Source organism: Pristiophorus japonicus, chromosome 2 (assembly GCF_044704955.1).
Source record: "Pristiophorus japonicus isolate sPriJap1 chromosome 2, sPriJap1.hap1, whole genome shotgun sequence".
NCBI classification, from domain to species: Eukaryota; Metazoa; Chordata; class Chondrichthyes; family Pristiophoridae; genus Pristiophorus; species Pristiophorus japonicus.
Window position 1 is genome coordinate 62,337,229 of NC_091978.1, and position 105,875 is coordinate 62,443,103.

The 105,875-nt window shown below is 45.3% G+C and overlaps 1 protein-coding gene across 1 annotated transcript; it reads right to left on the bottom strand.

Moving 5' to 3' along the window:
* Positions 1-598: 598 nt before the first annotated feature.
* LOC139230308 (coiled-coil domain-containing protein 68-like) lies at positions 599-101,226 on the bottom strand. The gene is made up of 11 exons (XM_070862136.1): positions 101,004-101,226; positions 83,697-83,836; positions 82,501-82,587; positions 74,541-74,690; positions 39,952-40,077; positions 39,377-39,505; positions 36,438-36,532; positions 18,670-18,775; positions 6,395-6,478; positions 4,858-4,934; positions 599-850 (listed from the first exon to the last, which is right to left on the bottom strand). The coding sequence occupies exons 2-11, from the start codon at positions 83,811-83,813 to the stop codon at positions 784-786; spliced, it is 1,038 nt and encodes a 345-aa protein (XP_070718237.1). The 5' UTR covers positions 83,814-83,836; positions 101,004-101,226; the 3' UTR covers positions 599-783.
* Positions 101,227-105,875: the final 4,649 nt, after the last annotated feature.

Genomic DNA, 105,875 nt, shown 5'->3' on the forward strand with positions numbered 1-105,875 from the left:
GAAAAATGTTGAGTTGATTTCATTCAGGATAGTATTGGCGGTTCAGTTGATCTCAGCGCTCCTATCCTGCTGAAAAATGTGCGTATGTGGAGAGCTGGTTGATGATAGAGTGAGATAACAGCCCCTATCCACCTTGCCGATAGTTCGTCACACTCAAAGTCTACAATCACATAGAACTGCATTCCATGCCAAAGACAGCATGATTTTTAGGGGAAAAAAACACAATTACATGACAGATTTATTTGAGACAAGCAAATTAGCTTGTACATATTTAATTCTTCCCATGTTCTCTCAATCCAAAATTAAAATGGGCATTGTTTTAAATAGTGTGTCCTGGCACAGTACGATAGAGTGTTCTGTAAAGCAGTAAGCGACATAATGTTCAAATGATCCAGTACAGAGAAACCTTGTTTTCAGACCAACGGTTGAATAAAAATTATATGAAAATTGTATTGCCCTAAATCCTTCTGAGCCGTATCTCATACAACATTTGCATTGAATTTCCTCAGTGTAAACCTCGATTTTTTTTTTGCTTCGGCAGCACTTTATTTCTTGCCACAAATTGCATTTGAAAAAACCATAGAACAAAGTAGGGCAGAAATCTTCCTGGCTGTGTCTAGTTTCAGTCAAATTCCAATTTGCTCTTTATCCTCCAGCGATTTCTGGATTGGCTGGTCCCAGGGAAGCTGGTAGGCAGGTGTCGTTCGCAGAGACATCAGGCCGTCTTCTTTAGCGACTCTTCTGCGGTCAACAAACTGTTGTGCAGAGCCCATTGATCCATGGTCAAGCACTTTTCTTTTTCCACTTCATCATCATTTGGTATGGGGTTTTGGTTTTAGGTGATTCAGAACTATAGGGGTGGCAGGGGGTGGAGAGAGAGAAAAGCAAGACAGACCAACAAAAGACTGAAATGACTGACATCCTTCATTAACATGAATGTTCTTATAATATATGGTATTTTCTGATACAAAAATCGGAAAGTACTAAACAGTAGTAAACTCTGTCAGCTGCGGCTCAGTGGGTAGCACTCTTGCTTCTGAGTCAGAAGGCTGTGGCTTCAAGTCCCACTCCAGAGACTTGAGCACATAAATCTAGGCTGACACTCCAGTGCAGTACTGAGGGAGTGCTGCATTGTTGGAGGTGCTATCTTTTGGATGAAACCTTAAACCGTGGCCCCGTCTGTTCTCTCAAGTGGATGTAAGAGATCCCATGACACTATTTCAAAGAAGTTATCCCTGGTGTCCTGGCCAATATTTATTCCTCAATCAACAAAACAAAAAAACAGATTATCTGGTCATTATCACATTGCTGTTTGTGGGAGCTTGCTGTGCGCAAATTGGCTGTTGTGTTTCCCACATTACAACAGTGATCACACTCCAAAAGTACTTCATTGGCTGTAAACATAGAAAATAGGTGCAGGAGCAGGCCATTTGGCCCTTCGAGCCTGCACCATCATTCAATATGATCATGGCTGATCATGCAACTTCAGTACCCCACTCCTGCCTTCTCTCCATACCCCCTGATCCCTTTAGCCTTAAGGGCCACATCTAACTCCCTTTTGAATATATCCAACGAACTGGACTCAACAACTTTCTGTGGTAGAGAATTCCATAGGTTCACAATTCTCTAGGTGAAAAAGTTTCTCCTCATCTCGGTCCTATATGGCTTACCCCTTATCCTAAGACTGTGACCCCTGGTTCTGGACTTCCCCAACATCGTGAACATTCTTTTTGCATCTAACCTGTCCAATCCTGTCAGAATTTTATATGCTTCTATGAGATCCCCTCTCATTCTTCTCAATTCCAGTGAACATAAGACTAGTCGATCCAGTCTTTCTTCATATGTCAGTCCTGCCATCCCGGGAATCAGTCTGGTGAACCTTCGCTGCACTCCCTCAATAGCAAGAATGTCCTTCCTCAGATTAGGAGACCAAAACTATACATAATACTCAAGGTGTGGTCTCACCAAGGCCCTGAAACAACTGCAGCAAGACCTCCCTGCTACTATACTCAAATCCTCTCGTTATGAAGGCCAACATACCATTTACTTTCTTCACTGGCTAATAAACCTGCATGCCTACTTTCAATGACTGATGCACCATGACACCAGGTCTCTTTGCACCTCCCCTTTTACTAATCTGTCACCATTCAGATAATAATCTGCCTTCCTGTTTTTGCCACCAAAATGGGTAACCTCACATTTATCCATATTATACTGCATCTGCCATGCATTTGCCCACTCACCTAACCTGTCCAATTCACCCTGAAGCCTCTTAGCATCCTCCTAACAGCTAACACTGCCACCTAGCTTAGTGTCATCTGCAAACTTGGAGATATTACACTCAATTCCTTCGTCCATATCATTAATATATATTGTAAATAGCTGGGGTCCTAGCACTGAACCTTGCGGTACCCCACTAGTCACTGCCTGCCATTCTGAAAAGGATCCATTTATTCCCACTCTCTGCTTCCTGTCTGCCAACCAATTCTCTATTCAAGTCAATACATTACCCTCAATCCCATGTGCCTTAATTTTGCACACTAATCTCTTGTGTGGGACCTTGTCAACAGCCTTTTGAAAGTCCAAATACACAACATCCACTGGTTCTCCCTTATCCACTCTACTAGTTACATCCTCAAAAAATTCTAGAAGATTTGTCAAGCATGATTTTCCTTTCATAAATCCATGCTGACTTGGACCGATCCTGTCACTGCTTTCCAAATGTGCTGCTATCACATCTTTACTAATTGATTCCAGCATTTTCCCCACCACTGATGTCAGGTTAACCGGTTTATAATTCACTGTTTTCTCTCTCCCTCCTTTTTTTAAAATTGGGGTTACATTAGCTACCCTCCAATCCATAGGAACTGATCCAGAGTTGATAGACTATTGGAAAATGACTACCAATGCATCTACTATTTCTAGGGCCACTTCCTTAAGTACTCTGAGATGCAGACCATCAGGCCCTGGGGATTCGATCCCATCAATTTCCCGAACACCATTTCCTGACTAATAAGGATTTCCCTCAGTGCCCTCAGTTTCTCATCTCGCTAGACCCTCGGTCCCCTAGTATTTTCGGGAGGTTATTTTTGTCTTCCTCAGTGAAGACTGACCCAAAGTATTTGTTCAATTGGTCTGTCATTTCCTTGTTCCCCATTATGAATTCACCTGATTCTGACTGCAAGGGACCTACATTAGTCTTCACTAATCTTTTTCTCTTCACATATCTATCGAAGCTTTTGCAGTCAGTTTTTATGTTCCCTGCAAGCTTACTCTCATACTCTATTTTCCACCTCCTAATTAAACCCTTAGTCCTCCTCTGCTGAATTTTAAATTTCTCCCATTCCTCAGGTTTGCTGCTTTTTCTGGCTAATTTACATGCCTCTTCCTTGGATTTTACACTATCCCTAATTTCCCTTGTTAGCCACAGTTGAGCCACCTTCCCCGTTTTATTTTTACGCCAGACTGGGATGTACAATTGTTGTAGTTCATCCATGTGATCTTTAACTGTCTGCCATTGCTTATCTAACGTCAACCCTCTAAGTATAATTCGCCAGTCTATGCTAGCCAATTCACGTCTCATACCATCGAAGTTACCTTTCTTTAAGTTCAGCATCCTAGTCTCTGAATTAAATGTGTCACTTTCCATCTTAATGAAGAATTCTACCATATTATGGTCACTCTTCCCTAAGGGGCCTCGCACAACAAGATTGTTAATTAGTCCTTTCTCATTACACATCACCCAGTCTAGGATGGCCAGCCCTCGAGTTGGTTCCTCGACATATTGGTCTAGAAAACCATCCTTTATACACTCCAGGAAATCCTCCTCCACAGTACTGCTGCCAGTATATCCCAATCTATATGTAGATTAAATTTACCCATGATAACTGCTGTACCTTTATTGCACACGTCCCTAATTTCCTGTTTGATGCCACCCCAACCTCACTAGAACTGTTTGGTGGTCTGTACACAACTCCCACTAACATTTTCTGCCCTTTGGTGTTTCGCAGCTCTACCCATATAGATTCCACATCATCCAAGCTAATGTCCTTCCTTAGTATTGCGCTAATCTCCTCTTTAACCAGTAACGCTACACCACCTCTTTTTCCTTTCTGTCTATCCTTCCTGTATATTGAATACCTCTGGATGTTGAGTTACCAGCCTTGGTTACCCTGGAGCCATGTCTCCGTAATCCCAATTACATCACGTCCGTTAACTGCTATCTGCGCAGTTAATTCATCCACCTTATTACGAATGCTCCTCGCATTGAGACTCAGAGCCTCCAGGCTTGTTTTTTCAACACACTTTGTCCCTTTAGAATTATGTTGTAATGTGGCCCTTTTTGATTTTTGCCCTTGATTTCTCTGCCCTCCACTCTTACTTTTCTCCTTCATACCTTTTGCTTTTGCCCCCTTTTTACTTCCCTCTGCCTTCCTGCATAGATTCCCACCCCCTGTGCCATATTAGTTTAAACCCTCCCCAACAGCACTAGCAAACACTTCGCCTTGGACATCGGTTCCGGTCCTGCCCAAGTGCAGATTGTCTGATTGCTTTGAGATGTCTGATGGTCGTGAAAGGCACTGTATAAATCCAAGTCTTTCTTTCTTTTAAATTGGTTTGTTCTATTTATTTTATCATGTTTACGATTGAGTTTTTTGTAGTTTAAATTCATTTTTAACTTTTGGGGTGATTATTCCAACTTCTTTGTCATTGCACAATAGCCAGTTACTCTTAGTGACAGTAGGCATAATATAAAGAAATAATAATGTTTTTAATAAATCTCGCTTTATGTGCCCACGTTCAAAACGCCTTTACTTACATTATTGTAATGTTAAAAAAATACCATAAAAATCTTACCTGGCAATAATAACTGGCAAAGTGTTTTTATTTTGCTTCTCAGAGAAAACTTCCACTTTATATTTCAGTTCTTTGTTCTGTTTTAAAATACATGATTTGAAGAGTTGACTCACATTTTTCCAATGTAAATATTTCAATTTTCTACTACTAAATTAAAATTAAATGGTTATAAAGACCTCAGTCTATTAGATGTAGTCAGGCCCATGAGTTATGTTAACATTTAATAGATTATCATTGCCATTGGCAGGTAAAGAAGGAAATAAAGAAGATGATGGTGGGTGCCATGGAATCTTACTGCACAGAAGGAGGCCATTTGGCCCATCATGCCAGTTTCAGAATTTACAGCTATGAGAAAAGGTGAAGGAAGCTGTGCATTTTTGGAAAAGAGGTGACTTGAAGACAACTTTATTGAAGTTTTCAGGATTATAAAGTAAATTGAAAAAATTGATGCTGGAATTTGTTCATGATGAAAGTTTGAAATTGATGTTAAAAATTAGAAACTTACAAATAAGAAAGATACTATGGTGAAACTTTTACACCCAAAATGTAATAGAATTGTGAAATACATTACCAGGACAGACACCTAAATGAGCAATATAAATGGGCTCAAGATTACTCATCAAATAAGCGACTCAGGATTATTGATTTAAAGAAACATCGACATGTGAAGTTATGATATCAAATAAACTGGAAATGTAATCAATTTTCTGATACATTCTGCTAGGAGACTTAGCAATAAATCTATGACACTATAAATAGTGTCAGGTAGTTTTCTCAGACCACACCCCATCAACAGGCAATGTACAGAATGGAACTTTCCTTTCAACCTTGGGCCATTAGGTAAATCATTGCACTTTAGTGCATTCCCTAAGATTATTGCAATGAAGGAAAACTGTAACAGTTGTTTGATTTTCCCATTTAGCATAATTTGGGCAAAGCTGCCAAACTTCCCCGATAGTGGAATGATATTTCAAATGTGAATTGGCCTGTCTCACAATTTTTAACTTTTTGAAAGGCTTCCAACAAAATGTTTTCATTGCTTCTAAAAGTTTTCAATTAAACATTGTTTTCTAAAAAGAGTTGAAGCCAGCTCAGACCGTTCCATTAAGTTGGCGTATTATATGTCCCTTATTAATTAGAGAGAAACACAAATTTGTGACAGGAAACCATACCAAACAGGTCGTCAATTCCCATACCCTCACCATCAGGGATGTGATCCCTATAAGAAAGAGCTACAGAATATGATTCCTACAATTCTAAACAGTCACCAGTTAGAGATTAAGAGGTTAACAGAAAAAGAATATTTGCAGCAAATATAACAGAAAAGGAATTATCCAAGTCTATTCCCATCACACGCCTTAAAAACCTGAACAGTGCTTGCTTTGCTAAGTTCGAAATGTAAGCATAATGAGATGAAAAAAGACCAAGGTCCATCTAATTCGCCTTCTACTTCTTGGTAGTCACATGATGCAATGTAATGGATTTCAATTCATGTTTTAGTTTTGTGTGCTTATAACTTACAAAACACAATAATCACCTCTGCTTCAAGTATGCCTACTTGTTCCCTCAGTGTCAGGATGATTCGATCCTGTTTTGTCAACTCAATTTTAAAATTTTCAATCTGTGAAGTGAAACAAAATCAAATGCGTTACATGAAAGACAGTGGTAGCTGGCATTGCACATTTATCCTTCACAGGTGAGAAGGCCTTTACAGTTTATTGCTCTTCCACATTATTGAAAGAAAAGCAATTAACACATCATATTCTGTGGGATATCCAATGATCACTATAGGCTAATACAGGATATAACTGTTGAAGGATGAGTGATTAATCAGGAAATCCCTTTTCGACCATTCATAAGAACATAAGAACATAAGAATTAGGAACAGGAGTAGGCCATCTAGCCCCTCGAGCCTGCTCCGCCATTCAACAAGATCATGGCTGATCTGGCCGTGGACTCAGCTCCCCTTACCCGCCCGCTCCCCGTAACCCTTAATTCCCTTATTGGTTAAAAATCTATCTATCTGTGATTTGAATAAATTCAATGAGCTAGCCTCAACTGCTTCCTTGGGCAGAGAATTCCACAGATTCTCAACCCTCTGGGAGAAGAAATTCCTTCTCAACTCGGTTTTAAATTGGCTCCCCCGTATTTTGAGGCTGTGCCCCCTAGTTCTAGTCTCCTCGACCAGTGGAAACAACCTCTCTGCCTCTATCTTATCTATCCCTTTCATTATTTTAAATGTTTCTATAAGATCACCCCTCATCCTTCTGAACTCCAACGAGTAAAGACCCAGTCTACTCAATCTATCATCATACGGTAACCCCCTCATCTCCGGAATCAGCCTAGTGAATCGTCTCTGTACCTCCTCCAAAGCTAGTATATCCTTCCTTAATTAAGGTGACCAAAACTGCACGCAATATTCCAGGTGCGGCCTCACCAATACTCTGTACAGTTGCAGCAGGACCTTCCTGCTTTTGTACTCCATCCCTTTTGCAATGAAGGCCAACATTCCATTCGCCTTCCTGATTAACTGCTGCACCTGCAAACTAACTTTTTGGGATTCCCCCAAATCCATCTGCATGGCAGCATGTTGTAATTTCTCCCCATTCAAATAATATTCCCTTTTACTGTTTTTTTTTCCAAGGTGGATGACCTCACATTTTCCGACATTGTATTCCATCTGCCAAACCTTAGCCCATTCGCTTAACCTATCTAAATCTCTTTGCAGCCTCTCTGAGTCCTCTACACAACCCGCTTTCCTACTAATCTTTGTGTCATCGGCAAATTTTGTTACACTACACTCTGTCCCCTCTTCCAGGTCATCTATGTATATTGTAAACAGTTGTGGTCCCAGCACCGATCCTTGTGGCACACCACTAACCACCGATTTCCAACCCGAAAAGGACCCATTTATCCCAACTCTCTGCTTCCTGTTAGCCAGCCAATTCTCTATCCATGCTAATACATTTCCTCTGACTCCGCGTACCTTTATCTTCTGCAGTAACCTTTTGTGTGGCACCTTATCGAATGCCTTTTGGAAATCTAAATACACCACATCCATCGGTATACCTCTATCCACCATGCTCGTTATATCCTCAAATAATTCCAGTAAATTAGTTAAACATGATTTCCCCTTCATGAATCCATGTTGTGTCTGCTTGATTGCACTATTCCTATCTAGATGTCCCGCTATTTCTTCCTTAATGATAGCTTCAAGCATTTTCCCCATGACAGAGTACTTAAGGACGTGGCCTTGGAAATAGCGGATGCATTGACAGTCATTTTCCAACATTCCATTGACTCTGGATCAGTTCCTATCGAGTGGAGGGTAGCCAATGTAACCCCACTTTTTAAAAAAGGAGGGAGAGAGAAAACCGGGAATTATCGGCCGGTCAGCCTGACATCGGTAGTGGGTAAGATGATGGAATCAATTATTAAGGATGTCATAGCAGCGCATTTGGAAAGAGGTGACATGATAGGTCCAAGTCAGCATGGATTTGTGAAAGGGAAATCAAGCTTGACAAATCTTCTGGAATTTTTTGAGGATGTTTCCAGTAGAGTGGACAAGGGAGAACCAGTTGATGTGGTATATTTGGACTTCAGAAGGCTTTCGACAAGGTCCCACACAAGAGATTAAAGTTAAAGCACATGGGATTGGGGGTAGTGTGCTGACATGGATTGAGAACTGGTTGTCAGACAGGAAGCAAAGAGTAGGAGTAAATGGGGACTTTTCAGAATGGCAGGCGGTGACTAGTGGGGTACCGCAAGGTTCTGTGCTGGGGCCCCAGCTGTTTACACTGTACATTTATGATTTAGACGAGGGGATTAAATGTAATATCTCCAAATTTGCGGATGACACTAAGTTAGGTGGCAGTGTGAGCTGCGAGGAGGATGCTATGAGGCTGCAGAGTGACTTGGATAGGTTAGGTGAGTGGGCAAATGCATGGCAGATGAAGTATAATGTGGATAAATGTGAGGTTATCCACTTTGGTGGTAAAAACAGAGAGACAGACTATTATCTGAATGGTGACAGATTAGGAAAAGGGGAAGTGCAACGAGACCTGGGTGTCATGGTACATCAGTCATTGAAGGTTGGCATGCAGGTACAGCAGGCGGTTAAGAAAGCAAATGGCATGTTGGCATTCATAGCAAGGGGATTTGAGTACAGGGGCAGGGAGGTGTTGCTACAGTTGTACAGGGCATTGGTGAGGCCACACCTGGAGTATTGTGTACAGTTTTGGTCTCCTAACCTGAGGAAGGACATTCTTGCTATTGAGGGAGTGCAGCGAAGGTTCACCAGACTGATTCCCGGGATGGCTGGACTGACCTATCAAGAAAGACTGGATCAACTGGGCTTGTATTCACTGGAGTTCAGAAGAATGAGAGGGGACCTCATAGAAACGTTTAAAATTCTGATAGGTTTAGACAGGTTAGATGCAGGAAGAATGTTCCCAATGTTGGGGAAGTCCAGAACCAGGGGTCACAGTCTAAGGATAAGGGTTAAGCCATTTAGGACCGAGATGAGGAGGAACTTCTTCACCCAGAGAGTGGTGAACCTGTGGGATTCTCTGCCACAGAAAGTTGTTGAGGCCAATTCACTAAATATATTCAAAAAGGAGTTAGATGTAGTCCTTACTACTAAGGGGATCAAGGGGTATGGTGAGAAAGCAGGAATGGGGTACTGAAGTTGCATGTTCAGCCATGAACTCATTGAATGGAGGTGCAGGCTAGAAGGGCCGAATGGCCTGCTCCTGCACCTATTTTCTATGTTTCTATGTTTCTACAGATGTTAAACTAACCGGCCTATAGTTACCTGCCTTTTGTCTGCCCCCTTTTTTAAACAGAGGCGTTACATTAGCTGCTTTCCAATCCGCTGGTACCTCCCCAGAGTCCAGAGAATTTTGGTAGATTATAATGAATGCATCTGCTATAACTTCCGCCATCTCTTTTAATACCCTGGGATGCATTTCATCAGGACCAGGGGACTTGTCTACCTTGAGTCCCATTAGCCTGTCCAGCACTACCCCCCTAGTGATAGTGATTGTCTCAAGGTCCTCCCTTCCCACATTCCTGTGACCAGCAATTTTTGGCATGGTTTTTGTGTCTTCCACTGTGAAGACCGAAGCAAAATAATTGTTTAAGGTCTCAGCCATTTCCACATTTCCCATTATTAAATCCCCCTTCTCATCTTCTAAGGGACCAACATTTACTTTAGTCACTCTTTTCCGTTTTATATATCTGTAAAAGCTTTTACTATCTGTTTTTATGTTTTGCGCAAGTTTACTTTCGTAATCTATCTTTCCTTTCTTTATTGCTTTCTTAGTCATTTTTTGCTGTCGTTTAAAATTTTCCCAATCTTCTAGTTTCCACTAACCTTGGCCACCTTGTATGCATTGGTTTTTAATTTGATACTCTCCTTTTTTTCCTTGGTTATCCACGGCTGGTTATCCCTTCTCTTAAGCCACGTATTCATCTGAGCTATCCTGCGAGTCCTACTCTGACTAGCAAGTGGCACTGGTAGCAATCCCGAGATTACTACTTTTGAGGTTCTACGTTTTAATTTAGTTCCTAACTCCTTAAATTCGTCTCGTAGGACCTCATCCCTTTTTTTACCTATATCATTGGTACCAATGTGCACCACGACAACTGGCTGTTCACCCTCCCTTTTCAGAATGTCCTGCACCCGCTCCGAGACATCCTTGACCCTTGTACCAGGGAGGCAACATACCATCCTGGAGTCTCGGTTGCGGCCGCAGAAATGCCTATCTATTCCCCTTACAATCGAATCCCCTATCACTATCGCTCTCCCACTCTTTTTCCTGCCTTCCTGTGCAGCAGAGCCAGCCACGGTGCCATGAACTTGGCTGCTGCTGCCCTCCCCTGATGAGTCATCCCCCTCAACGGTACTCAAAACGGTGTATCTGTTTTGCAGGGGATGACCGCAGGGAACCCCTGCACTACCTTCCTTGTACTGCTCTTCCTGCTGGTCTTCCATTCCCTAGCTGGGTGTGGACCCTTCACCTGCAGTAAGACCAACTCGCTACACGTGCTACTCACATCATTCTCAGCATCGTGGATGCTCCAGAGTAAATCTACCCTCAGCTCCAATTCCGCAAAACGGACTGTCAGGAGCTGGAGGCGGATACACTTCCCGCACACGTAGTCGTCAGGGACACCGGAAGTGTCCCTGAGTTCCCACATGGTACAAGAGGAGCATATCATGTGACCGAGCTCTCCTGCCATGACTTAACCCTTAGATACATTTAAATTGGCAACAACAATGCTAAAGTTTACTCGCTGTTATAGTTCGATCATGGCTGATCTGCACCTCAACTCTATTTATCTGTCATATCCCAACATCCATCCATCCATCCATCTATCTATCTATTTTTTTTCTATCTATCTATCTATAAGAGAATATTGCTTCAATGCTGATTCACCACCCAAACATTATAAATGGAAAAAAATGCTGATATCTAGAGAATCAAAACCGAAAATGCTGAAAACATCTGTGGACCCTTTGTTAAAATGAATGTAGGTTTGGATTTGATGAAAAGTTATTTGAGTTAATGTATCTAGCCTGTGAATAAATTTAATCTAATTTTCTGGTTTTGCCATCCAAGCAGTTGGAAAAATGGTTCACAGAATTTCTTATCACTAAATGCAATCCTACTCTTTGAGGCTTGCTCAATTACCCGAGTGCTTGCGTACTCATAGGATATTACTATCATTCAAAAATGGATTAAACATGCATAATAATTGTGTATGGAGAAAGAGTCAGACTGAAAACTGTAAGCTCAAAGTAAAGTGTGACCGTAGTCTTTTATTGCAGGTCTCCAGAGTGCCACTCCAACCAGTGAAGCCTCCTTTAAATACCTGTGCTCCCAAGGGATTATGGGATCCCTTGGGACTCCAGGGGATAAGCCCTCTGGTGGCTGTACAGAGTAAATACAAGTCCACATATATAACAACACTCCCCCCCACAAAGTCAATAGTGTAACTATTTACAATGTGAGTCGATCCGGGGCCCTTCTTGCCCTGGTTGATCGTCTCGGTGTGAAAGCTGGTATTGTTAAATCATTTGTTGGGCCCTCGCTGGGCTGCTGTGCAGCTGGCCTTGCTGGGTTGTCTGGTGTGTTGGGCCCTGCTGGGCTGCTGTGGATGATGGGTTCTGCTTTGTGGTCAACCAGTTGCCACTGGTGTGTATATTGGGGGATCAGAAAAGGTAGGATCCAAGATGGGTTGCTTCGGATAGTCCGTGAATCTGAGTTTGACTTGGTCCAAGTGTTTCCGGTGAATGAGTCCATTTGAAAGTTTGACCTGAAATACCCTGCTCCCCTCTTTGGCCACGACAGTGTCGGGAAGCGACTTGGGACCTTGTCCATAATTTAATACAAATATAGAATCATTGATTTCAATCTTGCGTGACACATTTGCTCTATCATGGTATGCACTTTGTTGAAGCCGCCTGCTCTTTACCTGTTCATGTAGATAAGGGTGAACTAAAGAGAGTCTCGTCTTAAGTACTCTTTTCATGAGCAGTTCAACAGGTGGGATCCCAGTGAGTGAGTGGGGTCTCGTGCGGTAGCTAAGCAGGACTCGGGATAGGCGAGTCTGCAGTGAGCCTTCCGTTATCCTCTTCAAGCCCTGCTTGATGGTTTGCATTATTCTCTCTGCCTGACCATTGGATGCTGGTTTAAATGGGGCAGATGTGACATAAGAACATAAGAATTAGGAACAGGAGTAGGCCATCTAGCCCCTCGAGCCTGTTCCGCCATTCAATAAAATCATGGCTGATCTGGTCGTGGACTCAGCTCCACTTACCCGCCCTCTCCCCGTAACCCTTAATTCCCTTATTGCTTAAAAATCTATCTATCTTTGACTTGAAAACATTCAATGAGCCAGCCTCAACTGCTTCCTTGGGCAGAGAATTCCACAGATTCACAACCCTCTGGGAGAAGAAATTCTTTCTCAACTCGGTTTTAAATTGGCTCCTCCGTATTTTGAGGCTGTGCCCCCTAGTTCAATCTCCCCCACCAATGGAAACAACCTCTCTGCCTCTATCTTGTCTATCCCTTTCATGATTTTAAATGTTTCTATAAGATCACCCCTCATCCTTCTGAACTCCAAGGAGTAAAGACCCAATCTACTCAATCTATCATCATAAGGTAACCCCCTCATTTCTCGAATCAGCCTAGTGAATCGTCTCTGTACCCCTTCCAAAGCTAGTATATCCTTCCTTAAGTAAGGTGACCAAAACTGCACGCAGTACTCCAGGTGCGGCCTTACCAATACCTTATACAGTTGCAGCAACACCTCCCTGCTTTTGTACTCCATCCCTCTCGCAATGAAGGCCAACATTCCATTTGCCTTCCTGATTACCTGCTGCACCTGCAAACTAACCTTTTGGGATTAAGAACCCCCAGGTCCCTCTGCACCACAGCATGTTGTAATTTCTCCCCATTCAAATAATATTCCCTTTTACTGTTTTTTTTCCCCAAGGTGGATGACCTCACACTTTCCGACATTGTATTCCATCTGCCAAACCTTAGCCCATTCGCTTAACCTATCCAAATCTCCTTGCAGCCTCTCTGAGTCCTCTACACAACCCGCTTTCCCACTAATCTTAGTGTCATCTGCAAATTTTGTTGCACTACACTCTGTCCCCTCTTCCACGTCATCTATGTATATTGTAAACAGTTGTGGTCCCAGTGTCGATCCCTGTGGCACACTACTAACCACTGATTTCCAACCGGAAAAGGACCCATTTATCCCGACTCTCTGCTTTCTGTTCGGCAGCCAATTCTCTATCCATGCTAATACATTTCCTCTGACTCCGCGAACCTTTATCTTCTGCAGTAACCTTTTGTGTGGCACCTTATCGAATGCCTTTTGGAAATCTAAATACACCACATCCATCGGTACACCTCTATCCACCATGCTCGTTATATCCTCAAAGAATTCCAGTAAGTTAGTTAAACATGATTTCCCTTTCATGAATCCATGCTGCGTCTGCTTGATTGCACTATTCCTATCCAGATGTCCCGCTATTTCTTCCTTAATGATAGTTTCAAGCATTTTCCCCACTACAGATGTTAAACTAACCGGCCTATAGTTACCTGCCTTTTGCCTGCCCCCTTTTTTAAACAAAGGTGTTACATTAGCTGCTCTCCAATCCACTGGTACCTCCCCAGAGTCCAGAGAATTTTGGTAGATTATAACAAATGCATCTGCTATAACTTCCGCCATCTCTGGGATGCATTTCATCAGGACCAGGGGACTTGTCTACCTTCAGTCCCATTGGACATGTTTGATCCCGTTACAGGTCATGAATTCTTTGAACACAGCACTGGTAAAACATCGCCCGTTGTCGCTCACCAGGACATCGGGTAAGCTGTGTGTGGCAAACATGGCCCGCAGGCTTTCAGTAGTGGCAGCGGACGTGCTAGCCGACATTATCTCACATTCAATCCACTTGGAGTACGCGTCTACAACCACAAGGAACATGTTACCCAAGAACAGGCCTGCATAGTCGACGTGTACCCTAGACCATGGATTGGAGGGCCAAGACCATAAACTTAGCGGCACCTCCCTGGGTACATTGCTTAACTGCGAGCATGTATTACATCTGTGAATGCAGGACTCCAAGTCCGCATCAATACCGGGCCACCACACGTGGAATCTGGCTATCGCTTTCATCACTACGATGCCTAGGTGGGTACTGTGTAGGTCATTGGGACAATAGGACTGGCCCACTTGCTGAACTCAATCGGTGAAATGATGCCCTCTCTTTGCAGCCGGTCTAGCTCGACCTGTACCCTTTCTCTCATCATGTACGGTACTGCTCTCGCCTTTTGATGGATGGGTCGCGCCCCCGGAATTAGGTGGATCTGCACTTTTGCTTCTTGGAATTTCCTGATGCCTGGTTCGAACAGCGAAGAAAATTTGTTTAAGACCTGGGCACACGAAGTGTCGTCAGCGGGCGATAGCGCTCGGGCCTCGTCCCAGTTCCAGCGTATCTTTCCCAGCCAGCTCCTGCCGAGCAACGTGGGACCATCGCCCGGTACCACCCAGTGTGCACCGCGCCATCGTAGGAGACCTTTACGGTAGCACTGCCAATTACAGGAATTAGTTCTTTTGTGTAAGATCTTAGTTTCGTGCGAACTGGAGTTAAGACTGGCCTTGAGGCCTTGTTGCACCACAATCTTTCGAAAGTCTTTTTGCCCATGATGGACTGGCTCGCGCCCGTGTCTAGCTCCATTGACACCTGGAGTCCATTAAGTTAAACATTCAGCATTATGGGGGACAATTCGTGGTGAATGTGTGCACCCCATGTACCCTGCCTCCTCGATCCGAGGCTCTGATTCATTGTGATTCTCCATGGATCTATCCTCCTCTGCAACATGGTGGTTTGCAGGTTTAACGGGCTTTGCAGTATGCCTGCACATTCATTGGAGGTGTCTCATTGTTCCACAGCCCTTGCAAACGTACTCTTTGGTGGTGGACTCTGAGTCATCTGCGGATGTGCAGCTTGCAGGTATGTGTGACCTGCCCTGTACGTTACATTTTGAAAACAACATCACTTTGTTCACAGTACTTGTAGCAGCACTTGTGTGCTGAGAGATTTGCTTCATATTGTCACTGGTGGCAATGAACGCCTGGGCTATCACTGTGGCCTTACTGAAGATTGGGGTCTCTACAGTCAAAAGTTTGTGAAATATGGTTTCGTGGCCAATGCCAAGTACGAAAAAGTCTCTGACCATGTACTCCAAATGTCCTTCAAATTTGCAATGTCCTGCAAGGCGTCTTAGCTCGGCAACATAACTCACCACTTCCTGGCCTTCAGACCTTTTGTAGGTGTAGAAGCTGTACCTTGCCATCAGAACGCTTTCCTTCGGGTTCAAATGCTCTCGGACCAGTGTGCACAAATCGTCATATGATTTCTCCGTGGGTTTCGCTGGAGTGAGCAGATTCTTCATGAGGCCATACGTTGGTGCCCCACAGACGGTGAGATGGATTGCCCTTCATTTGGCAGCGCTCTCTTCCCCATCTACCTCATTGGCCGCGAAGCATTGGTCGAGTTGCTCCACAAAAGTTTCCCAATCATCTCCCTCCGAAAATTTCTCCAGGATGCCCACTGTTCTCTGCATCTTTGGATTCGCTATCTGTATCTTGTTGCCAGTTGTTGTGTATGGAGAAAGAGTCAGACTGAACACTGAGCTCAAAGTAAACATAGAAACATAGAAAATAGGTGCAGGAGTAGGCTATTTGGCCCTTCGAGCCTGCACCACCATTCAATAAGATCATGGCTGATCATTTCCTCAGTACCCCTTTCCTGATTTTTCTACATACCCCTTGATCCCATTAGCCTTAAGGGCCATATCCAATTCCCTCTTGAATATATCCAATGAACTGGCATCAACAACTCTCTGCGGTAGGGAATTCCACAGGTTAACAACTCTCTGAGTGAAAAAGTTTCTCCTCATCTCAGTCCTAAATCCTAAGACTGTGTCCCCTGATTCTGGACTTCCCCAACATCAGGAACATTCTTCCCCCATCTAACCTGTCCAGAATCTTCTATGTTTCTATGAGATCCCCTCTCATCCTTCTAAACTCCAGTGTATAAAAGCCCAGTTGATCCAGTTTCTCCTCATATGTCAGTCCAGCCATCCCGGGATTCAGTCTGGGAATCTTCGCTGCACTTCCTCAATAGCAAGAACGTCCTTCCTCAGATTAGGAGACTGAACACAATATTCAAGATGAGGCCTCTCCAAGGCCCTGTACAACTAGTAGTAAGACCTCCATGCTCCTATATTCAAATCCCCTAGCTATGAAGGCCAGCATACCATTTGCCTTCTTCACTACCTGCTATACCTGCATGCTAACTTTCAATGACTGATGAACCATGACACCAAGGTCTCGTTGCACATCCCCTTTTCCTAATCTGCCGCCATTCAGATAATATTCTGCCTTTGTGTTTTTGCCCCCAAAGTGTGACCGTAGTCTTTTATTGCAGGTCTCCAGAGTGCCACTCCAACCAGTGAAGCCTCCTTAAATACCTGTGCTCCCAAGGGATTATGGGATCCCTTGGGACTCCAGGGATGAGTCCTCTGGTGGCTATACAGAGTAAATACAAGTCCACATATATAACAATAATGTTTTGTTAAGAGCAATGATTGAATAACAAGAGCATTTTTTCCCCAATTTATTCTCTTTTGTTAGCCTCTCTCATGAAGATGCAAATTCTTGCTGGGTTATATGGGTGTCAGCAGCCACCTGTACCCTACCCTTGTGCCAATTTCTTCATGTGTAAGTCTATACACTGAGATCTGGCAGGCTGTTCAACCATATTAACATCTCAACTGCCTTCTAACTTGAGGTCAGCGAATGCATAAAGACTGGGGATTGAACCTGGCACGTCACTCTGTATGACTCAGTACCACATTGGGTGAAATATTTACCAACTTAAAAAAAAATTGTTCCTGGAATGTGACCGTTGTTTGCAAGGCCAACATTTATTGCCCATCCCTAAATGCCTTTGAGAAGGTTGTGATGAGCCGCCTTCTTGAACCATGGCAGTCCTTGTGGTGAAGGTACTCCTATAGTGCTGTTAGGGAGGGAGTTCCAGATTTTGACCCAGCGATGATGAAGGGACGGCGATATATTTCCAAGTCAGGATGGTGTATAACTTGGAGGGGAAGTTGCAGGAGATGATGTTCCCATGCGCCTGCTGCCCTTGTCCTTCTTGCGGTAGGATTGCAGGTTTGGGAAGTGCTGCCGAAGAAGCCTTGGCGAATTGCTGCCGTGCATCTTGTAGATGGTGCAGCCACAGTACATCAGTGATGGAGGGAGTGAATGTTTAAGGTGGTGCGTGGGATGCCAATCAAGCGGGCTGCTTTGTCCTGGATGGTATCGAGCATCTTGAGTGTTGTTGGAGCTGCATTCATCCAGGTAAGTGGAGAGTATTCCATCACACTCCTGACTTGTGCCTTGTAGATTGTGGAAAGGCTTTGGGGAGTCAGGAGGTGAGACACTCGTCAAAGAATACCCAGCCTCTGACCTGCCCTTGTTGCCACAGTATTTATGCGGCTGGTCTAGTTTCTGGTCAATGGTGACCCCCAGAATATTGATGGTGGGGGATTTGGCAATACTAGTGCCGTTGAATTTCAAGGGATGGTGGTTAGACTTGCTTTTGTTGGCGATAGTCATTGCTTGGTACTTGTGTGGCATGAATGTCACTTGCCACTTATCTGCCTAAGCCTGAATGTTGTCCACGACTTGCTGCATGTAGTCATGGACTGCTTCATCATCTGATGAGTTGAGAATGGCACTGAACACTGTGCAGTCATCAGCGAATATCCCCAAGTCAGATCTTATGATGGAGGTAATGTCATTGATGAAGCAGCTGAAGATGGTTGGGCCTTGGTCACTACCCTGAGAAACTCCTGCAGTGATGTCCTGGGGCTGTGATGATTGGCCTCTAACAAACACAACCATCTTCCTTTGTGCTAGGTATGACTCGATTTCCATTGACTTCAATCTTACTGAGCCACCAGGGGAGCTAGATAGCAGAAGTCATTTCTGAGTGCATTCTGACAACAGGTCATCGCCCTGAAACATTGACTCTGTTTCTTTCTCCACAGATGCTGCCTGACCTGCTGAGTATTTCCAGCATTTTCTATTTTGATTTCAGACTTCCAGCATCCGCAGAATTTTTCTTTTGCCGTAGAAGTAATTTGATTGCTATTGAAGCAGTGAATAATTTATTATATTATGGAATATGCTGGTGTTCTATGTTAACTTCATGCTCACCGTGTTTATTACGCTATACAAGTTTCGATCTTGCTGGGTGACAACGTTTTCCAGGTGAAAGATCTTTTCCTGTAGTGTGGAAACCTCCAACTGATGATCCTGAAACCTGTTAGCAAATACTTTTGGGTTCATTTGATCAATATCAACTTTATAAAAATTGTCCCGCATTGCATTCCCTTTCACCTCTGGAAATACCAAAAGAAAATTAAAGACAGTGTCACAGTGATACATGATTATTTAAAAAAAGGAATTCATGTGTGGATGAATCCTGGGAACTTTCCATAACTTTTCTCACTTTGCATATTAAAGCTGTCTTAAGGGGCCCAAGTTTCCACATGATTCGCGCCTGATTTTTAAGAGCAACTGGTGGAGAACGGACTATTTTAGAAATCGCAATTCTCCACATTTTTTTTTCTGCAGTTCTAGTCAGGTAGAACAGTTCTAGTTTAGAACAGAATTTTTTTCTTCAAAAGGGGGCGGGGCCGGCCACTGACGCCTGATTTGAAAGTTTCCACAGTGAAAATGTACTCCAAACTAAAGTAGAATGGAGCCAGTGAAGATTTTTGTAGAACTGAAAAAACCTGTTCTACACATTAAAAAATCAGGCGCAGGTTACAAATTAGGCGCCCAGAACGAGGTGGGGGGGGGGAAGGGAACTCATTAAATTCGACAATAAATCCTTATTTATACTTCTACAAATATTATACAAATAAATCCAACCTGAATAAACATTTATAAGCCAAGAAAAGATTAAATAAACCATCTTCCTACCTGTGTGAAAGTGCTTCAGCCAGGGAGAATTCTGCAGCCGTTCGTGCCGCTGAGCGGGAGGGGGAGAGAGAGAGAGAGAGAAGGGAGGGAGAGAGAGAGGGGGGAGGGAGGGAGGGAGGGAGAGAGAGAGAGGGGGGGAGGGAGGGGGGGTGAGAGAGAGAGGGGAGGGAGGGGGAGAGAGAGAGAAGGGAGGGAGGGGGGGAGAGAGAGAGGGGAGGGGGAGAAGAGGGGAGGGAGGGGAGAGAGAGAGAGGGAGGGAGGGAGGTGGAAGAGAGAGAGAGGGGAGAGAGAGAGAGAGAGGGAGGGTCGGGCGGGGAACAGGAGCACGGGTCGGGGGGGGGCGTGGGTGTCGGGGCGGGGCGAGGGGGGGGGAGCGGGTGTCGGATCGGGGTGGGGGGGGAGCGGGTGTCGGGTCTCGGGTCGGGGGGGGAGCGGGTGTCGGGTCTCGGGTCGGGGTGGGCGGGGGGGGAGCAGGTGTCGGGTCGGGTCTGATCGGCGGGGGGTGGGGAGCGGGTGTCGGGTCGGGTCGGGTCGGCGGGGGGAGCGGGTGTCGGGTCGGGTCGGGTCTGGTCGGCGGGGGGAGCGGGTGTCGGGTCTTGTCGGGGGCGGGGAGCAGGAGCTGGCCGTGGGAGGAGCCTTCTTCATGCAGCCCCAGTGAGGCCATTCAGCCAGGGCTAGGGGCTGCGTGCTTCGGGCCCCTCCCACAGAGTTCGGCGCCTGGAGCTACTGCACTTGCGTGCCCACTGTAGCGCGCATGTGCAGAGGTCCCGGCACTGTTTTCAGCGCAGGTACCTGGCTCCGCCCCCCCCCCCACAGCTCGTGCTGGCTGCGCCGAGAGCCAGAGGACCTGTACGTAGGTGCAGAATACCGAGGATTTTTTTAGGCGCCGTTTTAGGCGTAAAAAACGGGCGCCCAGCTCAGAGGGGCGCCCGTTTTTTTTCTTGTGGAAACTTGGGCCCAAGGTTTCACAGTGAGTGAAAGATGGTAGAGTTTTTTTTCCACCTTTATAGAACTTTAATAAACTCCAAACTGGATTGTTTTCCCTAAAAAAAAGAAAGACTTACATTTATATAGCGCCTTTCATGACCACCGGATGTCTCAAATGCTTTATGGCCAATTAAGTACTTTTTTGGGGGTGTACTCGCTGTTGTAATGTACCAAATTTACTTTAAAAAAGTTTGCATTTATATTGTCAGTAACTTCGGGTACATTGCTATTTTAAAAGATGTGTAAGGGGCAGGTTATTTAAAAAAAACTGGTGTGCACTATAGTGAGATCAGTGAAATGAGTGAAGTGGCTGCAGAGATAGTGGATGCATTAGTTGTGATCTACCAAAATTCCCTGGATTCTGGAGTGGACCCAGCGGATTGGAAAACCGCAAGTCTAACGCAGCTATTTAAAAAAGGAGGCAGACAAAAAGCAGGAAACTATAGAGTAGTTAGCCTAATGTCTGTTGTTGGGAAACTGCTGGAGTCCATTATTCATCGTCATAGGCAGTCCCTCGGAATCGAGGAAGACTTGCTTCCACTCCTGAAGTGAATTCTTTGGTGGCTGAACAGTCCAATACGAGAGCCACAGACTCTGTCACAGGTGGGACAGATAGTCGTTGAGGGAAGGGGTGGGTGGAACAGGTTTGCCACACGCTCTTTCCGCTGCCTGCACTTGATTTCTGCATGCTCTCGGCGTTGAGACTCAAAATGTTCAGCGCCCTCCCGGATGCACTTCCTCCACTTAGGGCAGTCTTTGGCCAGGGACTCCCAGGTGTCAGTGGGGATCTTGCACTTTATCAGGGAGGGTTTGAGGGTGTCCTTGTAACTTTTCCGTTGCCCACCTTTAGCTCGTTTGCCATGAAGGAGCTCCGAGTAGAGCACTTGCTTTCGGAGTCCCGTGTCTGGCATGCGAACTATGTGGCCTGCCCAGCGGAGCTGATTGAGTGCGGTCAGTGCTTCAATGCTGGGGATGTTACCCTGGATGAGGACGCTGATGTTCGTGCATCTGTCTTCCCAGGGGATTTGTAGGATCTTACGGAGACATCGTTGGTAATATTTTTCCATCGACTTGAGGTGTCTACTGTACATGGTTCATGTCTCTGAGTCATACAGGAGGTTGGGTATTACTACAGTCCTGGAGACCATGAGCTTGGTGGCAGTTTTGAGGGCCTGGTTTGCAAACACTCTTTTCCTCAGGCGGCCGAAGGCTGCACTGTCACACTGGAAGCGGTGTTGGATCTCGTCGTCGATGCCTGCTCTTGTTGATAGGAGGCTCCCAAGATATAGGAAGTGGTCCATGTTGTCCAGGGCCGCGCCGTGGATCTTGATGACTGGGGCGGCAGTGCCGTGTGGCGAGGACAGGCTGGTGGAGGACCTTGGTCTTACGGATGTTTGATGTAAGGCCCATGCTTTCGTACGCCTCAGTAAATACGTCGACTATGTCCTGGAGTTCAGCCTCTGTATGTGCTCAGACGCAGGCATCGTCCGCGTACTGTAGCTCGACGACAGAGGTTGGGGTGGTCTTGGACCTGGCCCAGAGATGACGAAGGTTGAACAGGTTCCCACTGGTTCTATAGTTTAGTTCCACTCCAGCGGGGAGCTGGTTGACTGTGAGATGGAGCATGGCAGCAAGAAAGATTGAGAAGAGGCTTGGGGCGATGACACAGACCTGTTTGACCCCGGCCTGAACGTGGATTGGATTTGTGAGGATTCGTTGGTAAGGATCACGGCCTGCATGTCGTCGTGGAGCAGGCGGAGGATTGTGACGAACTTTTGGGGGCATCCGAAACAGAGGAGGACGCTCCATAGACCCTCAAGTTGACAATGTCAAAGGCCTTTGTAAGGTTGAAGAAGGCCATGTATAAGGGCTGGCGCTGTTCCCTGCATTTTTCCTGTAGATGTCGCGCTGCAAAAATCATGTCTGTTGTGTCCCGTAGGGGAAGAAATCTGCACTGTGACTCCGGGACGGGTTCCTCGGCCATAGGAAGAAGACGGTTGAGGAGGACTCTAGCGACAACTTTCCCAGTGGCTGATAGCAGGGAGATTCCTCTGTAGTTGCCGCAGTCTGACTTGTCCCCCTTTTTAAAGATGGTCATGATTACTGCATCTCTGAGATCCTCCGGTATGCTGCCCTCCCTCCAGATGAGAGAGATGAGGTCATGCATTTGCGCCAGCAGTGCCTCTCCGCCATACTTCAATGCCTCAGCAGGGATTCCATCCGCACCCGTAGCCTTGTTGTTTTTAAGCTGCCTTATGGCTTTTTCTACCTCGTGCAGTGTTGGGGTCTTACTGAGGTGGTGGCAGGTAGCATGCTGCGGGATAGAGTCGAGAACACTCGAGTCGAAGGCAGAGACTCTATTGAGGAGATCTTCGAAGTGCTCCTTCCAATGTGCCCTGACTGCCTCGGTGTCCTTGATGAATGTTTCCCCATTCTTGGCCAGCAGTGGGGTTGGCCCGTAGGTGGCCTTGACTGCGATGAAGAATCCTCGCACATCATGGCTGTCGGCCAGCTGCTGTATCTCCTGGGCTTTCTTCATCCACCACCTGTTTTTTAGGTCCCGGGTTTTTTGTTGGACCTCAGCCTTGAGCCGTCTGTAATGTTGCTTTGCTGCTCCCGTGTTTAAGGCTCAGAAATGCCCTGCGCTTGCAATCTATTAGCTCTTGGATCTCTTGATCATTCTCATCAAACCAGTCCTGGTGTTTCCTGGTTGAGTGACCGAGCGTCTCTTTGTAAGCACTGGTTATGGAGGCCTGGAGGGCAGACCAATCGCTGTGGGCATTCTGCGTCTCGGGGTCATCAAGGCACGCCAGGTTAGCTGTGAGGCGCTGGCTGTATAGGACTCCCTTAACTGGGTCCTTAAGTGCTCCGGCATTGACTTTCTTGCGGCATTGTTTCTGCTGCCCCCTCCGCTTTGGGGCTATGTTGATGTCGAGGATTTGGCGGTGGTCCGTCCAGCAGTCGTTGGCTCCTGTCATGGCGCGGGTGATGCGTATTATTAAGGAAGCAGTAGAAGGGCATTTGAAAATGCATAATTCAATCAAGCAGAGTCAGCATGGTTTTATGAAAGGAATATCATGTTTGACAAATTTGCTGGAGTTCTTTGAGGATGTAATGAGTGGATATGGTGTATTTGGATTTCCAGAAGGCATTCGATAAGGTGTCACAAAAGGTTACTGCACAAGATAAAACAGGGTTGGGGGGAATATATTAGCATGGATAGAGGATTGGCTAACTAACAGAAAACAGAGAGTCGGGATAAATGGATCATATTCTGGTTGGCAAACAGTAACTAGTATGATGCCGCAGGAATCGGTGCTGGTGCCTCAACTATTTACAATCTATATTAATGACTTTAATGAAGGGACCGAGTGTAATGTAGCCAAGTTTGCTGATGATGCAAAGATGGGTGGGAAAGCAAATTGTGAGGAGGACACAAAAAATGTGCAAAGTGATATAGACAGGCTAAATGAGTGGAAAAAATTTGGCAGATGTAGTATAATGTGAGAAAATGTGAGGTTATCCACTTTGGCAGAAAAAATATAAAAGCAAATTATAATTTAAATGGAGAAAAATTGCAAAGTGCTGCAACACAGAGGGACCTGGGGGTCCTTGTGCATGAAACACAAAAAGTTAGTATGTGGGTTCAGCAAGTAATCATAGAATCATAGAAACATAGAAAATAAGTGCAGGAGTAGGCCATTCGGCCCTTTGAGGCTGCACAACCATTCAATATGATCATGGCTGATCATGCACTTTAGTATCCCATTCCTGCTTTCTCTCCATACCCCTTGATCCCTTTAGCCGTAAAGGCCACATCTACTCTCTTTTGAATATTTCTAACGAACTGGCCTCAACAACTTTCTGTGGTAGAGAATTCCACATGCTCACAACTCTCTGAGTGAAGAAGTTTCTCCTCATCTCGGTTCCAAATGGCTTACCCCTTATCATTAGATTGTGAAGGCAAATGGAATGTTGGCCTTTATTGCAAGGAGGATAGAGTATAAAAGCAGAGAAGTCTTGCTACAATTGTATAGGGTATAGGTGAGGCCATACCTGGAGTACTGTGTACAGTTTTGGTCTCCGTATTTAAGGAAGGATATACTTGTATTGGAGGTGTTCAGAGAAGGTTCACTAGGTTGATTCTGGAGATGAGGGGGTTGACTTATGAAGATAGGTTGAGTATTCATTGGAATTCAGAAGAATGAGAGGTGATCTTATCGAAACATATAAGATAATGAGGGGGCTCGACAAGGTGGATGCAGAGAGGATATTTCCACTCATAGGGGAAACTAAAACTAGGGGACATAGTCTCAGAATAAGGGGTCGCCCATTTAAAAGATGAGGAGGAATTTCTTCTCTGAGGGTTGTAAATCTATGGAATTTTCTGCCCCAGAGAGCTGTGGAGGCTGGGTGATTGAATATATTTAAGGCAGAGATAGACAGATTTTTGAGCGATAAGGGAATAAGGGGTTATGGGGAGCAGGCAGGGAGGTGGAGCTGAGTCCATGATCAGATCAGCCATGATCTTATTGAATGGCGGAGCAGGCTCGAGGGGCCAAATGGCCTACTCCAGTTCCTATTTCTTATATTCTTATATAATATGTGTTCATGCCTAAGAAAAATGCAGGACAAATACAGTTGCACTATTTATCAACAAGTTACTACATTTGAGCAGTGGATTGTTGAATTTGAGAAGCACCTTGATGTTTAAGCAGTGCACAGGTTGAAGAAAAAGCTGGGGAAAAGATAGATAAAGAAAATGAAATGGAGGGGAAAATGAGCCAGAAGGTGTGACCAGGAAGCAGATAGGCAGGCTGGGAATCCACATGGGTTGACACCAACTTACTGCTCTTCTGGGCTGGTTTGAGCATTACAACAACAACAACTTGCATTCATATTGCACCTTTCATTTAGAAAAACATCCGAAGGTGCTTTACAGATGCGTTAACAGACAAAAAATGGATGCCAAGCCAAAGAAGGAGATATTAGAAGGGATGACTAAGTTTGGTCAATGAGATAGATTTTAAGCAGGATTAGTCTTCGGGTGATATTTCAGAAGGAAACACGTTGGTCAGCAAACATTATGTGGAGCTTAGCCCCTTGGAGCTTTGTAGTACATGGAAACAGGGTGGCGGGGAGAAACTTTGAGAAGGGGAGACACATATTAGTAGTGGGAGGCTCAATCGAGGTTCATTGTAGTAAGCATTTCAAATCTTCACAGTGTTTTAGTGCTTCGTGCAAATTAGTGTGTAAAAACAAAAAAACCTTACAACAGACTAACGATAATTACATATAAATAAGTATAGACTAAGATAAGGACCAAAGATAAAGAACTAAGATACCTAAACCGGGTTTCAAAAAATAGTTTCCAGTAGTGTCGATTCGGCTGGGATAAATAACTCCAGGTCCCGGTGATGTCACAAGACAGCAGGATAGTGATTGGTTGGCGAGTAATATATTTTTATTGCTCTCTAAGCTAGGGGAGTGGTGTTAAATAAAAACTAGGAAGCTTTAACGAATGGTTTATTAACTGATTCATTCAAACTAATTAAATTAATTAGTTTAAAAAACTAAAAATAAACCAAGTGAATTGATTATATAAAACCTTAGTTAATTCAATATATAAAACAAGGTTAGATAGCGACGGCAGTACAGGAGGTGTACTGTATTTGCAGCATGAGGGAGTTTGTGGAGAGCAACTTGATCCCAGGCACCCTCATCTGCAGTAAATGTCTGCAACTCGAGGAACTTCGGCTCAGAGTTGTTCAGCTGGAGTTTGAGATGCAGACATTGCAATGCATCAGAGAGGGAGAGAGTTACCTGGACATTTTGCCAGTCACATCCCTTAGATTATGTAATGGTTTAGATTTTGTCAGGGAAAGAGGATGTGACTGCAACTCAGGCAGGTAAGGGGACCTCAGATGCACTGGTCGAGGAGCCTTAGTCTTTGTCATTGTCCAACAGGTGAGAGATACTTGCTACCAGTGTGGATGAGAACAAAGACTGCTGGGAGATGGGCAAATTAACCATGGCACATTGATACAGGAGGCCATTCAAATGGGGGGACTAAAAAGGAATGTGGTAGTTGTAGGGGACAGTATAGTCAGGGGATAGATTTTGTTCTCTGCAGCCACAACCAGGACCCATGAAGGCTGTGTTGCTTGCCTGGTGCCAGGCTTAAAGACATCTCCTCTCGGCTGGAAAAGAACTTGGAGAAGGGGAGGGAGGTGTTGTTGTGGTCCACGTAAGAACCAATGACATCGGTAGAACTAGAAATGAGGTTCTGCTGAGGGAGTTTGAGGAGCTAGGGTACAAATTAAAATGCAGAACAGCAAAGGTAATAATCTCTGGATTACTACCTGAGCAACACACAAATTGGCATAGGGACAAACAGATTAGAGGTTTAAATGCATGGCTGAAAGAGTGGTATATGAGGCAGGGGTTTCAATTCTTGGGGCACTGGCATCGGTACTAGGGAAAGAGGGAACTGTTCTGTTGGGTCAGACTCCACTGGCTGCGACCAGTGTCCTGGCAATCTTATAACTAGGATCATAGATAGGACTTTAAACTAATAAGGGGAAGGGAGGGTTCAGGTAAGGGCAAATCTATAAGTCTGAAGGGAAAAGTGAAGTTTGTAGAGCAAAGTAGCAATTTGGGTAAAATCAGGCAGGTTGTGCCATGAAGGGACAGTTTAACAATAGTAACAGGACATTAGTGACTAAGGCCACATCAGGGAAAAATAGCAAAAAGTTAAAAATAAAGGTACTATATATGAATGCACAAACTATTCATAACAAGATAAATTAATTAATTGCACAAATAGAGATAAACGGGTTGGATCTAGTCACTGTTAATGTTTTGTGGTTGCAGAGTGACCAAAGTTGGGAACTAAATATTCCAGGGTACTTGACTTTTAGAAAAGATAGGCAAAATGAAAAATGAGGTAGGGTACCCTGATAATAAAGGATAAGATAAAGGCAGTAGGGAGAAAAGATCTTAGTCCAGAAAATCCAGATGTAGAATCAGTATGGGTGGAGCTAAAAAAATAACAAAGGGCAGAAAACACTGGTGGGAGTAGTTTATAGGGCCCCTAACAGTAATCATAGTGTTGGACAGAAAATAAATCAGTAAATTAGAGAAGCATGAAACATAGAATCATAGATATTTACGGCACAGAAGGAGGCCATTTGGCCCATCATGTCTGTGCCAGAAACAAGGATAATGCAATAATCCTAGGGGACTTCAATCATCATATAGATGGGCAAAAGTAGCTTAGAGCTCGAGTTAATGGAATGCATTTGAGACAGTTTTCTAGAATAATATGTTGAGGAACCAACAAGGGAACAGGTTATATTAGATCTAGTATTGTATAATGAGACAAGGTTAATCAGTAATCTTATAGTAAAGCATGCTCTGGGGAAGAATGATCATAATATGATAGAACTTTGTATTAAGTTTGAGAGTGATGTGGTTAAGTCCTAAACTAGGATCTTAAATTTAAACAAAGCTAATTACTGAGGTATGAGAGGCGAGATGGCTCAGGTAGATTAGATTCAAAGATATGACAAACATTTAAAGAAATAAATCATAATTCTTAATGAATATACATTCTCTTGAGGAATAAAAGTGGTACAATCGTGGATAACGAGAGAAGTTAAGGATAGTATTAGATTAAAAGAAGAGGCTTACTATGTTGCCAAAATAAGTAGTAAGCCTGAGGATTGGGAGGGTTTTAAAAATCAGCAAAGGATGATCAAGAAAGTGATAGAGAGGGAGAAAATAGAATATGAGAGTAAATTAACAAGAAGTATAAAAAATGATTTAAGAGCTTTTACAATATGTAAAAAGTAAGAGATTATCTAAAGTAAATATAGATCTCTTAGAGGCAGAGACAGAATAAATAATAATGGGGAATAAGGGAATGTTAAGTTAAACAAATTTGTGTTTGTCTTCTCTTCTCTCTTAGGCAGTCCCTCGGAGTTGAGGAGGTTGTCTTCACAGTAGAAGATACAAAGAACATATCGGAAATTGTGAGGAACCAAGGGTCTAATGAGAGTCGCGACTTAAAGTAATTAATTAGTAAAGAAAAAGTAGTAGATTCTAGAACAGTCCCCATGAATTGACAAGTAGCAAATGTAACCCTGCCTTTCAGGAAAGGAGCAAGAGAGAAAACAGGGAACTAGTTAGCCTGACATCAGTCGTCAGGAAAATGCTAGAATCTATTATTAAGGACATGGTAACAGGGCACTTAGAAAACAGGCAGAGTCAACATGGTTTTATGAAAGAGAAATCATATTTGACAAATCTATTAGAGGTTTTTGAGGACGTAGCTAGCAGAGTAGATAAGGGGAAACCAGTGGATGTGGTGTATTTGGATTTTCAGAAGGCATTTGATGTGCCACACAATAGGTTGTTACACAAGATTAGGGATCATGGGATTGGGGTAATGTATTTGCATGGATTGAGGAATGATTAACGGACAGAAAACAGAGAGTAGGAATAAACAGGTCATTTTCAGGATGGCAAGGTGTAAAAGGTGAGAGACTAGTAAATGTTGGGATTCAGAGGGATTTACCCTAATACACAAATTACTGAAAGTTAACATGCAGGTACAGCTAGCAATTAGGAAGGCAAATGGTATGTTAGCCTTTATTGCAAGGGGGCTGCAGTATAAGAGTAAAGGGGGTCGAAATTGCCCCTTTTTTTAAAGCACGTTACCGCTTCGAAATAGCCCTGCGGGAGCACGGCCACTGTGAGGCAGGAAAACATACATAAGAACATAAGAATTAGCAACAGGAGTAGGCCATCTAGCCCCTCGAGCCTGCTCCGCCATTCAACAAGACCATGGCTAATCTGGCCGTGGACTCAGCTCCACTTACCCGCCCGCTCCCCATAACCCTTAATTCCCTTATTGGTTAAAAATCTATCTATCTGTGACTTGAATACATTCAATGAGCTAGCCTCAACTGCTTCCTTGGGCAGAGAATTCCACAGATTCACAACCCTCTGGGAGAAGAAATTCCTTCTCAACTCGGTTTTAAATTGGCTCCCCTGTATTTTGAGGCTGTGCCCCTTAGTTCTAGTCTCCCCGACCAGTGGAAACAACCTCTCTGCCTCTATCTTGTCTATCCCTTTCATTATTTTAAATATTTCTATAAGATCACCCCTCATCCTTCTGAACTCCAACGAGTAAAGACCCAGTCTACTCAATCTATCATCATAAGATAACCCCCTCATCTCCAGAATCAGCTTAGTGAATCGTCTCTGTACCCCCTCCAAACCTAGTATATCCTTCCTTAAGTAAGGTGACCAAAACTGCATGCAGTACTCCAGGTGTGGCCTCACCAATACCTGTACAGTTGCAGCAGGACCTCCCTGCTTTTGTACTCCATCCCTCTCGCAATGAAGGCCAACATTCCATTCGCCTTCCTGATTACCTACTGCACCTGCAAACTAACTTTTTGGGATTCATGCACAAGGACCCCCAGGTCCCTCTGCACCGCAGCATGTTGTAATTTCTCCCCATTCAAATAATATTCCCTTTTACTGTTTTTTTTTCCAAGGTGGATGACCTCACATTTTCTGACATTGTATTCCATCTGATAAACCTTAGCCCATTCGCTTAACTTATCTAAATCTCTTTGCAGCCTCTCTGTGTCCTCTACACAACCGAACTTTCCCACTAATCTTTGTGTCATCTGCAAATTTTGTTACACTACACTCTGTCCCCTCTTCCAGGTCATCTATGTATATTGTAAACAGTTGTGGTCCCAGCACCGATCCCTGTGGCACACCACTAACCATTGATTGCCAACCAAAGGTGCCAGTGGCTGGGTGGCATGGCCGCCCTTATAGATGAGGGCGCACCATCGCGGCTGCCATTTTCTTTTAATTGTCGGCCGACTCTGCAGTCGCCGACAATGGTGGTCACAGGTTCGGCCGGGTTGCCAATAGGCAACCTGGCACCTCTCTAGCCGAACCCTTCCCTGGTGGCCCAATGGGCGCCACGGAAGCCTCACTAGGCCTCACAGTGTCCCTTCCCTTTAACTGAAGGGGAGGGATGTTGCCACACACACAACCCCGCTCCAGACACTACCCTGCCCCTATACCACCTCGAACACCACCCCAAAGCACTGGGAGGCGGTATCACAGTTAAAGAGCTGAATTTTCCAGCTCTTCCCTCCGACTCCCGCAGGGTGGAAATAATTCAAATAATTTGAATAATTCAAATTATCTGCCTGAAACAGGGCGGAGGGCAATTTCCCCCAAGAATTCTTGATCAAATTATCAAGGGCTTTGGTGAAAGCACACCTGGAGTACTGTGTACAGTTTTGGTCTTCTAACCTAATGAAGGATATACTTGGATGCTGGAACTGAAATAAAAACAGAGAATGCTGGAAATCTCAGTGGGTCAGGCAGCATCTGTGGAGAGAAAAATAAAATTAAAGTTTTGAGTCGACGAACCTTCGTCAGATATACTTGCCTTAGAGGGGGTGCAACAAAGGTTCACTAGATTGATGCCTGGGATGAGAGGGATGTTGTAAGAGGAGAGATTGTGTAGAATGGGCCTATATTCTCTGGAGGTAAGAAGAATGAGAGATGATCTCATTGAAATGTAGAGGGCTTGGCAGGGTAGATGCTGAGAACCTGTTTCCCCTGAGTGTATAGTCTTAAGATAAGTGGTTGCCCATTCAGGACTGAGATGAGGAGAAATTTCTTCACTCAGTGGGTTGCGAATCTTTGGAATTCTCTACCCCAGAGACTGTGTGTGCTCAGTTGTTGAGTTACTTCCAAGCTTATGGTTGGCATCAAGCTTATGGTCTACAGGGCTGTAGTGATACCCACCCTCCTATATGGCTCAGAGACATGGACCATATACAGTAGATACCTCAAATTGCTGGAGAAATACCACCAACGCTGTCTCTGCAAAATTCTGCAAATCCCCTGGGAGGACAGACGCACCAACGTTAGCGTCCTCGATCAGGCCAACATCCCCAGCATCAAAGCACTGACCACACTCGACCAGCTCCGTTGGGCGGGCCGCATGCCTGACACAAGACTACCAAAACAAGCGCTCTACTCGGAGCTACTACACAGCAAGCGATCCCTAGGTGGGCAAAGGAAATGTTTCAAGGACACTCTCGAAGCCTCCTTGATAAAGTGCAACATCCCCACCGACACCTGGGAATCCCTGGCCCAAGACCGTCCTAAGTGGAGGAAGAGCATCCAGGAGGGCACTGAGCACCTCGAGTCTCATCGCCGAGAGCATGCAGAAAACAAGCGCAGGCAATGGAAGGAGCGGGCAGCAAACCAGTCCCGCCCACCCTTTCCTTCAATGACTGTCTGTCCCACCTGTGACAGAGACTGTAATTCCTGTATTGGACTGTTCAGTCACCTGAGAACTCATTTTTAGACTGGAACCAATTCTTCCTTTATTTCGAGGAACTGCCTCTGATGATGATGATTTTCAAGACTGAGAATGATAGATTTTAGGCACTAAGGGAATCAAGGGTTATGGAGATAGGGCAGGAAAATGGAGTTGATGTAAAAGTTCAGCCATGTTCTTAGGCTAGAGGGGCTGTGTGTCCTATTCCTGCTCTCATTTCTTATGTTCTTATTGACAGTGTTCGTGGGTGTGAATTAAAGCCTAGACAGTATACTGTCTCCCTGGAGCCAAGGTAAAGAACATCAAGGCTCATGCATTAAAACTTTTGGGAAGGTTTGGTGAGCAGCTAGAGTGGCAGTTATGTGAGATCTACTGATTTTGGTAGGACTGAGGAGGAGCTCATGCATAAGAATATAAAGAACTAGGAAAAAGCTAAAAACAAGGCTTCAATGCTAGTATTTTTGCAATGTTTTTATGTGAATCTCCAAAGCATTACAAGTTGGGGACTGAGAGGCACTAAATAGAGTGTGTGTGTGGAGGAGTGGCGGGGGGGAGGGGGGGGGGTGGTGTTGGAGGGGGCGGGCAGTGATGTAGCCATAAGTGATTTAATGCAGCTAAAAGTAGATTGCTTTCATCCCAGAATAAAGAAGGGAGCTGTGGAAAAGGTAAAGGAGGCACCAACCATCACTTTCCAGCATTCTTTAGAAATAGGAATTGAGCCAATGAAGTGGTGGCTGGCAAATATTATACTCCTGCTGAAGAAAGGGAATGAGATAGGCAGGACATTATGGCCAGTTAGTCTTATCTCAACTGGGGTAAACTACCTCGAGATATTTTCCTTCTTTGCCCTGCTGGTGGGAGCTTTGATCACTGACAGACCCAATTTCCAATAAGCCCCGCTGGCAGGTAAGGGTCTCTACCAACAGTGCAACGTCAGAAAGCTACCGCACTGGAGCCCACAATATGGGATGAAATTAGTGAACACTTAGAAAGATGTGGGCTACTGCAACTACAATTTGCATTTATATAATAATAATAACTTTTATTTATACAGCGCCTTTAACGTAGGAAAACATCCCAAGATGCTTCGCAACAATTTTACAACACGTTAGATATTGACCATTGAGGGAAAGAGAGAAAAAGCGGGAGAAGGAAGTGTAAAAAGAGGTTAAAGGCTCGGGTCCGAAGCGGCAGCCAAAATGCGCACACAGATAAACACAGTGAAAAAACGAAAAAAAAATATTTTGCGCTTTAGCATGGTAAAAAATCCCAAGGGCTACTCAGGGGCAGTTAGTAAGTTTATGAAGTAGTAGTTTATAAAGGACGGGTGATACTTGACTAATTTAATTGAATTTTTCAAGAAAAGGAAGAACTTGCATTTTTGCATCTCATCATGTCTCAGGACCTCTTGAAGCACTTTACATTCAATTAATTATTTTTTGAAATGTAGTGATTGTTGTTGTGTCAGCAAACAAAGCAGCTACTATGCACATTGCAAGGTCCCACAAACAGCAAATGAGATAAATTGTAATATGTTTTTGCTGGTTTTCGGTTGAAAGATGAATGTTGTCCAGGACATCAGGAAAACTCCCTGCTCTTCTTCAAATCTTATCCTGGGATATTTTACATCCACCTTAGCAGGCAGACAGGCCCTTGGCATGATGTCTCGTCCAAAAGATGGCACCTCTACAAATGCAGCACCCCCTCCTCACTATATGGAGAGTGTCATCTTAGATTATGTGCTCAAATGTGCTCCCACGTGTAAAAATCCTAAATCCTGCAGTTTTAATGGCCTAGAATGTGCGGTATCAGGGTGACAGCGATCTGGCAGCATTTGCCGTCATTCCGCCTTTAAAACTGACGACAACTTCAGGTTTTAGTGCAGGCGCAGGTGGAAATCCTGAAGTTGCAGTCTGTCATTCACTGCTCTGACATAAGCTGCGTTGTGACCCCCACCCACCCACAGAGTCGTCAATCAGTGTAATCTGTCAAATCAGGGAAACTGAGGAGAGCTTTGGCTCTTCCGGTCTAATTACACTGTGAACATCCCCACTGAAAGTTAGACCCAAAGGGATCAGGTGCAACTGGGGTTTTAACAGTGTATTGACTGCTAAACAAAGGTTGTGGACCTTTCCTATTCCATGCCTTCCTACCTTATGGACTAATTGCTTATGTAGCACAGTATTAAAAGCCTTGATGAAATGTAAATATATCACATCCACAATATTTGCATTGCCAACAAGGTCTGTTACTTCCTCAAAGAACTCCAGTAGATTTGTCAGACAAGACTGCAGCCAGGAAATGGGATCCTATTTCATCCATTATTTTGTGCATAAAACAGGGGGGAAAATGACCAATTTCATGGCCAATATTCAGGCATCCCTAGCAGCCAGCTAAATTTGGTGCCAGGCTCCTTGTTTATGTTAATGAAGGGCCTAACATTTGTTTCAGGACTGCTCTCCAAAATTGTGCCGGGCATGTCCCGTTCAGATATTGACTGGCTTCTTTTCAAAAGTGAGCTGAATGAGTTCCTGACTGTGGCTGACAACACTATGTATAAAAGGTAGGTGATGTACTGAGAGATATCCCTCAATCACTGCCATCTCCTGTGGTCTCTCCTTTGGGATCGAAGAGATATTTCCTAGAGTTTTTTCCCCCATCATTGGTTTGGGGGTTTTCTCTGTTTTATCCCCTCACCCAAGAGATCGTATGGTTAGCTTGTGGTGAGGGGAAAGTGTGGAGGAGAGGAGGTAGGGGGAGGGGTGCGGGCAGGGGTGGTGCCCATAAACTGGATCATGACAGAATGGGATTGCTTGATGGAACAGATGATCTTTTCCTGTCCTACGTTTTTTTATGTTCATATGCAACTACAGTACAAATATTCATACATTTACCTGCAGTAGGTGAGAAGCAAGCCTATTTTTTATACACTCATTTTTATTAAATTACATTTTTTAAAGACATTGAGGAGAATTAGCAAAAGTGTGACAGATAAAGACAATGGCCGGAATTTTAATCCTTTGGTGAATTGGGAGCGGGGGTGGGATGGGTTGCTGGGAAGCAGTCGAGAAACTCCCGTACGTCCTGCCGAATTTAATGGCAGGGCCTAATTTGCATTGGAAACCAAATAGGGAGGCTGGCTGGCTGAGGGTGGATAGGCCGCCCTCAGAGGGAGGGAGGGATCGGGTGGGGGCCGGGGGCTTGTCGGGGTGGGGGTGGGGTGGAGTCTGATCAGGGGAGGGGGGGGTAGACGGAGGATGATCAAGTGGGGGCCGGGGGCTGATGGGGGCTGAGTCTGATCGGGGGCCCAAAGTCTGATCAGGGGGTAGAGTCGGATCGGGGTTGCCGGAGGATGATTGGTTAGAGGCTGGGGACTGATCAAGGGCAAATTTGAGCATCGGGGGGGCCGGGGGGGGAGGCAGAAAACACTGGGTGGTGGGGGGAGCCTCAGGGAGGGGGGAGGGGGGAGGGGGGAGGGGGGAGGGGAGATGGGAAGAGGCACAACAAATTCCCCACAATGAGAAGCATACAGAAAAAGAGTCACAGATATTCAGAAGACGTGTGTGAGGATGATCCTGAGACAGCAAGAGTGGGAAAAGCAAAAGGACGAAGGAGGCAATTTTCACCTTCACTACTTGTGCAGTTAAGAACATAAGAACATAAGAAATAGGAACAGGAGTAGGCCATACGGCCCCTCGAGCCTGCTCCGCCATTCAATAAGATCATGGCTGATCTGATCATGGACTCAGCTCCACTTCCCCGCCCGCTCCCCATAACCCCTTATCCCCTTATCGTTTAAGAAATTGTCTATTTCTGTCTTAAATTTATTCAATGACCCAGCTTCCACAGCTCTCTGAGACAGCGAATTCCACAGATTTACAACCCTCTGAGAGAAGAAATTTCTCCTCATCTCAGTTTTAAATGGGCGGCCCCTTATTCTATCATGCCCTCTAGTTCTAGTCTCCCCCATCAGTGGAAACATCCACCTTGTCAAGCCCCCTCATAATCTTATAGGTTTCGATAAGATCACCTCTCATTCTTCTGAATTCCAATGAGTAGAGGCCCAACCTACTCAACCTTTTCTCATAAGTCAACCCCCACATCCCCGGAATCAACCTAGTGAACCTTCTCTGAACGGCCTCCAAAGCAAGTATATCCTTTCGTAAATATGGAAACCAAAACTGCTCGCATTATTCCAGGTGTGGCCTCACCAATATCCTGTATAACTGTAGTAAGACTTCCTGCATTTATACTCCATCCCCTTTGCAATAAAGGCCAAGATACCATTGGCCTCTCTGATCACTTGCTGTACCTGCATACTATCCTTTTGTGTTTCAAGCACAAGTACCCCCAGGTCCCGCTGTTCTGCGGCACTCTGCAATCTTTTTCCATTTAAATAATAACTTTCTTAACTGGCGAAGCAGCTTGTGCGCTCATTATAGAACTCACCGGGTTTCAATGGAAATGACAATCAGGCAGGTTCTAATAAGGATGGGCAATCCGCTCTGCCAGTTCACCGTCCAAGGTGAAAATGACCATCAAGAGCGAGATAGAAAGTATTAGACTATGGACGACAAGCTGAAACATTGATGAAGATCTGTCAATGAAGTAAAATTCCTACCTCTTTGAATTGTCTGGAACATCTATAGAAGTAGACTTTTTCCATTCCATCTCTTTTTCCAGAGACTGTTTTCTTTCTATCAACTCTTTCTTCTCCTACATAAAAGATTTAAATGATTACTTCTAAGAATCCTTTAAAATACAGCATATTTCAAAAATGATGAGAGTTAATAATGATTTTAATGTGAATTTAAGAAGATAGGAGTGAGGAAACATCATTCAGTCTTTCCTACTTGCTCCTTTGTTTAGGCTGTTACTCAAGATCCACAGGAGTTTTTACTTTTTTCTGGTAGTACACTGGTTAATGGCTCTGAACTTGCAAAGTCTGTGACGGTGTATCGCAATCCCTTTGAAATGCCCGGCAAGTTCCCGATTTCTGCATGCACGCAAAATCCATAACTTGCAGCCTGTCAATGTACCCGCAGGGGGTTCGAAAAAGCAATCACTGGCGCAGAGTTGGGCTATTTGCCCAGCGACTGGCCAGCAATTGCCCACGTAAGTCTCATGATTGATGCAAGCAGGCATAGGGCCTTTGCAAATATTGACCCGGATTACAGTTTTAATGATGTGTCAAATTATTATCAAAAAATGATATTTTTGTTGAGCTTAGTGGAATGAAGATGATTATGATTAAATTAAAATTCTGTCAGTTGCATGTTTTTACATTTGAGATTCCATTACATATCATTAGGGGATTCCCTTTGTAAATGATTGCAATGGAATTCTCCTTTGTCATTGGAGGATCGGGCCCGTGTGATTCCAGGTACGCTTCCAAACCGCCTGCGTCCCTGGGGTCCGTGGGGCCATTACACTGTCCTCCACCTCAAGGTATGAGACCACAGGTCTTCACAGCCTGGCTGCCAGCAGGTATATCTGTAAATGTTTCTCAGATCGAAGGCGCACTCCGGAGGTACACCTCTGACCGCAATTTCTAAGCCATTATGTTCCTATAAACTTCCTTTGAATGCAATTTTAATACAGGCATTAATGTATAAAACAGGCTGTCTTAAAATGGAACACAATGGAATTTTATGTGAATGTGCTAACCAGTTCACTACCAGAGGAAGTTAAACCACAAGAGTGTTTTCATCTTGCTCCTTTCTCAGGCTTTAGTACATCTTAAATGATACAATTACATTTTAAATGTGTAATTTCATTATGGCCATTAGGATTTCAGCAAAGAATGAGATTTTTGTACTCCATCCATTTAAACAGTGAAAAACATCCAGGAGCACAATTATAGATCCTGAGAAAGATGTTCCTGTTATTGTGCCTGAGTGCATTGAGCACAGCATATAGAGGAAAATGTGTATGGATGGAAAATTGGGCAGGCTCTGTTACTGGCATGTGCGTCTCCCTGCCCAATATTCCTCTATGCGTGGCACCTGGGCAATCCAATACACCCAGTTGCATTAACAGAAAAAGCTAACCCTTGTCCTTCCAATCATGGTTTGTGTCTGAAAGAGACATGACCTATTTTGAGCAATGTAGCAAGTTTATTTGATTGGTTGGATGCCTGACATACTTTAAAACCTGTCACTGTGTTTAAGAATCTTCTGCCCAAGCTTCTGCGAAATCCACACAGGTAGAGTTTTTCTTTGCATAATTTCTCCCCACAGGTTCAGGCCTCACATAGCAGAGAGATTAGGCAGAGACTGGGATTAAGGACCCCCAAGTGCATTAATAAATTTCATATTGCTTGTCCGGCAAGGACCACCCTATCCATAAAGCAATGCATTTTTTGCTATCTGGAGCCAAGCTGGAAGAATCCCAAGCCCGGCCGACAGATCTAATAGTGCTGGTTAATCATCATCTGCCCTGGAATGCTGCGAAGCAGCCTGCACCAGTCTTAATCACGCGGTATATCATCTTGGAGCCACCTCAACCCCAAAGGGACCTCTCTTACCTCTGCCTACTAAGGAGGATAGTTATTAGGTTGAGTCAGATGTTTGTGGGTTCAAGTCCCACTCTAGGGACTTGAGCACATAAATCTAGGCTGCCATTCCAGTGCAGTGCTGAGGGCGTGCTGCACTGTCGGAAATGCCATCTTTCAGATGAGACATTAAACCGAGGCCCCATCTGCTCTCTCAGGTGAACGTACAAGATCCCATGGCATTATTTCAAAGAAAAGCAGGGTCCTGGCCAATATTTATCCCTCAATTAACATAACAAAAACAGATTATCTGGTGATTATCACATTGCTGTTTGTAGGAGTTTGCTGCGTGCAAATTGGCTGCCGTGTTTCCCACATTACAACAGTGACTACACTTTGAAAAGTAGTTAATTGGCTGTAAAACCCTTTGAGATGTCTGATGATTGTGAAAGGCACTATATAAATGCAAGTCTTTCTTTTTTTTTTAAACAACTTTCAAGCATTGAGTTTGATTCTCAGTGGATGGCAGGCACGCCTCACAGACAACATTGCCATCTTCCTCATTGTATGCCACAATTTTCATCTGCAATGAACTTTTGCTGTCTTTGAGGACATTTTTTTTTCAAATGAGCCAACTGTTGTTTACCTCTTCTCAGTACAGTTCCAAAGGACTGTCTAGGCTGACGTTTACAGGACTCCCTAGGGTCAATATGAATCAATACTGAGACAGAAGAAGCGAGCAGCACTTTTTGAAGATTTTTTAGGATGGTTTTACAGTCCTGTGGATCCACTGAAAATATTTCTTCTTCCGGTCAGGCGCTGCCCCAGTAACATTGGGAATGGCATGGAGGCCCATCTGAAATATTCTAATCGCCTCACGCTGGAATTTGGAACAGGGTCAGGGATACTGCAATGGGCGAGAGCAATTTATGCTCCACCCCAGAACTGTGCCTTAGGGTCTCCCCAGGAAATTCACAACCTCACTGTCAGCAAGCTGGAGGGCAGACATGTTATGGATTCATGTACAAAGGTAACAGGATTTCTTCCTTCACGCTCATTCCATTTACCTTTTCCATCCTTTCTATTAGCCTTTCCAGCTCCGAGGCTCTGTTCTGTTTCTGCTGAAGTTTCAACACCAGGTTGTTGAAGTTTTCCACACTTCTCTCCAAATGTTGCTCCTGCTCCTCAGCAAAAGTCTGAAAAGAGAGTGAAACAGTTTAGGGGTTAATATTTTTTTTTTAATTGCACCTAACCGATTCCTCCTATAACCTGTAAGCTAAACTATTTGTAGATCAGCAAAAATGTATAATCTCAATGCTTGTTTGGTATTGGGGGCTTCTGGCTGATATTTGTTCCCATAGTTTTAGTTCACCTTACAACACACAAATGAGCTGGCAGGCAGGCAACCTGCTCCCAGGTCTCTGCCGATGCTGGTGTTGAGAAGGTCAATAAAAGGTGATCCAGCCTCCAGCACATCCTTCCCTGATGGTCTGCTGAAGCACAGAAACTGACCAAAGTGGATTACTGTCAACATGTTATCGTATAAAGGCATGCAATCCTGGCAATTGATGGTTCTACCCATTCTGGCTTTTAATGTGCCTTTTAATTTGTAACATTCAGCCTGATGCTTAATTTCACTGACCTGTAGCCTGTGCTTCTCTTCTTCATGCTGTTGTCTTAGTTCATCCATCTGCTCCTGATAATGTTTGTAGAGTTTGTATGAGGCACTACGAAGCGCAGCTGCACCTGCTTCTTGAGTGGCCTCCAACTAAAGACAAGAGGTGAAGTAAGTGAGCATCAGAACCTCAGAATTTTTAAGAGCGGAAAAAGGCCATTAGGACCAACAATTCTAACTTTACTTTTTAAAAAAAATCTCAACTATCCACCTTCTCACCATGTCCCTCAATTCCTTCTGGGTGATGGATATTAGTGCTGGGAAATGGAACAATTTCTATTTTTCAGCACTTTTTGCCAGGTTGGGTATAGTCTGGTTATGTGTAGGACATGCCTCCCTCTACTATGTTGTAACCATGTTTTTCAGTCCCTTCCACACATGTGTGACATTTTTCATTTCCCACATCGGCCACTCTGTGACCTCTCTAACTGAGATTGCAATTAAGTGCAAATGAATAGTGAATGAGGAGCATGTGTGCATATGTCCATAAGCCGCTGGGTTGAGACTTCCCAGACCCATTTCAGATAGGGCTCACACAGCTGACAGATAAGAATATTTTCATTCCTTCACCAGGCCTGCTTCCTGGTGGCCTTGGGGGTTCTGAGGAAAAGCTGCCCTTCCTTTTCCTCTCTTCCTCCACTCGGATCTCCAGGGAGTTATCGGAAAAGCAGGGATGGTGGGAGCGGGAGGGGTGGGGCAGCTCTTTGACTTACTGCCTCCTGAAAAATTTGTTCTACAATCATGCAAAATGAAAATGCAAAGCAGGGATACAACCTTAGCATAAAGAGATGCATCCCCACTTTAAGCAGGCATCGCGACTCGCTCTGGTAACTGCACGCGTGATGTGGGCAGGTTGGTTGAATCTCCATGCGATCGGGAGATCAATCAGTTGATCTTATTAAAATTAAACCCAGGAGTTAAAATGGCCTGGGCCTCAATCCGAATATTCCACGAGGGCTTGATGCCGCCCCCACCCACTGCGTGCAAAATTCATGCCCCAGGTTAAAATTGGGGCTAATGCGTTTGTCAACATGCAAAAAAAAAGGTTTACAAACACTGAGCAGTGAATCCAGTGTCCCTTTAATCAGAATACCTTAGTGAATCAAACAAAAAAGAGTTTCTGACTTAAGCAAAATACTGCAGATGCTGGAATCTGGAATAAAAATAGAAAATGCTGGAAATCTCAGCAGGTCAGGCAGCATCTGTGGAAAGGAGGCAGAGTTAACATTTCAGGTCGATGCCCCTTTGTCAGAAAGACTTGCTGAGATTTCCAGCACTTTCTGTTTTTATTTCTGACCTCACCGTATGGCGTTGGAAAATCATTTTTTTAAATGCAGATCATGAATGTGTATTTAGAGTCGTGGGGGGCAGAATGCTCTTCTGATTCATAAGCTAATTTTGTCTGGTTGAGCTAGGTTTGAAACTTGAAATTGGTTACGATGCACCATGGGACTTCAAAATGGATATATTTAAACACCTGGGAGAAGACTACAAGAGGGTTGATGGAAGGCTGAAACTGAAGATTACAGCTTCCACTGGGACCAGTGCCTTCAGTTACCACCTACAGCGCTACCACAACTTCATTATTCAGATTTGATTATAGGCTTTAGAAGATTGCTGAAATCAATATTTTATCATTGAAAAAATGCAATTTTTCTTGCCATCCACAGGCTTCAATGATGTTAAAAATGAATCAGGGCAGTTAAAAGCTGCAGCATGAAACAATGACTATCACTGCTGATCTCCAACATTACAGGTTATACTGAAGTGTTTTTTTGGTCAAACAATTCATGAACAGTTGACCCCAGCAGATGTCCTCAATTTGTGTTCACAGTGAGCTGCAGTCAGGAGCTCACTGACTGTTGGAAGCAAGAAATATTCTGCAGCTGTGGCTATTACATGGATCGGGGGCGGGGGTCTGGGATTGGGATCAGGCCGGGGGTCAGAGTCGGGGGGTCAGATCGAGGCCGGGGAGTCTGGGACCGGGTTCAGATCAGGGGTCGGAGTTGGAGGTCAGATTGGGGTCAGGGGTCTGGGATCGAGGTCAGGCCAGTGGTTGGCGTTTGGGTTGGATTAGGGCCGGGGGTCTAGGACCGGGTTCAGGTCAGGGGTTGGAGTTGGGGGTCAGATTTGGGGCCGGTGGTCTGGGACCAAGGTCAAGCCGGGGGGGAGGGTGGTTGGAGTTGGGGGGTCGGATCAGGGCCGAGGGTCTGGGATCGTGGTCACTCCGGGCGTTGGAGCCAAAGATTGGATCAGGGCCGGGGATCGGGAAAGGTGCTCGCTCTTCCTGCCTGCCATATCTGAGAAATAGTAGTCCAATTAGCGTCTGAAAAATGGGCACTGTGCAGCCAAATGTATAGGCCAGTGAATGCGGGTTGATAAAACCATAAAAATGGACGATACTCTTTTGGATTTTATAAATAGAGGCATAGAGTACAAGACCAAAGATATAGGGCTTGATTTACACACTACCCACACGGTGGTAAACGGACAGGTAGGCAGTTAAAAACAAGTCGAAAGAAAGACTTTCCTTTATATTGCGTCTTTCACAACTACTGGATGTCTCAAAGTGCTTTACAGCCACTGAAGTACTTTTGGAGTGTTGTCACTGTTGTAATGTGGGAAACATGTGCACAGCCAACTTACGCACAGCAAACTCCCACAAACAGCAATGTGATAATGACCAGATAATCTGTTTTTGTTATGTTGATTGAGGGATAAATGTTGGCCAGGACACTGGGGATAATTCCCCTGCTCTTCTTCGAAATAGTGCCATGGGATCTTTTACATCCGCCTGAGAAAGCAGACGAGACCTCGGTTTAACGTCTCATCTGCAAGACGGCACCTCCGCCAGTGCAGTGCGTGTCAGCCGAGATTTGTGTGCTCAAGTTCCTGGAGTGGGTACTTTTCAGAATGGCAGGCAGTGACTAGTGGGGTACCGCAAGGTTCTGTGCTGGGGCCCCAGCTGTTTACACTGTACATTAATGATTTGGACGAGGGGATTAAATGTAGTATCTCCAAGTTTGCGGATGACACTAAGTTGGGTGGCAGTGTGAGCTGCGAGGAGGATGCTATGAGGCTGCAGAGTGACTTGGATAGGTTAGGTGAGTGGGCAAATGCATGGCAGATGAAGTATAATGTGGATAAATGTGAGGTTATCCACTTTGGTGGTAAAAACAGAGAGACAGACTATTATCTGAATGGTGACAGATTAGGAAAAGGGGAGGTGCAACGAGACCTGGGTGTCATGGTACATCAGTCACTGAAGGTTGGCATGCAGGTACAGCAGGTGGTTAAGAAAGCAAATGGCATGTTGGCCTTCATAGCAAGGGGATTTGAGTACAGGGACAGGGAGGTGTTACTACAGTTGTACAGGGCCTTGGTGAGGCCACACCTGGAGTATTGTGTACAGTTTTGGTCTCCTAACTTGAGGAAGGACATTCTTGCTATTGAGGGAGTGCAGCGAAGGTTCACCAGACTGATTCCTGGGATGGCGGGACTGACATATCAAGAAGGACTGGATCAACTGGGCTTGTATTCACTGGAGTTCAGAAGAATGAGAGGGGATCTCGTAGAAACATTTAAAATTCTGACGGGTTTAGATAGGTTGGATGTAGGAAGAATGTTCCCAATGTTGGGGAAGTCCAGAACCAGGGGTCACAGTCTGAGGATAAGGGGTAAGCCATTTAGGACCGAGATGAGGAGAAACTTCTTCACCCAGAGAGTGGTGAACCTGTGGAATTCTCTCCCACAGAAAGTTGTTGAGGCCAATTCACTAAATATATTCAAAAATGAGTTAGATGTAGTCCTTACTACTAGGAGGATCAAGAGGTATGGCGAGAAAGCAGGAATGGGGTATTGAAGTTGCATGTTCAGCCATGAACTCGTTGAATGGCGGTGCAGGCTCAAAGGGCTGAATGGCCTACTCCTGCATCTATTTTCTATGTTTCTATGTTTCTATGAACTCACAACCTCTGACTCAGAGGTGAATGTGCAGCCCACTGAGCCACAATGCTGATCATTTCCAATATTAACTAGCAGGGCTTTAACGTAGGTGGGAACCTCACAATGCTATGCAAATTGGATTCTTTATATATCAGCAGGACACCAAGGCAGTTTTAACCAGGGGGGCAGGGGGGGTGGGGGGAATGAGCAGGGAAGCCACAGTGCCTTTCCCGCTAGGCAGAAGCAAGTCTGCAGCAAGTCTGAAGATGGAACAGACCCTTCAGGTAAGTCTAAAACATTCCTTGGTGGGGTTAGAAGTTGCTCCTCCAGACCCAACAAGGAAGGTCGCAGCCTCCCCTGCCCCGGAATGTCGAACCTTCACTCCCGCCAGATCCTCTCGCAACCACTTCCCTGTAACTTCCTTGGACGGTGATGAGGAACCAGGGGCTGCCTGATCTTCACCTGCTGGCAGCTGCACTGTGCCCTCCTCATCCCTGTTCTGGAGTGGATTTGGACTGGCGGCAATGAGACCCAGCGGGTAAAATCTTTGTGGCCTCTTGCTGCCTCTGTCTGGCGGGAACTCAACTCACCGGAGCAGTTTCCTGCCAAAAACTTGCCCGGATTTAAAATTTGCCCCCTTAATGATAAATTTGTGCAAGTTAACATTTAGCCATAGTTAGTTTGTTGTGTGCGGTTCTGGGCACTTTCCTTATAGAAAGGAGAGAAGGCCATAGAGCACATGTATGGTTTAGATTTACTAGGGTGATGCCAGACATGTTCCTAGAGCCTCTAGTTGACCTCAGAGAGGATGGGCGGAAGAGGAGAGGAGGAGAGAAGAAATCTGGTTACAGCCCAGCAAACCTTGCTGAAAGAGAGGAATTATCCTCAAACTCATCAGCCCCAGCCTGAGGTCCCATCCTGAGGCTGATCCCGAAGTGATGTTCACTGGGACTAGAATCTGGACTTGCTGTCGCGCTGGGAGGATTGATTCATAGAAATATAGAAGCAATATGCAATTCTCTATCTTCATTTGGTTGGATTGATTGTCACTGGCTGCCTCCTAGTTCTAGATTCTCATGAGTGACAACATCTTCTCTGCATCTACCTTGTCGAGCCCTCTCATTATCTTATATGTTTCAATAAGATCACCTCTCATTCTTCTAAACTCCAATGAGTATAGGCCCAACCTACTCAACCTTTCTTCATAAGTAATCTGTAATGTTTCTATCATTGAGTTGATTTGGGGTTTATTTTCTTTTTGGTGATTGGATAGAAATCTCCAGTTGGGTTTTTTGGTGTTTCTAATAAATGAGATGTTTCTAATTTGGCATGGGCTCGATGGGCCGAATGGCCTTCTTCCATTCTGTAACCATCCTATGATTCTATGATTCCCAAGCTGGGAATTTGGGCTGTAAGTTGTACAGGACTAAATCACAGCGGATCGGAATTTCACCCCAAGTTTCAGCCCCCATCCATCAGGCAATCCGTCCAACCTCTGCCCCTTTACCCCATTAATATAAGAACATAAGAAATAGGAGCAGGAGTAGGTCATTTGGCCCCTGGAGCCTGCTCTGCTACTCAATAAGATCATGGCTGATCTGATCATGGGCTCAGCTCCACTTCCCTGCCTACTCCCCATAATCCTTTACTCCCTTATCACTCAAAAATGTGTCTATCTCCGCTTTAAATATATTCAATGACCCAGCCTCCACAGCTCTCTGGGGTAGAGAATTCCACAGATTTACAACCTTCTGAGAGAAGAAATTCCTCCTCATCTCAGTTTTAAATGGGTGACCCCTTATTCTGAAACTATGCTCCCTAGTTCTAGATTCCCCCATGAATGGAAACATCTTCTCTGCATCTACCTTGTCGAGACCCTACATTATCTTATATGTTTCAATAAGATCACCTCTCATTCTTCTAAACTCCAATGTGTATAGGTCCAACCTACTCAATCTTTCTTCATAAGTCAAACCCTTCATCTCAGGAATCAATCGAGTGAACCTTCTCTGAACAGCCTCCAATGCAAGTATATCCTTCCTTAAATACGGAGACCAAAACTGTACGCAATATTCTAGGTGTGGCTTCACCAATACCCTGTATAGTGTAGCAGGACTTCTCTGCTTTTATACTCCAACCCTCTTGCAATATTCCATTTGCCTTCCTGATTACTTGCTGTACCTGCATACTAACTTTCTGTGTTTCATGCACAAGGACCCCCAATTCCCTCTCTACTGCAGCATTTTGTAATTTCTCTCCATTTAAATTATAATTAGCTTTTTTATTTTTTCTGCCAAAGTGATTAACCTCACACTTTCCCACATTATACTCTATCTGCCAAATTTTTGCCCACTCACTTAGCCTGTCTATATTCCTTTGCAGATTTTTTGTGTCCTCCTCACAATTTGCTCTCTCACCCATCTTTGTATCATCAGCAAACTTGGCTACATTACACTCGGCCCCTTCATTCAAGTCATTAAATATAGATTGTAAATAGTTGAGGCCCCAGCACCGATCCCTGTGGCACCCCCCACTAGTTACTGTTTGCCAACCAGAAAATGACCCATTTATCCCGACTCTCTTTTTTCTGTTCGTTAGCCAATCCTCTATCCATGCTAATATATTACCCCCAACCCTGTGAACTTTTATCTTGTGCAGTAATCTTTTATGTGGCACCTTATCGAATGCCTTCTGGAAATCCAAATACACACAGCCACTGGTTCCCCCTTATCCACCCTGCTCATTACATCCTCAGCAAATTTGTCAAACATGATATCCCTTTCATAAAACCATGCTAACTCTGCTTGAACGAATTATGCTTTTCCAAATGTTCTGCTACTGCTTCCTTAATAATAAACAATAAGTTACATTCCATTTACTATTCAGACCCCACTTCTTTAATGTTTTGGGAATGCCTAATATTAGAATAGGGTTCACGTGCACACCTCTACGCACATTTACATAATATTCCAGATCGAGGGCCAAACCTACAATTAGTTACTTAAGAGCAACATAACTTTGGATCACAGAGTTCTTGGGTTAGGTTTGTCATTATCAAATATGAGGCATTTTTTTCTCCTGAATGATTCAAATTCTGACAGAAAAGTGCCCTAGTTTATAACTTATAATTCATCTTATAGTTTAAATTAATTAAAGAGGAAGAAAAATGGGTAAAAAATGTGGGTGAAAAGATAATAATTCATGTACTGCTTCATCACTAACATAATGCTGTTTTAAGTTAGCACTGGCTGGGAACTTAGCCAGCTCCCGAGTTTGATCATGACTAATTGATGAACTATTTTAGACTTAAGTACATTACCCTGCCCTTCTGAAAGAGCTAAATACATAATCTACACAAAGTCTTGTAAGGCGAGCTAGAAACTCACCTGCTGCTCCAGAAAAGAGGTCTGGTCAATTAACTCCCAGGTGGGAAATCAGCAGAAAGAAGTGGAAAATTGTCACCCAGTGACACCAGGTAGATGGCAGTATCAGCTTCGGGAGCTGTTTCGTGGAGGGTTTGTGACTGGAAAAGTGTCCATTGCAGGGGAGGCCTAAGCATTCCTTGTGGGGCCCGGAGCATCACCCGTGGTCCTCCTGCCACCGGAAGGAAAATAAAAAAAACTTCACTTGTTCTGGCCCTGGATCTCCTTCCCTGCTGTCGTCACCTACGGGAAACGCTACAGTGGCTTCCACCCTCAGGCCTCCAGTTAAAATGGCAGTCAGGTCTGAATGCTATCATTTTGACCCTACATAATTATGTAATAGAGCTTGATCTTCAGTCATCTTGGTTAACCCTTGCCACTAAATCAAGACCTAGCTCTGTCAAGCCCCTGTGGTGGCTGGTATCCAATGGCCACCCCACGTTAAATGAATCCATGCACGGGCATCTTCCACCCTTCAGTATGTAGTTCGGGACCTAGAATGTCAGGTGCCTCATTGAAACACCTGTGAACTCATCCCTTTTTGGTGTGGAAGCAGGTCATCCTCGATACGAGGGACTGCCTAATACTATACTATACTTATGTAAAGAACATTCTCACAGCTTTGGGTGGGTGTCCTATTATTAAGAACTTGGTAACAGGGCACTTAGAAAATAATAATAGGATTGGGCAGAGTCATGATTTATGAAAGGGAAATCATGTTTGACAAATCTGTTTTTTTATGTTGCAACTGGTAGAATAGATAAGGGGGAACCAGTGGATGTGATTTATTTGGATTTTCAGAAGGCATTTGATACGGTGCCACACAAGAGGTTATTGAACAAAATGGTATATTGGCCTTTATTACAAGAGGATTTGAGTATAAGAGTAAAGAGGCCTTCCTGCAATAATATAGGACCCTGGTAAGACCACACATGGAGTATTGTGTACAGTTTTGGTCTCCTTACCGAAGGAAGGATATACTTGCCATAGAGGGAGTGCATCGAATGTTCACCAGACTGATTCCTGGGATGGTGGGGGGGTGGGGGGTTGTCCTATGAGGAGAGATTGAGTAGACTAGGCCTCTATTCTCTCGAGTTTAGAAGAGTGAAAGGTGATCTCATTGACACATACAAAATTCTTACAGGGCTTGACAGAATAGATGCAGAGAGGATGTTTCCCCTAGCTAGCGAGTCTAGAACCAGGCATCACAGTCTCAGGATAAGGGGTCGGCCATTTAGGACTGAGATAAGGAGAAATTTCTTCACTCAGAGGTGGAGAATCTTTGGAATTCTCTACCCCAGAGGGCTGTGGAAACTCAATCATTGAATATATTCAAGACAGAGGTCGATAGATTTTTGGATATTGAGGGAATCAAGGGATATGTGGATAGTGCAGGAAAGTGCAGTTGAGGTAGAAGATTAGCCATGATCTTATTGAATGGTGGACCAGACGCGAAGGGATGAATGGTGCAGATATTTCTTATGTCCTTGCCATCTGATCAGGTGAGTTTCTGGCAGCTTTACAACAGCTAAGTAACCGGGGGTGGGGGGATTTTATCTGCTCACCAGTTTCTGTCAGACAGGGTTAAAATCATCCCCTTGCTTTTCATATATTTTATATTTTCTAGAAAACTTTAGCCAAATAAATTATTTAAAATGCCACATCTGAAGGCTATTTTGTAAGTATTTTAAAAAGCCCTTTCTACAGAATGATAATTAACCCGAGCATATGTTCCATACGCAATGGACAACATGTGTGTGCAGCTGCCACCTGCCACCTTTTAAAGACATGCCCTTACTTATTGTCCAGGAAATACTGGGATAAAACTTTGTCAGGTTTTGTGTGCGCAGGTGGTGGTGTGGCCGCAATGCACGCATGATGCCGGCTTGAAATTGGGCCTGGGGCCATAATAACATTGGGGCAGAAATCCCGGCCTCCCGGGTACGTACTGAGTGTGTACGGACCCGAGAAGGCATCGCAAAAGCCGGTTTTCAATGCACAATGCGCGTGCGCTGAAAAACTTTTTTTCCGATCTGTCAAGCTGGAGCTTGACAGATCTTCCATATCTCGGGAGCGAGGACATTTGCAAGGGCAAGGCTGCAGTACTTACCCATATCTTGCCCAGCAAATGTCCTCAAAACTCTTGCGCTTGATAAAAGCAGGTGCATAGCCTACTTTTACAGGCATAAGAGTTTTAAAATACACAAAAACATTTTAAAATAAAATTATAGCAACATATTTTATTGTTTTAAAACCCTCCTCAATACGGTAAGTTTATTTTAAACCATAATTTTAAAAACGTATTTAAAAACTGGAAAAATATAGTTTTTTTAAATACATAAATAACTTTAATTTAAATTAATAAAAATACGTGGTGTATTTTTTCTATTTTTTTTATTGGTTTTGTGTGTTTTGGGGGCTGTTTCTCATTCATAATAATGGGAACTTCAACTTACTTTACTTGATTGACTGCCCAGAGCCATGTGACTCCAGCTCCAGGCCTGCGCACGTCCCGATGTGCACGCACTCCGATGCGCAGTCAGAGGAGGCCTCAGGACCGGGAACTCGCGTGGGTGCAGCAGGATAAGGTAAGAGCGCATTTTTTAAAAGTTTTTTTACCCGATCGCCCGCGGGAAGCAGCCGACCGGGATTTCTGAGCCAAATATATGGGCAAGCTGCCACTATCTGTCACGCCCCACAGGAAGCTCTTCCATTTGAAGAAAATGAATATCGGTATGTTTTGCCTCTCCGGAAGCTTCCTGAAGTTAAGTCCCAGGAGGGGCATGGAGGGACAACACTGGGCAGACAGAATGGAATACTGCGGAGTCAGAGGAGCTTTCCTCCTCCTGGTTTCAAAGCAATATTATTTAAAATATACATATTTTGTTGGTGGCCGCTACTAAGGCCACAGTTGAAATAATTGATCCACATAAACAGAATCTAGATCCTTTATTATTTTGTTAGCCTCAATCAAATCACCCCTGAATCTACGCTTTTTTAAAGTATACAAGCCCAGCGTTTGTTTCTATCTGGGTGACGAAGGTGTTTTAAACTGGGAATGAACCTTGTGTCTCTTTGCTATACCCTTTCCAAAGCCTCAATATCCTGCACCATGTCTGGAGAACCAAACTGGACACAGTGGGGTCAAATAGTACCTTTTTTGCGACGTCCTTTAGCGCCTCGAGGCCCCAAATAATTTTTGCCCGTGGGGTGAGGGGGGGGTGCTACTGGCTCCCGCAAAATTGCCCGGGAGCTTGTGGAGGCACAGCCAAGACAGCACCGCACCCCAAGGGTAGCGCCCTGGGCCACCACGCAACAGGTGATGATGTCATCAGCGCGCGCGACAACCTGTTAGCGCCGCGCGCTGACCCCTTTCCATCCCGCGGCGGATGTCAACACCAGCCTCACAGGTCACGAAGCGGGCTGCCATCCGCTCATGGGATGGTAGTTATGGGGAGGTCTTGAGCACTCATTGGAATTCAGAAGAATGAGAAGTGATCTTATCGAAACATATAAGATTATGAGGGGGCTTGACAAGGTGGATGCAGAGAGGATGTTTCCACTCATGAGGGAGACTAGAACGAGAGGGCATGATCTTAGAATAAGGGGCCGCCCATTTAAAACTGAGATGAGGAGAAATTTCTTCTCTCAGAGGGTTGTAACTCTGTGGAATTCGCTGCCTCAGAGAGCTGTGGAAGCTGGATCATTGAATAAATTAAGACAGAAATAGACAGTTTCTTAAACGATAAGGGGATAAGGGGTTATGGGGAGCGAGCAGGGAAGTGGAGCTGAGTCCATGATCAGGTCAGCCATGATCTTATTGAATGGCGGAGCAGGCTCGAGGGGCCTTATGGCCTACTCGTGCTCCTATTTCTTATGTTCTTATGTTCACCACGCGCTGCCATCTTGCTGACTCACCGTTCGGCCCAGATTCTTGCCCCTTGCGTGGTCTGGGTTGCCATCGTGCAACCCGGCACTCCGCTTTGGGTGCTGGGCTGCAGTCCCGGTACCACGCTGCCCTGATGGCCTAGTGGAGGCCATCAGTGGATGGGCAGTGTGCTCAGCGTCCCTCCCCAAAGGGGAGGGTCATTGAAATGCATCAGCACAATGCAGAGCATCCGTGTAGTGCTGCTGATCGCGCCCCATTAGCTCCGCTGGACCGCCCCAAGAGGAAGTGGAGTGCGCGAGATTGCGCTCCATTTTCTCTGAGAGGTAGTAAGGCCAATGTCATGGCCGCAGTGGGTCCTCCGCGCCGGGCGCAGGATTATCGCACCGAGCAGTTTACCGTCCACAATCGGAACGCAGGGCAATTTCTCCCCCAGTATCGACGTGAGGCCTAACCAAGTTCTTGTACAAGGGCAACATGGTATGTTTTGTGGTCAATTGTCCTGTAAATACACCCGAAACTCTGTTTGCTTTAGCTATAGCTTTGCTGCATTGGTCATGTACCTTTAGAGATTGATGCACTTTAACACATACCTTTTCCTTTCACCATTCTGTTCTGTTCCCTATAGGGCATTTGTATATTTAGCATTAGATCTTCCTACATGTGTAACACTACATTTCTCGAAATTAAACATAATTTGCTAAACATGAGCCCATTCCCCCAACACATCTAGTTCTACTCATGGTAGTTTAGCATTCTCTACAGTCCTCTCATGCACAACTTGGTATTGTCTGCAAATGTGTGTATTATTCTCCCAACAGCTTCATCTAAGTCATTAATGAAAATAGTAACGAGCACAGGTCCGAGCACCAACCATTGGTAACAGGGCTCCAGCAGATCCAAATCCAGTGACAACAACTTTCTACCGACAGGCAATCTGCTAATTCTGAATCCAATGCAACAGATAACCACTAATTCCACAAGATCGTATCTTGTAGCGAAACCTCTAGTTTTCTGGTACATTATCGAAAGCTTTCTGAAAGCTCAGGTTGGCAATGTCCACCGGGTTACCCTCATCCACTAACCTGGTGACTTCTTAAAAAAATGCAATCAAATTTGTAAGACAAACCTTCTTTTCCATAAGCCAGGACTCCCTGATAACGCCTTCTCTCTCCAAGTAGTCTCTAACGATATCTTCGAGCATCTTACCTATTACTGAAGTCAAGCCAATGAACTGATAGTTTCCCAGTTCTGCCTTATCATCCTTTTAAAATTTTTTAACTACATTGGCAACTTTCGAGCCTGAGAGAATAATCCCCAACTCTAATCAGCTATGACCAAGGGCCTCACAAAGCACCTGACCCATTTCTTTAAGGAACTTTGGATAGCATAAGGTTCCCTATTCTATCAAAGACGATAACCTCATCTATTTTAATATTAACATTTAATTGTTAACAGTACAGTTAAGAATGCTGTCCATTGAGCATCATCTTCAAGAGTAATGGCCTATGCAAAGTAGTTTAGTATCTCTGCCCCACACTACTTTTTAACCTATCCTTGAGCATCTTTCAAAGGCCCAATACAGTCCTTGATGGTCCTATGGCTTAACATAGCTGAAGAAGCCTTTTCCATTACTACTACAATTGCCCATTATCCTCTTTTCCATTAACCTTTTAGCTGATTTAATAGAAGCCTTAATTTTCTTTATAATGCTAAATGTTTATAAATCACTGGTTAGGCCCCAGCTGGTGTATTGTGTACAATTCTGGGCACCACATTTTAGGTAGGATGGCAAGGCCTTGGAGAGGGTGAAGAGGAGATTTACTGAAATGCTACCAGGGATGAGGGATTTCAATTATGTGGAGTTATTAGAAAAACTCATAATTTCCCAATCCCGCACAGCCCGCTTCTACCTCCTTCCCAAGATCCACAAACAGGACTGCTCTGGTAGACCCATCATTTCAGCCTGTTCTTGCCCCACAGAACTTATTTCTTCCTATCTCGACTCTATTTTTTCTCCCCTTCTCCACTCTCTTCCTACCTACAGCCGCGACTCCTCCGAGGCCCTCCGTCACTTTAACAGTTTTCAGTTTCCTGGCCCAACCGTCTCCTTTTCACCATGAACGTCCAATCCCTCTACACTTCCATCCCCCACTAGGATGGCCTGAGGGCACTCCGCTTCTTCCTCGAGCAGAGGCCCAACCAATCCCCATCCACCACCGCCCTCCTCTGCCTGGCTGAACATGTTCTCACATTGAACACCTTCTCCTTTAACTCCACTCACTTCCTCCAAATTAAAGGTGTTGCTATGGGAACCCACATGGTTCTTAGCTACCACTGTCTTTTAGTGGGATATGTGGAACATTCTTTGTTCTAGTCTTACTCGGGTCCCCTCCCTCACCTCTTTTTCTGATTCATTGATGACTGTATTGGTGCCATTTCCTGCTCTCGCACTGAACTTGAACATTTCATTCACTTTGCATCCAATTTCCATCCTTCCCTCACCTTCACATAGTCCACCTCTGACTCTTCCCTTCCCTTCCTCGACTTCTCCGTCTCCATCTCTGGGGATAGGCTTTCGACCAGTATCCATGATAAGCCCACTGACTCCCACAACTACCTGGATTACACTTCCTCCCACCCCGCATCCTGTAAGGACTCCATTCAATTCTCCCAGTTTCTCTGTCTCCGTCGCATCTGCTCTGATGATGCCACCTTTCACACTAGTGCCTCTGACAAGTTTTCCTTTTTCCTCCGCCATGGTTAACATGGCCCTCAACGGTGTCCGTTCTATTTCCCACACCTCTGCTCTCACCCCTTCCCCTCCCTCTCAGAACCATGACAGGATTCCCCTTGTCCTCACCTTTCACCCCACCAGCCTCCAAGTTCAACGGATCATCCTCCACCATTTCCGCCACCACCAATCACTTCTTCCCCTCCCCTCCCCTCTCAGCATTCTGAAGGGACTGCTTCCTCCGCGGCACCCTGGTCTATCCCGCAGTTACCCCCAGCACTCCCTCCCCTGCTCACGGCACCTTTCCGTGCAAGAGCAGGGCCATAAATATTCCTTCCAGGTGAAACAGCAATTTACTTGTACTTCTTTCAATTTAATATACTGTATTCGCTGCTCACAATGTGGTCTCCTCTACATTGGGGAGACCAAGCGTAGATTGGGTGACTGTTTTACAGAGTACTTCCATTCAGTCTGCAAGTGTGATCCCGAGATTCCAGTCGCCTGTCACTTTCATTCTCCACTGCATTCCTACTCTGACCTCTCTGTCCTCAGCCTCCTCCACTGTTCCAAGCTCGAGGAACAGCACCTCATCTTTCGTTTAGGCACTTTACAGCCTTCTAGACAACATCGAGTTCAAAAATTTCAGAGCGTAACCACTGCCAATCTTTGGCTCCCTTCCACCGACCCCTCCCCCACCCCCATCCCCCTCACCCCCCTCAGAGCCTATTTTTTTCTTTCTTTTTTTTCTCCTTGTCTCTAATGGCAATTGGTCATAATCCCACCATTCACACCCTATCTTGACTAAGGTTTTTGTAACTCCTGGCATTAACATTTGAATTTGGGCCATCATCCCTTTTGTCTCTCTAATCTCTCTTGTCTTCCACCCTATCACAGACTGTCCCTTTTGTTCTTTCTTCCCCTCCCCCTTCAGTGCTTGTTAAGAATCTGATCTTTTCGAACATTCGCCAGTTCTGAAAAAGGGTCATCGACCCAAAACATCAACTCTGCTTCATCTCCACAGATGCAGCCTGACCTGCTGAGATTTTCTGTTTTTATATTAGAAAAGCTGGGATTGTTCTCCCTAAAACAGAGATCGTTAAGGGGAGATTTAATAGAAGTGTTCAAAGATATGAAGGGTTTTCATAGAAGAGCGTGCAGAAATCAAGCGCAGGCAGCGGAAAGAGCATGTGGCAAACCAGTCCCACCCACCCCTTCCCTCAATGACTATCTGTCCCACCTGTGACAGAGACTGTGGTTCTCATATTAGACTGTACAGCCACCTAAGAACTCATGTTAAGAGTGGAAGCAAGTCTTCCTCGATTCCAAGGGACTGCCTATGATGATGAAGGAGAAACTGTTTCCACTGGGAGAAGGGTTGGTAACCAGAGGACACTGATTTAATATATTAGACTAAAGAACCAGAGGGGAGATGAGGAGAATTTTTTTACGCAGCAAGACGTTATCATCTGGAATGCACTGCCTGAAAGGGTGGTGGGAGCAGATTCAATAGTAACATTCAAAAGGGAATTGGATTATATACTTGGAGGGGGAAACATTTCCGGGCCATGGGGAAAGAGCAGAGGAATGAAACTAATTGGATAGCTCTTTCAAAAAGCTTGCACAGGCACGATGGGCCAAACAGCCTTCTACTGTTTTATAAGATTCTATTTATGATTTTATGAAATGTCTTCAGCTAAAAATGCCAAGTTGACGATTATAGTTGGCCTCCTTATAAGGTCCCCATAGTCTTAAATGCCAATGTCCAGCTTTCGATTCACTCCATGCAACATTAAGAGGCTGCTGAGTACACTGCACACAGAGAAGGCTATGGTTCCTGACTACATCCCTGCTGTAGTGCTGAAGACCCAGGTACCTTACCTTAGCAAGCCACCTATCCAACCAAATATTCCAGTGCAACTATGACACTGGCACTTACCAAGAATATCGAACTTTTCCCAGCTATGTCCTATCCACAAAAAACAAAGATAAATCCAACAGAGCCAATTGCCACAAAATCAGCAAGGTGATGGACACAGTCATTAAGTGTGTCAACAAGGAACACCTAATCACCAATAATTTACTCAATGATGAACAGTTTGGGTTCCATCAGAATTACTCCACTTCAGACCTCATCACTACCTTGATCCAGACATGGGCACAAGAGCTGAATGCCAGGAGGAGAAAATAACACCAATTGACACCAAGACAGGGATCGACCGAGCATGGCACCAAAGGACACTAGAAAAACTAGTGTCATTGGGGCCAATAGGAAAATTCTTTAATGGTTTTAGTCATTCCTCACACAAAGGAAGATGGTCGTGATTGGTGTAGGCCAGTTATTTCAGCCCCAGGACATCACCATAGGAGTTCCTCAGGGAAGTGTCCTCACCCTAACCATCTTCAGCTACTTTATAATGCCCTTACATTCTGTCATATGGTCAGGCTATTAGCTGAAGATTCTACATTGCTTGGCTCCATTCACAACGCCTATACAAAGAGATACACTTGAGGTTTCTTGGGTATATCCAATGATGTAATACTGGTGAAAGCAGAGGATATCAGGAAAGATCTATGCAGCTTTTTAAGTGCACTCCAGGCTTATTAATCAGCAGAATACTGGGCGGCTAAAGGTTAATACAAGAATAATGTTTGGCTCTTTCATTTCTCTCAAATTACTTCACTGAATGTCTTGCCAATATTTTTTATTATAATTGGGCTGAATTAGGAATATTCAACTGTCATCTGTGCCCAGAGGGCTGCAGGACATGGCATCAAACCAAAGGAGAAGAAGAAACAGCTTCACTCGTTCAGACATCCAAACCCTCCTAGCGGGGCATTGAATGCAGGATGAATGTATTCCTGAATGTGGGTGCCTCCAAGTCACCTGGAATTGTCATCCTGGAGGGTGGTGACACTGGGACTGACGTCATCTCCCTCATCCTCAGAACTACAGAGCAATGCCTCAAGCAGTTCCATACCCTCAGCAGGGCAAGCAGGGCAACATATTGTACACCTCTTCCCTTTCTTGCTTGCCTACCTTGGGCACCAACACACTCTTTATCATCTTAAAGCAACAGTTCCTAGTTAAAGGTACCTCCAACTCCTTATCCTGCACTATGGCTACATAGCTCCCTTAGTACACAACAATTGCATTGCACAACCCCAAAGCCCCCCCCGCCCCACCGCCCCCTATGTTAACAAGCTCATGCCTTCACATCTTTTAATTTACCTCTTCCATTCCACTTGGCACATGCCCCTTTACAGCCAGCCTTATCTCCTTTACTTATCTCCTGTGGGAAAAATTAGTACACAGTGCTGGAGGGCCTTCCCCATCTTTAAACCCCTCGTCACCTTTGAAGTCAAGGCCAGACAACTCTTGAGGAGGTGCTAGGCTTTTACTGTGGGATATAGTGAGGTCGACAGCATCTTGCCTGTGCCAGATTACTGACTGAGCACCCTCACTTTCACCTTGGCAGCTCTCTGAAGCAACACAGCAATAACCTTCCATTCCACTTCTCTATCTCATTAATATAATTGATGGCCCACACGACTGCCAGCCCAAGTTAAAATTGAGGCTGTATTTTCTGATAAAATGATTTACATTTCTTGATTGTGCTCCATTATGAATGAAAACCTAAGTTTATAGATTTTTTTATTTAAAAAGTTATATGTTCCTCAGGTCAAATTAAAATTGCCTCCATGATATTATTGCAATAGAATTTACAATGTTCCTGTGGTCTAGTAATTTCTATACATCTTTTCCAACGGCATCATTGACATTTGACTGCTGAAAATATTGGCTGTGTGTCGTGTTACAAATACACCTCTATTGACTTCACATTGCTCAGCAATATAAATAATACAGAATCTTTCGAAAGACTTTGTATATATTGGTTCCCTGACAGGCGAATTGGGACAATTTAGATTTTGTGCCATTTCCACACAAAATTATTTGGACAATTTGTACTGGCTGTGAACAGCAAACCCTCCTGAAATTGTTGTTTCGTAAAACAACTTACATTATGTATACATGCCCACCATAACACAAGGATATAGTGATGTCATTTAAGTTGTGGTGCCCAGTAAAAATGAAAGGGGCGAATTTCTATGGAATGCCTCCCACTTACTTGTCATAACTTAGGCAGAAAAAGATGCTTTGAAGAAAAAGAAAGAAATACTTGCATTTATATAGCGCTTTTCATGACCACCAGATGTCTCAAAGCACTTTACAGCCAATTAAATACTTTCTGGAGTATAGTCACTGATGAAATGTAGGAAATATAGTGCCAATTTGCGTACAGCAAGCTCCCATAAACAGCAATGTGATAATGACCAGATAAACTGTTTTAGTGATATTGATTGATGGATAAATATTGACCAGGACACCGGGGATAACTTCCCTGCTCTTCTTCGAAATAGTGCCATGGGACCTTTTACATCCACCTGAGAGTGCAGACGGTACCTTGGTTTAGCGTCTCATCTGAAAGACTGCACCTCCGACAGTCCAGCACTCCCTCAGTACTGCACTGGAGGGTCAGCCTAGATTCATGTGCTCAAGTCCCTGGAGTGGGACTTGAACCCACAACCTCCTGATTCAGAGGTGAGTGTGCTACCCACTGAGTCACATAAATGCATCATTTATGCCATTTTACAGGGGTTTCCATGGCTCTTCTGCCAAAGTTACAGGAGATTAGCGGGAGATACCTCACGGAAACTCCCACCTGAACTATATAATTATCCCTTGTTTGTCCTCAGATATGGTGATATAGTAGTCACATCCCACCGTGGCCACATTCCACCTGGCCACACTCCACCTGGCCACACGCCACCGTGGTCACATCTCACTGTGGTCACACCCCACCGTGGCCACATCCCACCGTGGTCACACCCCACCGTGGCCACACGCCACCGTGGTCACATTTCACCATGGTCACACCCCACCGTGGCCACATCCCACCTGGCCACACTCCACCTGGCCACACGCCACCGTGGTCACATCTCACCGTGGTCACACCCTCCCGTGGCCACATCCCACCTGGCCACACTCCACCTGGCCACACGCCACCGTGGTCACATCTCACCATGGTCACACCCCACCGTGGCCACATTCCACCTGGCCACACGCCACCGTGGTCACATCTCACCGTGGTCACACCCCACCGTGGCCACATCCCACCGTGGCCACATCCCACCTGGCCACACTCCACCTGGCCACACGCCACCGTGGTCACATCTCACCATGGTCACACCCCACCGTGGCCACATTCCACCTGGCCACACGCCACCGTGGTCACATCTCACCGTGGTCACACCCCACCGTGGCCACACCCCACCGTGGCCACATCCCACCTGGCCACACTCCACCTGGCCACACGCCACCGTGGTCACATCTCACCGTGGTCACACCCCACCATGGCCACATCCCACCTGGCCACACTCCACCTGGCCACATGCCACCATGGTCACATCTCACCGTGGTCACACCCCACCGTGGCCACATTCCACCGTGGTCACACCCCACCGTGGCCACATCCCACCTGGCCACACTCCACCTGGCCACACGCCACCGTGGTCACATCTCACCGTGGTCACACCCCACCGTGGCCACATTCCACCTGGCCACACGCCACCGTGGTCACATCTCACCGTGGTCACACCCCACCGTGGCCACATCTCACCTGGCCACACTCCACCTGGCCACACGCCACCGTGGTCACATCTCACCGTGGTCACACCCCACCGTGGCCACATTCCACCTGGCCACACGCCACCGTGGTCACATCTCACCGTGGTCACACCCCACCGTGGCCACATCCCACCTGGCCACACTCCACCTGGCCACACGCCACCGTGGTCACATCTCACCGTGGTCACACCCCACCGTGGCCACATTCCACCTGGCCACACTCCACCTGGCCACACGCCACCGTGGTCACATCTCACCGTGGTCACACCCCACCATGGCCACATCCCACCTGGCCACACTCCACCTGGCCACATGCCACCGTGGTCACATCTCACCGTGGTCACACCCCACCGTGGCCACATTCCACCTGGCCACACTCCACCTGGCCACACGCCACCGTGGTCACATCTCACCGTGGTCACACCCCACCATGGCCACATCCCACCTGGCCACACTCCACCTGGCCACATGCCACCGTGGTCACATCTCACCGTGGTCACACCCCACCGTGGCCACATTACACCGTGGCCACACGACACTGTGGTTAAATCCCACCATTGCCATGTCTCACTGTGGTCACATCTCACCATGGTCACATCTCACCATGGTCATGTCCCAGCATGGTTACATCCCAACATGGTCACAACCCACCTGGGCAAGTTGTGAAACTGACTTCAATAAATATGATGTTTTATGGACTAGTACCAAAAAATGGTCATTAAAGTTACCAGATTGTTAAAATCTTACCCAACCTCAGGTCAGATACATTGGCATTGGAGGGAATACAGTGCAGATTTACCAGAATGATACCGGGGCTAAAAGGGTTAAATTATGAGGACAGTTTATATAGACTAGGATTGTATTCACTTAAGTATCGAAGATTATCAGATGATCTGATTGATGTGTTTAAGATGATTAAAGGCTTTGATAGGGTAGATAGAGAGATAAGTTACTTCCTCTGGTGTGGGAAGTCCAGAACAAGGGGGCATAACCCTAAAATTAGAGCTAGCCCATTCAGGAGTGATGTGAGGATGCACTTCTTCACACAAAGGGTAGTGGAAATGTGGAACTCTTTCTCCTAAAAAGCTATTGAGGCTAGGACAATTGAACATTTCAAAACAGAGTATGATAGATTTTTGTTAGGCCAGGGTATTAAGGGATATGGAACCAAGGTGGGTAGATGGAATTAAAATCCAGATCAGGCATGATCTAATTGAATGGCAGAACAGGCTTGAGGAGCTAAATGGCCTACTCCTGTTCCTATTTTTCTGAAAACCCAACTGGTCCTCTAATATCCTTCAAGGAAAGGAAATGCACTATTCTTACCCAATCTGGCCTAAATATCACACCAGTCCCACAATGTGCTCAGTTCAAATTCCACCAGAATTGCTTAGTTCCAGATCTCATCACAGAGTTAATCCAAGCAAGGACATACGAGCTGACTGATGGAAGTGAAGTGAGAGACACTGTCCTTTATATCAAGTTTATATTGAGTATGGCACCAAGGAGCAGTTATGTATATAATAACTCAATAGACTGAATACTGTAAACTAACACAGGTACAAACCTGGCTCTGCTTTATTAGGGCCCAAAGTGATTACATTACATGATGGCTTGCCTTTTATATCTGGGCCACACACACGTGCGTACAGCCCAATGATCTCCGACAGTAGAGCTACCTGGTGGCTACTAACCCCAAGCATACATACATGACATTAGTAGCAATCTTTTTACAAATTGTGATAGTCCGGAGTTTTCCGTTCCCGAGTTGATCGTCTCAGTTCAACTCCAACCTTGGGCGAGGGTTCTGAATCTGTTATGACTGGGGGCTGGGGAGCCGATCTGATGGGAGTGGCAATGACCATGTTAGGGATTGAAAGTCCAGATTCATTGATGACAGCAGAGTCCTCTGATGACTGAGGGTAGGTTGGTTGGTCACTGATTGTGTCTTCCTCAGACTGTTCCGGTTCCTCCGTGTGCCGCAGCTTTATCTGATCAACATGTTTCCTGCATGTTTTCTCATTCTTGAGCTTGACGATAAAAACTCTGATACCCTCCTTGGCTATAACAGTACCGGTGATCACTTGGGACCTTGACCATAATTTAGTACATACACAGGATCGTTAACAGAAATGTCACGTGACACAGCAGCGCGATCATGATACCACTGCTGACTTTGATATCTGTATTCATCATGATCGTTCAAGTCAGGGTGGACAAGAGAGAGCTTGGTCTTGAGACCTCTCTTCATCAATATTCAGCAGGGGGGACTCCGGTAAGCGTGTGGGGTCTTGTCCTGTAACTAAGCAATATGCATGACAAGCGAGTCTGCAGTGAACCTTGAGTTACACATTTCATACTCTGCTTGATGGTTTGGACAGCACACTCTGCTTGACCATTAGATGCGGATTTGAATGGTGCTGACCTCACATGTTTGATACCATTGAGTTTCATGAACTCTTGAAACTCCAGACTAGTGAAGCAAGGTCCGTTGTCGCTTACAATGATGTCGGACAGACCATGAGTGGCAAACATGACACGAAGGCTCTCAATGATAGCTATGGATGTACTGGATGACATGATTATACACTCTATCTACTTGGAATATGCATCCATCACAACTAAAAACAACTTTCCCAGGAAGGGACCTGCAAAGTCGATGCGGATCCTGGACCATGGTTTAGATGGCCACGACCACAGACTCAGTGGCAATTCCGCTGGTGCTTTACTTAGCTGCATGCAAGTGTTGCACTGATGCACACATGATTCCAGATCAGAGTCAATTACAGGCCACCATATATGAGACCTGGCAATGACTTTCATCATGACAATACCGGGATGAGTGCTGTGTAGATCATGTACAAATTTCTCTCTGCCTTTCTTAGGCATAACAACACTATTACCCCACAGTAAACAATCTGACTGAATGAATAGTTCGTCTTTGCGACGGTTGTAAGGTTTGGTCTCATCACCCATTTGCTTGGGTATGGCAAACCAATCACCACTAAGGACACAACATTTCACAACCGATAATATCGGGTCCTGGCTGGTCCAGGTCTTAACTTGTTGAGCTGTGACAGGGGTTCCTTCACTTTCAAAAGCATCCATAACTAACAATAGGTCTGCAGGTTGTGGTGTCTCCACCTCCGGTGTGGGCAACGGCAGAAGGCTTAGTGCATTGGCACAATTCTCGGTGCCAGGTCTATGGCGAATGACATAATCATAGGCAGATAATGTCAGTGCCCACCTCTGGATGCGGGACGATGTATTGGTATTTATACCTTTGTTTTCTGAAAACAATGAAACGGGTGGCTTGTGATCTATTTCCAGTTCAAACCGAAGACCAAACACGTGCTGATGCATCTTTTTAACCCCTTACACACAGGCTAATGCTTCTTTTTCTACCATGCTGTAGGCTCTTCCTGCCTTTGACAAACTTTTAGAAGCATACGCAACAGGTTGTAGTTTACCCGACTCATTAGCTTGTTGGAGCACGCAACCAACTCCATATGATGAAGCATCACAGGCCAATAGTAGACACTTACATGGATCATAATGTACCAGTAGCTTGTTAGAGCAGAGCAGATTAGTAGCTTTCTCAAAAGCTCTATCTTAAGATGCACCCAAACCCAGTTGTCGCCTTTTCTTAGCAGCATGTGCAGAGGCTCTAATGAAGTGCTCAATCTAGTTCGGAAATTACTGAAGTAGTTGAGTAGACCAAGGAACGAACGCAGCTCCGTCACATCCTGAGGCTTAGGTGCATTTTTAATGGCTTTGGTTTTTGAGTCCGTAGGCCTGATGCCGTCAGCAGCAATTTTCCTCCTCAGGAATTCGACTTCCGGTGCCATGAAGACGCACTTCGAACATTTCAGTCTGAGTCCCACTTTGTCCACACGATGTAAAACCTCTTCCAGGTTGTTCAGATGTTCGGCGGTGTCACGACCTGTGACCAGGATGTCATCTTTGAACACGACGATTCTAGGGACGGACTTCAGTAGACTCTCCATGTTCCTCTGAAATATGGCTGCAGCCGAGCGAATTCCGAAAGGACACCTGTTGTACTTAAACAGTCCTTTATGAGTGTTGATGCACGTAAGTTTCTTCAGCGTCTCGACCAGCTTCTGTGTCAGGCCGACGTCAGATCCAGTTTAGTGAGCGACTTCCCCCCAGCTTGCATTGCAAACAGGCCATCAGACTTCGGTAACGGGTATTGATCCTGTTTTGAAACTCGGTTGATCGTAACTTTGTAGTCTCCACAAATCCTGACAGTGGCTCTTCAACACAGCAACAATGTGGCTGGCCCATTCGTTAAATTCGACTGGTGATACGACCCCTTACACTGGAGTCTCGATTTTGACCTTCTCCCTCATTATGTACGGAACTGCCCGAGCTTTATGATGGACGGGTCTTGCATCCGAGTCCATGTGGATCTGCACCTTGGCTCCCGTGAAATTTCCGATGCCTGGTTCAAACAGCAAGGGGAACTTGCTCAGCACTTGAGCACATGGAGTATCATCCTCCGACGACAATGCTTTGATATCGTTCCAATTCCATTTGATCTTTTTCTAGCCAATTCTTGCCAAACAGCGTTGGACCATTGCCTGGAACAATCCATAATGGTAAATCATGAACCGCACCATTATATGACACCTTGACGACTGCACTGCCAATCACCATTATGAGTTCTTTAGTGTTCGTACGCAACTTGACATTGACTGGACTCAGCTTCGGCCTCACAGACTTAGTATCCCACAGCTTGTCGAATGTCCTCTGGCTCATTATTGATTGACTCGCACCTGTATCCAATTCCATCGGTACCGGCACACCGTTAACATAGAAACATAGAAACATAGAAACATAGAAAATAGGTGCAGGAGCAGGCCATTCACCCCTTCTAGCCTGCACCGCCATTCAATGAGTTCATGGCTGAACATGAAACTTCAGTACCCCCTTCCTGCTTTCTCGCCATAACCCTTGATCCCCCGAGTAGTAAGGACTTCATCTAACTCCCTTTTGAATATATTTAGTGAATTGGCCTCAACATTAATCATTATCGGTTGGTTCTTTGTTAGGAACGAATACAGTCCATACACTTCCTCCTCTGCTATCTCGGATTGCATATCCGGATCCGTGCTATACTGATCATCATTCTCCACATGGTGTGTCGCAGCACGTTTTCTCAGTTGCGGACACATGCGCTGGAGATGCGCCAGTCTCAAACAGCCTTTACAAATGTACTGTTTAAACTGACACTGATGAGGCCGATGATTGCCCCCACAACGCCAACACGGTGAAATCGGATTCATTCCCATTGGCAGACTTTGGGCAGCCACAGGTTTCGCATATGCAGTCGAGTAGGCTCTGCCATACGCAGCTCTGCTAAACGACGATACAATCTTGTTTACAGTACTTGCTGAGTTCTGATTTTTCGATGATATCTGCTTTAAGGTTTCGTTCGTCGTCATGCATGCCTGGGCAATTGTGATGACCTTGCTCAAATCCAACGTCTCCACCGCCAGTAGCTTTGTGGTTGATGCCAATTACAAAGAAGTCCCGCAGCATGACTCCCAACGTGTTTTCGAACTTATATGGTCCAGCTAGACGTCTTAGGTCAGCAATGAATTCCGACATATCCTGGCCCTCAGAGCGTGCTTATAGAATCGATATCGTGAGATGATGATGCCTTCTTCTGGTTTGAGATGGTCATGTACCAGAGCACACAATTCCTTATAGTCCTTGTCCGTTGGACATGCAGGCGAGAGAAGATTCTTTGAGTCCATAGATTTTCGGACCGCAAACCATGAGGATGATCGCCCTGCGCCTAACTACGTCAGTGGGTTCCTCCATTTTGTTGGCCACGAAGTACTGGTCCAGGCGAGCTACAAATCTGCCCAGTCCTCTCCCTCCACGAATTTCTCCAGAATTCCAATTGTACTCATTTTTGCATGCGAAGGTTCTTAAGATACCTCATCGCCAAATGTTATGTATGTTACAACTCGATAGACTGAATACTGTAAACTAACACAGGTACAAACCTGGCTCTGCTTTATTAGGGCCCAAAGTGATTACATTACATGATGGCTTGCTTTTTATACCTGGGCTGTACAGCCCAATAACTTCCAACAGTGGTGCCACCTGGTGGCTAGTAACCCCAAGCATATATACATGACAGGAGCCTTAGCAAAACTGAAGTCAAGGAGGTAAGGGGCTAAAGCCGCCAGTGACTGGAGTCATATACGATACAAAGGAAAAAGGTTGTGGTTCTTAGAGGCCAATCATTGCAGCCATAAGACATTGCTGCAGGAGTTCCTCAGGGCAATGTTCTCAACCCAACCATTATTAGTTGCTTTGTTCGTGACCTTCCAAACATCATAGGATCAGTTTGATGTCTATTTTATAGTTTTCAGCTCTATTCACAACTCCTCTGGCAATACAGCATCCCATGGCAGCCTGCAGCAGGACCTGGGCTGACAAGTGGCTGGCAGCATTTGGATAACTCAAGTGATAAACAATGACCATCTACAATAAGAGAAATACAGCTACATCTCCCTGTCCTTCAATAGGACTTCTATCACCAAGTTCCCCCCATCAACATCCTGGGGCCTCCCCATTGACCAGAAGCCAAACTGCACATCCTGTGAACAAAACGTATGCCATCACTCCAGGGTCTCCATGGATCTATCACCGAAGTCATAGCGGACTATTGAAAGAACCCCTCACAGGGTTTGTTTCCAGACTACGGGGGCAATTTTTAAGTGTGCGCAGGTGGCAGACAAAGTTCCCCACCATGAGCCACATACTTGGAAAATTATCTCCTATGGCTAGTCTGCAGTCAAGATACAATACCAGTGACAGGTATAGCGTTTTTATATCTGGATATTGATTATGGCAGCTGAATTCACAAACTTTTTCCAATATCTTGCATTAACACTCACAAATGTCCATGCAACAATTTCCATTCTTTCGGGTCTAAACCAGTTACAGTATATTGCATCTGGTTCAGACCAGAGCCTTGAAGTAAATTATCTAAAAAGGGAAAAAAGCAAATGCTGGAAAGGCACAGTGTCTCCATAAGTCTACGCAAGAGAATGTTAGAGGGAGTTAGATATGGCCCTTATGGCTAAGGGGATCAAGGGGTATGGAGAGAAAGCAGGAAAGGGGTACTGAGGGAAGGATCAGCCATGATCTTATTGAATGGCAGTGCAGGCTCGAAGGGCCGAATGGCCTACTCCTGCACCTATTTTCTCTGTTTCTATATGTTCCTATGTTTTTGCTCTTTCAGCTGCTAACTGACCTGCTTTGTATTTTCATCAATTGCTGTTTCGATGTCAGATTTTAAATTGTGCATAGTTTTCTTTTTATCTTTACTTAAGAATGGAAATTTGACAGAAACTGCTTCAGTCCCTCAGCAATGAGTCCAAAGTGTTTAATGTCATAACTTTCAAAATCATACTGCAAATACATAGTACACTGATTTCTAAAGGCACAGTGCAAATTTGAATAAGATTGAAGTTAAAATAGTTACAATAAAAATGTCTAGTAAGGAAGACCTATATTTATTTAGCAGGCAGAGCAGGAGTAGGAAAGTAGGGCAGGAGTCCCCTGTGGTCATCTCCCTCTAAAACAGATATATCGCTTTGGATATTGTTGGGGGAGATGGCTCATCAGGGGAAGGCAGCAGCAGCCAAGTTCATGGCATCATGGGTGGCTCTCCTGCACAGGAGGGCAGGAAAAAGAGTGGAAGAGCTATAGTGATAGGGGATTCGATTGTAAGGGGGATAGATAGGCATTTCAGCGGTCGCAATCGAGACTCCAGGATGGTATGTTGCCTCCCTGGTGCAAGGGTCAAGGATGTCTCGGAGCGGCTGCCAGGCATTCTGGAGGTGGAGGGTGAACAGCCAGTTGTCGTGGTGCATGGGCAATGGCAGACATTTAGAGACCGCATGGATGAATTACAACAATTGTACATTCCTGTCTGGCGTAAAAATAAAAAAGGGAAGGTGGCTCAACCGTGGCTATCTAGGGAAATCAGGGATAGTATTAAAGCCAAGGAAGTGGCATACAAATTGGCCAGAAATAGCAGCGAACCTGGGGACTGGGAGAAATTTAGAACTCAGCAGAGGAGGACAAAGGGTTTGATTAGGGCAGGGAAAATGGAGTACGAGAAGAAGCTTGCAGGGAACATTAAGGTGGATTGCAAAAGTTTCTATAGGTATGTAAAGAGAAAAAGGTTAGTAAAGACAAACGTAGGTCCCCTGCAGTCAGAATCAGGGGAAGTCATAACGGGGAACAAAGAAATGGCAGACCAATTGAACAAGTACTTTGGTTCGGTATTCACTAAGGAGGATACAAACAACCTTCCGGATATAAAAGGGGTCAGAGGGTCTAGTAAGGAGGGGGAACTGAGGGAAATCTTTATTAGTCGGGAAATTGTGTTGGGGAAATTGATGGGATTGAAGGCCGATAAATCCCCAGGGCCTGATGGACTGCATCCCAGAGTACTTAAGGAGGTGGCCTTGGAAATAGCGGATGCATTGACAGTCATTTTCCAACATTCCATTGACTCTGGATCAGTTCCTATGGAGTGGAGGGTAGCCAATGTAACCCCACTTTTTAAAAAAGGAGGGAGAGAGAAAACAGGGAATTATAGACCGGTCAGCCTGACCTCAGTAGTGGGTAAAATGATGGAATCAATTATTAAGGATGTCATAGCAGTGCATCTGGAAAATGGTGACATGATAGGTCCAAGTCAGCATGGATTTGTGAAAGGAAAATCATGCTTGACAAATCTTCTGGAATTTTTTGAGGATGTTTCCAGTAAAGTGGACAAAGGAGAACCAGTTGATGTGGTATATTTGGACTTTCAGAAGGCTTTCGACAAGGTCCCACACAAGAGATTAATGTACAAAGTTAAAGCACATGGGATTGGGGGTAGTGTGCTGACGTGGATTGAGAACTGGTTGTCAGACAGGAAGCAAAGAGTAGGAGTAAATGGGTACTTTTCAGAATGGCAGGCAGTGACTTGTGGGGTGCCGCAAGGTTCTGTGCTGGGGCCCCAGCTGTTTACATTGTACATTAACATAGAAACATAGAAACATAGAAAATAGGTGCAGGAGTAGGCCATTCGGCCCTTCTAGCCTGCACCGCCATTCAATGAGTTCATGGCTGAACATTCAACTTCAGTACCCCATTCCTGCTTTCTCGCCATACCCCTTGATCCCCCTAGCAGTAAGGACCTCATCTAACTCCTTTTTGAATATATTTAGTGAATTGGCCTCAACAACTTTCTGTGGTAGAGAATTCCACAGGTTCACCACTCTCTGGGTGAAGAAGTTCCTCCGCATCTCGGTCCTAAATGGCTTACCCCTTATCCTTAGACTGTGACCCCTGGTTCTGGACTTCCCCAACATTGGGAACATTCTTCCTGCATCTAACCTGTCTAACCCCGTCAGAATTTTATATGTTTCTATGAGGTCCCCTCTCATTCTTCTGAACTCCAGTGAATACAAGCCCAGTTGATCCAGTCTTTCTTGATAGGTCAGTCCCGCCATCCCGGGAATCAGTCTGGTGAACCTTCGCTGCACTCCCTCAATAGCAAGAATGTCCTTCCTCAGGTTAGGAGACCAAAACTGTACACAATACTCCAGGTGTGGCCTCACCAATGCCCTGTACAACTGTAGCAACACCTCCCTGCCCCTGTACTCAAATCCCCTTGCTATGAAGGCCAACATGCCATTTGCTTTCTTAACCGCCTGCTGCACCTGCATGCCAACCTTCAATGACTGATGTACCATGACACCCAGGTCTCTTTGCACCTCCCCTTTTCCTAATCTGTCACCATTCAGATAATAGTCTGTCTCTCTGTTTTTACCACCAAAGTGGATAACCTCACATTTATCCACATTATACTTCATCTGCCATGCATTTGCCCACTCACCCAACCTATCCAAGTCGCTCTGCAGCCTCACAGCATCCTCCTCGCAGCTCACATTGCCACCCAACTTAGTGTCATCCGCAAATTTGGAGATACTACATTTAATCCCCTCATCTAAATCATTAATGTACAGTGTAAACAGCTGGGGCCCCAGCACAGAACCTTGCGGTACCCCACTAGTCACTGCCTGCCATTCTGAAAAGTACCCATTTACTCCTACTCTTTGCTTCCTGTCTGACAACCAGTTCTCAATCCATGTCAGTACACTACCCCCAATCCCATGTGCTCTAACTTTGCACATCAATCTCTTGTGTGGGACCTTGTCGAACGCCTTCTGAAAGTCCAAATATACCACATCAACTGGTTCTCCCTTATCCACTCTACTGGAAACATCCTCAAAAAATTCCAGAAGATTTGTCAAGCATGATTTCCCTTTCACAAATCCATGCTGACTTGGACCTATCATGTCACCTCTTTCCAAATGCACTGCTATGACATCCTTAATAATTGATTCCATCATTTTACCCACTACCGATGTCAGGCTGACCGGTCTATAATTCCCTGTTTTCTCTCTCCCTCCTTTTTTAAAAAGTGGGGTTACATTGGCTACCCTCCACTCCATAGGAACTGATCCAGAGTCAATGGAATGTTGGAAAATGACTGTCAACGCATCCACTATTTCCAAGGCCACCTCCTTAAGTACTCTGGGATGCAGTCCATCAGGCCCTGGGGATTTATCGGCCTTCAATCCCATCAATTTCCCCAACACAATTTCCCGGCTAATAAGGATTTCCCTCAGTTCCTCCTCCTTACTAGACCCCCCGACCCCTTTTATAACCGGAAGGTTGTTCGTGTCCTCCTTCGTGAATACCGAACCAAAGTACTTGTTCAATTGGTCCGCCATTTCTTTGTTCCCCGTTATGACTTCCCCTGATTCTGACTGCAGGGGACCTACATTTGTCTTTACTAACCTTTTTCTCTTTACATATCTATAGAAACTTTTGCAATCCGTCTTAATGTTCCCTGCAAGCTTCTTCTCATACTCCATTTTCCCTGCCCTAATCAAACCCTTTGTCCTCCTCTGCTGAGTTCTAAATTTCTCCCAGTCCCCAGGTTCGCTGCTATTTCTGGCCAATTTGTATGCCACTTCCTTGGCTTTAATACTATCCCTGATTTCCCTTGATAGCCACGGTTGAGCCACCTTCCCTTTTTTATTTCTATGCCAGACAGGAATGTACAATTGTTGTAGTTCATCCATGCGGTCTCTAAATGTCTGCCATTGCCCATCCACAGTCAACCCCTTAAGTATCATTCGCCAATCCATCTCAGCCAATTCACGCCTCATACCTTCAAAGTTAGCCTTCTTTAAGTTCTGGACCATGGTCTCTGAATTAACTGTTTCATTCTCCATCCTAATGCAGAATTCCACCATATTATGGTCACTCTTCCCCAAGGGGCCTCGCACAACGAGATTGCTAATTAATCCTTTCTCATTACATAACACCCAGTCTAAGATGGCCTCCCCCCTAGTTGGTTCCTCGACATATTGGTCTAAAAAACCATCCCTTATGCACTCCAGAAAATCCTCCTCCACCGTATTGCTTCCAGTTTGGTTAGCCCAATCTATGTGCATATTAAAGTCACCCATTATAACTGCTGCACCTTTATTGCACGCACCCCTAATTTCCTGTTTGATGCCCTCCCCAACATCACTACTACTGTTTGGAGGTCTGTACACAACTCCCACTAACGTTTTTTGCCCTTTGGTGTTCTGCAGCTCTACCCATATAGATTCCACATCATCCAAGCTAATGTCCTTCCTAACTATTGCCTTAATCTCCTCCTTAACCAGCAATGCTACCCCACCTCCTTTTCCTTTTATTCTATCCTTCCTGAATGTTGAATACCCCTGGATGTTGAGTTCCCAGCCCTGCTCATCCTGGAGCCACGTCTCCGTAATCCCAATCACATCATATTTGTTAACATCTATTTGCACAGTTAATTCATCCACCTTATTGTGGATACTCCTTGCATTAAGACACAAAGCCTTTAGGCTTGTTTTTTTAACACCCTCTGTCCTTTTAGAATTTTGCTGTACAGTGGCCCTTTTTGTTCTTTGCCTTGGGTTTCTCTGCCCTCCACTTTTCCTCATCTCTTTTCTGTCTTTTGTTTTTGCCTCCTTTTTGTTTCCCTCTATCTCCCTGCATTGGTTCCCATCCCCCTGCCATATTAGTTTAACTCCTCCCCAACAGCACTAGCAAACACTCCCCCGAGGACATTGGTTCCGATTCTGCCCAGGTGCAGACCGTCCGGATTGTACTGGTCCCACCTCCCCCAGAACCGGTTCCAATGCCCCAGGAATTTGAATCCCTCCCTGCTGCACCATTGCTCAAGCCACGTATTCATCTGAGCTATCCTGCGATTCCTACTCTGACTAGCACGTGGCACTGGTAGCAATCCTGAGATTACTACTTTTGAGGTCCTACTTTTTAATTTAGCTCCTAGCTCCTTAAATTCATTTCGTAGGAACTCATCCCTTTTTTTACCTATGTCATTGGTACCAACGTGCACCACGACAACTGGCTGTTCTCCCTCCCTTTTTAGAATGTCCTCCACCCGCTCCGAGACATCCTTGACCCTTGCACCAGGGAGGCAACATACCATCCTGGAGTCTCGGTTGCGGTTTAGACGAGGGGATTAAATGCAGTATCTCCAAATTTGCGGATGACACTAAGTTGGGTGGCAGTGTGAGCTGCGAGGAGGATGCTATGAGGCTGCAGAGTGACTTGGATAGGTTAGGTGAGTGGGCAAATGCATGGCAGATGAAGTATAATGTGGATAAATGTGAGGTTATCCACTTTGGTGGTAAAAACAGAGAGACAGACTATTATCTGAATGGTGACAGATTAGGAAAAGGGAAGGTGCAATGAGACCTGGGTGTCATGGTACATCAGTCATTGAAGGTTAGCATGCAGGTACAGCAGGCGGTTAAGAAAGCAAATGGCATGTTGGCCTTCATAGCGAGGGGATTTGAATACAGGGGCAGGGAGGTGTTGCTACAGTTGTACAGGGCCTTGGTGAGGCCACACCTGGAGTATTGTGTGCAGTTTTGGTCTCCTAACTTGAGGAAGGACATTCTTGCTATTGAGGGAGTGCAGCGAAGATTCACCAGACTGATTCCCGGGATGGCGGGACTGACCTATCAAGAAAGACTGGATCAACTGGGCTTGTATTCACTGGAGTTCAGAAGAATGAGAGGGGACCTCATAGAAACATTTAAAATTCTGACGGGTTTTGACAGGTTAGATGCAGGAAGAATGTTCCCAATGTTGGGGAAGTCCAGAACCAGGGGTCACAGTCTGAGGATAAGGGGTAAGCCATTTATGACCGAGATGAGGAGAAACTTCTTCACCCAGAGAGTGGTGAACCTGTGGAATTCTCTACCACAGAAAGTAGTTGAGGCCAATTCACTAAATATATTCAAAAGGGAGTTAGATGAAGTCCTTACTACTCGGGGGATCAAGGGTTATGGCGAGAAAGCAGGAAGGGGGTACTGAAGTTTCATGTTCAGCCATGAACTCATTGAATGGCGGTGCAGGCTAGAAGGGCTGAATGGCCTGCTCCTGCACCTATTTTCTATGTTTCTATGTTTCTATGCATATAGGGGTACCAACGATATAGGTAAAATGCGGGATGAGGTCCTACAAGCTGAATTTAGGGAGCTAGGAGTTAAATTAAAAAGTAGGACCTCAAAGTTAGTAATCTCAGGATTGCTACCAGTGCCACGTGCTATTCAGAGTAGAAATAGCAGGATAGCTAAGATGAATACGTGGCTTGAGGAGTGGTGCAGGAGGGAGGGATTCAAATTCCTGGGACATTGGAACCGGTGCAACGAGACCTGGGTGTTATGGTACATCAGTCATTGAAGTTTGGCATGCAGGTACAGCAGGTGGTGAAGAAGGCAAATGGCATGTTGGCCTTCATAGCTGGAGGATTTGAGTATAGGAGCAGGGAGGTCTTACTGCAGTTGTACAGAGCCTTGGTGAGACCACACCTGAAATATTGTGTTCAGTTTTGCTCCCCTAATCTGAGAAAGGACATTCATGCTGTTAAGGGAGTACAACGAAGGTTCACCAGATCGATTCCCGGGATGGCAGGACTGACATATGAGGAGAGATAGATCAACTGGGCTTGTATCCACTGGAGTTTAGAAGAATGAGAGGGGATCTCATAGAAACATAAAATTCTGATGGGATTGGACAGGTTAGAGGTAGGAAGAATGTCCCCGTTGCTGGGTGTTCCTGAACCGGGGTCACAGTTTAAGAATAAGGGGTAAGCCATTTAGGACCGATATGAGGAGAAACGTCTTCACTCAGAGAGTGGTTAACCTGTGGAATTCTCTACCGCAGAAAGTTGTTGAGGCCAGTTCATTAGATATATTCAAAAGAGAGTTAGATATGGCCCTTACGGCCAAAGGGATCAAGGGGTATGGAGAGAAAGCAGGAAAGGGGTACTGAGATTGAATGATCAGCCATGATCTTATTGAATTTGGTGCAGGCTCAAAGGACTGAATGGCTCCTGCACCTAATTTCTATGTTTCTATGTTTCTATATCAGAAAAGTGTCTCATATAAAATAAACTATTTTCAAGTATAGCGATATTTGAAGTATAGCAGACATTTTTCACACAAAAAGATTCCTCTAACAAGTAGTGAATGGTGATGTTGGTTGAGGGAGAAATGTTGACCACGATAGTAAGAGAACTATGTCATCTTTAACTCCCTAAATAGGCAGACAGTTTAACATCCCATCCAAAGAACAGCAGCTCCAACAATGCAGCACTCTTTCAGTATTGCACTGAAGTATCAACTTCGATTATGTGTTCCAGACCTGCAGTGGGCATGGTTTCCCACTTCAACACAACCTGTCACAATGATTAATACTCCATACCTGTGTTGATAGTTCCCGGTTTTCCCACTGAATAGCACAAAGCTGGATATCCTTTTCTTTGATCTGTTCCAGGATCTGGCGATACTTGGAACAGAGCTCAGCCACACATGGCTCAGATTCATTAACTTCAGGTGATTCCATCAACGGTCTCTGTAAAAACAACACATATTATATAAATTATGCTGTCTAGATGTATATAAATGACTTCCTGGAGGCTCTTTCTCAATAGTCCCAGCATAAGGTAGTTACACAGGAATATTATGTGACAATCCATATGTTTAAACAGAATGTTTTTAAAGGAGCCACTTAAAAAAAAAGCAGGCCTATACTACCTTAAGGTGTTGTGGAATCTGCCCCAGAACAACAGAAAAATGATTGTATATGTATGAGTTTACATGTGCATGGTTGAAGATGTATTCTCAGAATAAGGGTCAGCCATTTAGGACTGAGATGAAGAGAAATTTCTTCACTCAGAGGGTGGTGAATCTTTGAAATTCTCTACCCAAGAGGGCTGTGGATGCTTAATCGTTGAGTATATCCAAGAGAGTGGTCGATGTGTTGTGGAGTGGGGTGGGGTGTTTTTAACAGTTATAATTATGATTTTATACAAATGTTCTCATTAAATGTTTTTTATTTCGCATAACCTTGTTGCGCATTGTCTGAGATAAGACGGCTTCTCCCTGTAAGTGCGTGGGTGTAAGTTCTCGCCCTCCTCCTCAGTGTGCCACCTCTTTGACTGGACACATAATGCTCTTGAATATACCTTCTGCCATCTCTAGTCTGCAGCATATGCGTAGTCATCAAGACAGGCTCAGAAATTACAGGTCCCATTACAATCTCAGTCAGTATTATACTTATTGTTCACAAACAATAAATTTACCGACTAAAACACCTAGAATAAATTCAAATCATCCACAGTATGATAAGATACTTGTTCAGATGTTCAAAATACCTTAAAAGAACTGCACATTACATCAAAACTCCCCAGAACTTGAAGCAGCTTTTTATATGAAACGACCTCTGATGTACAACATGGCGTCCATACCGTTGGGTTTAGTTCAGGCAAGGGCAACTTTTTCTCAGTGGGTTTTTCGGCGAGTGATATTTTCCACAATATGTGGCCGAGGTGTCAAAAGTAACACTTGACGATATTTTGGACGTTAGTTTCGCCCATTCTGATCTTTACAGCAAAAAAAAGTGGGCGGGCGGTATTATTAATGCTCGGCGTTAACTGCATGCCGAAAGTAACACTGGACGATAAATGAGCGCTACATGGGCATTAGTTTCCATTTTGTTGCTAAATGGGCGATATCTGGGCATTATATCTCATCCCAGCGTTAAAATGGACGTTAAGTGGGAGGTATCGTTGCAAAAGTCTAGGCTATTGACTTTATCAACAACAACAACAACTTGTATTTATATAGCACCTTTAACGTAGTGAAACATTCCAAGGTGCTTCGCATGAGTATTATGAGATAAAAGTTTGACACCGAGCCACATAAGTAGACATTAGCACAGGTGAGCAAAAGCTTGGTCAAAGAGGTATGTTTTAAGGAGCATCTTGAAGGAGGAAAGAGAGGTAGAGAGGTGGAGAGGTTTAAGCAGGGAGTTCCAGAGCTTGGGGCCTAGGCAACAGAATGCACGGGCACCAATGGTTGAGCGATTATAATCAGGGATGCTCAGGAGGACAAAATTAGAGGAATGCAGACATCTCAGGGGGTTGTGGGGCTGGAGGAGATTACAGAGATGGAGAGAGGCGAGGCCATGGAGGGATTTGAAAATAAGGATGAGAATTTTGAAATTGAGGTGCTGTTTAACCGGAAGCCAATGTAGGTCAGTGAGCACAGGGGTGATGGGTGAGTGGGACTTGGTGTGAGTTAGGACATGGGCAGCAGAACCAGCAATTCAAAAACATCAAAACTCCCAGCAGTTTTCTGAACTATTTTACCTGGCTGAAGATCCCAAGCTCAGATCTAAGTTAAGGTACGAATTGCCCAATATTCAATCACCCTGTGTCACTTTGTAGATGTATAAGAATCTTATATCATGTAAACAATTACATGTACATGGAAATATATTTGGAGCAATTAGATTGTCACATGGAATATCAGAATGCAGCACTACAATTTTACCTGAAAATTTCCTTAACATTTATTGACTATACAAATATGCCATGGGATACTAAAGTACAAAAGAATAGCACATTTCTCCAAAATTCCTCTATTCACAATTTTAATGGAGGTAGTAACTCAGTTATTTTAAATGTCTCTGCTAAGATAGAAAAGGGAAAAATTTCAAGTGAATGCATTACACATACGTTCGTTAGCATCACATGATTTAGTGTCAGATCCTTCCAATTCCTATCAAAACTATTTAATAAATGAAGTATATAACTGAGCAACTGTTACCAAAACTGCTAGTGATATTAACAGAATCACAGTACCTGTACTGAAATAATGTGGATAAATGTGGATAAATGTGAGGTTATCCACTTTGGTGGTAAAAACAGAGAGACGGACTATTATCTGAATGGTGACAGATTAGGAAAAGGGAAGGTGCAACGAGACCTGGGTGTCATGGTACATCAGTCATTGAAGGTTAGCATGCAGGTACAGCAGGCGGTTAAGAAAGCAAATGGCATGTTGGCCTTCATAGCGAGGGGATTTGAATACAGGGGCAGGGAGGTGTTGCTACAGTTGTACAGGGCCTTGGTGAGGCCATACCTGGAGTATTGTGTACAGTTTTGGTCTCCTAACTTGAGGAAGGACATTCTTGCTATTGAGGGAGTGCAGCGAAGGTTCACCAGACTGATTCCCGGGATGGCGGGACTGACCTATCAAGAAAGATTGGATCAACTGGGCTTGTATTCACTGGAGTTCAGAAGAATGAGAGGGGACCTCATAGAAACATTTAAAATTCTGACGGGTTTAGACAGGTTAGATGCAGAAAGAATGTTCCCAATGTTGGGGAAGTCCAGAACCAGGGGTCACAGTCTGAGGATAAGGGGTAAGCCATTTAGGACCGAGATGAGGAGAAACTTCTTCACCCAGAGAGTGGTGAACCTGTGGAATTCTCTACCACAGAAAGTAGTTGAGGCCAATTCACTAAATATATTCAAAAGGGAGTTAGATGAAGTCCTTACTACTCGGGGGATCAAGGGTTATGGCGAGAAAGCAGGAATGGGGTACTGAAGTTTCATGTTCAGCCATGAACTCATTGAATGGCGGTGCAGGCTAGAAGGGCTGAATGGCCTGCTCCTGCACCTATTTTCTATGTTTCTATGTTTCTAATATAAAGAAACTCCTGAGGTATAATAACAAAATGTACAATGTTAGGTGGGGCACTACAAATAATGAATGCATCACTCAGGGTGCAGTTTTCATCAGATAGTATCAAAGAGTGAGTCAGACAATGTTTTTGTACAGTCACACACTGCAATGTGTGCCAAAGCACTTTATTAACACAAAGTTTTGATATAATAATTCAGCCAGTTATATTGTAGTTTCAATGAAGAAGAAAGACTCCCAATTATATAGTGCATTTCTCAACCTCAGGGCATCCCAAAGTATTTTACAGCCAATGAAGTACTTTTGGAGTGTAGTCACAGCAAAGTCCCACAAACAGCAATATGATAATGTTCAGATAATCTGCTTTATTGATGTTGGTTGAGGGAGCCACTCCCATGCTTCTCTTCAAACTAGTCCCATGGGATCTTATAGTCTACATGAGAAGGCCCCAGTTTAATGTCACATCGAAAAGACAGGACCTCCGACAGCACTCCCTCAGTGCTGCACTGGAGTGTCAGTCTAGATATCATGCTCAAGTCTCTGGAGTAGACCCACAACCTTCTGACTCAGAGGCGAAAGAGTTATCAACCGAGCCAAGGCTAACAACTTTGAAGGGATTTTTGTATTGCATCAATGAACAAAGTATAATATAACTGTTGTTATAAGTTGCTAATATAAAGGCAACACAAAGTTTAGCAAGAGGTGTGAAAACACAATTTTACATAGTCTTAGAAAGTACTTGTAGCATAGAAACAGGCCATTTGGCCCAACAGGTCTATGCCGGTGTTTATGCTCCATACGAGCCTCCTCCCACCATTCTTCATCTAACCCCATTAACAAGTCCTTTTTGTTACGCTCATAATAAAGTGATACAACTGAGTACTGTATGCAATGAGCAAGTGTGACCTTAGCTCCTTTAATTGAACTCCAGAGTGTCGGTACAGCATGGGAGGCCTGCTTATATACAGTGCTCCCAAGAGATGCTGGGATCCCTTGGAACTCCAACAGGTATGCCCTCTGGTGGTGGTATGATACAGGTTGCCAAGGGTTACATACATAATATCACTCCCTCCCAAAGTCAATAGTAACTTATTTACAGGGTGAGACGAACTGGGGCTTTTCGTTCCCTGTCGATCGTCTCGATACAAATGCAGGTGTGGGTGAGTTGGTTGGTTCTTCGCTGGGCTGCTGGGAGCTGACCATGCTGGGCTGCTAGGGATGGTGAGTTCAGCTTCGTGGTCAACCATGATGTCGGTTGCCACTTGTGCGTGTGTTGGAGGGTCGAAGTTGGTGATGTCCTCTTCGGGTTGCTCGTGGCTGTTTGTGAATCGCAATCTGGTTTGGTCCAAATGCTTTCTGCACATTAGTCCATTGGCCAGTTTAACTTGAAACACCCTACTCCCTTCTTTGGCTAGGACTGTGTCAGCAAGCCATTTGGGATCATGTCCATAGTTGAGTACAAATACAGGGTCATTGACTTCAATATCACGTGACAAATTTGCGTGATCATGGTACATGCTTTGTTAATGCCACTTGCCCTCGACGTGATCATGGAGATCAGGGTGGACTAGAGAGAGCCTTATTTTGAGTACCCCTCAGTTGTCTCTTTTCTAGAGAAAAGAGCCCCAGCATGTTCCTTCTTTCCTGATAGGTATAACCTTTCAGTTCTGATATCACTATAGTAAATCTTTTTGCACCTTCTCCAGTGTCTCTATATCCTTTATATAATATGGATACCAGAACTGTTCACAGTACTCTAATTTACATTTCTGCGGTCCTCCTCATGTACAGAGAGATGTTTCCAAGCACTTTGTAGAATTGATGAAAAAGATACTGAGATTAAAAGATGGGGAAATGGAAAAGCCACGGTCTGAATGCATTTTAAGAGAAAGTTTTGAGGTGTTTGAATATAGGAACGGAAGTGTCAAGGAGGAATTTCAGGAAGGAGTTTTAAAGAACTGCAATATAGTAATTGAAAAAGTGGTTGCTAGTACTGGAGTGGAGGAAGCGGGGAGCAAGACCTGGACCGTCGTCAGACCAGAGGATATCTGAGGGGCCAAGTAGCAAGATGAAGAAAGAAAAACTGGTAACTGGACAACTTTTTGATTACCCACATGCCAGACTTTCAGGCTGTTCTCTAACAGCAGACAGAATGTTCCAAAGTCAATAGCCAGTGGCCAAGCCTGCAGCTACAGCCTCTCAGGCTCTTGTTAATGATTAGGCCCAAACCACATTTCAGCGTACCTCAGTGTGGCCAGGTGCATCAGAAATGCCCTTCGCCTGTCCAGCATCCAGGCAAAGGGAGAGCAACATCGCAACTGTGGTGTTTTCCTCCACACATAAAATCTACTCCCTTTCTCCATGCTGCTTCTTGCTGATACACAAGTGGTGCACAAGTGGTCCCATCATTACAACAATGACTATGCATCACAAGTACTTCATTGGCTTGGAAGCGTTTTGGGATGTCCTTACGGTCCTTATGTCGTGAAAAGTTATACAAATGCAAGTTAGTTCTTTTGTTCTTTAGTAACTTGACGAATTGGTCATTCTTCATCCATAGGGCTATAATGGCAGGTTATTTGACTTTGAGAGGTATCAACAGCCAAACCTGATGTACCTGCCACCAACATCCACATGCACAAACACCCTTTAAATCTCAAACCACTTCCCACAACTCGAGCATTACTGGATGCCAGTAAAATGCTGGTGAAAGTAGCAGCCACCATATGCTCGAGAGTGTCAGCCCTGGCTCAGTGGGTAGCACTCTTGACACTGAGTCAGAAGGTTGTGGGTTCAAGGCCCAAACCTGAGACTTGGGCACAAAGATCTAGGCTGACACTCCACTGCAGCACTGAGGGAGTGCTACACTGTCAAAGATGACATTGTTTGAGTGAGACATCAAATTGCTCTCTCAGGTGGACGTAAAAGATCCCACAACACTAGGGCGTCCCTGAAGACGAGCAAGGGAGTTCTCCCTGGTGTCCTGGCCAATAGTCATCATAGGCAGTCCCTCGAAACGAGGATGACTTGCTTCCACGCCGAAAAGGGATGAGTTCAGAGGTGTCTCAATGAAAGACCTAATATTCCAGATCCCAAATTACATCTTGAATAGTGGAAGATGCCTGTGCGGGAATTTTTTTAACGTGTGGTGGTCATTGCACATCAGCCACTACATGGGCTTGACAGAGCTAGGTCTTGGTCCAGTGGCAAGGATTAACCAAGATGACTGGAGACCAGCTCTGCTGCACGGCCCTGGTGAGTGCACATATCACAGTGTGGCCTGGCCCGTGCTGCCCCTGGGCCCTCGCCTCTTCTGGGCCCCGAACTCTCTCCTCTCCTGGGCCCCGATCACATCCCTCTACGAACTCTTGCTGCTCCTTCACCCCGACCTCGCCGCTCCTGCTGTACCTGCCCGCACTGCGATCAGCCGTCGCCCTCCTGCAGCAGCACACGCTGTTCCCTGAAGCGGCACCGGCCTGCTGATGGTCTTGCAGGTCGGGACCGCGCCAATATTAATCCCTCAATCAACATCATTAAAAACAGACTATCTCGCCATTATCACATTGCTGTTTGTGGGAGATTGCTGTGCGCAAATTGGCTGCTGCTTTTCCCACAATACAACCGTGATTACACTTCAAAAAGTACTTCATTGGCTGTAAAGTAAAGCACTTTGGGAGGTTCTGAGGTCATGAAAAGGTGCTATATCTTCATTTCTTTCCATAAGAGGTCATTGGATGGTGATCAGAATCAAGGACGTTGCCTGATTTTGCCTTCTCCTTACCCAGGGATGCGTGGGGTAAACGTTAACATGGATATTGCGGCCTTGGCTGAAATCAGCCAGCACAGTACAGACGAGTGATCCAACCGTGGAACTGCGGCAAAGATTTTCCTCTCCGTTCACAACACTTTAGCGATGGAGGTTGTCAGCGGGGGCTGGAAAATTGGGTGGAGATCCATTATGTTGGGTCTCTTCCCGTTTTTCCATGTGTTGCATTTCTCGCTGGGGGTGACGACAGCCCTTCAAAGCACATGCAAATAAATCGGTACTACCAGAGTGAGATCATACATCTCAATTTCTGTCTGTATTGCCTTGACCATATGGTGGTTGCTACTTCCACCAGCTACTTCTACTGGTATCCAGTGTTACTAGAGCTGAGGGAAAGGGATTTGTAATTTAAAAGGTCCTCCCCATTGAGTGCAGTCACTGCGGGGAAACTGACTTACTCTCCCCCACCGGCAGATTTAGTCAGTCGCTTTCAAGGCCCCGTACTTCCAGTTGCCTGGGTGACAGCTGGCACCTTTAAGTGACAGAGCCCTGCTGTTATAGCTATTGTCCTCCCCCACACCATGGCACGCTCCTTGGCACAGATGGCAACACCACCGCGGGCATGCCAAAATAATTTGCATATGGCTGGTCTATTGGGTACAAAGCCTACCCCAACTGCGTTACATCAGCAAGCCTGGCAAAGGAGAAAGTCCCACCCTGCTGGACCTGTGGGCCTAGTCCTAAACCCAATTACCCACTTGAGTGATCTGGCGAGCTGATATAAAACTTTATGTATTAAAAATTAACCGACTGGTAATAGTTTACTGTTGGTAGCACTTATTCTAGTGATTCATTCTCCATTCACTGCAGCAAAATCATCAAATGCAAGGAATGTAACTCAGAATACCTTCATTTCTTGAGTTAGTTGGCTGTGAGTCACTCCATCCTCATCCCCAAACATCTGTTGTCGCACTCTCTGTATCGTCATTCGCATCTAGATAGACAGAAATTTTAGAGAGATCAAAGTTTCAACAACTGACACCTCTGACTCAGCCTGCTCATAAATTGAGCTCCAGGTTTGTCTAGGGGCCTTCGCCAAGCACCAGGCCTTCACTGAATAAATATTTTAATTAGAATTAGCAGATCACCAGGAGCACCGTGCCATGTATTGAACAATGTATTATTCTGCAATAAGCTGCATTTTAAATGGCCTTTCCTTTTAAGGCAATAAAATGTAATTGCTATAAGTAAACACACCTTGAGGTTATTCAGATTACAATTGTTGCTTGGTCAGGAAACGTTGCTGATTGGAATATGCTTGTTAGTTCAATATTGCAACAGAGGAGCACCCATAAATGTAAGTTGTTTTGCATCTGTATCAAAGTATTCACCCTAGAAATTGGACCCTTCGGCACCCGTTTATTTTGGGTGAAAAGTGGGCACTGTGGGGTCCAATATAGCCTCGACGTGTACCTACTCAGTTTGTATCAGGAGAGAACCGCATGCTGAATTTATTAGGGTGTCCCCATAAAACTAACAGTAGTCCCGTTGCCTATGAAAATGGAGAAGCTAATGACAATTTCAGGCCCCTTTGGTAAATTGGATCGGGAATGATGGTAGCATGATGCGTTAAGTTTTCTCTGGATAATGCTGGCAAATCAGCGCAGTCACCAAAAACGATATGTAAAGGAGTGCTCCGCCTGGGTCCACACTGAAGTTGCAGACTGCTCCCAGCCACCGCTTTCTCCCTTTCTGATCTCCCCCATCCACCCCAGTCTCCACCCCAATCTCCACCCCTGTCCCGAACTTACTGTAAGCCCAATGCCGATGGCCCCACTGGCTGACTTTCCTCCTCTTTGTGACTGGTGCACTGCCTCTTGGGGTACACTGGCACCCCCAGCATGCCAATCGTGTCCTGATGATGCAAGAGGACCAATTTTGCGTGGTCTTCTTACATATCAGTTTCAGCGTGGCGGTCATTGCTGGTGCTGCATGAATTAACCAAGTAAACCATCACTGGAGCCACAAATGTATGTTTTAAGTGACGATAGTCTGTAAATTCTGTGCAAAGTAAATCGCGAATCGTCAGGATTATTATTTCACCTTTTTTATGTATTCGGTTTCCTCTTTGATTTGTTCAGTGGCAGATCCATGAAACAGATTGTTTTCTTCTTGTTCATAGCTGTTGTTTTCCAACGCCCTATGCTCAGTGCAGTACATTGTAGATGCAATAAAGATGTAACCTTTGTAGGTAATAAAGAAAATAAAAATGATATTAGATGATTCCTTAATTAGTTTTGTTGTTTGATAAGCCTTAATAACATTCTTGTGTTTGTTCAGATTAATATGAATTATCTTCTCCTACAGTGAACGTTCAGTTCTGACCTTTTGTGTCCCATCACCTTGTAGCCTACGTGCTCCTATTTGAATATTTTCTACTTGCCTGGATGGCTGCAGCTGTAACAACACTCAAGAAGCTCGAATCTTGGACAAAGCAGCCAACTTGATCAACAACCCATTCACACCTTAAACATCCACTCCCACCGCCATGGTGGCTGCAGTGTGTACTATCCACAGGATTCACTGCAGCAACTCGCCAAGGCTTCTTTGACAGCATTTCCCAAACCCGCAATCTTAACCACCTAGAAGGACAAGGGCAGTAGGTGCATGGGAACACCATCGCCTCCAAGATCTCCTGCAAATCACACACCAACCGAATTTAGACATATATCGACGTTTCTACATAGTCGTGGGGTCAAAATCTTGTAACTCCCTACCCAACAGCATTATGGAATACCTTCACCACATGGACTACGGCGATTCAAGAAGGCGGCTTACCACCACCCTCTCAAGGGCAACTAGAGATGGGCAATAAATGCTGGCCTTGCCACCGCCACCCATATTCTGAGAATGAAGATACGAAGCCTATCAATCTATTGTGGCTGCTGTAGTTGATTGAAGGGCTGGGGATATATCTCAGTACCATATACTCAGCCGGAGGTGCAATTTCGGGCTGGCACAACATTGCTAAGCACAGTGAGATTGGTAAGGAAGGTGGTCACACAGCACTCCCTGATCTTTCTGCTCCATTTGCCTTCCCAGCCTTAGAGTAAAGGCCCCTAGGCTTCTACCCATGCAGCTCTATAACTGGCTCTTACAAGGTGCATTAGAGCAGTCCAGGGCCGCCTTCCTGTAAACATTCTTCCTGTGGGTAAGTCCATCTTCTCTGGACACCTCCCCATGGCAGCATTGCCAAGATTTTGTAATTTATCATACCATCTGTTCACAGTGTGTTATAATTTTGTAAGATATCTGACATTCTCTATGAAATATATATAGAAAATGTATAAGTTGATGAAACCCATGGTACAACACAGCAAAAATGCATTTCTCTTTGACTTTTTATTCCTGTTGTATGTTGCAACTGTCATGTATTAAACTGTCATTGTAACCCATGTATAAACTGACCCAAGTTGTACACCGTGACAACACTGACCACTAGGTGGTGAACTTGTGGGAGACACTCCTAACCTGGACTTCCAGGTATAAAAGGGGAAGCTCCACCCATCTTCACCACTTCAGTGCTGGCTAATAAAAGGACTGGTCACAGAGTGACCTTCTCTCTAGTATGGGCCTCGTGTGCATTTGTACTGTATAGCAAGGACATATTATTGGCGACGAGAAACTGGGATTTAAACCACATGTGCATGGCCACAAGCAGCACAGACAAGAGGTACTGTGTTGGTGATGATTGGGACGATTTTATTGAGAGACTACAGCAAAGTTTCGTCACTAAGGAATGGTTGGGACAGGATTCGGCCGACAAATGCAGGGCTCATCTCGTGACGGTTTGTGGATCCAGGACATACTCCCTGATGAAGGACCTTCTAGCGCCAGAGAAGCCGGCGGACAAGGCTTTTGAAGAGCTCAGTAAGTTGATCGGGGAACACGTTAAACCGGCGAGCAGCATGCACATGGCGAGACACCGGTTTTACACGCACCGGCGGCGAGAAGGGCAATGCGTTCCAGACATCGCGGCAGACCTCCGGTGACTGGCGAGCCTATGTAAGTTCCCAGATGCATGCAGAGCGGAGATGCTGCAAGACTTTTTTATTGAGGACATCGGGCATGCTGGGATTTTCATGAAACTGATTGAGACCAAAGACTTAACCTTGGAAATGGCGGCTTTGATGGCCCAGACATTTATCTCAGGGGAGGAAGAGACCAGAATGATGTTTGATAAAAATCTTGGTTTAAATGCAGCAAATGGACAGGGAGTCAACATTGTTAACGCGGCACACAGTTCTCTAGGCAGACAGGGGCAATCGGACATGCCCGAGCATGTAGTCGAACCCAAAGGGGGATTTCAACAGAGACAATGGCTAGCTGAACGGCGATTCATGCCATTGCAAGGGACAATTCGGCCAGTAATGGGGCCATCAACACCTGTTAATGGTGCGCTTAAGGACAGTTACAGAGACAGTCAGAGACGATCGACTGGTAATGGACCTTTTGTTTCCAACAACGGCTCATGTTGGAGGTGTGGAGGCAAACACACAGCCAGAGCTTGCAGGTATCAGCAATATACCTGCAGAAATTGCAACGTCAGCGGTCACTTCGCGCGTATGTGCAGGAAGCCTACAGCCAGATTGATGTACGAGGAGGACAGGCCCGATGTAAGCCCTACGAGGCCAAATGGACACTGGGGGAAATTGCTGGAAGCTGAAGTTCAGCGAGTTCATGTGGAGCACATATACAGTTCATACACCAAGACGCCACCGATAATGATGAAAGTGCTCCTCAATGGCATCCCAGTATCAATGGAGCTAGACACGGGGGCCAGGCAGTCCCTGATGAGTATCAAACCGTTCGACAAGTTGTGGCCGTCCAAAGCCAGGAGGCCAAAATTATTGCCGATTGACGCACAGCTATGGACATATACAAAGATCATCATTCCAGTGCTAGGCAGCGCCACGGTAGTCGTGACCCACAAAGATTCGGAGAACAGGTTGCCACTCTGGATTGTCCCGGGGGACTGCTGGGGAGGAGTTGGCTTGCTGTCATGAACTGGAAATGGGGCGATGTCAATGCAATTTCTTCTGTGGAGTGAATATCATGCTCACAGGTCCTGGACAAATTTGACTCACTATTTCAACCCGGCATTGGCACTTTCATGGGGACCAAGGTAGTGATTCACATAAACCTGGGCACCAGGCTATTACACCACAAGGCCAGAGCGGTGCCGTACATGATGCGGGAAAAGATAGAAGGCGAATTGGACCGCCTGCTGAGGGAAGGTATCATCTCGCCAGTCGAATTCAGTGACTGGGCGAGCCCGATTGTGCCGGTGCTCAAGGCGGATGGGTCGATCAGGATATGTGGCGATTACAAGGCCACCATCAATCGGGTGTCACTCCATGACCAGTACCCGCTACCGAGAGCGGAGGACCTCTTTGCGACGCTATCCGGTGGCAAACCTTTTTCAAAATTGGACCTGACCTCGGCTTACATGACCCAGGAGCTGGCGAGTGAGTCAAAGAAGCTGACCACCATCACGACACACAAGGGGTTGTTTGAGTACAACGGATGTCCATTTGGGATTCACTCGGCCGCCGCGATTATGGAAGACTTGCCATGTTTCGTTGAAAGATCCCTTATACATCCCACCATGAAAGAAATTGTTGAGAGCAGGCGCCGGTCACAATGTGACTACCATGACGGGAATGCGAGGGCGCGATTTATTGATGTCAATGACCCTGCCTTTGTTCTCAACAAATCTGCAGGGACCAAATGGCTTGTAGGCACTGTGATTGCCAAAGAGGGGAATAGGATTCTGGTAGTTAAACTTACCAATGGACAAATCTGCCGCAAACACGTGGATCAAACAAAAAGGAGTTTCAGCAACCCCATAGAAGAAGCAGAGGAAGAACACGATGTAGAGTTCACTCCACCACAGGTGACCGAACACCGGAACCAAGTGGAGGAGAGCCCAATCACTGTGGGCAGTCGGGACAGGCCTGAGGCACCGCAAATAGCAGACACTCAGGCCAGCGCCCAACAACCGGAGCCCCAACTCAGGCGTTCTGCAAGGGAGCGTAAACCACCAGAGAGACTTAACCTGTGATCTCAATAAGACTTTGGGGGGAGGTGATGTCATGTATTCAACTGTCATTGTAATCCATGTATAAACTGACCTAAGTTGTACACCGTGACAACACTGACCACTAGGTGGTGAACTTGTGGGAGACACTGCTAACCTGGACTTTCAGGTGTAAAAGGGGAAGCTCCACCCACCTTCATCACTTCAGTGCTGGCTAATAAAAGGACTGGTCACAGAGTGACCTTCTCTCTAGTAGGGGCTTCATGTGCATTTGTACTGTATAGCAAGGACATATTAGCAACCTCACCTACTTGTTGTTAGGTATGGAAGAACTTCACAAGACTGAGTACTGTGAGCTAAAACTGATGTGACATTGGTCTCTTTAATACAACTCCAGAGTGCCGAAGCGGCAGACAACCTTTTATACTCCCTTGCACGAGGTGTGCAAGTGACCGTTGGGCCTCCAACAGTTGCGCCCTCTGGTGGCAAGTCTTACACAGTTGTAATGTTTACATACAGAATGTTCTGTATGCAACCCTATGTAACCAGTATTCTACCGCCACCAGAGGGCGTATCTGTTGGAGTCCAAGGAATCACAGCAGGCCTCCCATGCTGTACTAACACTCTGGAGTTAGAATAAAGAGACTAAGGTCACACTGACTCATGTCTACGGTACTCAATCACATTATTTTATTATGGACATATCAACTGGCGATGAGATAACAAACCATCAGGTGAAAATACAGAGAACTGTTGGTATCCTGGAGAAATTCTCAGAAGGGGACGATTGGGGGGCCTTCGTAGAGCGACTCTATCAATAATTCGTGGACAACGAGCTGGAAGGGAGTGTGAACGCTGCCAAACGAAGGGTGATCCTCCTCACCGTCTGCGGGGCAACAACCTATGGCCTCATGAAGAATCTTCTTGCTCCGATGAAACCACCGTGTTGCAGAGGAAGACCGATCCATGGCAGATCAAACTGAACTAGAGACTCAAACTGAGGAGGCAGAAGTGTACGGGGTACACACCTTCACCACGAAATGTCCACCGATCATGTTAAAAGTTGAACTGAACAGAATTCCAGTATCGATGCGAGTCAGTCTATCATGAGCAAAAATACCTTCGACAGGCTGTGGTGCAACAAGGCACTCAGGCCCAAGTTGAGTCCCATTCACACCAAGCTGAGAACTTACACCAAAGAGCTGATCCTTGTAATTTGCAGCACAGCAGTAAAAGTCTCCAATGATGGAGCAGTGCACGAACTACCACTATGGATAGTACCAAGAGATGGCCCCACACTGTTCTGCAGAAGCTGGCTGGGAAAAATCCGCTGGAACTGGGACGGTATCCGAGCGCTTTTGTCCGTCGACGATGCCTCATGTGCCCAGGTTCTGAGCAAGTTTCCGTCGTTGTTTGAGCCAGGCATCGGAAGTTTCCCGGGGGCGAAGGTGCAGATCCACTTGATTCCCGGTACATGACACATCCACCACAAGACACGGGCAGTGCCATATATGATGCGAGAGAAAGTGGAGATAGAGCTAGACAGGCTGCAACGAGAGGGCATCATCGCACCAGTGGAGTTCAACGAGTGGCCCAGTCCGATTGTTCTGGTTCTCAAGGGCGATGGCACAGTCAGAATTTGTGGGGACTATAAAGTAATAATTAACCGTTTTTCACTGCAGGACCAGTACGCGCTACCCAAGGCAGACCACCTATTTGCGACGCTGGCAGGAGGAAAGACGTTCACCAAGTTGGACCTGACCTCGGCCTACATGACGCAGGAGCTGGCGGAATCTTCGAAAGGCCTCACCTGCATCAACACGCACAAAGGTCTGTTCATCTACAATAGATGTCCGTTTGGGATTCGATCGGCCGTGGCTATTTTTCAACGGAACATGGAGAGTCTGCTAAAGTCGGTTCTGCGCACCGTGGTTTTCCAGGACGACATACTGGTCACAGGTCGGGACACCATCGAACACTTGCAGAACCTGGAAGAGGTTCTAAGTCGGCTAGATCGTGTGGGACTCAGGTTGAAATGCTCAAAGTGTGTTTTTCTGGCGCCAGAGGCCGAGTTCTTAGGGAGAAGAATCGCAGCAGATGGAATCAGACCCACCGACGCCAAGACGGAGGCCATCAAGAACGCGCCGAGACCACAGAACATAACGGAGCTGCGATCATTCCTGGGACTCCTCAATTATTTTGTTAATTTCCTACCCGGGTTAAGCACCTTGCTAGAACCTCTACACGTATTGCTACATAAGGGAGATGACTAGGTATGGGAGAAATCACAAGAGACAGCTTTTCAGAAAGCCCGAAATCTGTTATGTTCCAACAAACTGCTTCTCCTGTATGATCCTTGTAAACGTTTAGTGCTAGCTTGCAATGCGTCTTCGTATGGGGTCGGGTGTGGGTTACAACAAGCAAACAAATCGGGGACATTGCAACCGCTCGCTTATGCATCCAGGAGCTTGTCCAAGGCCGATAGGGACTACAGCATGATTGAAAAAGAAGCTCTGGCATGCGTTTACTGGGTAAAAAAAATGCATCAGTATCTATTTGGGCTTAAGTTCAAGTTAGAAACTGACCATAAGCCGCTCATATCGCTATTCTCAGAGAGCAAAGGTATCAATACCAATGCCTCTGCTCGCATCCAAAGATGGGCGCTCACGCTGTCTGCATATAACTATGTAATTTGCCACAGGCCAGACACAGAGAACTGCGCTGATGCTCTCAGTCGGCTACCATTGCCCACCACCGGGGTGGAAATGGCACAGCCTGCAGACTTGCTCTTGGTGATGGATGCATTTGAAAACGAAAAGTCACCCGTTACGATCCGCCAGATCAGGACCTGGACAAGCCAAGATCCTTTACTGTCCCTTGTAAAAAAAACTGTGTCCTCCATGGGCGCTGGTCCAGCATCCCAGTGGAGATTCATGAAGAGATCAAGCTGTTCCAGCGGCGTAAAGGCAAAATGTCCATACAGGCGGACTGTCTTTTGTGGGGTAATCGTGTGATTTTGCCTAAGAAAGGCAGGGAAACATTCATACATGACATACACAGTACCCACCCAGACATAGTAATAATGAAAGCTATAGCCAGATCCCATGTGTGGTGGCACGGCATCCACTCAGATTTGGAGTCTTGCGTGCGCCAATGCAACACTTACTTTCAACTGAGCAATGCACCCAGGGAGGCACCGCTAAGTTTGTGGTCATGGCCCTCCAAACCGTGGTCTAGGATCCACGTTGACTTCGCTGGCCTGTTTCTGGACAAAATGTTCTTGGTTGTTGTGGATGCTTATTCAAAGTGCATTGAGTTTGCAATAATGTCTGCAAGAACGTCCACTGCCACCATCGAAAACCTACGAGCCATGTTTGCCACGCAAGGCCTGCCTGATGTCCTTGTCAGCGACAATGGGCCATGCTTCACCAGCGCTGAATTCAAGGAATTCATGACCCGCAATGGGATCAAGCACGTCACATCTGCCCCGTTCAAGCCCGTATCCAACGGCCAGGCAGAACGGGCAGTCCAAACCATCAACCAAAGCTTGAAACGTGTGTCGGAAGGCTCCCTGCAGACCCGCCTGTCCCGAGTCCTGCTCAGCTACTGCATCAGACCCCACTCGCTCACCGAGGTTCCCCCAGCCGAGTTGCTCATGAAAAGGGCTCTCAAAACAAGGCTCTCCCTCATCCACCCTAATCTCCATGTTCACGTCGAGGGCAGACTGCATCAACAAAGCATGTACCATGATCGTGCAAACTTGTCACGCGATATTGAAGTCAAAGACCCTGTATTTGTACTCAACTATGGACATGGTCTCAAATGGCTTGCTGGCACTGTCATAGCCAAAGAAGGGAGTAGGGTGTTTCAGGTCAAACTCACAAATGGACTATCTTGCAGAAATCATTTGGACCAAACCAAACTGCGATTCACAGACAGCCACGAGCAACCTGAAGAGGACACCACCATCTTCGACCCTCTGACACACACGCAAGTGGCAACCGACTTCACGGTTGACCACGAAGCTGAACTCATCATCTCCAGCAACCCAGCAAGGCCAGCTGCACAGCAGCCCAGAGAAGAACCAACCAACTCACCTGCACCTGCATTTGTACCGAGACGATCAACCAGGGAGCATAGGGCCCCGGATCGTCTCACCCTGTAAATGAATGTACTATTGACTTTGGGAGGGAGTGATGTTATGTATACAACCATATGTAACCAGCATTCTACTGCCACCAGAGGGCGTATCTGTTGGAGTCCCAAAGGATCCCAGCATCCCTTGGGAGCACTGTATATAAGCAGGTCTCACATGCTGTACCAACAATCTGGAGTTAGAATAAAGAGACTAAGGTCACACTTACTCACATCAACAGTACTCAATCACATTAGTTTTTTATGGCCATAACACATAACATCACTCCACCCCAAAGTCTTTGATACAAATTATTTACAAGTTGAGACGATCCGGGGCCTGACACTCCCTGGTTGATCGTCTGAGTTCAGAGTCTGGCATGGGTGAGTTGGTCGGACCATTGCTGCACTACGGCGCGGCTGGTCTGACAGGACTGTTGGGAATGGTGGGTTCATCCTCTTGATTGACAGCGAGGTCCATTGCTGGTTGGGTGTATGTTGGTGGATCAATGATGGTGATGGCCTCTTCAGATTGCTCCTGGTTGTCGGTGAACCACTGTTTGGTCTGATCCAAATGTTTTCTGCATGATTGTCCAGTCAATAGATTGACTATAGACACTCTATTTCCTTCCTTGGCCACGACAGTGCCAGCAACCCAGTTAGGACCATAGAAACATAGAAACATAGAAAATAGGTGCAGGAGTAGGCCATTCTGCCCTTCAAGCCTGCACCACCATTCAATATGATCATGGCTGATCATGCAACTTCAGGACCCCATTCCTGCTTTCACTCCATAATCCTTGATCCTTTTAGCTGTAAGGGCCACATCTAACTCCCTTTTGAATATATCTAATGAACTGGCCTCAACAACTTTCTGTGGTAGAGAATTCCACAGATTCACATTTCCCTGAGTGAAAAAATTTCTCCTCATCTCAATCCTAAATGGCTTACCCCTTATCCTTAGACTGTGCCCCCTGGTTCTAGACTTCCCCCACATCGAGAACATTCTTCCTGCATCTAACCTGTCCAATCCTGTCAGAATTTTATATGTTTCTATGAGATTCCCTCTCAGTCTTCTAAATTCCAGTGAATATAAGCCTAGTCGATCCAGTCTTTCTCCATATGTCAGTCCTGCCATCCTGGGAATCAGTCTGGTGAACCTTCACTGCACTCCCTCAATAGCAAGAATGTTCTTCCTCAAATTAGGAGACCAAAACTGTACACGGTATTCAAAGTGTGACCTCACCAAGGTCCTGTACAACTGTAGTAAGACCTCCCTGCTCCTATATTCAAATCCTCTCGCTATGAAGGCCAACATGCCATTTGCCTTCTTCACCGCCTGCTGTACCTGCATGCCAACTTTTAATGACTGTTGTACCATGACATCCAGGTCTCGTTGCATCTCCCCTTTTCCTAATCTGTCACCATTCAGATAATATTCTGCCTTCCTGTTTTTGCCACCAAAGTGGATAACCTCACATTTATCTACATTATACTGCATCTGCCATGCATTTGCCCACTCACCTAACCTGTCCAAATCACCCTGCAGCCTCTTAGCATCCTCCTCACAGCTCACACTGCCATCCAGCCTAGTGTCATCTGCAAACTTGGAGATATTACATTCAATTCCTTCTTCTAAACCATTAATGTATGTTGTAAATAGCTGGGGTCCCAGCACTGAACCTTGCGGTACCCCACTAGTCACTGCCTGCCATTCTGAAAAGGATCCATTTGTTCCTACTCTTTGCTTCCTGTCTGCCAACCAGTTCTCTATCCACGTCAATACATTACCCCCAATACCATGTGCTTTAATTTTGCACACTAATCTCTTGTGCGGGACCTTATCAAAAGCCTTTTGAAAGTCCAAATACAACACATCCACTGGTTCTCCCCTGTCCACTCTACTAGTTGCACCCTCAAAAAGTTCCAGAAGATTTGTCAAGCATGATTTCCATTTTATAAATTCATGCTGACTTGGACCGATCCTGTCACTGCTTTCCAAATGCGCTGCTATTACATCTTTAATAATTGATTCCAATATTTTCTCCACTACCAATGTCAGGTTAACCGGTCTATAATTCCCTGTTTTCTCAGTCCCTCCTTTTTTAAAAAGTGGGGTTACATTAACTACCATCCAATCCATAGGAACTGATCCAGAGTTGAAAGAATTTGGAAAATGACCACCAATGCATCCACTATTTCTAGGGCCACTTCCTTAAGTACTCTGGGATGCAGACTATCAGGCCCGGGGGATTTATTGACCTGCATAAAATAGTTTTTCCTCATGTCGCCTTTGGTTCTTTTGCCAATCACCTTAAATCTGTGTCCTCTGGTTCTCGACCCTTATGCCAAAGCGAACAGTTTCTCTCTATCTACTCTACCTAGACCCCTTGTGATTTTGAACACTTCTATCAAATTTCCTCTCAACCTTCTCTGCTCTCAGGAGAACAACTCCAGCTTCTCCAGTTTATCCACGTAATGACATCCTTCATCCCTGCAACCACTCTTGTAAATAATTTCTGTACCCTCTATAAGGCCTTCTCTCCTGGTGTCTCCTGATGGCACTGGAATCTGCTCGACCTCTGCTATCTTATTGAAGGATCCACTCTTCTTATGTAATAAAACTCCTGATCCAGAATTGGCAAATGGCTCATCTTCCATCTGTGTTTGGGTTCTTATAAGAACATAAGAAATAGGAACACGAGTAGGCCATATGGCCCCTCGAGCCTGCTCCATCATTCAATAAGATCATGGCTGATCTGATCATGGACTTAGCTCCACTTCCCCGTCCGCTCCCCATAACCCCTTATCGTTTAAGAAATGGTCTATTTCTGTCTTAAATTTATTCAATGTCCCAGCTTCCTCAGCTCTCTGAGGCAGCGAATTCCATAGATTAACAACCCTCTGAGAGAATAGATTTCTCCTCATCTCTGTTTTAAATGAGCGGCCCCTTATTCTAAGATCATACCCTCTAGTTCTAGTCTCCCCCATCAGTGGAAACATCCTCTCTGCATCCACCTTGTCAAGTCCCCTCATAATCTTATACGTTTCGATAAGATCACCTCTCATTCTTCTGAATTCCAATGAGTAGAGGCCCAAACTACTCAATCTTTCCTCATAAGTCAACCCCCTCATCCCCGGAATCAACCTAGTGAACCTTCTCTGAACTGCCTCCAGAGCAAGTATATCCTTTTGTAAATATGGAAACCAAAACTGCACGCATATTCCAGTTGTGGCCTCACCAGTACCTTATATAGCTGTAGCAAGAAATCCCTGCTTTTATACTCCATCCCCTTTGCAATAAAGGCCAAGATACCATTGGCCTTCCTGATCACTTGCTGTACCTGCATACTATCCTTTTAGAAACACAGAAACATAGAAATTAGGTGCAGGAGCAGGCCATTCAGCCCTTCGAGCCTGCACCGCCATTCAATAAGATCATGGCTGATCATTCAACCTGAGTACCCCTTTCCTGCTTTCTCTCCATACCCCTTGATCCCTTTGGCCGTAAGGTCCATATCTAACTCCCTTTTGAATATATCTAACGAACTGGCCTCAACAACTTTCTGCGGTAGAGAATTCCACAGGTTAACCACTCTCTGAGTGAAGAAGTTTCTCCTCATCTTGGTCCTAAATGGCTTACCTCTTATTCTTAGACTGTGTTTCATGCACAAGTACCCCCAGGTCCCGCTTACTGTGGCACTTTGCAATCTTTCTCCATTTAAATAATAACTTGCTCTTTGATTTTTTTCTGCCAAAGGGCATGACCTCACACTTTCCAACATTATACTCCATCTGCCAAATTTTTTTCCACTCACTTAGCCTGTCTATGTCCTTTTGCAGATTTTTTGTGTCCTCCTCACACATTGCTTTTCCTCCCATCTTTATATCGTCAGCAAACTTGGCTATGTTACATTCAGTCCCTTCTTCCAATATAGATCGTTAATATAGATTGTAAATAGTTGGGATCCCAGCACTGATCCCTGTGGCACCCTACTAGTTACTGGTTGCCAACCAGAGAATGAACCATTTATCCCGACTCTCTGTTCTCTGTTAGTTAGTGAATGCTCTATCCATGCTAATATATTAGCCCCAACCCTGTGAACTTTTATCTTGTGCAGTAACCTTTTATGTGGCACCTTGTCAAATGCCTTCTGGAAGTCCAAATACACCACATCCACTGGTTCCCCTTTATCCACCCTGTTCGTTACATCCTCAAAGAATTCCAGCAAATTTGTCAAACATGACTTCCCCTTCATAAATCCATGCTGACTCTGCCTGACCGAATTGTGCTTTTCCAAATGTTCTGCTACTGCTTCTTTAATAATGGACTCCAACATTTTCCCAACCACAGATGTTAGGCTAACTGGTCCATAGTTTCCTGTCAGCAATATAAATAGAAGTTGTTGTTGTAAAGTATAGTTTTTTTGTATCTGCTCGGAAATTTCCTACTGTTCATGCTGTGTGAGAAAAGATGTAGAATAAGTTGACAATATAGAGTTTACAGCACAGAAACAGGCCAGTCCAATTGGCCTGTGCCGGAGTTTATGCTCCATACAAACCTTCTCCCACCCCTGTTCGTTTACTGACGTGGATTGCTGACAGGAAATAGTGTGCTGACGTAGATTGAGAACTGGTTGTCAGACAGGAAGCAAAGAGTAAGAGTAAATGGGTACTTTTCAGAATGGCAGGCAGTGACTAGTGGGGTACCGCAAGATTCTGTGCTGGGGCCCCAGCTGTTTACATTGTACATTAATGATTTAGACGAGGGGATTAAATGTAATATCTCAAAATTTGCGGATGACACTAAGTTGGGTGGCAGTGTGAGCTGCGAGGAGGATGCTATGAGGCTGCAGAGTGACTTGGATAGGTTAGGTGAGTGGGCAAATGAATGGCAGATGAAGTATAATGTGGATAAATGTGAGGTTATCCACTTTGGTGGTAAAAACAGAGAGACAGACTATTATCTGAATGGTGACAGATTAGGAAAAGGGAAGGTGCAACGAGACCTGGGTGTCATGGTACATCAGCCATTGAAGGTTGGCATGCAGGTACAGCAGGCGGTTAAGAAAGCAAATGGCATGTTGGCCTTCATAGCGAGGGGATTTGAGTACAGGGGCAGGGAGGTGTTGCTACAGTTGTACAGGGCCTTGGTGAGGCCACACCTGGAGTATTGTGTACAGTTTTGGTCTCCTAACTTGAGGAAGGACATTCTTGCTATTGAGGGAGTGCAGCGAAGATTCACCAGACTGATTCCCGGGATGGTGGGACTGACCTATCAAGAAAGACTGGATCAACTGGGCTTGTATTCACTGGAATTCAGAAGAATGAGAGGGGACCTCATAGAAACGTTTAAAATTCTGACGGGTTTAGACAGGTTAGATGCAGGAAGAATGTTCCCAATGTTGGGGAAGTCCAGAACCAGGGGTCACAGTCTAAGGATAAGGGGTAAGCCATTTAGGACCGAGATGAGGAGAAACTTCTTCACCCAGAGAGTGGTGAACCTGTGGAATTCTCTACCACAGAAAGTTGTTGAGGCCAATTCACTAAATATATTCAAAAGGGAGTTAGATGAAGTCCTTACTACTCGGGGGATCAAGGGGTATGGCGAGAAAGCAGGAAGGGGATACTGAAGTTTCATGTTCAGCCATGAACTCATTGAATGGCGGTGCAGGCTAGAAGGGGTGAATGGCCTGCTCCTGCACCTATTTTCTATGTTTCTATGTTTCCTGCTTTTTGTCTGCCTCCTTTTTTAAATAGGGGCGTTACATTTGCAGTTTTCCAATCTGCTGGGATGTCCCTAGAATCCAGGGAATTTTGGTAAATTCCAACCAATGCATCCACAATCCCTGCCGCTACTTCTCTTAAGACCCTATGGGAGGGCTCTGGTGCTGGAACTCATGGCTATACTTTGGTAACCCAGATCTTTATATATAATGGTACTATGTAATTACACTATACTTACATATATGTACAAAGCACTCATATGTGTATAATTTTGTCTTATAACATTCCTGTGCAGCGTCTTACGACATTTTACTACATTAAAGGCGCTATATAAATAGAAGTTGTTGTTGTAAAGTATAGTTTTTTTGTATCTGCTCGGAAATTTCCTACTGTTCATGCTGTGTGAGAAAAGATGTAGAATAAGTTGACAATATAGAGTTTACAGCACAGAAACAGGCCATTCAGTCCAATTGGCCTGTGCCGGAGTTTATGCTCCATACAAACCTTCTCCCACCCCTGTTCGTTTAACCCTATCAGCATATCCTTTTGTTCCCTTCTCCCTAATTTGCTTATCTAGCTTCCCCTTATATGCATCCGAGCACCATTGGAGCAGGCCGGGGAACAGAAGGAGCAGTGTGGCGGCCTGGCCCAGCAGTCTGTGCGGCCCCTGGCCTACGAGCACCATCTGGGCAGGCCGGGGAGCAGAAGGATCTGCGTGGTGGCATACCACTCCAGGGAGCAGCACATGCTGGAGCAAGAGAGCAACGGCAGCAAAGAGGGCGACTGGATTGGACGTCACCAAGATCGAGGTCGCTGATTGCAGTGGAGGCAGGTACTGCAGGAGGGGCGAGGTCGGGGCGTAGGAGCGGCGAGAGATTGTGGAGGGACGTGATTGGGGCCAAGGAGAGGCGTGAGTTCGGGGCCCAGAAGAGGTGAGGGCCCAGGGCCAGCACGGACCAGCCCAAATTGCAATATATGTGCACACTAGGTCCATACAGCAGAGCTGGTCTCCAGTCGTCTTGTTAATCCTTGCCATTGGACCAAGATCGTGCTCTATCAAGCCCATGTGGTGGTTGGTGTGTAACGGCCACCACATGTTAAAAAAATCCATGCACAGGCATCTTCCACCCTTCAAGATTTAGTTCGGGACCTGGAATTTTAGGTCCTTCATTGAAACACCTGTGAACTTTTTAGCATCTAAGCAAGTCATCCTCGACTCGAGGGACTGCTTATGATGATGGTGAAATGCATCTATGCTATTCACCTCAACTATTCCCTGTGGTAGCGAGTTCTACATTCTAATCACTCTTTCGTTAAAGACATTTCTCCTGAATTCCCTATTGAATTTATTGGTGACTATCTTATATTTATGGCCTCTAGTTTTGGTCTCCCTCACAAGTGGAAATATCTTCTCTATGATTTAAAAAATTGACACTTCTGCAGGAAGTGCCATTACTGGCATGAATATTAGTGTATAAGGAAATTAATGTATGTGTATGTAATGGTCTTATCTAATATTTTAATGGAGCCATGTATTGGATGAAAGAGTTTCATAGAAATGTTACAAACCTTTGTAAATACTTGCACAACATAATTTCAAAGCCAAACAGTACAGCTACATTTGTTGAACCAGATTCAAAATAAGAACACAAGATGGAAGGGAAAGTTGTTATATAAAATAACATCATCTACAGTTTGGTAATATAATCTTTTGGGTGCGTCTGGTAACTTGATAAATCACCTGAGCTGAGCTTTTACAGATGAACTATATTTTCCGAACTCTTGCATTGTGAATAACTTAGCATCCCAAATTACTGTGGAGCAGAATAAATCATTATCATCATAAACAGTCCCTCGGAATCGAGGAAGACCTGCTTCCATTCTAAAAATGAGTCCTTGGGTGGCTGAACAGTCCAATACGAGAACCACAGTCCCTGTCACAGGTGGGACAGATAGTCGTTGAGGGTAAGGGTGGGTGGGACAGGTTTGCCGCACGCTCCTTCTGCTGATAAATATTATGTAATAGAATACATTGCTGCCTCAGTAGAATATAAACCAAAAGATGCCATACTGAATTTGTACAGTGCCCTGGTCAGACCACACCTTGAGCATTGTGTTTGTTTGTGGTAACTGAGCAAAAATTAGGAATGGCGCCCTGACATAATGGGCTGAAGAAGTCATAATGGTTTGTAATTTTTCTCCAAAGCGAAATAAGGGCCTACAATTGGATATAATCAATCCCCTCTGGGGTGGATTACTGTAGCTTTGCAACTTCTTTAGCGCCTTTCCAAGCCCCAGTCTGAAAACTATGCCTACTCTCAGCTAGCATAGGAACTTCTGAGCCTTATCTGCTGGGCATAATCCCCGGGTAGCCCATAAGTGCCCTCCAGATATGCCCCAACAAACTGCTGCCAGGTTGTGGAAGGGGATGGCAGGTGGGTGACCTGCTAGCCCATTCATTGCAATTTTGGGTGGATGGCAAATGGGGCAGACCCGGGGTGCTGCCACGAATTCCTGCCACCCATGCGAGCCATTCACATGAGTTGTTTCCTCTCCCATCCCACGAAATTTCGAGCCATATAACATTAAATCATATACTTAAGGTAAATCTACTGCACTACTTCAAGTTAAGTGAACACACAAGATCAAGGTCATAGATTAAAACTAGTTAAAGGTAAGTTTAGGACAAATGTCAGGAAGAACTTTGTCACTTAAAGAGTGTTCAACATTCTGTGGCCTTCTTTGATTCCCCACACTAGCCTTAGGTTTTCTGCCATAAGGAAGGAGACCCCTCTGTTGCCAAATCAAAATTGGTGCAGCTTGGTGCCAATAAGACACCTAACCGGACTCAAATCCCTGACTCAACTTCCAGTGGAAACCCAGTGGTTAAAAGAACCCCAACAAAAGGTTGCAATCCAACCGGAGCTGAATCTCAGTCTGTTCTGACTTCCATGACCTGACCTGAGACAAAGGATTCTGTGCAGTGTGCTTTGTTCCGAGCGTATTCTGTATGCTCTAGCAAAAGACACAACTCAACACAAATCTTAACTCAAAGTATCCCCAACCAGACTTTACTTGAAGGGTGAAATGGAAGTTTAATTGAAGTGCATGCAAGTCCAGACCCAACAGTTGAAACACACAGACCCAATACCACAACTTCCAATGGCTTGGTTTGCAGATAATAACAGGGCAGATACTTTAGGCTCCATTGTGCATTGGAAAATTGGACTTCCAATCCAGAAATTTCTGCTGATTAAAAAAATAGGGTATTTTATTACAGGAATTAAAATTCCAATTTAAAACCGCCTCTTTTCTCTATGTTTCATTTTAATCAGAAAACACAAAACCATGCTCTCTAGGTATCCATACTTAAAGATTTTATTTTTGTGCAATTATTGTTACCCTTTGTATAAAAAATAGAAAAGAATTAAAGATGATGAATCACTCACCTTTCTAAGATAGAATAAAAGCTTTGAAAACTGGATATGCCTGTAATTCTGCACCTGATAAATGAGGAGCTACCGACATAAAACTTTTGTAGGCAGGGTATCCAAACCAAGCGGCATGTTTATATTCATCTATGCAGTTAGTTGAAATGTTTTGTAGCTGACGATCTGTGGAGACCCATTAGTTCCTGTCCATACTGCACAGCATGTTAATTGTCCCTGAAACTCTGAGCTGTACTTTTGTACTTCCTCCTTGGCTCACTGCCACCAGTGACAACATTACTTAAAGGTAGACTGTCATACAGTCAGCTGTTGGCAATATAAAAAATTATTAAAAAATCACCTTCTGCATTAGAAATGTTGGTTGGTTTGAATAGATCGATGTCTATGAACACTGATAAACACAATTGAGCAGGTACTGTAGCTCTTTCAGGGATGGTCAAATACAACCTTCGAGGTCATGGTTTAAGGCATCCAGGGCAGTTAACTACTGTATCCTAGTTAGTATTAGCATAACAACATGTGATGTTTAGTATCATAATCATGATCAGTACCTATCAGTCAAAATATAACTGGCTGTTAAAATTAAGGTGTACACAAACAAAGGAGAAGACTAGATCCCTTGTGTCGTTTGTATTTAAATTTAATTTACAGTGCCAACAGTTCCAGGGAATTCTGTACTTTCTGGGCCAGCCATTTTACTAAGACCTCAGCTTAACACTCCGCCCTTCACCACAAACAACTTTATAATAATGCTACTGCTATAAGATAAAGATACAGGAGTATCCTTTTTACAGTAACATTTTGCCCTACAATGCTGCTAACAAGCCAACACATTCTGTCCTGGGGCACTGATAAACTATCGGGAAAATGAAATTAATATCTGAGCTGATCTGGGCACAATGGACAGGCCAAGATTCGGAAACCCGAAGCAACTAGACTGCCCGACATGACCCTGTGCCAATGAGGAAGTTGACTGTTATTGAAACGAGGTATTTCGTTGGTGATGTTCAAAGGGTCAAATATCCAGCTCTTTAAATATATTTAGTTTTTTATTAATGATACTATTAGTAAGTTCACAGTACATCACCAGAATTTATCAAAGTTGGCTATTTTTTGTGATGACTCATTCGACTAGCTTTATTCTCTTCACAAAATCATCACCGCCAGCGAAGAGACCGTCTGCTGAGCCGTCATCAATGTTGCTCGGGACCTGCTGTCGAAAGCAATCCTTCCTCAACTTTTGGCTTTCGTCTATGATATGCCGCAGATTGAAGATCTCAGCTATGTTAACTACCAAAACTACAATGCAATGCTATCAACTCTGTTTTGGACTTATTGTGAGCATTCCTGCTCCTCCTGGCTCAACTCATGTGCTTGTTAGCAGCTGCTGGCTGGGCCGCAGCACACTCCTGAAAGCCTGGCACGTGCTCCACTCAGCACTGACCAACTTTTTTAAGAGGTCCTTAACCAGGCGTTAGCTGCCTCATTAATATATTTAAGGGCCTAACTCCTATTTAAGACAGTCGTCCAGGAAACCTGAGTATTATTCTAGGAGTGCAGGGCACAGCCGTGTGAAATTGGTCCTTCATGCCCCAGTTTTCCACTAGTAAAACGGGCACAACAAGGCCCAATTTTCCCACTATTCTCTTCAAGTATACATCTAACTTCCTTGTAAATGTTATGACAGACTTGCCTTTAACAGCCAGTGCAGCTTCTAGGGTTTTTGTCCAGCAGTCGTGGGAGAGACTATAACTTCCTCCGAGTGAGTGCTAAGAATGTTGATTCTCACAACCAGACATTCTGAATCCACCTCTGCTCTCCATCCAGTGTATAGTATATGCAAGTACTCTAATAATGACGCCACGAGGTAAGGGTGTAATACTTGAACTGTAGTGACTTTAGTCTTTATTGCAGCTCTTAGAGTGAGGACACCAAGAGGTGAGCTCCCTTTTATACTCGGTCACCTACAGTGTACAGGTGACCCTTAGGTCTCCAGCAGTGGCACCCTCTGGTGATACAGGTATAGTGTATACAGGGTGAAGGTACATTCAGTGGTCTAGTGTTACAGTACATACATTAACATGCATACATGACAACACTCCCCTCTAAGCCTTTCCCACATCCTTATTGCCATGACATGGGGAGGTGATCCATGTGCTCGTAGCTGCACACATCCATTTCCCCCCCTCCGTCCCCCATACATAGAACATGTGGGTGTCACTGTTGGAGGATTCTGCAGTGGTGGAGCAAGTGTTATGGGTAAGGTACATACATTGTAGAATGGGTAGGTGGTGGCGTTTAGTGGTGGGCTGGTCACGGGGAGGTATGGCCTCCTTGTCCTCCATTGGTGGTGGAAGTCTGGTCATCCCAGGTTCCACCGGGAAAGCTGGAGGACACTGGCCTCTTGTTCCCGGTGCTGGCCCTGGTGACCAGGGGGGTGCGGGGGTAGGGCTGATCTGGAGCAGGTTGCCAGTGGTGGTGGCTGTGCTGCCCAATGACCACTATCCCTGCAGTAGGTATGCTCCCACTGGGTGTGTGTGTGAACCCTTCCTGGGACATCACATTGGTCCCGGCAGCGCAGGCTACATGATCAGGTAGCCCGCTGGACCTGGGAGTTTCCCACGGGGGGCTTCCCTTTGGCATTGTCATTATACATGTAGAACCCGGTATTATTTCTCATTCTATCATTAGCATACACGATACATTGGCTCCGATCGCAACTAGCTACTTCGACATTGTTATACTTCTTTACACTTTCACGTTTGTCACTTACAAAGGTTACATTTGTCACATTAGCATTACTGGCATTACTGTTCAACAGTGCAAACTTGTCACTTACATCATCTTTTGAAGCATTCATTACATTTCTCCCATTGGCATTATCACCATTCAACAGTACATTTATATACCTGCATTCATTATTTACACTTTTATCTATAATATCACCGGCATCGCTGTGCCAAGAGTGGAACTGTCCCTTTAATTGTTCTGGGATGCCGGTATCCTTTAAGAGGGCCTTGCAATCTTTACCCCAATCCGGTTTGCCGCTCAGTGACACGTGCTGCTCCCTCAATACTGCCCCTTGTGGTCTGGTCGCGGCCATCTTGATTCCAGGTGCTTCGCCTTGTGGTGTGGGCACCATCTTCTCTCTCTCCCCGAAGTAGACTGCGGTGATCCTTTTCGCCCCAGATTCTGCCACAGACGCCGGGAATCTACCTTCTGCGCCAATCTTTTTCCCTCGGAATCCTGCCACTGGAACTCGGAAGGTGAGGTCTGGTCGTTCAGGTTGGATCATCTCACCATTGAGTTGTGCAGTCTGTGTCGTCGCTACGCAGTCGAGCTGGACGCTATGATTTTCAGGTGCTGCGATGGATCCAAGTTTGGGGCCGCGTAGGATGGCGATCGCTGGGGCCTGGAGGCCTTCATCGCTGCAACAGATTTGGACTTGCTTCATCCAACTTCTTCCCACACCATCACCGGCAACGATCCATAGGGGAAGCTTGTGCATTGCGTCGCCATGGGATACCTAGACCTCCACGCTGCCAACGATGGGGATGGTGCCTTTTGTGTAGGTGAGCAGCTTTGCCTAGATTGGGGACATTTTGGGTCATTTGACGGAATTGTCCCAGAGTCTCTCAAAGGCCGTCTGATTCATCAACGACTGGCTCGCCCCTGTGTCGATCTCCATCGCGACTGGAACCCCGTTAATTTCTACTTCCATTTTCCACGGAGAACTCTCAGTGGAGCAGGTATATATGCTGTACATCTCTTCCAGGGGCTGAGCAGCTTTGTCTTCATCAGCGCTGGAGCCCAGGTGATTGGCCAACTCTTTAGCGACTCGGTGAGTAAGGCTTTTTCTACACATTCGCTGAAGGTGACCTTTAGTGTAGCAGCCTTTTCAGGTATAGTCTTTGTATCAGCACTGGTGGGCCCTGTGGTTTCCTCCACAGCACCAGCACGGGGCTAGCCGGTTGGCCCCATGTGGCAGACTCAGGGTTGCGGGACTCGGGGCAGCAGCCTTGCCTCTGAAAGTCACCATTCGGTTCACTGTACTCGTTGGGTTAGAGTCCTGGGTGTGAGTCATCATCCGTTTGGAGACGCAGACCGAAATCATGAATGCCTGGCTCACTTTAATTGCCTTCTGCTGGGTGACCGTAGTGTCCACAGAGAGCAGCTTGTGGAGGAGGCCCTCGTGGCTGATTCCAATAATGAAGATGTCCCTTAGTGCTTCGGTGAGGTGGTCACCAAAGTCACACGATGCAACCAATCGTCTCAGATCTGCAGCGTATTTAGCAGTTTCTTGGCCTTCGGGCCGCCGGTGGGCGTCGAACCGGTGTCTGGCTGTGGGGATGCTCTCTTTAGGTTTAAGTTGTTCTTGTATTAAAGTTACAAGCTCCGCATAGGTTTAGGTTGTCGTCTTTGTTGGGGCTAGCAGATCCCTGACGAGGCCATGGATGGTGGGCCAACAACCGCTGAGCAGGATGGCCCTGCGCTTGTTCACCAGTGAGATCGGTGAATCCCCAGCCAGGTCATTCTAGCCTTTCCACAAAGGCATCCCAATCTTCCCCATCAGCGAATTGTTGGAAGTTGCTTAGGTTAGATGTGACCTCGTCGTCGGTTGTAGTATATGCAAGCACTCGAATAATGATTCCACGAGGTAAGGGTGTAGCACTTGTAGTGACATTAATTCTTTATTGCAGCTCCTAGAGTGAGGACACCAAGAGGTGAGCTCCCTTTTATATTGGTTACCTGCAGTGTACCAGTGACTCTTAGGTCTCCAGCAGCAGCACCCTCTGGTGGTACAGGTATAGTGTATACAGGGTGAAAGTACATTCAGTGGTCTAGTGTTACAGTACATACATTAACATGCAT

What these genes read in the sequence shown, in the direction of transcription:
- LOC139230308 (XM_070862136.1), bottom strand. Translation starts at nt 83,813, where the DNA reads ATGTACTGCACTGAGCATAGGGCGTTGGAAAACAACAGCTATGAACAA. An exon ending in TAGGCATACTTGAAGCAGAG is followed by an intron (nt 4,935 to 6,394) that starts GTGATTATTGTG and finishes ATTTTAAAACAG; the next exon opens with AACAAAGAACTGAAATATAA. An exon ending in TTGCCAGTTATTATTGCCAG is followed by an intron (nt 851 to 4,857) that starts GTAAGATTTTTA and finishes CCACCCCTATAG; the next exon opens with TTCTGAATCACCTAAAACCA.